Source organism: Sciurus carolinensis, chromosome 16, assembly GCF_902686445.1.
Source record: "Sciurus carolinensis chromosome 16, mSciCar1.2, whole genome shotgun sequence".
Classification (NCBI taxonomy): Eukaryota; Metazoa; Chordata; class Mammalia; order Rodentia; family Sciuridae; genus Sciurus; species Sciurus carolinensis.
The window spans coordinates 42945913-43084752 of record NC_062228.1 but is presented as its reverse complement, the minus strand read 5'-3'; the positions used below and the strand labels follow the sequence as shown (position 1 = coordinate 43084752).

The following is a 138840-nucleotide window of genomic DNA, read 5'->3' as shown; positions in this document are numbered from 1 at the left end:
ACTAATGTACAGTCCCACCAGCAGTGGAGAAGTGTTCCTTTTCCTGCATGTCCTCTCTAGCATTTATTATTTATGTCCTTGGTGCCTGTCATTCTGACTGGTTGAGATGAAATCTCAGTGTAATTTTGATTTGCATTTCCCTAATTGCTAGTGCTGTTCAACATTTTTTCATGCATTTCTTGGCCATCTGTATTTCTTCTTTTGAGATGTGTCTGTTTAATTCATTTGCCCATTTATTAATCGGATTATTTTATTTTATTGGTGTAAAGTTTTTTTTTTTTTTTTTTGGTGGTGTTGGGGATTTGAACCCAGGGCCTTGTGCTTGCAAGGCAAGCACTCTACCAACTGAGCTATATCCCCAGCCCCTGGTGTAAAGTTTTTTGAGTTCCTTATATCTTCAAGATATTAATCCTCTGTCAGAAGAGTAGCCAGCAAAGATTCTCTCCCATTCTGTGGGTTCTCTCTCCACATTCCTAATTGTCCCCTTGGCTTTGCAGAAGCTTTTCAATTTGATGCTGTCCCATTTATTAATGCAGCATGATCTCCTGCGCTCGAGGGGTTCTACTAAGAAAGTTGTCTCCTGCGCCCCACATGCTGGGGTGTTGACCCTGTCCAACAGCTTTCTTACTCCCGGCAGCCCAAACACCAGGCCAGAAGGGGCATGACCCGCGCTCCTCCAGCTCCGACTCCTCCTCACCTTGATTGGCATCTGTGGTGGGGCAGGTACTCCATCAACCCAGTCGATGTTAGAAGGAAGGAAAGGCAAAGAAGGATGCAGGCAGGGGTCCTGGAGAGGGGACTGTCCTTGTCTCCCGGCAGTGAGCCTTTTGGGAGACCTAGCGTAGTGGCTTAGAGCACAGGGAACTTTGAACTCAGCGCTGAGGCCCCTGCAGGACCCAGGCAGCCGTGCAGTGGCTGTTTCCCTCCAGGATCCTGCCATTATGTTTTTGGTGTTCCTCGCCCCACACCCAGCCGCTGTGGGACAGCGTCCTGACAGAAATGGAGGCTGGCGGATTCCTTGACCGCGGAACAGGCCTGGAGTGCTGCGGAATCCTAGGGGCAGCATGCGGCTGAGCAGAGCAGCTCAGCCCCACAGAACAAGCCATCCCTGCCCCTGCATCCTGGGCAGGAGGACACAGACCGCAGTCTCTGCAGGAGATGGCTGCTGCCCCACCGTCCTGAGGAGTGGCAGTGGCTGCCTCAGGAGGTCGAGGGTGGAGCAGGACAGGGCTGCGTTCCTCCTCGGAGGACACCGTGACCAAGAGACTGGCAGAAGGACCGAAGGCATAACAGGAGGTGGGTCCCCATGAAGATCTTCCATACCTTCTGATTTCAGCCTTCCCTCTATTCTCGGCTAAGCAGAAAGGAATTTTGTGGTTAAAGACTATCAGCCAGCCCATGGGACCCCCAGGACAGCCAGAGGAGCAGGACTGGGGTGACTCTCGGAGACACACTGCTGTGCACCCTACCAGCAAGGAGCCCGCGGCTCACACCTGGGCACTGCCCCTGCACACCCGCTACCTCTCCTCTGCCTCGCTGAGCCTGGCAGAGCCTCCCCGCCCCAAACAGCTTCTGGTTTCCCACCACAGCTCTGTAGCACGCCTCCACGCGGGCGTGCGACTCGATGGCACCTCCGTCCCAGCCTGTGTCCTAGATGGGAGGGGACTCTGGGAAAGCAAGTCATCATCTCCTGCTCCTCCCTGGGGGTTGGCACAGACTCATAGGCAGGTTGTCTACAGATGCTGGGTGGATAAATAGAAGGACGTAAGTTCCTGAAAGAAGAGATGGAGTCCACAGCCTTCCCAGAGCCCAGTGCACAGCCTCGACCTGGTCATTCCCATTTCATTTTCTGTTCCCTCAGTGCCCTTGTGGGTGCGTCCCCCAGGGGGGATGGCCTTTCCTCTACACTGCTGTCCCTGAGCCCCACATACTGGTTACTATCTTTTGAGAGGAAACTGGTAGAACAGAAGGTGCACTGGATCCAGATTCTGGTGCAGGGGTGACCACTGGCTGTACATATACAATATATGATATATGTAGAGATATATTTTTGGAGGGGGAATACTAGGAATTGATCTCAGGGGCACTCCACCACTGAGCCACATCCCTGCCCTATTTTGTATTTTATGTAGAGACGGGGTCTCACTGAGTTGCTTAGTGCCTCACTTTTGCTGGGGCTGGCTTTGAACTCTCAATCCTCCTGCCTCAGCCTCCGGAGCCGCTGGGATTACAGGCATGCACCCCTGCACCCGACTGGCTATATATTTTTGAGCAAGGCATTTGGCCTTGCTGGACTTGGTAGTCCTCACTAATTAGAAGGCATAGGAGACTTGGTGTGGTGGCACATGTCGGTGGTCCCTGTTACTGGGGAGGCTGAGGTAGGAGGATTACAGGTTTGAGGCCAGTCTCTGCAACTTAGGGAGACATGTTCTCAAAAGGAAAAAGAAAAAAGGACTGGGGATGTGACTCAGAAGTAGAGCATATCTGGGTTCAATCTCCGGTACCAGGAAAAAAAAAAAAAAAGGTTTAAGAAACAATCATAGGAAGGTTTATGCTTGTGTGACAGTATGTGCAGAAACACTTCAAACTGCAGAACACACTTCTAGAGAAGTTCTTCTTACCCAGGCATCTGACTTAGGAGAGCAGCGAGGGCAATCTGCATGCCCAGAGTTATGTGCCTCGCTTGGCGCAGGAGTTATGATTCTAATCCTTACATGTCAAAATGCAACAGAATCACTGACATTTTTATACAGATAGCCTTGAATCTGTTCTCATTTATTTTACAAATCAGAATAGATCTAATTCAAAGATATCTATTCTTATTTATTCTTTATTATTAGTGACAAGTTCTCTTAAAAAATATTTGTATGATTGATTCCAGGTGACAACAAACTTACTTAAGCCGAATAAGCAAAATCTGAGATTTATCGGCTGAGATTGAAGAATTCAGGAAAAACAGCTTCAGGAATGGCTGTATCCAGGTGCTCAAATGACACCATCAGTCTTCTGTCTTTGTGTCTCAGTGTTGCTTTCCTACGTTGGCTTTGTTTTCAGATAAGTCCTCTCCAAGTCATGCCCAAGATGACGTCTAGAAGCTCCAGGATTCCATACCTTCTATCTTTCTAACCAACCTGTGGAAAGAGAAGTTTTCTTTCCTGAATCATTCTAGTAAACGTATCCTCCATGAGTTCAAGGAAAGGGTTCCATGCCCTCCTCTGCAGGTAGGTTGGGGTCAACCTTCCCTCGGCCCCTGTTCCCCAGCACCCCATGCCACATGGACACAGAGAGAAGAAAGAGTATTGACTGAAGGAAAACTGGAAGGATGGGAAGTGGGTGCCGGCAGGCAAACCCCAGGTCCCCAGTGAAGACTGTCCTATCGTAGCTTATTGAATACCAGGGCATTTCTCTGCTCTGACCACGATGACCAACTCTGCTAGGTGCCTTCCCACTTCAACTGGGACAATCCCTCCACTGATCCGTCTCTTAGTCCCCATTCAGTGTTCATGAACTTTTACTCTTGTGGCTTCACCACTGGGAATGACGGCGAGGCCTGTCCCCAGCTGGGCAAAGCTGATCGCTCGGGCCTCCCTGCCGTGCCTTTTCTGCTCGGTATTTTAGGTAATTGGCTTCATCCTCTCCCAAGCAGACGGCGATCAGAGATGTGCATTCGAGGGACGTTTGTCAACTTGTGCGACAAGTTGCAGATTTAAGGGTCTCTCTGCCATCTCGGGGTCACCCAGCAGCCAAGATCTTTACACTTGACCTTGCTGTGTGTTGCAAGAGGAAGGTCAAGAGTTGAGCTCTTTCTCAGGCCTCTGAGCCCTCTGAGTTTCTCCCCGAAAGTCTGTTCCCACAAATCTAATTATTCTCTTCTAAGTCTCAAGCTCTTTCAGGCTTGTTCTGCTGTCATAATGCAGGCAGCCTGCTTCATGTCTCCTCTTGACCCATTATTGTAAAGGAGCCAACGGCCAGCTTCCTCCTGCAGCCCGACCCTGGCTGCTCTCCTTGTCTGCTCGCTGTTTCCTCTTGCGAAGCCGGCTGGACTCGCTTAGCGGAGCCCTACCCCGCAAGAACTCCCTGGAGCCCCCAGCCACGTGAGTGAGTGTCCAAGAAGAGGCTGGGGCTGCTTGCTACCACGTCCACAGGGGGCCCGGGGTCCTGGTCCCGCCCACTGCTCTCTGCAGGCGGGACTCAGGCCGGTCTCCCTGTCTGGCTGGTCCCTTGCCTCTGTTCTCTGTCTGCCTTCTTCTCGCCTGTTCTTTCCTGGAGCCGTAGAGATCTAGGGAAGCTCCTGTTCCTGGAGACCATCTGACATAGACGTGTGAGTACACAGACAGATGCTCTTTCATCCGCCCGGTGACAGTGTCTTGTCTTGGCCCACGTCACGTGACCCAGGGCCAACACCGGCTTCATTTTCATGCCCAGGAACCAGGCCACCCCAGATTCTCCCTTAGGATCCCGGCATCTTGATTTTCCCTTGACTCTGTCTTCCATCTCCACCATTCTTCAGGACCAACATTTTCTAGTGCCCACTCACCATTTCTCTGTGACACATGTGCCCTTTCTTTAGAAATGGTGGCACTGAGGAAGAAACCCCCTCTGATGGATTCGATTGTATCATGTCACCTTTACGCTTCTCCGTTTGTGACCATATGGACTTGGTCAAGAGAGGCATGGTCCGGGAGGTGACACACTTGCTTCTTTGGTCCTCTGCCCACTTCACCCCCACAGTTCATCCGTATGTGTGGCACAGGTACCAATCCACTGGGTGACTTCGGGGCTCCCAGGCCTTTCCTGACGCAGGCAGGGCAGGCCGGGCACTTTCCCTCGTCCTCATGACTACGTATGCCTGCAGGACCGGGGTTGGGAGGGGAGCCCCGGGGCCGTGGCAGCCCTGACGAGCCCTTTTCCATTTATGCCATCACTTTACGGAGCACCTTGAATCTTCTACTGAAACTGAAAACGCACCCTCCCTGCCACCCAGTAGAAGGGCCGTCCCACAGACATACAGAGGCCCTGGGGATGTTCATCGTTATGCTGTGCGATGGGAAATTATCTAAGTGTCTATCGATAGTAGAATGGAAAATAAACAATTTGGTATATTAATATGATGGACTGTTATAGCAGACAGAAGAAATGAATGAGATCTGTAGATATGGAAGACACAATTCGGGGTAGAAAATCGCTCATTATAGAATGACTTGTTCTGTGTGGTATTTGTGGACAAGATAATACCAAACAGTGTTTCCGGACTCAAGTGCAAAGTACATTCTTAAAACATGGGCAGGAAGGATGCACTTGCGTTCCACAGTAACGTCTCTGTCAAAGAAGGTGGAAATGCAGCAAGAAGCAGCGCAATGGGGGCATCCGCCTTGGAGATCTGAAGGACTATGGCTAAATGTCCCTCGGATTCATTTTGCGTGATGAACATGCTTGTTTGTTATGTTTTTATGCTTGCATCCTTACATCTTTTGGTTCTGGGGGAGTCTTTGGGAGGTAGAGTCTCACTGTGTTGCCTATGTTACTCAGGCTGGCCTTGGACTTGTGATCCTTCTGTCTGGGTTCCCTGAATAGGTGGGACTACAGGCACGTGCCATGGCACCCAGCTCAGATATAAATTCTTAATCTGGATTTTAAAAATAACAAGGAAAGTCTGGCTGCAACTGTCCTGGTTTGTGTAATAATTTCTCTTTTGGTTGGAAACAGCTGAAAAATCAAACTGCCTTAAGCTAAGGAGAGAGAATTTTTGGTGCCCAGATCTGAAAAGCCCCAGAGTAGACCTGCTTTAGGACATCAAATTCCTGGACATGTTTTCTCTCTGTTCCACTTGCCTTAGAATTGGCTTCAGGCATAAGCAGCCTCTTAGGCTCAAAGTAGCTCCCCCGGAAGAGATGGACCAACATTCAAGTTCAAGTTCAAGTTCAAGTTCAGAGGTTTTTTTTTTTTTCCCCCTCCTAATGGTAAGCACAAAGTGCTGAGCTTGACTTTCATTTTGACTTTCCATACCCACGTATGAACCATCATTATGGTTAGGGGCGACCCCTCTTAATGGTGCTGGTTCTGGGTCACATATCTACCCCTGGGGCATAAGGTGGGGTGCGAATTCAGCTCTACCAAACCACACCAGAGAAGGTGAGGGAGGGATGTTCATGCCAAAGAAAGTACGCTGCCAAGAAGGTCCAACAGCAAATGCCTGCCTCTCATGACTGGCTCAGTTTTGAAAAGGGATTACAGGGCGGGTTATGATAAACCTAATCTTCAGGCCCACCGCCCATACGCTCTTCCTTACCTCCTTCTTGTCACTCTGCCTTGTCCCCTGAGATGAGACTTCTCAGCATCGCAGGAGTGACATTGTAAACACAGGGAACCTTAGATCTTTGGAGATTTCCCATAAGTCATCTATTCTCCTCTCCCCTGGGGTGGGGTGAACTCATTAGGATCTCGAAAGGGCTTTGTGTGAGCAGGATAGAGTCTGAAAGTGCATGCTTAACATAATTTTGTATTTGCCAAATGATACTTGTTTAATGGAACACAGCCTATAGACTTATCAGAAGATGTGCATTTTAGGATTAATTCTGCCTATCCAAGAACATGGGAAGCTTTTCCATTGGTCTTCTAAGTCTAGGATCACATCATCTACGAGCAGAGATATTTTGACTTCTTTTCCTATTTGCATCCCTTTCATTTCCTTTTCTTACCTAATTGTTTCAGCTAGAATTTCAAGTGCTCCATTGAATAAGAGTGGCGAGAGTGGACATCCTTAAAAAATTATGAATAATCTCCAGTATCACACACACAAAAGAGTTGGGAAGTACTGATAGGGGTGAGCTCTTTGACCCCAGCTTTAAGAGAAATATTTCACTTCGTTTACACAAACCAAGTGACCTGACTTCACATCCAGGTTCCTATCCAGTGGAAGTTCATCCTCCCTGGCATTGACCTGAAAACCACCCAGGGTGGAGGGGAACCTTGCTGATGTTGCTGTCAACCGTTCCCCCTGCCCCATTAGCACAATGTTCCAGGAAACAGTTTACCAACCAGTGAAACGGAAGTGGTTGCATTAAGTTAGATCTTAGGAACATGTAGGGTTTTACAAATCCCTTTTCCAAAGTAAAGCACACTGTCTGTTCATGACTGTTTCCCTGACAAACTTTTAAAAAAACTTTGCTGATGAGGATCAAATGTACACTTCTATCATGATGCTATAGGACAGGTATAATTAATACAGAGCTTTCCTCCTCCTCCAGTTCCCAGAGCTTCCAAGATCAGAAATCCTACCCATATTTTGAGTCAATACAAAATTACCTAAATGTAGATGAAATATTTCTCCATGAAACAGGAAGAAAAATTCTAACTTAAAGAAGCTCTAGAAGCATACTACAGTGACATAAGCCACACCAATGTTTATAGCTGCTCAATTCACAATAGCTAGATTGTGGAACCAACCTAGATGCTCTTCAATTGATGAATAAATAAAGAAACTGTGATACACACACACACACACACACACACACACACACACACAAAGGAATATTACTCAACCATAAAAAAGAATAAATTTTTGGCATCTGCTGGTAAATGGATGGAGTTGGAGAATATCATGCTAAGTGAAATAAGCCAAACCCCAAAAACCAAAGGCCAAATGTCTTCTATGATAAGTGGATGATGATACAAAACAGGGCAGAGGAGTGGCAGTGGGGGTAAGAAAAGAATGGAAGAACTTTGGATTGTGTAGAGAGAAATGGGATAGGAGGAGTGGGGGAAGGAAAGATAGTGGACTGAGACAGACATCATTACCCTATGTACATGTATGATTACATGAATGGTGTGAATCTACATTGTGTTCAACCATAGAAATAAAAAGTTGTACCCCATTTGTGAATCAAAATACAGGCTGTAAAAATAAAAATAAATAAGTTATACAATCTAATATACCATTAGGATTGTAAAATACCTACTCAATTGCAAATTAACAATATGTAACACAAAAAATACATTTTATAATTTAGTAAAATTGAAAAAAAAAAAAAAAAAACGCTAGAACAAGATTCTTGACCAGCACACAGTGATTAACATATAGACCTATGCTGCACAATTGTATTATTTGCATCTGTGTTAATCAGGGTTCTCTAGAGGAACAGAATCAATGGGAAGTATGGTTACAAAAGGGGATTTATTAGTTTGGCTTACAGGACCAGAAGTTGGAGAGCTGGAAGAACGAGCAGCTGTGCAGTCTAAGAGGTGGAAGCCCCAGAACGAGAAAGACCAACACTGCTGTCCTAGTCTGAGACCAAGGCTTCTGGAAACTCCCTGGAGAATCACTGACAGAGTCCACTTTGGAAGAGTGAAGAAGCGAGAGTCCCATATCCTCAGTAACTTAAGATGTACACTTGTGTTAGTCCACTAGAATAAAAACTGGAAGCTACAAATGAAAGAAAGATTCTTCAGCAAATGTACCTGATAACTATCAAGAGAAACTGCCAGAGTCAGAAGTTTTTAGTCAGTTTAAGGCCTGCAGACCTTCCTAAGCTATACAGGTAGACTTGATCTATGTTTGCTTGTATGATTACCTAGCCCTAAGTAACAGAAGTATAGAGCTCTCTACTAAACACAGGTTATACCAATAAAGGGATATTTTACAAAATCAGATGACTTAAGTAGCTTAACTATATTTCCTGGGATATCTATGACATTAAGAGTTAAATGTTGTGTTTACATTCCTGATAACCTGGACAATGTTAAAGTTTCCAAATAAAGGCCTTGTCCTTTCCAGCCTTTGCTAGGTTTAGTTATGGGAACAATTTCTCAATTCTTCCACCCGCCTGGTGAGAGATTGACTTCTGTCATTTTCATGATACTCAGTGGCATGCTCCAGATGCTGCAACATTTACTTTGTACTAATTGCATTTCAGTACTCATGTCTTTTTGTTCTTCTGTCATAGAAGCACCCACCCCCAGATGACTTTACAACCTGCTCTTCCCCAACCAGACTTCTACCTTGGACCCCTCGATTGACCCGATTTTTTTAAAAGAAACTCCAAACTGCTTGCCCCTCACTGCCCCCTTTCAGCTTCGAAGCAGCCAGAACGACCGACGCCCCCTTTCCCTTAAAGCAGTTGGGAGTTCCTATAGCTAAAGGGGGGAATGAAGCCAGAATTAAGGACAGGTAGTTAGTGTAGAAATAGGAAATCGGGTCAATTCGAGGAATGGAGGCCATAAAGCCATCTGCCTTTGGGAGTTGGAGACTGCCCCTGGAAGAATGGAATGTCAAGGATCTCCGGAGCCCATTGATGACCAAATTTACCTGCCTTTATCAAGGACTGCAAGCAAGGAGATGCTAATTAATGCCCCCTGGGCCCTTACCTGCCTGAATCACCTTGGCCCTCCCCCTGCCCTTGGCTTCTCACTTATGCAAAACCGGGCCTAGTCACGAAGGCAGGAAGGAGACAGAGGTAAGGGGGGAGAGAACTGGAGAACAAAAGAGACTTTAACCTATAAAAGATGTAGGGTGCGCTCACTTTTTGGGACTTTTAGAACATCAGCATGACCGAGGCAGGATGGACAAATGGATATAAGATTCTATCCATGATAAAGAAAAAGGGGGGAAATGAAAGGCCCCAGCTCTTTGTCTTAAACCCATGACCTAGGACACTCTACCAAACCCCACCCCTGGGAAGGTTGCACGGCCTACCTGGAGGTCGTTAAACTGATAACTAGGTTAAGAAAGAATAGGGCGGTTGGGAAAGCATAGATCATCGGGTCCCAGGGAGTGCCTGAACAATCAGGAACTGATAAGCGGGAACCAGGAACCATAAAAATACCAAGAATACCAAGTAATAATTGTGGATTTTTTGGGATATAATAACCTTACCCTTCAAGTAACCTATGTGCTGTGTACGTGCTGGATTCAAAATAACCAATAGGAAACCTGTTGCTTACCGCACGCGCGAAACCTGCCCCTTTACCCTATAAAAAAACCTGTACCCCAAAGCCCGGTGTGCCAGTTCACCGAAGCTCCGGCTGAGGTTTTACTGAGCACCCGCAGGCGCCTGTGTAACCAATAAACTGCCTCTTGCTTTTGCAGCCAGTGATTACGTGAGTTCTTCCTTGGACAGGGGGGCTTAGGGTCTTTCAAGACAATGGAAGCAGTGATCAAGAACCTGTTCAAGAAGAGCCAAGCTGCATCTGCATCTGCTTCCTTGTTCTTCCAACTCTTATTCCGACCAAGCCACCATCCTACTGGGCAGTGCTGCCCACGCTTAGGGAGGGTCTCCACTTCAGTTCACTATCCCACAGTCCAGCCATTCCTAGACACGCCCACGTGGACACACCCAGAAGCCTCTTAATCATCGGCATCTCTTAATCCAATCAAGTTGACAATTCTACTTGACCATTACAGCATCTAAACTGGTTTATTTACTCTTTATCTCCTGATGGGATAATTTTGTTTTTTAAATCTCATATTTACACTGTGTATAAATATGCCTATAATCTCAACCACTGAGAGACTGAGACAGGGAGGGTCCCAAGTTCAAAGCCAGCTTCAGCGACTTAGAGATACCCTAAATAACTTAGTGAGATCCTATCTCAAAATAAAAATTTTAAAAAGACTGGGAATGTGGCTCTGTACTCAAGCACCCCAGGGTTCAATCCCCGCCCCCCCCAAAAAAAACCCTAAAAAATAAAAATAAAATCTCATATTTACTACATCGAAAAACTTTGAATTTGGTCAGGTAGACTTTAAAACTCACATCTCTGGAAGTTTAAATGGTATAGACCTCGTAAAATTTTGAATCCTTAGCTGCTTCAGCTGAATGAGTTTAGTCTAGAGTTATGGTTTGGATGGGAAGAGTCCCCCCCAAAATCTCATGTGTTAGTTAGGCAAGGAAGGCGCATTCCAGGGCGAAATGATTGGATAATGAGAGCTGTAACCTCTTCAGGGGACTCAGATGTTTGATGAACTAATAATCTGAGTGGACTATTGGGTGACAACTGTGGGCAGGTGCGGCATGGCTAGAGGAAGTAGGTAACAGGGGCGTGGTCTTGAACCGTACCCTATCCCGGTGCGCTCTCTCTCTCTCTCTCTCTCTCTCTCTCTCTCTCTGCTTTCCCGCTGCTAAGAACTGAGCAGCTGCCCTCCACCACTGGTCTTCAGTCATGATGTTCTGCCTCACCTCGGGCCCAGAGTGAGGGCTGGCTGACCCTGGACGGAGATCTCTGAAACCCCAGGCCCCAAATAAATAGACTCTTCCTTCCCTAAGGTGCTCTTAGTGACGGGCTGACAGAGCTGGCTCCATGAGAATGTTACAGGCCAGACTCAAGGGAAAGGACTAAACAGACTCCATTTTGCTCCGAGACTCCATGTCTTGTAGGAAATAAGCTTCTCCCATGGGAACACCCCACCTCTGTACCCATCATCAGTGACTTAGTGTGACATGTTTAACAATACATTTTGATAATTCCTATGTAAAGAAAAATTGCTCTCTTTTGATCCCTATTGCTCCTAAACAATGTACCATGTGAACGGTGATTGTGTGGCTGTTAGTAACCATTCTTTAGTTTGTACCTAGGTAAGGGTCATTTTGACCCACTTCCCCCTCTGTTGATGATCTCACGATGCTAGTTTGTAATTTCGAATCATAGCAATAGACACTTATGATTGATGTGAGTTTTGGTATAAGAACCCCTACAACCCTATGGTCGGGGCTGTTCTCCCAGTAGCCATTTTTGGGGCATTGTGTGGGACAGTCAGCCGGCCGACTTAATAAAGACTCTCAAATTTGGACTTCTCAGTGGCGATCGGTCTGCTCTTAAGTTGCACCCCATAACACTCTTGCCATGTATTTTAGTCACTGATAAAAAGCTGACTAACGCATCTAGAATCTCATTAGATCAGCAATTTCCAAACATCTGCAGGGATTTTTCCCCCAGCACTAGGGATGGAACCCAGGGTATGGCACATACTAGGCAGACACTCCACCACTGAGCGGCACCCAGCCCTCCAGGCCCTTTCGCACTTAAAAAAATTATTGAAGACCCCCCGACACCCCAAAGAGATTTTGTTTGCATAGGTTGTACCTATCAGTATCTGCCGTATTTTAAAAATTAAGAGAAAAAATTTAAAATATGCATGAATTTATTTAAAAATAATGATAATCATAAAACCAGTACACGTTAATACAAATAACACATTCTTACAAAAATCATGAAATTTTCGAAAGGTTATGGAGAACGGTGGTGTCAGCTTACAGTTTTGCAGATTCTCTCCAAGGACTGACTTACTAGAAGGCAGCTGTATTCTCATGCACTCTGCCTTCAGTCTGTCATGATGTCACGTGTCACACAGCCTCTGAAAATCTCCATCATACATCATTTGTCAAAGAATGAGAATGAAAAAAGAATCGTCACGCTACTATCATTATGTAAATAGTTTTGACCTCTCAGACCCCTGAAAGGGTCGCCAGACCACACTCAGACTTGATTTGCACAGTTCAAAACCATCTGGCATTGATTTTTCTTTAACGCATGATATTTAAAAGGAAGAAGGAAGGAAGGCAGCAAGGGAAGGACAGACTGAGAACGCCTGACATATTACAATGCCTATCACAGCAAATACTCTCCAAGTTAGTGGAGAACAAGAAATGAAACCAGAAAAGAGACAAAACAAAACAAAACAAAAACTTGGTCCGCTAAGAAGGTAAGAGGGAAGAAAAAGAAATATTAAAACTCAAGGAAAACAAAAAGCACAAGTTGGCAGATGTTTCAATTTGTTTCTTTACTTATTGTGTTCGCTTGGTGTAATTCATTTGACCTGTACGCTTATCATTTGGCCATATGTGATGCACACGTACATTTCATGATGCGCGTGTACTTCAATGAAAGTATTTAAAATAGGATGACAGAAATGATCCCAAATATATTAGAAATTATTATGACATAAATATAAATAAACAAAATGATATAGTTAAATGACAAACAGTGTCAAGTTGAAAGACTGGATTGCCAAAAAAATCCAACCACTCTACCATGTACGGTGTATAACAGACACATCTAAAACAAGAGTATAGAAGGCTGAAAGTAAGTGGACGGGTGAAGGTGTAACAGGCAAACAGTCAACCCTGACAAGTGGGTGTGGCTCTACTAATATCAGACAAAATCAGTGATAAGGCAAAAAAAAAGGCTGAAAGTTTCAAATCACCAGCAAGAAAGAATGACAAGGAGGAAAGAGACAAATCTACCATCATAGAAAAGCACTTCACACACGCTCCTTGTACCTGATAGATCAAATGGACAAAAAGTATATAAAGGTGGCCAGGTGTGGTGGCACACGCCTCAGCTCTGGAGGCTGAGGCAGGAGGATTGCAAGTTCAAAGCCAGCCTCAGCAATTTAGTGAGGCTCTAAGCAAGTCAGCGAGACCCTGTCTCTAAATAAAATATTTTTTAAAAGGGCTGGGGATGTGGCTTAGTGGTTAAGCGCCCCTGGATTCAATCCCTGGTACCAAAAAAAAAAAAAAAAGTATGCAAAGTTTATGAAACTATGAACATCGTAAATTAACAAGTTTGATCTGAGGTGTATAAAAGCCAGACAGAACCCATTGATTGTAGAATCTGTCTTCTTTTCACACCTGGAACGTTAGAAAATTGATTATTTTTCTGGGAGAAAAAAACAGTACTCAACGAATTTCCAAGAACTGATCCCATTTCAATAATATTCTGACTGCAGTGCAATGTAGTTAGAAACAAAGAACAAAGGCATGAAAGGGTAAAGATCCACATGCCTAAAAAACAAAGAAACACTCCTAAACTCAATAGCCAAGGGAAAACGTCATCTGGAAATGAGAACGTACACAGACCTCAAACTAATAAAAATTCGGCAAATCAAAACCTGTCCTAAGCTGTTCTAGGAGGGAAATCTGTGACCCCGAGTGCTTACACTATGATCTGTTATGAAGAAGGACTGAAGTCAACAAACACCCAACTTAAAAAAAAAAAAATGGAGCAACTAAAAAGATTTAAGAAAGTACAGGGAAGATAAATAAGAATAAAGATTAATGAGAGAGAAAGCAGAGAAAAATGCTGGAGAGGGTCTTGATTGTCTGAAAAAGACAAATGACAGATCTCTGGCAAGAAGGATCAAGGAAAAAAGAAGAAGAGTTCACAAGGACACCACTCTGTGAAGAACCCTCACCTGGGTTTCTTCACACCCACATGGACTTTCCCCACAGGACTCTTTTTCTTGCCCATTTTATGCTCTTGTGTCAGCAACTGCTGTGTCAGGTGCTGGTCCTCCAGGTTCCCACCTTGCTGTTCCAGAGTGGCCCATGCTAAGATGTCCACCCAGCCCACCGATTCCCACTTCTGAATCAGGGCCAAGGTCAGAGCTAAGAGCTCCACAGTAGGTGAGAAATGCCACCACCTTCTAGATACTGAGTGGGGAAGATAAGGAACTCAAGACTCTGATGTTCCAGGAGTAAAGGGCTTGTGGCTTACTGTGAGATAGTACCAGCCATTAATAAGGAAATGTCATCAACCCCAAGGAAGGAAATGAAAACATTCATTCAGTGGGTGAGCTGGGATTGAGATGCCTGTGACTCTTCTTTGGCTGTGTAGCTGGTCACAGGAGAACTCACCCCAGTTCTGATTCATGGTTCCCCTTTTGGAGGACCGTCCCCCAAGGTGACACCAAGCTGGGACATTTATTCTCCTGTGAAGCTGTCATTGGCCTTGCCTAAGCCTGCATTTCCTCTCTCTGTGGCTGCCTCTCTGGCTCTTCTCCACTCCCCTGAGAGTGAGGCCCCCCAGGTCTGCAGCCTCTGCAGTTCTCTATCGAAGGCTTTGCGTGCAGCCGACGAGGAGAAATAGAAAATCAAGGGGTCAATGCAGGCATTCAGCGCGCTGAACAGCACCGCGCATGCGCGCCAATTCTGGCTCTCCTTCTGGAAGAACCCCACCACGTGAGACACATTGTAGGGCCCAAAACAGACCAGGAAATTGAAGAGGGTCACAGCAGCCAGCCCCACGGCTCTCCAGCGCTTCTTGGTCCCCACCTGGGGTCTGGAGAGCATGATGTGCACGAAGCGCCAGTAGCAGAAGATGGTGACGGCCATGGGGATGAAGAAGAGGACCAGACACAGCTCCAGCCGCACGGGCAGCACCACGTCCAGCTGCTCTTTGGTGAAGTTCTCGTAGCAGACAGGGAGGCCCTCGGCGTCACTCGTGTTGTTGGTTGGCAGGTATTGGACAATGATCACAATGCTGCAGTGTCCGAAGGACAAGACCGCGGAGATGAGGGCAGCAATGACCCCGTACAGGGGCCGGCGGGAGAGCTTGTACTGCACCGGGAAGGCCACACCGCGGTAGCGCTCGATGCTGATGCCCGCCAGCAGCCACGTGCTGCAGTAGATGCCGCTGTAGAAGCCGAAGGCAGTGAGGGCACAGAGCGCATTCCCTAGGGGCCACAAGAAATCGTAGGCCGCCTCAATCATCTTGAAGGGCAGTAGCAGCAGCAGCAGGAGGTCCGCCATGGTCAGGCTCAGCAGGAGGATGTGCACCGGGGCGGGATGGGGCTGGCGGACCCGCCCCACGAAGGCGCGCAGGGCCAGGAGGTTGGCAGGGAGGCCAAAGAAAAAAGATATGATGTAAATGAAGAGAAGTCCCACGCTTCGGGGCTCTGGGGCCATCCTTCCTGCAAAGACAAACGATAGGATGGATCATGATTGGATCAGTTCCAAAGCAGGGCCCATCCTTACCAAGCGCCTTGCAGCATCGCAGCCCCGGATGCGCAGAGCTATTATCACTAACTCTTCCAATGACGTTCTGCTCTCCGTGGGTGGTGCAGAAAGGAGGCCAGGCTGCTTCCCCATCAAATTACTTCTTTAGTACCTTCCTCCTCTCCATCCCACACCCCCCACAACCAAAAGAGGGGTGGGGCAAGGGAAGGAAAACCTAGTTCCCTATGATGTTTCCCCCAGCACTGGAGATCAAACCAAAGGCCTTGCACACATGTGGCAAGCACTACCACTGATCTACACCCCCAGCCCTTTTTATTTTATTTTGAAACAGGGTGTCCCTGCAACTCGCCCTGAACTTGTGATCCTCCTGTCTCAGCCTCCTGAATTGCTGGGATTAGAGGCATGTGCTACTACCCCTAATGAAAAAAATAGTTCCCTAAGAATTTTTAGTGCCTCAGAAACCTTCTTAGGAGAAGTTCTGAGGTATCCAAGTCTCCATCAGAAAGGGCACTTCATGAGGGCATCCGTGTTACCTGTCTTGTTCACCACTGTGTCTCTAGTACCCAGAGCAGTGCCCAGTGCATAGTAGGTGCTCAACAACTACCTGGGGATAATGAATGGGTCTGTGAGGAGGGGGAGGAAGAGCTGCAGGCTGGACAAGCCTGTCTTGAGTTTTCAAATTCTACTCGTGTTACTCAGCCTGACTGTGGCTTTCTTCTTTCCTTATCTTTACCCCCTTTTTTTCTTTCCTTTCCCCAAGTCATTGTGTTGGAACTCAAGTTCCTCAGCGGCACCCCTGAAAGTGTCAATTTGGTGAAGGCTAAGGGAAAAACAGGTTAAGCCCCTGTGAGCCCCAGATGCCCGACTTCTCCTTTCTAAGCAGAGCCTTTCGAAGAAAACCCGTGGGTTTGGCTGGAAAAATGGAAGGGGCCCAATCAGGGCCAGGTCACCAGGATTTCTGTCCCAACCATGCCTCATGGAGCTCTGGAAAGTCACTCCACTCCTGCTCAGCATTGGCTTCACTCCCCGTGCTCCACACCTAGCCAATGACTCCCCAGAACTGCCACGATCCCCAGCACGCCCCCACAAACTCACCCTTTCTTGCCCGCTGAGGAAAGCATATGTACAAGTAAGTCAAGAGTGACCTTAAGGGTTGGGACTGTGGCTCAGTGGCAGAGCCCTTGCCTACCACATGTGAGGCCCTGGGTTTGAGTCTCAACACCCCACACAAATAAATAAAGGTTTGTCAACAACTAATAAAAATATTTTTAAAAAAAGAGTGATCTTAAATCTGCTCAATTTATCATTCAAGGTGACTTTTAAAATAAAACCTGAGAATCTGGACGTGGTGGCTCATGCCTCTAATCCCAGTGACTGGAGGCTGAGACAGGAGGATCGCATGTTTGAGGCTAACCTTAGCAACTTAGCAAGACCCTCAGCAACTTAGTGAGAATCTGTCTTAAAGTTAAAAAATAAAAAGACTTGGGGATGTAACTCAGTGGAAAAGCATTCCTCAGTTCAATCCCCAGTGCCTAAATAAATAAATAAATAAAATGTGAAGGGCTGGGAGTGTAACTCAGAGGTAGAGCATGTGTTTAGCATTTGTGAGTCCCTGGGTTCAGTCCCAGCATCAGCTACTAAAAATTTAATTTAAAAATACAATAAACCCTGAGATGTCCACCTGGTCCTTGTAAAATGCTCCTGCTGGCTCCTCTGCATATCTCATTTGGTGTTTGAGAATCTGGCAGGTAGACACAAGACAAATGGGAGAGTCCCCACCTCAGTGGGACTGAGTTCTCTTGTTTCTCCTCTGCTCTCACCTCCCCACAGATCCTTGCCTGCACCATCTCTCCCCCGGATCTGGCCTCTTTTCCACCCATACTCTGCCTCCTCTTCATGAGTTATCCACAGTCCTTCCTTCTGTCCCATCTCTTCCCAGGGGTGCATCTGATCCCACCAGCCCTTTCCCTGAGCACCAGCAAATGCTGGTCTCTTGCCTTTTCCTGGAGGTAGACAGATGATTTTTCAAATCTGCCGGGTCTCAGAAGCAGGTGGAACCTTGTCTAACTGAACCACATTTTCTTCTTCCTCACACAGGTGGTCTTTATATCCGGAAGAGTCATGCAGTCAAAAAGAGGAAGGTCAAAGGTGAGCTCTTCCCAAGGTAACTCAGTCCCCTTGAGTCTCCTGCTGGATTCTGTTCCCAATAAACATATTTCTCCCAGAAGTCAAATTGCAACTGTTCTTTCAGATGTCCCTTCTCTCTGGGTCCTGAAAGCTGCATCCTGCTTTCTTTTTCTGGGCGTTATCCCAAATGACTGTGCGCCCACAGCCACATCTTGCTCCTTTGGCTCTTGCTACACCTGAGCCTCCCCATCTTTTCTCTAGGGGCCCCTGATCTGGTCAATTTCCTGTTCCCTTTCCAGGAGGCTCCAGCTCAAACTGCTTAGCATTGTAAACTTTGCTGGACTTCCTCTGGCCCCTCCAGTCCCTTCTTACAAATCCTCTGACAGACTTGGATTATCCGAGTGCAAATGGCTGCAGGGGTGAGCCAGATTTGGGGTCTGTCTATCCATTCCCTCTCTGGTTGGCTGTGCCATGTCTGGGACTCCTTCTCCTCCCACTGTTGTTCCCTCACATTCAGTGTAGGATCCACATTGCTCACTGGTGGCACCTCAGGGTGAAGATATGGAACCTGCATGGATACTTTCTCTCTCCTTGGGGAATGTGCATGCCTTGCCACTGGTCACCTGTCCCTGCCAGCAGAGACTGTTCTCTTTTCCCTTACCCTGGAGGAGTGATGTGCAGCTGAGTTTGTCCCCCTAGTAATCATCCCTTGTCATTTAGCTCTTCAATCCCCCTGTCCCCACTCTCCCCATGTTCCTGCTTCCTGACCTACCCTAACCCACCCAGTGCCTCCCAAAATAGGGGTTCAGAAAATGGCTTTGAAAGCTTGTTACCCACAGCAAGAAAACAATGCCATTCTCCCTGAGTCTCTGCCAAGTTCATTTATGCCATTTTGTTGCATTTGATTTAATAACGGAAACTCACTGGAAAGGTGAAGGTTGCTGGACAGGGCTGCTCCTGGAATCTTAAAATGTTAGATGAGGGTTCTCTTTCCCCATCCTCATCCCCAGGCATGCAGAGCTGATTCCCAGGTCAGGAAGAGAGGCGTTGACACCAAGAGCCATTTCCAAGCCCGTGGGAATCTCTTCATGGGTCCGCTCCTGCCCTTGGTAAAGGACTGTGCCTCCAGGGGTGACCCTGTCTCCTCTGGAAGTGGCCATTTTTCAGTTTGTCCTCAGAGAAGAACCCTAGCACTGTCCCTTGCCTATAATAAGAGCTCAAATACTTGTGAAGCATAAGGATAAAAGTTGGGTGTGCCCATAAGAGCTTGCCATGTTGGAAGAACAGGAGGGAGGCTGGGGCTGAACACAAGAGGTGAAGTCGGGCTGCTCAGCCTTGAGGGCGGGAGGAAGAGTGCACAGGAGCAAGCTTGAAAGTGCTGGTTGCAGTGTGAGAGTGTCTGTCCCCAGATGAGGGTTGCCTCTTCCCTTGACCTTGACTTCCCCTCTTGGTCTTTGCAGTGTCTTGATAAGCTACAGCAGCCAGTCAGAATCTGACCACCTCTGCTGGCTCAGCCCACTCCTGATGTCTTGAAAATAGAAGCCCACACAGAGTCCCACTGTCCTCTACAGCATTCCACAATGAGAGATAGGGCAAAGGTCAGATATGGGGCATCAAAACAGAAAGATGGGCAGAGGCACACATCTGTAATCCCAGTGACTAAGGAGGTGGAGGCAGGAGGGTTGCAGGCTCAAGGCCAGCCTCAGTAACTTAGCAAGGCCCTGTCTCAAAATAAAAAATAAAGAGGGCTGGGGATGTGACTCAGTGATAAAGCACCCCTGACAATCCCTGGAGGAAAGAGAGGGAGAGGGAGGGAAAGAGAGAGGGAGAGAGAGGTGGGGGAGGAGAAGGGAGGGGAGAGGAGGGGAGAAGAGAAGAAAATAGAAGAGAAGAGAAGAGAAAAGAGAGAGAATGAATGACAGGGAACATCACAAGGTGACACAGAGGTCTCTGGTCATATGTTCACGTGTGTTAATAGAGGAAGCAAAGGGAGAGGACATGCTGGACCTAAAGAAGGAAATGGGTTGGTAACTGGTCCCACGGTCTTTAAGCTGGATCCTGCACACAGTTCAGCCACTGCAACTCAATGTATCCCCTTTGAAGTCACTCAAGGGTGCAACATCAGGAAACCCCATTTTCTGGGAATTGGGGGCTTACTGGTATCCACCCCTCCACTAGCCACTGCCCGTACAGACCTCACTTCCAGCATCTCAGGAGTGGGGCCCAGTGTTAGAAAGGTTGCCATCCCTATCCTTCCAGTTTGCTCAGGCCCAAATTCTAGGAATGAACAGCCATTACTAAAGCAGAAACAGAGAGAAATAACACAAAGGCTGTGGAGGAGACACCTATGAGGAGATCTCAATCTATATCACCCTAGGACACTTTTGCAAGTGAAAATTGTACCCTAAAATAGCTCACACATAAAACCTGAAGAGAGATCCCTTCCAATAGATGCATAAAACCCAACACATGAATATAAAAAATATGAAAAGGCAAGCTAACAAAACACCTCTGAAAGGTCAGTTCATCAGCAAATGATCCCCAAAATGTTGAAGTGAATGACATAAGGAATTCAAAAGAATCATTATAAAAATAATCAATGAATTCCAAGAGAACACAGAAGAACAATGGAATGAATTGAGAAAGTCAGCACAGAATATGAATGAGAAATTCAATAAATAGATAGAAATATTGAAAAAGAACCAAACAGATATCTTGGAAATAAAAGACACAATAAACCAAATAAAATTTTCAGTTGACTGTCTCTAATAGAGTACAGCATGCTAAAGACAGAATCCCAGAGCCAGAAGACAAAGTGACCATCCTTGAACATTCAGTCTTAAAGAAAAGAAGAAGTAACCATAATCAGAATATACAAGAACTCTGGGACACCATGAAGATACTGAATTTAAGAATCATTTGTATTGAGGAGGGCTGTGAGATGCAGGCTAATGGAATGGATAAACTCTTCAGGGAAATAATAACAGAAAATTTTCCAAATCTTCAGAATTAAACAGACATCCAGATACAGGTAGCATTTAGAACCCCAAATAGACAATATAAAAAAGAACCTCTATACAGCATATTATAATTAAAATGCCAAACATATAAAACAAGAATAGAATTTTAAAGGCCTCAAGAGAAAAATGTCAGGTCACATTTAGGGTAAATTAATCAGAATCACTTCTAATTTCTTAGCACAAATGCTACAAGCCAGGAGAGCTTGTATTCCAAGTCCTGAAAGAAAATAACTGTCAATCAAGACTGCAATATCCAGCAAAGCTATTATTCAAAACTGAAGATGAAATAAAAACTTCCAAGACAGGCAGAAACTAAAAGAATGCATGACTACTAAACTGGCATTATAAAACTGAAAGAAATATGGCACAAAGAAAAAATAAAATCAATCCTCAGAGCTCATAAAAGAACAAATCTCATTTGAAGAGTAACAAAGCAAATAAGAAATAGGACCATATTAAATATAATAAATAAATCAAATGACAAGAATTAATAACTGTCTCTCTACAATAACATTGGTTTGTAAATGGTCTGAACTCTCCAAAAGACATAGACTGTCAGAATGGATTAATAAACAAGACCCAACTATATGCTGTTTTCAAGAGATGCACCTTACAGACAAAGACAGCCACAGAATGAAAGTGAAAGAATGGATATTGGTATGCCATAGGAACAGAGCCCCAGAACATGCAGGAGTAGCTACTCTTACATCCAAAAAAGTAGATTTCAGGCTAAAATTAATCATAAGAAACAAAGAAGGTCACTTCGTATTGGTAAAGGATCAATCCAACAAGAAGATATAACAATAATAAATATTTATGCCCCAAACATGGTGCAACTAATTACATCAAAGAAACACTACTCAAATGGAAACCTCAGATAGATCCCAGTACAATATTACTGGGTGATACCAACATACATCTCTTACCATTAGATAGGTCATGCAGATATAAACTCAGTAAAGATTCTTTGGATTTAAAAATACTATAAATCAAATGGACCTAACAGATGTCTGTAGAATATTTCATCCTACAACAGCTGAATACACTTTCTCCTTAGTGGTTCATGAAACCTTCTTCGAAATATATCATATTTTAGGCCACAAAGCAACTCTTGGCAAATTTTAGAAATGACATAATTCCTTGCATCTTTTCAGATCATAACAGAATGAAATCAGAAATCCACCCAACAAAACCCTGAAGAAACTATATAAACACATGGAGATTGAACTCTTAAATGATGAATGGGGTGATAGACGAAATCAAGGGAGAAATTTTTAAAATTCTTAGACTCAAATGAGGATAGTGATATAACACAGAATAACTTCTAGGCACTATGAAGGCAGGAAAGAGGAAAGAGGAAGGTTTATAGCTATGATTGCTTACCTACATAAGAATATTAGAAAGATCCCAAATCAACACCCTAATGATGCATCTCAAGTCCTTTGAAAAAGAAGAACAAGCCAATTTCAAAACCAGTAGAAGGAAGTAAATAATTGAGATCAAAGCTGAAATCAATGAACTTGATAATAAAAAAATAATAATACAAAGGATCAATGAAACAAAGAGTTGGTTCTTTGAAAAAATAAATAAGATTGATAAACTCTTAGCCAAACTAACAAAGAGAAAAAAGCCCAAATTATTAAATGAGAGTTGAAAAAGAAGAAATCACCACAGAAATCTCAGAAATCCAGTAGATCATTAAGGACTATTTGAAAACTTATACTCCAATATATTGGAAAACCTAGAAGAAATAATATCTGTAAACAAATAAAATCTGCCAAAACTGAATCAAGAGGATGTAGAAAAATCTAACTTGTAATGAGATACAAACAATAATAAAAAGCCTCCCCAAAAAGAAAAGCCCAGGATCAGATGGATTCTCAGCTGAATTCTACCAAACCTTTAAAGAAGAACTAATGCCAATACTCCTCAAGTTATTTCATGAAATAGAAAGGAAAGCAACACTTTCAAATTAATTCTATGAAGCCAATATCACTCATATCAAAACCAGATAAGGACATATCAGGGAAAGAAAACTACAGACCAATATCCCAGATAAACTCAGATGCAAAAATACTTGTTAAATATTAGCAAATCATGTTCATCATTATATTAAGAAGATAGTAGACCACAACCAAGTTGGTTTTATTCCAGAGATGCAAATCAATAAATTCATCAAATAAACAGAATTAAAGACAAAAGTCACTTAGTAATCTCAATAAATAGAGAAGGCCTTCAATAAAATTTAGCACCCATTCATGATTTAAAAAATTGAAGAAACTAGTGATACAGGGAACCTACCTCAAACTCGTAAAAGCTATAGAAAACAAACAAAAAAACCAAAGCCAACCTCATAGTAAATGGGGAAAAACTGAAAGCATTTCCTTTAACATCTGCAACAAAGATGTCTACTCTTTCCACTCTTATTTAATATAGTGCTAGAAATTCTAGCCAAAGCAATTAGGCAAGAGAAGAAATTAAAAAGGATAAAAATAGGAAAAGAAGAAGTTAAATTATCACTGTTTGTAGATGATATGATCATATACCTAAAGATCAGAAAACTCCACCAAAATATTTCTAGAGCTAATAAACAAATTTGGCAAAGTAGCAGGTTACAAAATCAACATACAAAAATCAATAGCTTTCCTATATACCAATAATGAATCTGCTGAGAAAGAAAGTAGGAAAACAACTTTATTCACAATAGCCTAAAAAAAATAAGTATGAATAAAATCTAACCAAGGAGGTACAAGACCTCTATAATAAAAATTACAGAACATTGAGGAAAGAAATTTAAAAAGACCTCGGAAAATGAAAAAATCTCCTATGTTTGTGGGTAAGCAGAATTAATATTGTTAAAATGGTCATGCTATCAAAAGCAATATACAGATTCAATGCAATTCCCATCAAAATACCAATGACATTCTTCACAGAACTAGAAATAACAGTCCTAAACTTAATTTGGAAGAATTAAAGATCCAGAATAGCCAAAGCAATTTTAAGCCAAAAAAGCAATGCTGGAGGTAGCACAATACCTGACTTGAAATTATATTACAGAGCTATGGTAACAAAAACTGCATGGTACTGGCATAAAAACAGACACAGAAGAGAAGACACAGACAAACCCACACATCTACAATCATCTGATCCTTGACGAAGGTGACAAACATTTACATTGGGAGAAAGACAGCCTGCTTAACAAATGGTGCTGGGACAACTGGTTATCTTTATATGGAAGAATGAAACCGGACCCTAATCTTTCACCCTTAACAAAAAATCCAACTCAAAATGGATCAAAGACCTCAGAATTAGACCAGAAATTATGCAACTCCTACAAGGAAATGTAAGGTTAATACTCCGGCTTTAAGGAACAGGCAAAGATTTTCTCAATAGGACCCCTAAAGCTTAGGAAATCATGCCAAGAATTAATAAATGGGACAGCATCAAACTAAAAAGCTTCTGCACAGCCAAGGAAACAATTAGGAATGTGAATAGAGAACCCACAAAATGGGAGAGAATCTTTGATGGCTACTCTTCTGACAGAGGATTAATATCTAGAATATATAGAGTTCAAAAAACTTTATGCCCCACAATCAAATAACCCAATTAATAATTGGGCAAATGAATTAAACAAACACTTTTCAAAAGAAGAAATATAAATGACCAACAAATACATGAAAAAATGTTCAACATCATTAGCAATTAGGGAAAGGCAAGTCAAAACTACACTGAGATTTCAACTCCCACCAGTCAGAATGGCAGCCATCAAGAATACAAATAATGGCTGATTGGATTAAAAAGAAAGATCCAACAATATGTTGCCTGCAAGAGACTCACCTCATAGAAAGAGATACCCATAGACTAAAGGTGAAAGGATGGGGAAAAACATACCATGCACATGGACTCAGCAAAAAAGCTGGAGTATCCATCCTCATTTCAGATAATGTGGACTTCAAGCCAATGTTAGTCAGAAGGGATAAAGAAGGACATTTCATACTGCTTAAGGGAAGCATAAATCAGCAAGATATAACAATCATAAACATCTATGCCCCAAACAGTGGCTCATCCATGTATGTTAAACAAATCCTTCTCAATTTTAGAAACCAAATAGACCATAACACAATAATACTAGGTGATTTTAACACGCCTCTCTCACCACTGGACAAATCTTCCAAACAAAAATTGAACAAAGAAACTATAGATCTCAATAACACAATCAATAATTTAGACTTAACAGACATTTATAGAATATACCATCCAACCAAGAGCGAATACACTTTCTTCTCAGCAGCACATGGATCCTTCTCTAAAATAGATCATATATTATGCCACAAAGCTAATGTCAGCAAATACAAGAAGATAGAGACACTACCTTGTATTCTATCAGATCATAATGGATTGAAGTTAGAAATAAATGAAAGAGTAAAAAACAGAAACTACTCCAACACCTGGAGATTAAACAATATGCTATTATATGATGAATGGATAACAAAAGACATTAGGAAGGAAATTAAAAAATTCTTAGAGGTAAACGAGAACAAAGAAACATCATATCAAAATCTCTGGGACACTATGAAAGCAGTACTTAGAGGAAGATTTATTTCATGGAGCGCATTTAATAAAAGAAGTAAAACTCAAAAAATAAACGACCTGACACTACAGCTCAAAGCCCTAGAAAAAGAAGAATAGACCAACACCAAAAGTAGTAGAAGACAGGAAATAGTCAAACTCAGAGCTGAAATCAATGAAATTGAAACAAAAGAAACAATACAAAAAATTGACAAAATAAATGGTTGGTTCTTCGAAAAAATAAACAAAATTGATAAACCTTTAGCCACACTAACAAAGAGAAGACGAGAGAAAACCCAAATCACTAAAATTCGGAATGAACAAGGAAATATCACAACAGACACGACTGAAATACAAAACATAATTAGAAGCTATTTTGAAAATCTACACTCCAACAAAATAGAAAATTTCAAAGACATCAACAGGTTTCTAGAGACATATGAATTGCCTAAACTGAACGAGGAGGACATACACAATTTAAATAGACCAATTTCAAGTAATGAAATAGAAGAAGTCATCAAAAGCCTTCCAACAAAGAAAAGTCCAGGACCAGATGGGTTCTCAGCCGAGTTCTACAAAACTTTTAAAGAAGAACTCATTCCAATACTTCTCAAAGTATTCCAGAAAATAGAAGAGGAGGGAACCCTCCCAAACTCATTCTATGAAGCCAATATTACCCTGATACCTAAACCAGACAGAGACACATCGAGGAAAGAAAATTTCAGACCAATATCCTTAATGAACATCGACGCAAAAATTCTCAACAAAATTTTAGCAAATCGCATACAAAAACATATTAAAAAGATAGTGCACCATGATCAAGTGGGTTTCATCCCAGGGATGCAAGGTTGGTTCAACATCAGGAAATTAATAAATGTAATTCACCATATCAATAGACTTAAAGTCAAGAATCACATGATTATTTCGATAGATGCAGAAAAAGCATTTGATAAAATACAGCATCCCTTCATGCTCAAAACACTAGAAAAAATAGGGATAGTGGGAACATTCCTTAACATTGTAAAGGCCATCTACGCTAAGCCCATGGCTAATATTATTCTAAATGGTGAAAAACTGAAAGCATTCCCTCTAAAAACTGAAACAAGGCAGGGATGCCCTCTTTCACCACTTCTATTCAATATCGTCCTTGAAACTCTAGCCAGAGCAATTAGATAGACCAAAGAAATTAAAGGGATACGCATAGGAAAAGAAGAACTCAAACTATCCCTATTTGCTGATGATACGATTGTATACTTAGAGGAACCAGGAAATTCCACCAGAAAACTGTTAGATCTCATAAGTGAATTCAGTAAAGTAGCGGGATATAAGATCAATGCACATAAATCTAAGGCATTTCTATACATAAGCGATGAATCTTCAGAAAGAGAAATTAGGAAAACTACCCCATTCAAAATAGCTTCGAAAAAAATAAAATACTTGGGAATCAATCTCACAAAAGAGGTGAAAGACCTCTACAATGAGAACTACAGAACACTAAAGAAAGAAATTAAAGAAAACCTCAGAAGATGGAAAGATCTCCCATGTTCTTGGATAGGAAGAATTAATATTGTCAAAATGGCCATACTACCAAAAGTGCTATACAGATTCAATGCAATTCCAATTAAAATCCCAATGATGTACCTTACAGAAATAGAGCAAGAAATTATGAAATTCATCTGGAAGAATAAAAAAACCCAGAATAGCTAAAGCAATCCTTGGCAGAAAGAGTGAAGCAGGGGGTATCGCAATACCAGATCTTCAACTGTACTACAAAGCAATAGTAACAAAAACGGCACGGTATTGGTACCAAAATAGAAAGGTGGATCAATGGTACAGAATAGAGGACACGGATACAAACCCAAATAAATACAATTTTCTCATACTAGACAAAGGTGCCAAAAATATCCAATGGAGAAAAGATAGCCTCTTCAACAAATGGTGCTGGGAGAATTGGAAATCCATATGCAACAGAATGAAACTAAACCCATATCTCTCACCATGCATGAAACTAAACTCAAAATGGATTAAGGATCTTGGAATCAGACCAGAGACCTTGCATCTTATAGAAGAAAAAGTAGGTCCAGAGCTTCAACATGTCGGCTTAGGACCAGACTTCCTCAACAGGACTCCAATATCACAAGAAATAAAAGCAAGAATTAATAACTGGGATAGATTCAAACTAAAAAACTTTCTCTCAGCAAAGGAAACTATCAGCAATGCGAAGAAAGAGCCTACAGAGTGGGAGAAAATCTTTGCCAATCATACTTCAGATAGAGCACTAATCTCCAGAATCTATAAAGAACTCAAAAAAACTCTACACCAGAATGCAAATAATCCAATCGACAAATGGGCTAAGGAAATGAATAGACACTTCACAGAAGAAGATCTACAAGCAATCAACAAACATATGGAAAAATGTTCAACATCTCTAGTAATAAGAGAAATGCAAATCAAAACCACCCTAAGATTCCATCTCACCCCAATTAGAATGGCGATTATCAAGAATACAAGCAACAACAGGTGTTGGAGAGGATGTGGGGAGAAAGGTACACTCATACATTGCTGGTGGGGCTGCAAATTAGTGCAGCCACTCTGGAAAGCAGTATGGAGACTCCTTAGAAAACTTGGAATGGAACCACCATTTGACCCAGCTATCCCACTCCTTGGCCTATACCCAAAGGATTTAAAATCAGCATATTACAGAGATACAGCCACATCAATGTTCATAGCTGCTCAGTTCACAATAGCCAGATTGTGGAACCAACCTAGATGTCCTTCAATTGATGAATGGATAAAGAAACTGTGGTATATATATACAATGGAATATTACTCAGCCATAAGAATGATAAAATTATGGCATTTGCAGGCAAATGGATGAAACTGGAGAATATCATGCTAAGTGAGATAAGCCAATCTCAAAAAAACCAAAGGAAGAATGATATCGCTAATAAGTGGATGAGGACACATAATGGGTGGTGGGAAGAGTTAGTGTTAGGGTTAGAGTTAGGTTTAGGGAGGGGGGCAAGAATGGAGGAAGGAAGGACTGTATAGAGGGAAAAGAGGGGTGGGAGGGGTGGGGGGAAGGGAAAAAATAACAGAATGAATCAAACATTACCCTATGTAAATTTATGATTACACAAATGGTATGCCTTTACGCCGTGTACAAATAGAGAAACAACATGTATCCCATTTGTGTACAATAATAAAAAAAATAAAAAAATAAAAAAAAGAATACAAATAATAAATGCTGGAGAGGACGTGGAGGAAAAGGAACACTTTTACACTGTTGGTGGGACTGTAAATTAGCATACCCACTATGGAAATCAGTGTGAAGTCTCCTCAAAAGACTAGACAATATGACCCAGCTATACCACTCCTGGGTATTTACCCTGAAGAATTAAAGTCATCTTACTATTGATACATGCACATCCATGTTTATAGCAGCACCATTCACAATAGCCAAACTCTGGAACCAGCCTAGGTGTCCATCAATGGATGAGTGGATGAAGAAGATGTGCTATACATACACAATGGAGTTTTATTCAGCCATAAAGTGAAATGAAATTATGACATTTGCAGGAAAATGGGTGAAACTAGAGCCCATTATGTTATGGGAAATAAGTCAAACTCAGAAGTTAAGGGTCTTCTGTTTCCTCTCATATGTGGAAGCTAGAGAGGAAAAAGGAAAAGAAAGGATAGGGGCAGGGATCTTGTGAAAATCAAAGGGAGATCAGTAGAGGAAAGGGACCCGGCACTGGGAGGAGGCAGGCAGGGCGGGGGAAGCACTGGGGAGGGACGTTGGTCAAATTATATTTTTATATTGTGTGCATGTACAAATATGTAACACCCCCCCAAAATATGGACAACTATAATGCACCAATTAAAAAACGTGGGAAAAAACCGTAAGTAGGTCATTTTCCTCTTCTACTCAAAAACCCACAGTGTGTCTCCATCATCAAATCTGGAGCCTCACCACGTGCTGCTGCTGAGGCTCATACCACCTCCCACATAGTAGGGCATCATTTCCACAATGTCACCCTCCTGCCCCCCATCCTCTCTGACCTCTTCTCTCTCTTGGTTACTTGAGACACATCTCTGGCGATGCAATTGGATGATATCTTTCAAAATGAAAAAAAAAAAAAAAAAAAAGTCATACCATTTGACGCCACATGCTGACATCGACGGATTCCTTGTTAGTGCACTCTGCCATGTGTACATATTTTGTCACAGCGGTTTTGGTCTGTTATATCTTTGTTTTATGATAATAAAAGATTAGGAACAACCTACGTGCATCAGTAAAAGCTCTGGTTCAATAAAACCGTGGGGCATCCATGAAGTAGAACTATAGTACAGCTGCTGCAAAGACAGGGCAGTTCCACCTAGGGACGCCGGTGTGGCCCAGACTCCGAGCTCTGCTTAGTAGAGAAAGTGAGGACTATATAAGAATGGAAAGCTGTACTAGAGAAGGGGCCACCTTGCAGCATCCATGCGGCCGTGCCCCTGGGCAGCCTCCACGCCGGCTCTTGCCCACGCAGAAAGTTGGTGGTGGACGAGAGCCAGCTCCGTGTTACTCAGGTTCCACTGCAGCAGGACAGGACGCAGATGAGGCCTGGGGTCCGGCCTAGTAGGCGGGGAGGCTGAGACAGCAGAGGACGGGGAGGAGGGCCAGTGCAGCCCAAACAGGACTCCCGGAGGAGCTGGTGTTTAGGGAGGCACCCGCAAGCAGGCAGGGTGTGGGGTGGGAGCTGGCTGGGGACGTTCTAAACAGAGGGACAGCAAGCCCTGAGAGGAGCTACAGTGTGCCCGAGATGCCCAGGGAGGCCAGAGTGGCTCTGAGGGGACCCAGTAAGAGCAGAGCCCTGGGAATGAGCTCAGGGCGGTCGGCAGGACCCGGATTATCTGGGGCCTTGTGGCTGTGAAGTAGAGTGGCATGGGAGAATGGTGGGAAAATCCCGGAGGACAGAGGTGTGATGTTTCTGCTTCACATGACCAAAGGATCCCTCTGGATGCTGAGTGTGGAAGACTTGGGGAAGAGATACCCATAAAAGTGTGCTCAGTGGCTCTCCCTGGGAAGGGGCGCTGGGCATTGGGTGGATCCTCATATAGCCTTTATGAAAAAAATTCTGCATGCCTCTGTGTGTGTGTGTGTGTGTGTGTGTGTGTGTGTGTGTGTGATCTTACCCCAAAATGAAAGCAAACCCTCCAGTGTACACATCTGTAATCCTAGTGACTTGGGAGGCTGAGGTGGAGGATTACAAGTTTAAGGCCAGCCTCAACAACGTAGTGAGACCCTACCTCAGAATAAAAAAACAAAAGGCTGGGGATGTAGCTCAGTGTTAAAGCACCCTGGGTTCAATTCCCAGTACCAGTGAATGAACGAATAGAAAAATATCCACAGCTAACATGCACTGAGCATTAGTTACGTGCTCTGTGGCGCACCTCAGGGAGCTGTGATTAAAGAAAGTTTGTCTATGTAACTGAGAAGCAGTGCAGTGTCCACCGCCCAGACATGGCTTTTTCTTCTGTTCAGCAAGATCTTGAGTGTCTGGGATCAAAGTAGACATGCAAAAGAAAAAAGGCATAACCACCAATCTCACAGCAGCTGGATCTGTGAGCGGCATGCCCGCCCACACTTGGTGTCACACAGCTTGCTGGAGGTGGCCTATCAAATGGAGCTGGAGCAGTCTCTAAGTTGTTTTAATGCCATCTTGTTTTTCTGGTTATTAATGGGCTGCACATCTCTCAGCAGCGTGCAGGCTTTCTTAGCTCATAATCACTGTGCTAATCTGGTGTCTCCATAATGGCTCTAAATTGCAGCAACAGAGGCCAACTCTGGCTCATCTGGAATTTAATGATAAGATATTGGGTAGCTTGGAGATTTGCCAGGAAAGCTGGAGAACTAGGCTTTGAGAATAAAGGAGGCTGTGCGGCCAGGACCATATTAAAGGTCATGCCACCCATCCAGTCCAGTGAGACCATAGGACTCCCCAACATACATGCATAAACATTGAACTCTAAACTGTTTATTTACTTCCACCACTACCAGAAACAATTCTCTTCTCTCCATTCTTCTCTGTACTGTAAGCCTCAGAATCAGGCCTTGGGACACATGTCTCTGATGGGTTAAATGTAGGTGTCAGGGATGCTTGGAAACAGTTGCCAACATTATTGGCTTCTTGGTGGGAGAGTCATGCCGACAGTTCCCTAAACACAAAAAGAGTTCAGAAGAGTAGGAATATGGCCAATGGTCCCCAACATGGTCTTTCAGTGGTCAGGAAAGGCTACACCACTTCCATTTTTTGAGGTTATCTATGAAAAAAAAATGATGAAATGCCAAAATAAGATTACCCAAGCCACCCTCCCTTCAACATGCTGATATAGTTGAACAGCATTCTTAACACAAAGTAAGAAATGAATTGTATTGCTTAAAAAAAAAATAGTTTCAGGACTTTGGTTTTTGAAAGTGTAGGGTCAGAAAATGGGCCATAGGTTTAAGCTGGGTTCTGTCAAGATATGTCTGTGACTGTAGTTACCTCGCTCTGTGATCATGCCAGAGGAGGACTCATGAGACCAGGGCCAGAAGCCCTCCAGGCTGCTCTGGGGCTGGACAGATGGACGGGTTCTGGGATGGACAGATGGTCCAGAGCTGCGATCTGCTAGGGCAGCAGCCCCTCCTTCCCCAAGCTGTCTGGTCCTTCCAGCTGGCCAAGATGTTGGGCAATGCTGAATGCCAAAGAGACAAGGTACTGCAGGTGGCGCTTGTCTTAGCGCAAACACTCCTGCTTTCAACGCCTGAGATATGGGGGCTCAGTGCACCTCCCTCCAACAGTGAGCATGGCAGGCTGAGCACACAAAATGACTTACCTGCTTATCCCAGCTGACCTCCTGCGAATCCCCAGGCCCCAGCACCTGCTCCCGTTTGGCCAGAGTCAAGATCACAAATGCTCTTTCCTTATCATTCCTTTAAAAATGGCCTAACAATGCCTGCATATAACGTTATTAGAAAAAGATCCCACAATATAGAAGTAAAATATGAAATGCCATTTCACTTCTCCAAGACACTTCTCACTTCCTAGAAGGAACTGCAATTTTGTTTGTATCCATATATGTACATATACAAACATATAGTTTAAAATGTGCAAATAAAATCATACTCTAAGTGTGTGTGGATGGGGCGTATGCATGTGTGTTTCTGGTGATCATTTCTTATCAGATTTACAGATCTACCACAATCTTCAGTGACTATATATCTATTTATCATCTGTCAATTCCCCTAAAAAAGGGGAATTTTCATCAGATGGATTTTTGGATATATAATTGATGTCATTGCCAGGGCAAAGAGGTGACTTTAAAACTTTCAATTTTTTGTTAGATATTTTCATATTACCTTCCTGAAAATGTTCAGTAATTCACATTTCCACCTATTGTATATGAGAGTATCCACTTCTATGCATCTTTTCCAACATGGCTATTTGAATCTTTTATATTTTTGCTGATCAGGATGGGTAAAAATGATCGGTTTTTGTTTGTTTGCTTTAGATTACATTTGGAAGATTTTTCCTACTGAAGTAGTGTAAGTTCATTTCAAATCAGTGTGGGAAAAAAATGTATTATTTAGCAAATAAGGTTGGGATAGTTGACTACTCATTTGGAAGAATGACAACTAAACAACAAAAGTCAAAACCAGGTGAATTAAAGATTAAATATATTTTTAAAAACTATAAGAGCTATATAGGTATGATGTAAATTTTTATGCTTATAAATGAGAAGGATTTTTTTCTAGAATGACATAAACGTAGAAGTCATCAAACAAATGACAAATTTGAGCACATAAAAGCATAAAACTTATGCAAAAAAATGATAATTAACAAAGTAAAAGGCCACTCTCTTTCCATATTGCAAGTCAAATAAGAAAAAGGCAAGTATAGAAGAAATACAAATAACTGTACACAGTATGCAAATATCTTCAACCCATCTTTCATCAGGGAGAGTAGAGTTAAAATGTTACTGAGTGTGATGGTTAATTTATGTGTCAGTGTGGCTGGGCCACAAGGCACAGCCCTTTGGTCATTTAAGTGGGTGGAGTTGGAGTAAAGCTTGTGTTCAGGTTAGTGCCTAAAAATAGGTCTAGCACTGAGTATTTGATGAATGAATCACAAAAATCATCTGTTTTTCTACTATTATAAATAAAACTACAAGGAACATCCTTTTACATAAGGACTGGGGAACTTGGTCCTTATGTACTTATGTAATTTAATTCAGTACTGCTGAATTAAATGTTATATCCATTGAAGTTTTGTTAAATAGTGGTAACTTCAATGGAATCAACCCCAACTCTGTTAACATTGTGTGAGAGACCCATAACCCTTCCAACACAAGAAAACATTGTATTTTTCATTTATGAAAAGTTGATATCTAATGTTTAGGAACTCAGTGTATTAGAGTTCTCAGGAGAACCAGAATCAATACCTGAACACAGGCAATCTCTGTATCTGTGAGTTCTACATCTGTCGATTTAACCAGTTACAAATCTATTGATATAATCATTTACAGATCAAAAAAATTTATTTTCTTAAATGCATCTGTTGCCAAATAGTTTTTTTTTCTTGTCATTATTTCCTAAACAATACAGGATAACAACTATTTACATAAAATTTGCACTTTATTAAGTATTATAAGTAATCTAGAGTTGATGGGAAGCCTTCGGGAGGATGTGCATAGGTATATATGCAAATACTGATCATCTTATATAAGGGACCTGCATATTTGCAGATTGGGTGTACAGGGAGTGTCCTGAAACCAGTCCCCTTTGGGTACTCAGGAAAGACTCAACTAAGAAATAAAAGAGACATGGTGACTGCCGTCATGGGCTTCCTAGGATAGTAGGAGGAGTCACATTAAATAACTGAACACAGAAATACATAAATCAATCTGCCATGTGCCTAGAAGATAATATCAAAGGGGCGGAGCACTTGAGACTGGGCGATCAGGGACAGTCCCTCCATGGCAGAGAACACTAGAGAGAAAACCTTAAGGAAGTAGGCGGCCAGTCAGGTAAAGTGTGGAGGAAATGGGGTGTGCAGCTGTCAAGAGCTCAGCTTGAGGGTCAGAGAGGAGGCCAGACCGGCTGTGAGGGTGGGGGCTCCAGGGGAGAGGAGAGAGGGCGGAGGGACCAAGTGGAGCAGAGCCTCAGGGGCCAGGCAGCGGGGATCAGGATGGGAAGCATGGAAAGGTTTTATTCAGGGCAGGGACATGATCCAATGTATGCTTCTCAAAGTCCCCGCCTCGAAGGAACTCATGGGAATGTAGATAGGAAGAAAGACCACGTTGGACGCTTCTGGAGTAGTCCAGGTGGGAGAGGATGGTTGTCATGGAGTGAGAGAGAAGCAGATTTCTATAAGGTATGTTCCAGAAAGAGAAGCAATAAGACCTGATGGTGAACGGGATATGGGAATATCAGAATGGCCAGAATAAAAATGCTGACAATACCAAGTGCTGGGTCTCCCGTAGCCTGCTGGAGGGAATGCAAAGTGGTGCAGTCACTCTGGCAAACAGTGAGAAGAGATCTTAAAAAATTAAATATACACCGGTGCTGGTGGTGCACTCCTGTAATCCCAGCAGCTTAGGAGGCTGAGGCAGGAGGGTCTCGAGGCAACAGCCAGCCTCAGCAACTTAGCGAGGCCCTAAGCAGTTTTATCAAGAACCTGTCTCAAAATAAAATATAAAAAGGGCTGGGGATGTGGCTCAGTGGTAAAGCACCACTGTGTTCAGTCACTAGTACCAAAAAAAAGGTTAAATACACTTTTATATCCTTACTATAGGACTCAGCCATCCCTCTTCTGAGTCATGCACAGTCCTAGAGACATGAAAACTCTGTCCACACAAAAGCAGGAACAGAAGCGCATAGAGCAACTCTATTCAAGATCACCCTAACCTGGAAACATTCCTGCAATGGGGAAGTGGACAGACAAGGTGCTATCTAGACACACAGAGGACTACCTCCAGGAATAAAAGCAAATGAGCTGTTACTACCCACCATAATTTGGATGAATCTCAGAGACACTATGCCCAGTGAAAGAAGCAGGCTCAAGTAACAAACTGCAAGATTCCATGTATGTGACTTTCTTTTTTTTTTTTTTTTTTTTTTTTTTTTTGTACCCAGGATTGAACTCAGGGGCACTTGACCACTGAGCAACATCCCCAGCCTATTTGTATTTTATTTAGAGACAGGGTCTCACTGAGTTGCTTAGTGCCTCGCTTTTGCTGAGGCTGGCTTTGAACTCACAGTCCTGCCTCAGCCTCCCCAGCCGCTGGGATTACGGGCGTGCGGTGCTACTGCACTCGGCTCTGTGACATTCTTGAACAGGGTTTTTATTTTCTCTTAATCTTTAGAGATAGAGGGAGACCATTGGTTATCACTGGTGCAGGGTGAGAGATGACGTGACACTAATTCCTTTTATCTTGATTGTGGTAATGCTTACAGGAATCTCTAGGTGTCTCAGAATTCACAGAACCTCACACTCCTTCCTGGGAAAGTGAGTTTTATTATACAAAAACTCACTTTAAACTCATTAAACAATTTTAAAAAGGAATTAATTTTTTTTTCTTTTTTTAAAGAATGACTCCAGGCAGGCGTGGTGGCAAATGCCTGTAATCCCAGTGGCTCAGGAGGCTGAGTGTGATGAGACAAGGAAATAACAGGAATTGCTATAGTTGTGTGTTATGTAGTAATAATAAGCTGTATTTGGTATTTGCCTGGACTTGTAAAACTAAAATCATAAAAGGCACCTGGTGACCAACTTGCTGTGTGGCAGGACGACACTCCTGAACAATGCCAATATGAACCTTGATCTATGATTTGAGTGGGGCTCCTAGTCTAGTCGTGTTCTGGTCTTTATCAATGAAGACCTGAGCATGACTGGGCTGAAAATCACTACTTAAACCCTGGACTCTTGGAGCAAACTGTCAGCATCACCGTGACCAGAGGACTCCACATCACTCTGTCTCTTGACTGCCCCAGCTGCTGCCCACTCTATTGCTGATCAACAGTTGTCACCGAGGCCAGACGACCGACCACCTCTTCCGTGGTGATGACTGCCATCCACCCTCTGGCTTATCCGACACCCGAGGACATCCAAGACATCTGAGGAGCTGACAGAGGCTCCGGCTGAGAAGAATCCCCTCAGTCTTGCTGACCGGCTTCTTGGCTAAGAGACGTTGCACTGAGTAAGTCCATGGGGACTGGACTCTAGGTGAATGAGGGAGTGAATCTTCAATGTGTTTGTGACTTGCTATTATTAGGAATGTTAAGTTGAGTGTGCATTGCATGAATCCACTTGTTGGAACCACACTTGATTCCTCTCTTACTCGCTGCTCACAACACTGAGGCAGGAGGATGGAAAGTTCAAAGCCAACCTCAGCAACAGCAAGGCACTAAGCAACCCTGTCTCTAAATAAAATACAAAATAGGGCTGCGGGTGTGGCTCAGTGGTCGAGTGCTCCTCAGTTCAATCCCTGGTACCCACCTCTGAAAAAAAAAAATGACTCCAGGATTTCTGGCCAGGCAGATAGGGAGATGGAGTTGTCATTTATAGAGGTGACATAGTCTGAGTGGTGGGGCCAGATCTGGGGGATGAAACGGAGAGGTGGAGAGCTCAGTTTGGACTTGGGGAGTTGGGATGTCCCCACACACAGCTGGAGATGGGTGATCTGGGGCTGGAGAGAGAGACGTAGGTAGGTCATCCATGTTGAAAGCCAGGGTCATTGATTGGGATGCTTGGGAGAGGGTGGAGAGCAAGAGAAAAGCAGAACCAGGACTGAACCTGAGGAGGAGCCACGCCTGAGAGGAGGGATCCGAGATCTGGAGTCCAGGTGCTCCCTTCCCAACCTGGCCTGTGTCCTCAGATACCTCCTGGTGGGTGAGAGAGACGGTCCTCAGAGAAGGGCTGTAGAGGCGGGCAGGGAGCGCAAAATGAGAATGAGGGACTGGTAGGAACGTTTTTTAGGAAGTCAGAAGGTCCCAGCAACTCCTACAGCTGTAATCCGCCTACTGATGGGGACACAGTCTGAGAAAAGCAGTGAGTTGATTCCTCGCGGCGCCAACATAATAGGGAGAACTTACACAAACTGCAGTGGTCTAGGCCAGCTGCTCCACGTGACCTCTCGATGTCCTCAAGGGACGCAGCAAACACGAGATGGAAGAGGCTGCCGTGGATGTGACAGGGCAGGCTGTTCTGCAGTAGACTTTTTAAAAATAAGTAGGTGTGCATAAAAAGTGTGGCGTAATAAATTAACCAGTGGCAGAGTCATCCGTTGTCATTCTTGAGCACTACGGACTGCACGGAACTGTGTGTGCTCTGCTTTTGTAGGACTGGCAGGGCAGCAGGCTTGTGGACACCAGCATCAGCCCGAGCGTGAGTGGCACATTGCACTCTTCGTCACTACTGCCAGGTCACTAGCTGATAGGAATCCACCATAACCTTATGGGATCTCCATCATCGTGTGGTCCCGCCTTGACCGAAATGTTCCCGTGTGGCGCATGACTACATGTGTCTTCACGTCTTAGCTGAGCTTACGGCAAAAATCCTGCCTCCTGGTGTACCTTCCCTACCCACACCCAGCATCTGGGCCCTCCCTGGCCTCCACTGCCACCAAGGACACCACCTGGGAGTCTGGAAGCTCATCAATGACCTTCAGGCCTGTTTCACTTTGGCTACATCCAATACTTGGACATTTTGAATTTGCTTTTAGCTTAAAAGAATGGAAGATTCGAAGACAGTAATAACTGGAGTTTCAGCTGGAAAAATGGGCAGATGCAGTCATCCTGTGGCCCACAGTTCCCTTGGTGGCAAGACAGAGTTGAGTTTCCCTCCTGTTGGCCATAGTCCCCAACTCCCTTGGGATCTCCAGCACCAGGATAAGCACTGGTCACCGTCTACCACCTCTCTGCACCACAGTTTCTGCCCTTCAGTGTAACCTGCATGATCCCTGAGCAGTCACACCTCTGCAGAGTGGCTCAGACAAAGCAGAACCCTGCTTGTCTTGAGGGAACTTAGCGAGACTGACCTTGTTAGGTACACGTCTATTCTGCACGTGGAGGTGAGATGACACAATTTTTTAAAAAATCAGCCCCAATGAGCCTTGCTCTTCATAAAATAAAGTGCATTCATTCTAAGCTCACTGTGCAATACATTTTGACTCACCATGTGATCCCCACCGTAATCAAGTTATAGAACATTTCCACCACCCTAAGATGTCCCTTGGGTATCTTCACCCTCCATCGCCTCCCCCTCACCATTCCCCAGCCCCTGGCAACCACGGGTCTGCTTTCTGTCAGAAGCTACACTGTGAATCAAAAAGTCAGCTGGAAAACAAGTAAGCCAAGAGTTCACCGCAGAGCTAGTGGGTGGACAGAGCTAAAAGAAGCACGGTCTCGCGAGAGCGCGTGGTGGGGGGTGGGGGGGCCGGGGGCAGTGCTCCTGCAAATCATTTGATTAGTTTTCAAAGGATTAGCACACCAGGGAGTTCTTTTAATGAAGGCTTTAAAGGAGAGTTTCAGGGTGTCAGAAAGATGAGAGCAGTATTATAAGTACAGAGAAGCTCTAGAAAACAATTCTTTGGGGAGGGAGCCAGCAAGCAGCCAGCCCCTAATTGTGTGCATTCATTGTGGGTAATAAGTTGGGCACGCAGGAAAACAAACCCTATCTTCAGATGAGCATCATGTGTGTTATGGTCACTCTGTGGGCAAGAAGACAGGGAAGGGTGACTCTCCTGCTGCTAAACTGCCCTCTTGCAGAACATAACTCGTGATCCCCAGTCCTCTGTTTGGCCCTCTCTTGGTGATGTGGCATCCGAGATCCCATAATAAGCATGGGAAGCTTTACCAATAAAAGTGCAAGTTGCAGTCAAGTCTGCAGGTCACATGATGTTTGACCCTAGAAAGGGTCCCATCCAGCTTGATGTTTTTGTTTTTCTTGGAGTACTGTGTCCACGCTGTTCCAGTCAGCCATCAAATGTCCCCTTCTGAATGAGGGGAGTCCGACATCTTGGTCCCAGAGCTGGTGACTGGAAGCATAAGAAGCTCCCCTGAGTCCAGTCACAACAGGTAGGGCAGACATTAATATCACACAGCCAGGCATTGGTGGCCCGTGCCTGTGACCCCAGGCTGATGCAGGAGGTGTGCAAGTTCAAGGACAGCCTCAGTCTCTTAGCAAGACGCTAAGCCACTCAGCAAGCCCGTCTCAAAATAAAACATAAAAGAGGACTGGGGATGTGACCCACTGGTAAAAGTGCCCCTGGGTTCAATTCCCCCACAGATCCTACAAAACAAGTAGGCAGAGTTTAGACACGAGTAAGTTCTGATAGGATACAGACTTATCAACTGATTTATTAAAGTTAGGATGCATTTGCCTGCAAGTTAGAGAATATCTGGCAATAGGGAGTCAACCATAGGATCATTTATTGATGATGAGTTTGAAGGTAGGTCGTCCCAGCTCAATAAGTTCACGGGTCCAGGCCCTCTCCGTTTTTCTCCTCTGCCACCCTTAGTTAGTTTGCTTCCCCAAGTCTGTAGCCTTCTGGCCCCAATGTGGCTGCTGCAACTCCCAGTATCACATCCTTCCACAAAAGCTTCCAAACCAGGAAGGGAGAAAGCATCTCCTTTCACACCTATCTGTTTGATGAGATGGAGAAAAGTTTTCCCCAGCGACTACCACCCGCCCCAGCAGACTCCTTAACATTTTGTGACCCAGAATTGGGTCACAAGTGCATCCTGAGACCGGTCACCAGTAAAGAGGATCAAGATTGTCATGGTAAATGCCCCTCATGACTTGATCCTTGAGGCTGGGGGATCTGCTGCAGGAGATGTTTCATTTGGTTATCTCTCTCCACCCTTTAGGCAGGAATATCCATCTCTTCCCACTTCTTCTGCAACCTTTCCTCTCCCTCCACCCTCCCTTCCGCGGGCAGTGAACTTGACGTCTCCCCACTTCCCCCAGCGTTGAGCAGCTTCCGCTCTGCGGGTCCCATTCTTTCTCCAGAATGCCCCCGGGCATTCCCTTCCCCAAACTCAGGCCACCTTCTTTAATGATTTTTTGCCCCCATAGGGAGATGACCTTTCAGAACTGTCTTCAGAGGGAAGTCACCCGGCTTCTCACAGATTTTAAGAAGTTTTAGAGACCACAACTACCTGTATTTCTTGGGTTTTTTTTTTTTTTTTTTTTTTTTTAATATCTTTTTTAACCCAGAGGAGTCTGTTGCAAGAGAGGTCAAAGGTTGAGCACGTCCTGACTCTTTCTTTCTCTTCTCTTCCTACCCAGACTCTTATCTCCCCACTTCTCCTTCTCCTCTCCCAGAACCTAGGGACTGACTTTCGAGCACCTTCCTACTTTGGCTGATGCTCTTTCCTCTCTGGGATGACGGGTGTAACAGCTGGAGCAGACTCCTGGTCCCGCCTCTTCTTCCCCTCTCTTCCACTCTGCTGGCCCTGACCTTGTCTTTTCCTCGCCTCCCTCCTGGGATCCAGTGGAAACAGAGTCCCCTCTTCTGTTCTGCATCGCTTCTTCCTCCACCCCGCCTGGCGCTTGCGCAGACTGCGAGGCCCAGGCTCAGGTCATGGTGGCACGTTCAACTGGAGGCAAGGTGGCAATTCACCCCTCTCCCCGGCTCACTCCTGCTCTGCCCTCTTCCGATGCAGGAAAGTGGGACAGTCAGAGCTTGTTGGACAGGTAAACTGTGGGGTCTCGCCGTTCACGGTCTCCAGTCAGGATGGGTTGCGGCATCTTTGCTGGTTTCTTAATGACTTTGTGGGTGGCCTTCCTGGGTTTCTGGTCATCCTTGATGATTTCAAATTCCCCATCTCCTCCCCATTGCTCTGAAAGCTGGACAGCCTTCATAATAGCCTCAAAGAAAATAAAATACTTGGGAATCGATATATCAAAAGAGGTGAAAGACCTCTACCATTGAAAACAACAGAACACTACAGACAGACATTGAAGAAGACGTTAGAAGATGGAGAGATGTCTCCCATGTTCTTGGATAGGAAGAATTAGTATTGTTCAAATGGACATACTACCAAAAGTGTTGTACATATTTCATGCAATTCCTATTAAAATTCCAATGACATTCTTCATAAAAATAGAAAAAGCAGTCATGAAATTCATTTGGAAAAGTAAAGAGGGCCAGAATAGCCAAAGAATCCTTAGCGAGAAAAGTGAAGTAGGAGGCACCACAATACCAGACATTAAATTATTCTACAGAGCTACAGTAACAAACACAGCATGGTATTGGCACCAAAACAGGCAGGTGGACCAATGGTACTGAATAGAAGACACAGAGACAAACCCACATTAATACAGTTATCTTATACTAGACAAAGGTGCCAAAATCATACATTGGCGAAAAGATAGCCTCTTCAAGAAATGGTGCTGGGAAAACTGGAAATCCATGTGCAGCAAAATAAAACCAAACCCCTATCTCTCACCCTGCACAAAACTCAACTCAAAGTAGATCAAGGACCTCAGCATTAGACCAGAGACCCTGCACCTACTAAAAAAGTTGGTCCAAATCTACATCATATCAGCTCAGGAACCAACCTTCCTCAACAAGACTCCTAAAGCGCAAGAAGGAAAATAGAGACTCAATTAATGGGATGGTATCAAACAAAAAAGCTTCTTCACAGCAAAGGAAACATCACATAAAACAAGAGCCTACAGAGTGGGAGAAAATCTTTACCACCTGCACCTTGGATAGAGCACTAAGCTCCAGGACATAAAAACAACTCAAAAGACTTACCACCAAAAAAACAAATAACCCAATCAATAAATGGGCAAAGGAACTGAACAGACACTTCACAAAAGAAATACAATCAGTGAACCATATATGAAAAAATGTTCAACATGGCTAGTAATTAAAGAAATACAAATTAAAATTACACTGAGATTCCATCTCACTCCCATCAGGATCGCAATTATCAAGAATACAAGTAACAATAAATGTTGATGAGGATGTGGGGAAAAGGTACACTCATACATTTTTGGTGGAACTGCAAATTGGTGCAACCACTCTGGAAAGCAGTATGGCAATTCCTCAGAAAACTTAGAGTGGAACAACCATTTGACCCAGTTATCCCACTCAGTACACACCCAAAGGACTTCAAATCAGCATATCACAGTGATGCAGCCACATCAATGTTTATAGAAGCTCAATTCACAATAGCTAAGCTATGGAACCAACCTAGGTGCCCTTCAATAGATGAATGGATAAAGAAAATGTGGTGTATATATACACAATGGAATAATACTCAGCCATAAAGAAGAATGGAATTATGACATTTTCAGGTAAATGGATGGAACTAGAGAATATTGTGCTAAGTGAAATAAGCCAGCCTCAAAAAACCAAAGTCTGAATGTTCTCTCTGATGTGTGGTGCTAACTCAATAAATTGGGGAAGGGAGGACATACAAGTTCACTGGATTAGACAAAGTGGAATGAAGGGAAGGGAGGTGAGATAGAAACAGGAAAGATAGTAGAATGAATTGGACCTGACTGTCCGATGTTCTTATGTGAATACACGACCAGTGAAGCTCCACATCATATACAACCACGGAAGTGGGCAGTTATACTCCATGTATGTATGATATGTCAAAATACATTTTAATGTTATGTATAACTACAAAGAACAAATGAATAATTAAAGAAAATAAATAAATAAAAGCTGGGATGGTCAGGCATGGTGGGGCATACCTGTAACCCCAGTAGCTCCAGAGGCTGAGGCAGGAGGATCGTAAGTTCAAGGTCAGCCTTAGCAACTCAGGGAGGTTGTAAGGAAATTAGTGAGACCCTGTCTCAAAATAAAGACCTTTTTTTAAAGAGGGAGGGGGTTTGGGATGTGGTTCAAAGGCAAGGCACAGGGGCTGGGGGTATAGCTCAGTTGGTAGAGTACTTGCCTCACATGCACAAGGCCCTGGGTTCAATCCCCAGCACCAAAAAAAAAAAAAAAAAAAAAAAAAAGGTAAGTCACCTCTGGATTCAATCCCTGGTACCAAAGGGGGAAAAAAAAGCTTTCCATAGGAAGAGGATGCAGCAGCGTGGTAGAGTACATGCTTAGCATGGATGGCATGCAAGAGGCCTTGGGTTCAATCCCTACCACTGCCAAACAAACAAAACAAAACAAAAAGGTTCCAGGTTGGTAAGAAACCTGCTGTCGCTCCTAAGTCATCCTACTGAAACCCATGCATCCATACTCTCAGAAACAGCTGGGATGGAGATGGGTCATGTCCTTCCTTCCTTCCTTCTGTCCTCTGAATGGCCCTGCCCTAGGTTTTGGCAAAGGAGGAAACTTCGTTCTGGGACCTTTAAAGACGTGCATAGTTAATTAACAAAACTATTTTGCTGAGAAACCTCTTCGTTTAGAATCACAGTCAGCAACTTGGCTGTTGGACTCATATCAGGAAAGCAGAACCTCCCGTCCTGCTTGGAGGACCCTCTGATTCGGAGGAGCAGCCTGACTTTCAACCCACTGGAGCTTGAGATACAGAGTTTTCATATACCTGATTCTATCTTCATCCTTATTTCGTATTTTGTAAAGAAACGTGGGGCAGAGTCCGCCTCTCGGCCTGGCCCCAGGTCGACCTCTTCACCCACTCCGGGCTTTGCTTTCAGCTAAGCAAACACTGCTCCGTTCCATATCCTTCACCCTTACCTCCAGTTCTGCAGTCACCTGGCCCTCCTTTTGCGAGGTGCCCACTACTCCCAGGGTGTGATCCCCAGCAGTCCCAGGTAAGTGTCCCTGGGCTGTTGGTGAGGGGGGCTTCCTCAGCATATTGCACGAGGCTGTTTCTCTGGCCCGTGCCTTCTCAGCAGAGCAATATCACCCCCGCAAAGGAGGACTTGGGTTCTTAGGAGGAGGAAGAAGTCTGAGAATGGTCTGTGTCCTTCCAAGGGGCCACAACGCAAACTGATACAGTGTGTTTGCTGCAAAGCCCAAGTGGGAAAAAGAAAGGACCAAACCAGCTTCCTCTGGGACAATGATGCCAATGGCTGAAACCCCGCTTATGCTAATAGGAAGTATGAGTCAGGTGCCCAGCGCTTGGTTCTCTTTCGCAGCTAGAAGGTGGGTCCTCTGTGTCTGGGAGATCCCCTCTGGATTGCCTCCTAGTGAGGGAGATGTAGAAGGGCTTAGGCAGCCAGGGCAAGATGGTGGGTGGGGAAGTTGGGGTCAGGGCCAGAACGAAGGAGCATGGAGAGGGTCTTCTGATGAGGTCACCTTCCTGGCTGACCAAAGTGCATGTGGACACAAGTCGGGGACCCAATCAGACAGACGCTTCTGTACTCATGCTTTTAACCAGGGTGGGGGGGGGGGGCGTCCAGTAGAAATACTAACACAGATGCAAGGACAGAGGGGACACTAATCAATAATATGAGGAGCGGGTGGACGGGAGGAGATAAGGAAAGGAGGAAATTGCAGAGACCACAGAAAGAACGAGCCAAAACTCCCCCACCGGACTCCCAGCTCCAGGGCCCCTTCTCTTTGGAGAAGCCTGTTACTGTTGCTTCTGCAACAAACCTGCTACTTGCCTGCTATCTCTGTGCCCTGGGCTTCAGTTCTTTGCTGAGCAGAGACAATGAACCCAGCGCCCCTAGACCGGAACGTTAACATCCCCAGAACGTTTTGTGTTCCCCTCACCCAAGGGTGATTCGCTGCTTGCCCAACAACTAGGAAAGTCTTTACTGCTCTGTCACCCACAGACGGACAGATGGACGGATGCTCCACTGCCATCTCTCTGCACTCTCTCTGCTGCTCACGTGGCACAGGCAGCAGTCCCAGAATCCACCCTCCATCCCCAGAGGCCCCCTTTCCCTTGGCTTCTGGAGAGTCATGGAAAACCCTCCAACACCCCCTCACATCACGCAGACAATAGCCTCAAACTCTGACGGCCGCACCTCCCGCCCCCGGGGTCCTCCGGTGGTACAGATGCAGTTGTACCACCTGGCGCTGCCAGGTGATGGTGGAGGGCAGGTGAAGCCAGCTACGCCGCCTCTGATCCTTGTCTTAAGTGGGTGGAGTGGGGAGGAGTCACGCCCCTGCCCTTGGTGGCTTTCTTGACAATGCAAGGTTTTCAACTCGTTCCCAGTTTTGGGTCGGCACGATCCATCCTAGTCACAGGACTCACGGCAGCTCGATTCCTTTCAGGACCACGAAGACCTTCTCGGCAGTCACTGTGGCAAAACGCCTTGGGACAGACAGATGAGCCATGGGCCAGAGAGAGACAGCACTTGCCTTCCTCTCTCCACTGAGATGTTTCTCTCCTTCCACCCAAACCCAGCCCCCTCCCACAGCCCGTCCTCATTCTTCCAGGAAGAAAGCAAACATTTATAACCTTGGTATGGAAATCCCTGAAGTCCTGAGCTCAACCATCTACACATAGTAGGTGATCAATAAATGCTTTGGCGATAAGACTGAGTACCAATGGGTGCCAACATTTCTCTGGTTGTCCCACTGGGAAGAGAGGCCCAGCCAGCCGTTTCCCATGTGTCACCACCCATCAGTGCAAAGTGAAAACTTACTCAATGACCACATTTTGGCAAAAATAGTTTTTAAGAAGGTCCACCTATCTTAGTCACAATCTGAGGTCAACTGAGTGAAGGACCTTAATTTTTTTCGCAAGTGTTTTCTTGCCTGGGAAGAGCATGTACCTACACAGAGTCGATCTGCTTCGCCTCTGGTTCTGTCTCCTGCTGGCCTATTTACTTTTGTCCTGTTTATCCTGCGTCCCTGGGCTCCAGAAGCTTCCCTGAGCCAGGTCACCAAAGATCGATCTACAGCTGAAGGAAGGACAGCAGAGCGGGTTGGGGCTTAGGTTTTGGAATCACAAAATCCAATTTCCAGCCCTCCTTCAGTCATGCACTCGCTCTGAGATCTCCGGGGAAGACTTCGCCTCCCTGGGCCCACTCCCCAGCCTGTAAAATGGTGACAATGACGTACCTACCACCTGGCTATTGAGAGGATGGGAGGAGGTAATGGATCAGGTCAACTCCTAAAGCAGGGTCACTATTATTTTTCTTTCCCTAACCCGGAGCCTCTGCCAGAGACACCCTGTTGCTTAGTTCTTTTCCTGCAGTCTGGGTGTCGATGCTTCCATTCACCACAGACACCGTGTGGGAAAAAGGAGAGAAAAGGAAAGACCATTCTCTTTTGCTTGCTACCAAATTTATTTGGGTAATTTTTCTCTGTCATTGTTCATAAATGTCCCTGAAGATCTGCATTCACTGAGCACTGGGAACTTTCTAGTACTGCCCAAGTGAGGGCTGGCCGCTCCCCTCCCTGGGGCCCAGGCTCCTCCATTTGCGACCTGACAGGCAGGAGCAACTCTGAGGAGTGAAGTCCCCCCTCTCCCACCTCCTGTCACTGAGCTACCCTCTCTGACCCTGGGTACTGCTCCTGACTCCTCCTTTTCCCTCAGAAAAACACAGGAATTGGCCTGTTGCTGTCAGGGCCGGAAGTCGGGGGAGGTCATTTTCTTCCAGAGACGTCTCTGCTCCTGACAACTTCCCAGAGTCAAATCCAGAGCGTGTGGGAGAACAGGAAGAGGCAAACTCCAGAGTCGCTCCCTGAGCACCTCCCTAAGTGGGGGCTGGCCTCCAAGCCCATCGGGCCTCAGCCGGTCACTGCATGGCCCTGCCCGGGGGACATGGATCTGCTACCCCTCCCTGTCCCACACCATCAGCCCAGACCTCCGGGCTGCCTGCTCTCTAGGTGGGACAGTCCCCGGCCTGCCCGTCTCCTCCATCCTTTACCTTCGGTTCCACACTGACCTCCACCCTCCAGGGGCTCCAGCCCCCGGTCAGCCTCCCCAGCAGCTCCTGGAAATCTGCTTGGAACCTAGATGATGAGAAGTAGCAGACCAGGGGGTCCACGCAGGAGTTCAGGGTGCTGAGCAGCAGCACACAGCTCCTCCATCTCGGGCTCTGACCCTGGACGTAGCCCACCACGTGGGACACGTTGTAGGGCCCGAAGCAGACCAGGAAGTTGAGCAGCGTGGCCACCACAAGCCCCACTACTCTCCTGCGCCTGCGCCGGCTGGCTCCCCTGCTGAGGATCCACACGAGGCGGCTGTAGCAGTAACTGGTGATGAGCAGGGGCACCCCAAAGAGGACCACGGCCATCTCCAGCCGGACGGGCAGGACGATGGCTAGCTGGTCCTCCCGGAATTCCAGGTAGCAGGTCCCGTTGGAACCCTGGCTGTGGGAGACGTTTCCAGAGAATTCAGTCACGTAGACCACACTGCAGTGAGCAGCTGCCAGGAGCCAGCAGGTGCCGCTGACCAGCCCGGCCTGGCCCAGCCGCGGCCGGGTCTTGTACCACATTGGGTAGGCCACACTCAGGAAGCGCTCAGCGCTCACGGCTGCCAGGAAGAGGGACGTGAGATAGACGGTGGTGAAGAAGAGGAACCCGGACACAGGGCAGAGGACGGAGGGCAGGGGCCAGTGCATGCCACTGGCCGCCTCCGCCATGCGGAACGGCAGGAAGAGCAGCAGGAGCAGGTCCGAGAGGGTCACGTTGAGCAGGAGAACGTCCACAGCCACCGGGCGGCGCCGCAGCTTGCCCACGAAGATGACCAGGGCCACCAGGTTGAGCGGGAGCCCCACCAGGAAGGCCAAGAGGTACACAGAGAAGTACAGCCAGTGATTTCCAGGGAAGAAAAACTGGTCTGAGCTGGTCCCCATGGTCACAGCCACTAGGGAGAGAGGGAGAGATGAACGTAGTAGTCTGGGTGGGGGTCTCTCTGTCCCCTGCCAGGAGCACCACCCATCAACCAGCCCAGCCCCACCCCAGCAGTCCCCACAGCCTTTCCCGAGCCAGCCGCCTGCCTTCGTGGACCTGCCCTGCCTCCGTCCGTCCCCCAGCACAGAGAGCACCCGGTGTTCCTGCGCTCACCTGCTTCCTCCAAGATGCGAGCGTCTGCTGCCCGCCACCTAGCTCTCCTCTCCAGGACAAGAGCGCTGAGCTCTTTATCTGGCAGAAATGATAAAGACCTGGCAGTGCCCGTGACGTCACTCACTGGGGAACAGAAGCACAAAAGAATCCTTGAGCCCTGTTCCCAGGGCCGTGTCAGTATGCAAAAACGAAGAGCAAATTCCAGGGCGGGATGTCCCAGCCCGGCCCAGGCCGACTCTGCCTTCCTCTCTCCGCTTCTCCACTTGAATTTGGTCTGCTTTCTCTGAGAATGGCACTTATCCAGCTTGCCTTCTAAGGGCAGGAAGAGTGATGTGGAGGGCTGGACTCTGGAGCTGGCTCTGTGGCTTGCCAACTTGGTGATTTGGGGCAAGTGTCCCCTTCCTGTGTCCCCTTTTCTCATCTATGAAACAGTGTTACAGATGAAAACATTAATACAGGTCAGGTACCTGGAATGGAGCCTGGTGCTGTCCCTGCCGTCGTCCCTGTCATGGCTCAGGCTTGTCTCTGGTAGGTGGTGATGATGATGATGATGACGATGGTGATGGCGGCGGCGGCGGCAGAGGCTGTCATGATGCTAATGGCTTCATCCTAGCGGGCACGAGATCCATTGCAGGCACTCTGTTCCTTAGGGTATCACTGTTTTATTTCACTGTGTGAAATCCTTTCTGCTCCAGGCCATAGACCTCATTAAGTATGACCACCAGAGAACCCGAGTTCTCTCTGACTTCAGAGATAATGTGTTTATTCACTCAGATATGGACCGGTCACCACGTGATGTCACTTCACACCCCTTAGACTGACCGTCGGCCAACAGTCAGACGATTCCCAGCTTTGAGGAGGACAGAGGAGAAACCGAGGCTCTCATTCATCGCTGGTGCAGTTCCTTTGGAAAGCAATTTGGCAGTTTCTTAAAAAGTCACCCTGAAGCCCAAGAATTCCCACCGTAGATATTTACTTAAGAGAAATGGAGACGTGTGTGCACAAAGACTTGCTCCTGACTGTTTCTACAGCTCTGGGGACAAAGAACGGACACGTCACCTGGCTGCCCATCAACCCACGAATGAATACACAAACGGGACACATCTGCACCATAGTTGTTCTCTGTGGCAACGATGAGGAATAAACTAACTGAACAAGGGTGAACCCCAAAACCATCATGGCCGGTGCATCGGCCGGCCTGAGAGACCACACCACGTGTGATTCCATTGATAGGAAACGTCTGGAAGAGGCAATTTTTTAGAGACAGAAAGTAGATGAGCAGTTGCCAGAGGGCTGAGGGAGGAAAGGATTAATTGTAAATGAGCACGAGGGAACTTACCGGGGTGGGGGAAATCTAAAACTAGAGCAGAGCACTTGGAACTCAATTTACTGAAGATCATTGCCTTGGAGACTTAGCATGGGTGCCTTGTATGTGCAAAGGACATCTCAGGTTGTTAAAGGTACAGCAGTGAAGGAAGCAAAGGCTTTTCCCTGGTTGTGCTTACATCTGGTGGGGAGGACAGGAGAGGGGGACGTTGAATGAAAACATCAATACGGAAGAGGTAAAGACGGGGCTGGGGAGAGGGAAGGGGAAGGAGAGGTACTGGGATCTGAACGAGTTACATTCCATGCTTGTATAATCATGTCAAATGGATTCTACTGCTGTGGCTAACTAAAAAGCACCAATTAAAAAAAAAAATTAAAAGATGCAGAGAGACTCAGAGAACATGGCTGGTATACAACTCAACCTCCTGGGAAAACTGGTACAAAGTTTAGGGCTCAAGGTGGGCAGAGGAGACTGGGGCGAATCACGTAGGGCCCCACAGGACCAGGGAGGACCCGCACCTCCCCCACGTGGGAAGCACAAGCTGCTGTGCCGTGGCCCAGCCACTAGCAGGCGCTCCCGAGCAGCGAGGCTGGAGGCAGTCTTGGCACCGTGCGGTGGGCAGCGGGTACTCAAATTCTTCGGTGTCCCCACTGCTCAGGGAACAAGCTTATTTCTATCTTCTGCAGAAAGTTTTTTAAACCTCTCCAGTCTGTTTCCATATTTATATTCTAGAGTTTTCTTTGGAAAGCTCTTAGGAGCATTCATTCATTCATTCATTTAGCAGATGTCTGTGGAGTGCCTGCAACGTGTCTGTCCCTCTTCTAGACACCTGCAGACATTTAAGTGTGCCAAGATCATTTGTGTAGTCCAGTGTGTACATGCCCGTCCCGTAGCCCCACCTGGCTCCCTGGTACATCGGTGGCATCATTGTCATTAGAGGAACCAGTTTGATTCCCACACCTCCCCTCATGAGAGCAGATGCCAGGTCTCCTCCATGGCTACTTTTCTCTGTCCTCTCCCTGGTGGACTGGGATGCCCCTTCACCTTCCCAAATGGATCACCAATACAGGTGTTACCCTGACACCCCAGGTTCTCCCCCTGACCTTGCGGGGAGCCTGCTTGGGAAGATGGCATCCGACTCACCCCTCTTCCTTACTGTAGAGCCTTGGGCAAGTTTCTTAACCCCAGTGAAGATGTGCTACACCTGGCCCCAGGACTGTGGCTAACTCACTGGAGTCTTTTGAGCAAATGAGGACAAGGTACCTTTTTACCAAGGGGTGCTGCTGGAGGAGTGGGTGACGTCTTTGTTCAAGTTAAAATGAGGCACTTCTTCCCTTGATTGGAAGCAAGGCAGGCACATGGCTTAGTGAGCCCTGTCCCCTCTGCCTGACACCCCTGTGCAGTGAACAACCTGTCCATCTGTGCTGCAGCCGCCTGGCTAAATCCAAGTGTTGTGTGGTCTGGTGGGGTGGCATATACCTTAGTCCCAGCTTCTTAGGAGGCTGAGACTGGAGGATTGGTTGAGCACCAGAGTTCAAGGATGGAGTTCAAGTCCAGCCTGGGCAACAGAGCAAGACCGTGCCTCTTAAAAAATAAAGAGAGGGTTGTTTGAGGACAGAACGAGACCACACTCATTATGAAGCGCTCGGCGTGGTGCCTGACATGTTTTGCAAGTGGCCCGCCTCATGCCAGCGTCGTTCTGGGCCAGCTTCCCATTCGCAGCTCAAATGCTGCCCCCTGGTGAGTTTGAAATGGTATGGCAGCCTCATTATCTTGGTTCCTGCCTCCAAAAGGTTCTTTCCTCATAAATGACGTCAGGGTAGCATCCCACGATGGCGTTCCTCCAGATTAGAAGCCAGAGTTCATCCTCCTAGTAGGCAGGAAGGACGTGAGGGCTGAGACAGAGGCAGAAGGCGAGCTGACCTGTGTTGCCCCAGCCCCCGGCCTCCACGCCTCTCTCTGGACAAGGGTGAGGTCCTCTCCAGGCTGAGGTCTTCCCACCGGCGGCTTTGGGGAATGACTCTGGGCCAGGCCGCCCTGCAGTTCTGATGGAGCAGCCCCTGCATGGGGCCTGGAGAAGCAACCGGACCCTCCTGCCTCCTGCCCCTTGCTCCCAGCAGTGGCTGCTACTTCTGGAATGTTCCTCCTTGCGTTCTCGCCACACATACTGTTCCCCGGCCGGGACCTGCTCCCAAGTAGCCAGTCACCAGCGGGTTGAGCACCACACTCCAGGCCCCCGTGATGAGCCCCAGCTTCCGCCACTGGCCTCCCATGTTGGGGTGCAGGAAGCCAGCCACGTTGGAGGCGTTGTAGGGTCCCAGGCAGAGCAGCAGCGTGAGCAGGGCCCCACCGGCCACCCAGGCTGCCCTTACCTTCCGTCTGTGGCTCAGGCCTGAGTGGGCCAGTGCCCGGAGGCAGCCCACGTAGGAGAAAGCCGTGATGATCAGGGGCACGAAGAAGAGAAGGAGAGAGAGGCTGAGGCGGGCAGGGCCGGCAGACGCTGGGTCCCAGGCCTCCAGGCAGACCGGGGAGCCATTGACCACTGTGTTGATGCCCAGGGAACTGGTGGTATTGTCCAGCCAGCCTCCCGGAGCCTCCAACCCAAAGACCAGCCCCAGATGACAGAGGACGAGGGCCCATATCAGCACGCATACACCCCAGGAGTAGCGTGGCCTCCGGATGGCTTGATAGCCCAGGGGGAAGGCTGCTCCTAGGTAACGGCCAGCGCTCAGAGCAGCCAGGAAGCCCCCGCCTGCATAGAGAGGAGCGAAGTGGACCAGGGCAAAGGCAGGGCAGAGCTGGACCGGCAGAGGCCAAGCCCCCGAGGCCAGGGCCTCCACCGCCTTCAGGGGCAGAGAGATGGCCAGCAGAAGGTCAGAGCAGCCCAGGTGGAGGGCATAGACCAGGCTGGGAGTGAGGCGGCGGCGTGCATGGGAAGCCGCACTTCGGATGGCCAGGACATTGAGCGGGAAGCCCAGGGCGAAGGCAGCCACGTAGAGGGCGAAGGAGAGCTGCGGAGGCAGGTTCATGGGGCCGGGCGCTGGCCTCTGCCACTCCTGCTCTCCACTGGGTCCCTGTCTTCAGATCGTGACCAGAGAGGAGGCGCTTGCGGGAGAAGAAGCGTTTGGCAAATACTGAGGAGAAGCCCACGCTGGCTTCAGCGCTGCCCGCAGGTGAGACGGAGAGGAAACCAAGGCCTGTTGAAGAAGGTGGCGGCCAGGTAGCTGTGCAGCCAGGATCAACAGCAAGGACCCCAGCCCTCCGTCTTCAGCTGTCTTTGCACCATGTCACCCTTTACAGTGAAGAGGGCAATCGTGGGGTGATGGGAAAACAGGCAGGCGGGCAGTCACCAAGGATGGGCGGTCTCAGCTCCCTGGGACTCTGGGGAGAGAAGGGGTTCGGAGAGTTCAGAGTGGCCTCCTTGGGAGTGGGTTAGACTCCTGAGCCCACTGCCTGCCCCCATCCCCTGGCCAGAGGAGCGGCTCCCTGCCAGTAGGAAGCCCACAGGGCCAGTGTGGAAGTGGGGGAGGACCCTGGGTCCAGAGGAGAAGTCAGGGTTTGGATAAGAGCTACAGGGAGCAGAGGGGCAGGCAACGGAGGTCCCCAGCGGGAGCCAGATCCCATCCATGTCATGGGGGATGAACTGAGCAGACCTCAGGAGGCAACCCGGGCAGGGGACCTGGGGGGTCATTGCTAAGAAGAGGAGCCACAGAAAGAGGGACTCACCTCTTGGTGCTGCCAGATGTCTCTGAGGCTCAGGAGTCCCCTCACTGGGCTGCCGGAGGATGCCCAGGATGGGCAGTGAGCTGGAAGAGAGAAGGGCGGGGTGGCAGGGCCATTAGCCTGAGGCACTAGCAGGCTGGGTGAGCAGCTAATGGGGCATCCCGGGCTGGAACTAGGTTGGACTGCCAGAGGTGAGGAGATAAGAAGGGAGTGAGGACGGGAATGGGTTTTTTTCTGAGTAAGACCTGTGTAGCCAGGATCTTGAAGAGATCGTGCGGGACCGGCGGAGCACAGCTTTGTACCTTTCACCTACCCACCGACCTCTCGACTGGGAGGACATTCGGGCAGGCCCATGCCCTATTGGCTCATTCTGAGATCACAAGAAGTGCCCCAGTGACTTTAGCCACAAACCCATAGTGTGCATCCAGTCATGTGTGGAATGTCAAAAGAATCATTCCAGCCAGGCAAGACAGCTCGGGAGGCTGAGGCAGGAGGATCGCGAGTTCAAAGCCAGTCTTGGCAAAAGCGAGGCGCTAAGCAACTCAGTGAGACCCTGTCTCTAAATAAATACAAAATAGGGCTGGTGATGTGGCTCAGTGACTTAGCACCTCTGAGTTCAATCCCCAGTACCCACCCCCAAAAAGAGTCATTCCAAGGGAGAGATTACACTGGCTGTGGGTTGCTCTTTCCAAGAGAGAGCTCTTCTCTCCTCCTCTCCTTTACTCCCTAGCTCCATGACAGCAGTTTCTGACCTTCTCAGTGTTGGAAAAGAGAGAGGAGACAAGCTGAGTCTCGTGTGGTTGGCATTGCAGTAACTGGGCTGTGGTCACTGCTCAGCCTCTCTGGACCACAAAGATGTCCAGGCCCATCCCTCCCTGGCGTGCTTGGTTAGGGACCTTGAGCAGTGCTCACTGGGGACAGGAGGTGCCTCCAGCAGGAGTTGCTTAGCTTGCTTCTCTCAAGCCTGGGAAAACGTCTGGCCATTTACCTCCCCATAGAGGTCATCTTGCCCTTCTAGAAAGATCTCCTAAGCAAGACTTAAAATGGCTCCAGTCTGGCTCTCTCTCAAATGTGGTCCGCATCTGGTCAGTGAAAAAGAAAGCTCTCAGTCTCTCCGAGTCTCTCGCCATGCCTACACCTGTCCGTCTGTCCCTGTCTGCTGCCTCAACCTCTCAGCTTCAGTTTTCTTAGGGTGTGTGTGAGCCACCAGGCCACCTTCATTATTCTGAGGGACCCACAGTGAGCTCCTCTCACCAGGCTGCAGGAGGGGGCGGCGTGGATTCTCAGCACATCAACTACTCCCTCCAAAGAAATCACCCAACTTCCTTTTCAGACTTGGGTTCTTGCTCGTCCGTGGTTAGGTGCCTCACTCTGGCTGGAGAGGAACTTGCCACCGATGGTTTAGTGTCTTGTATTTGGCAAATACTGAGAAATTGGCAGAACCGAGAAAAGAATCAGTGCCGTTTTGACTCCGGGGACAACTCTTTAGGAGAAGAGCAGAGCTCTAGGGTAGGCGGGTCTTCCAGATCCCTGCTTAACCCCCCCTCCCCCCGGCGGCTGGGCCTCTGCCTTCCTTGACCCACCATCCAAACCCCCCCACCCCTCCTCTGCATCCATCAGTCGTGGTGTAAATTCTGAGCATCCGTGACTCTGTGACACCATGTGTGCTGGCTCCTCTGCTAGAAGGCTGGCCTCATGGAGGCAAAGGTTCTGGCCTGCTTTGTGCACCGCGTGGCACACCACAGGGGCTCTGGGCACTGGGAGGACGGCGGTCCGGGGCTGGCGGGGAGGGCTGCGTGTGTCTGGAGTCGCCGGCCGCCTGCTCTTCACGCCTCAACAATACCTGTTGACAGTCCCATCTCGTGGTCAATGGGTCATGAAGTAGGTTTATGTCAGCAGCTGGGCTCGGGGACAGGAAGGGAAGGCTCCTGATGGTTGCCAGGGAGCCTGAGCCAGGGTTCATCAGGCCCAGGGCTGCCTTCAACTCCTTCCAGGTGACTCTGCCCTGAAAAACTTTGGGAACCCTAGACGAGACTGAAAAGCCCCAAGACTGGGAGTAAATCGCTTCTGCACCCCAAAAACCATCTCTATGCTGGTGCTCAGTGAATGTCTGCTGTGTGCATGAATGAATGACCAAATGATGCTGGACCTAATTTGGGGGCACAGAAACCCCTAAACCCTCCTTCTTTCATTTAAACAGTTTTCAAAGTCCCACTTTCCTCCAAAGAAGTTAATGATGCTCACAAGAATTCAAACTGGGGACAAAGTGGGCTTATGGTGGGGTGTGGGGATCAACACCTTGCTCTGCCTTAGCCTAAGAATTCCCATTCCAGCCCTGAGTGGAGAAGGGAAGGGGGACGGGAAAGGAGGGTGGGACCTACTATGTGCCAGGAACTCTATGTCCATCACCTCGGTGAGTGGTTCGCCACCTGTTCCCGCCTTCTGAGCGGAATGGAACTTAGTCCTTTGGCTGAGCAGGTAAACAGGTGAGGAGATCTCAGCCTGAGAAGTGTCAAGGGGCCTTGGGACACCTGACTGGGAAGCACTGACTCTGTGAACGTAATGGGGAACTGGTGGGGTGACAGTGAAGGACAGGAGAAAAAGTGAGGTTACTCCTGGCAGCTGGCCTCTGAGAGTTCAGCAGCTGTGGGTTGTGAAAGAACTTGGTAGATCCCCTTCTTAGAATAGCTGTGATTAACGAATTGGCTTCCCCCACTTTTTCTCCTTTTTAATATTCTTCTAGAAATACAAACAAAAACGAGGTGCCGTGATGCATGCCTGTGCCTCCGGAAGCTGAGGCAGGAGGTTGGCGGGTTCAAAACCAGCCTCAGCAACAGCGAGACACTAAGCAACTCAGTGAGACCCTGTCTTTAAATACATTACCAAAAGGGGTTGGGGGTGTGGCTCAGTGGTAAAGCGTACCCGGGCTCAATCACCAGTATGAAAGAAAGAAAGAAAGAAAGAAAGAAAGAAAGAAAGAAAGAAAGAAAGAAAGAAAGAAAGAAAGAAAGAAAGAAAGGAGGGAGGGAGGGAGGGAGGGAGGGAGGGAGGGAGGGAGGGAGGGAGGGAGGAAGGAAAGAAAGAAAGAAAGAAAGAAAGAGAAAGAAAGAAAGAAAGAAAGAAAAGAAAGAAAGAAAGAAAGAAAGAAAGAAAGAAGAAAGAAAGAAAGAAAAATAAAAGATGGGATTTGGTTTATGAAGGACTTCTGGCCTCTCTGCTTGGCCTCCTATAATGTGACTCCAGCATACTTGAGGTTAGACTTCACTTCCTGTCAGGAGCCAGCTGCATGGTACAGTGGCATCCCCATTTCACAGATGCAGAAACTGAGCTGCAGGCAGGCTGGTGAACTCTGCCCAAGATCACTCAGCTGGTGAAGCAGGAGAATTAAGAGTCAAACTCAAACTTGCCCAGCCATGAAGCCGGTGGATCTGCTGATGGTGAGATGACTGTGACTCTTCCTTCCCCCACACCCGCGATGCCATCCCCAGGTCCCATCCCCACTCTGACAACATGGAAGGGCAAGAGCTCACTGGTTCCTGGAAGTGGCCTCTGCCATTTTTATTGCGCAGCTCTTTGTACATTGTCTTTGTTCACATCAGTGCATCTGCGAAGTCCAAAGACCCCCAGGGCAGGGGCTGCTGCTACCTGATCCTCCATGGAAGCCTTGGCTGACTTGTAGACGGGTTTCTGGAGGAGAAGGCAGCTGGGGACAGTGCCTCTGTCTACCTCATTTCTGTCTTTCCCGGGATTTCCCCAGGAGCAGAAATCGGGCATACGATTAATGGGTGGTGGCAGGGGTGGGGAGGTCAAAGGGTCGGGGAAGGGAAGAAGACAAAAGAGTGTCAAATCAACCCCAGTAGACATAGGGGCAATAGGGGAGGGCCCAGGAGGGGGTGGATGGTGGCAGTGTCTGGGTTGGGGGCAGAGGGTGTGCAATGCTGGATGGGTGTGTAGGTGAATTTCTGGTTGGGGAGGAGAATAGAAAAAGATCAGGAGGGTCAGGGTTACCAGTGCTGAGAAGGAAAATGACTCTGAACCAGACAGACACAAGGTTCTCCTCAGTGACGTGTGTGTGTGTGTGTGTGTGTGTGTGTGTGTGTGTGTGTGTGCAGGGAGAAGGCCCTGTGATTTAGCAGCTGAACAGCAGCAGCTGGGGACACCTTGAGGTTTCCTTGGCCCCTTTGACTCTGGGCACATCCAACGCAGCGGGCCCTGCCGTCAGTGCTTGAGAGTTACGTATTCCACGTCTTCCTGTGCTCGAGGCCGCTCCCCAGCCCCAAACTGAACCAGCTCCGAGTAATGGATCCCCTCGTCTTCTGAAAAGTCTGGAGTCACGTTCTCGTAGTCACCCTAAGAAAGCCACATGGTGGTCAGCCTGGTCTTCCAATGAGGGCCACCGTCCCACAGTTGGCTTTCCCTGCCTTCTTTCCCTGTTCCACTGTGGAGCCGGGGTGTCCAACAGCCCATGCCAGAGTCCTCTTGTCCAGAAACCGGCTGTGGTGGTCTTTTGGACACAGAAGTACCTACCCTGGCTCTGACCTCAGCTCTGCCTAAGCAGCTGCTATGGTTTAAATGTGTCCCTCAGATTCCAATGTGTTGGAATTAGAATCCCCAGATTCATAAGCTAATGGTGTTTGGAAGTGTGACATTTGAGAGGTGATTGGAATAATAGATTAATGGGTGATGGAGGGAGTATTCGAGTTCTCTCTAGCATCCCACCCTGTTAGGCACCCCCTGCTGAGCAAGGCCTGGTGTCACCTCAGGACTCTGCAGAGAATCCCCATTAGCAAGAAGGCGCTCATCAGGTGCAGCCCCTTGACCTTGGATCTCCAGAACCATGAACCAAAATAAATCCTTTTCCTTTATAAATTACCCAGGGTCTGGTGTTTAGTGATAGCAACGGGAAACAGACTAAGGCAGCAAACCTCCCCCAACCAACCTCTAGCTTTAATCACCACTGACATCTACCCAAGTTCTTCCCATATGGAGTCCCAGCTGAGACCAGGACCCGGGTCCCCCAACCTTCCTTAGCCCTGACCTCTTACCACACGCTTCTGTACCACTGAGTAAGTGACCACGTCTTCATTATTTGGGAGAGGACCTTGTGTTTCTGAAGTCCCTGCATCTCTGAGAGGGAGAACAGATGGATGGCCACCAGTGAAGTACTTTCTATGAACTTCCCTCCTTCTGACTCCCTTAGGCCCCCGGCAGCACCCCAACCTCAGCCCCTTTTGGAAAAAACAACTCACAGCCTTTCTTGAGCCCAATGCTCACAGTAGAGGTTAATAAAAATAAATAAATAAAAAACAAAAGTGTGCCGAATGAATGAGTGTGCATGTGTATGAGTCACAGCGTCTTAGCCTCCGTGACAAAGGTTGGCTCTGGGCACACATGCTCTTGGCTCGAAGAAACAGGTCCCATTCTGGGGCCTGTTACTTAACGGAAGGTTGTTATAGAACAGGAATGAGGTCAGAGGTAGGTGGCGTCAGGTGGTGCCTGACACAGGACTGGGACTCTTTTTACCCCCTACGTCCCTCCCAGGATGCAGGGCCCAGTGTCCCTGAAGCCTCAGTACCCAGCTCTTGGTGTGTCCGTCTCAGGAAAGCGCAAAGCAGCATAACTAATGCCATCTTCTACCATCGGATTGTAGCATCCCAGGGAGTGGGGCCCTTCAGAGAGGGGGGTCCTCCTGACCTGAGTGAGAGACAGGGCTGCAGCTCCGACTCTCCCCCACCCTCGTTCCCTTCCCCCAGAGGCCTGGTTCAACTCTTCTTCAACTCCTCATCCCAGCTCCTCACTCGACATCAAGGGCTGACCCGCATTTGATCCTCCTCCCACCCTACCTTTTTATTCCTCACAAAGAAGCTCTGACCACTGGAATTCTCCTGAAGCCCCTGCTGGCTCCGAGTCCTCTTCCAGCTAAGGAGCAAAGACAGGCTTTGTGGGGCTCCGGGAATGAGAACAGGACCCTGTGGATTCAGGAGGCTGGAGGCTTCGAGCCAGGGAGGGGGAGGAGGGAGCAGCAGGAAGAGCTCACTTTTGCTGAAGCTTCACCCCCCAGATGGCCAGGATGAGGATGGCCAGGCAGAGGCCAATTCCCAAGGTCGTTCGCCTGCCGATGGTCTCGGGGCTGTCTGGTGGGGAAGGAGACAGGGGTTCACTCTCTGCTTCAGAGTCCTCTGCTTATCTGTGCACCCAGCCCTCGTCCTTCTTGTCAGCACATCTGCACGCGTGGAAGAGTGACGTGGAGGAAGATGAGGAAGCGGCCCCTACCCTCGGGATCTCTGGTTAGGAGGAAAGGACTGTCTTTCTCCCAAGCAGATTTTCTGCAGGTGTAGCCCTCACAGAGGGGATCAGCCTCACCCTTAGAAACAAGTACAACTCTCCAGGCAGTTGGGACAGACTGTCAGACCTTAAAATGCACCGGTTCTTCGACTCAGCAATTCCACATGGGCATTTAAGTCCTGTATCTGTCCTTGCAGACGTGCCCAAAGCAAGGGTCTGCCCGCTCAGCCTTGAAAGGGGGATTGGGGAAACTAGACGGGCAGCATCCACTCAGGGGACACAGCACAACCCTTAGAAAAAAGGCAAGTCTCAAGGTGTCTAAAAAGTGGAGACCCAGGGCATGGCGTTTTGATGCAATGCGCCAGTTACATTTCCTGAGAGAGGGACCCAGCAGGAGCTCCGGAAGTCTGGAAGGTAGGCGTGGTCTGAGGGAATCGAGACCGAGGCAGGAGACACTGAAGGGGAGGTAGATGGAGAGACTCTGGTGAAGCAGGACAAGGCAGTTGCTCCAGCAGTGGCAGCAGGGAGCTATGGAGCAGGGGGCGTGGCAGGGCTGGGCTGGTCAGGAACTGGGAGGGAGGAAGCGGACTGTAAGGACTGCGATCTAGCAGGCACAGACTCGAGGGAGTGGGTGGGGCTGCAGGAGCAGTCAGCGCTGGGAAGGGGCCTTACAGTAGACGGTGAGGGTGCTGGGGGGCGACTTGCCCTCGCCCAGTCGGTTGACCCCCTTGCACCAGTAGGAGCCTGAGTGCTCGACCTTCACAGGTTCCAATCTCAGCGTCTGGCCCGTGTACTGGAGGTCTTGGTTATTCCAGTCAAACCAGGTGTACTGTGAGACAGGCGGGTTGGCATCACTCTCACACGTCAGGGCCGCCTTTCTCCCTTCCATCACTCTGTCTCCCGGGGTAATGGACACCCACAGCCTCCGAGGTGCATCTGAAAGGGGAAACCAAGTCAGGGTCCAGGCAGCTGGTCTCCTGGCCTCCGCTGGTCTCCACTCTCAGCCTCCAGCTCCAGCTACTCACACAGCACTTGCAGCCTCCAGGCCTTAGATGCTGACTGTCCTATGGAGTTGTTGACCAAGCACTTGTAATTTCCAGCATCTTCTGGGGAGATGGAGTCAAAGTTCAATTCTCTTCCTTTTTCTTCCAGAAGACTTCCATTTTTCTTCCAGGAGAAGTGGACTTCTTTGGGGTGGCTCTTTGAGAAGTTGCACTGGAGTTGGACCCGGTTCCCAGCATGAATCTCCAACCTGGGACTGATCTGCAGGACCTTCACATCCCTGGGGGCATCTGCAGGGCCAGAGCTCAGGCTGACCTCTCGGCTATCTTCTCCCTCTGCTGTCTCAAAGCCTGTCTCCCACCCTTCAAGTCTCTGTTGAAGACTGATCTAGGCTTCCCCCTCCTCACCCTCCCATGCCAGATCCCACCGGGGCCACCTCCCAGGTCCCCCATCCTGTCACTCACACTGGACATCCAGGTTGACAGGAGGAGCTGACGAACACCACTGGTTACAGGCAGCACAGGAGATGGGTGGGGTGTCCCAGGCAACCTTCCGAATCCTCAGCACCCCGTGCGATGGCTCATTCCACAAACTTTGGGGGCTCCACTCATACCGGGTAACTGTTGGGTTACTGGAGTTGTACCTACAGGACAGGGTCACGCTGTCTCCTTCTCGAATCGGTGTGGAGCTTTGAATCACTGTGGTCACCCCCTTGGGGGGATCTGGGAGTAGACCGGAAAGGTGAGTAAAGTGAGGTCAGGCCATAATGCCTTTTCCTTTCTGCATCCCTGCCCCCACCTGCCCCCGCATTCAGAGTCTGCTCCAGGGGAGGAAGGCCCTGCTTCCCTCTTGCACCTGTGGTTATTTGGCCTGGCTGTGCCTTGAGGAAAGACACTACAGTGGTTAAGAGCGCAGCTGCAGAGTCAGATGCCAGACTCTGCCGCTAAGAATTGTGGGACTATGGGCTGCAGCTTACTCCTCCTGTCAGAGGGGATCCTGAGAAGACGGACCCTGGTGGAATTCTCCCAAGGATGAACTAAGAGGATGCCCTTAGCAATGCATCCATGCCAGGGCTACCGCTGCTAATGGATGTCCGGCCTGCCTAGAGTTTGGGAATCCCCATTCGTCATGTGACATTTCAGGGTCCGCAGGTCTCATTGTTCTGGACTCAACTCAGTGACTCAACTTCTTTTCACTAAGTTAAAGAAGATGCCCCAGTTCTCCCTGAAACTTTCAGGACTTTTTCTGGGACCGAGTCACTGCCTGACGCCAGGTCTCTATATTCCTAGTGGAGCCCAGCATCGATATTCATTCATTCAACAAACATCTCCTGAGCACCTGCCAAGAGTCAGGCCTTGGGCTAGGTAGGGGCTGGGAATGCAATTGTGAACAACGAAGCCCCGAGAAGCTTGTGTCAGGAGATCCTGGCTTCTGCCTGTTCTCCATTCTAGGACCTGGGGACCCCTTATGCCCCGTCTGACTTCCTCCTCTTTCCCCTACTCCCCTCTTCTTTCCCAAGAACCAGAGACTCCATGACAGCTCACATTGGACATCCAACTCAGCTTCCTGGCCAATCTGTCCAGAACCAAGCCTGTTTTCTGCCAAGCACGAGTAATGCCCGGCATGCCTCAGAATGACCTTGGCGATCCAGTATTTCTCTTCTGTCACTCCCAGTATTTCCTTCCTATTGTGATACCAGGTATAATTTGTTGGAGGAGGATTGGCCGGTGATATGCAAACCAGTTCTACTGACTGTCCCTCCTTAGCAGGTGTGTGGTGGATGTGAACCTCGGAAGGAGTCGGGGCATCTGGAAGAAGGGGCAGAGGTGAGGGGAGAGGTGAGGGAAGCCCTCTGACATGAGCAAGCAGCCACTGTCACCTCCACCCTCAGTGCCGAGGAGGCTCACACATCACTTTGAGGGCCACTTCTTCCGACATTCCTGAGCCTATATCATTGGAGGCCTGACAGCGGTACTTCCCACCACCGTCCTTGGTCACTGAGGGCAGAGTTAGTGTGAGCGCCGTCTTCTCCCTCATGGGGATCCCGTCCTTGAGCCAGGACACAGTCTTGTACTCTGGGTTGCTGCTGGTGACCTCACATGTCATGGTCACAGACTCCCCTTCTATTACAGTGGCTTCACTGGGAATGACCTTGATCTTCAACTTCGGAGCGTCTGGAGGAACAGAGGGGCGATTGGGGAGGGGACTGGGAATTCTCGGAGGGTAGGAGGTGGCAAGGGCTTGCACATATGTAGTTCTCTTGTGGCCCCAGGTGATGGTCACAGCCTCCTCACTCTGTTCTCCTTCCCCCTTCTCCACATGTCCCCTACCCTATGATCTCCACCAGCATCCAGCAGGATTCCTAATACAGTCAATCGGAACTTGTCAGTCCTTGCTTGACGCTATCCAGTGGATTCCACACTTAGAATAAAATCCAGACCATGACCCACAGCCCAGGAGACCTAGTGTCCTGCCCCGGCTACTTCTTCTCCTACCACTTGGCCTCCAATGCAGTGCACTTCGACAACCCCGGCCCTGGGGCTCCTCATACACACCCTGGGATCTCACCTGAAGGCTTTGGTCCCTGTTCCTTCCTCTTCCCAGAATCCTTTTTACCTGCCCCAGTCCCTCTCTCCATTCAAGGTCAGTCTACAAGTTGACCTTCTTCAGTGAAGTCCCCATCCATCATCCCCCAATCCTAACCCTGATTTATTTCACTCTTAAGACACACGTCACTCCCCACGATGAGGTTCTGCGTTTCTCTGTCAATCTCTTGCCCGTTTGTCTGTCCCACTGCAAGGCTTGCTCCATGTGGGCAAGAACAGGTCTCCCTGCCCTATCCACCCCTCCAGCTGCAGCCACCTGGCATCTGGGAGATGTGCATAAGTATTTATTGAATGAATGAATGAGGCACAATAGTGAGGTGAGAAGAATTCCCTCAAGGGGCAAGAGAAACCTAACCAGGTGATCCCGGAAGCAGGCCATGGCTGGAGGATAGATCGTTTGCTTTCTGACAGGCCAAAGCAGAAGCTAAAATGAATCTGTGTCCTGACCCTCCAGGACCGAGAGGGCGGGTGCGGGGAGAGCCTGGGCAATGCCCAGCTGCAGGTGACTGACAGCAGATGGGTTGTGCATCCTTCTGTAAGGTATGGTTCCTCTTACCCTGCAGGGGGCTCGAGGGGGCCTTAGGGAGAAGGCAACAAGGACAGCGTCATTCCCATAGGAGCAGAGGGGAGACTCACGCTTCACATCCAGCTGCACCGTCCCCTCAGAGAGCACTTTGGCAGAATGCCAGACCTGGCAGGTCAGGTTCTTCCTGTGGTGAGACCACTCCGGTTCAAAGGCGAGCTGGCTCTGGGTCAAGACAGTCTCCATGGTAGGGGAGGAGGAGACGACGGTGGGAGCAGGGAGGAAGGGGGCCCCCTCCAGGGACCACTGCAGTTCAATGTCATATCCAAAGCAGGTGAAGTTCAGCAGGCAGGTTGCAGTGACTTTCTGGGACTCCTGAAGTTCTGAAGGGAGCTGGATTTGAGGTGGAAAAGGAGATTCTGCAAAAGAGTAGGGACAGTGCTGGAGGCCTGGGGACCCAGGTTCCATCCCAGTCTTTTACACCTGTTTTTAGATGTTCTGTTCCAAATAACCTGGGCAGGAATCCTTTGCCAGGTCATCTACCTCTTTGCTCAGTTGAAATACTCTCTGACAGACCCTGGGGACACTAAGCCTCCCTGGGGATGTATTTCACACTTCTTTCTTTCTTCCTGATGTTTGCTTTCTAAATGGCTTCATTACACTCTCCACCCCTAGGTGAATTTTACCAGTTGAGTTCAACATGTATTTCTGAGCTTGGGTGACACATTTATATTGTGTAATGGCCTCAATATGGGAGGCACTCAGGCGCAGCATCCTTTTAGTAGGTGGGGCTGCGTGCAGCAAGCCCCTCCCTGGTGGGACCACCCTTCAGAGAGCAGTGTCTGAGTGACAGCTCTAAATATAGGGCTGCCTAGAACCCACATTGCATGAAGTGACCGACCACTCTGTCCAGGGCAGAAACCCTTTGATGGGTCACATCCTCACCCTGCACACACGCCATCTAGCCTTAAAGGGCTAATGAGAATTGGTCCCCGACATTAACACATTTGACAATTCAGCTCTCCATCTTCTCTTGAAAGATGAGAAGATCTGGCTGTCTGGACCCCAGATTGCTGGAATGGGCAGGAGCCGAGGGGCAGGGGCAACACCTGAAGTGGGAACAGGGCTCACGCTGCGGGTGGCCCCGTCGTATGCTGCCCACGTCACTGGCTGGCATCCCCTTGCCTGACCTCTGCGGGGAGCTCAGTTTGTGGTTCCTGTCCCAGCAAGTTGATTATGTCTAGCTCCCTCCCCACCCTGAGGGAAGAGGACGCCCTCCCCCAGGCCTTACTAGAGATACTGAGGTTTACGGCCTCCATCCACCTGTCGCCCTTTGTCATCATCCTCAGCCCCAGCTGGCCGCTGTCTCCAACCAGCAACGAGTGGATGCTCAGCGTGCAGTTGTTTTGTAGGTCTCCCAGGAATCGTACCCTTCCCTGCTGCGAGGGGGACTCCCAGGTCTTTGTGATTTTATAGAGGATCGTCCCGTTGAAGTCGTTGATGTTTTTGTTGTACTCGTAATTGTGGTACACGGTGAGGTTGTCCAGGTCCGCCTTCTCCCTTGGGATTCGGTAGCGGCAGGGAATCCAGACGCAGGCCCCTTCCCAGGCATAGAAGGTGCTGGGGTGTTCGACCTTCCACTTATTTGAATCAGAGAAAGCCAAATACTCTGAAACCCATGACAGTGATCAGAAAGCATTATTTAGGACTGTGGAGAGCTTTCAAAGGAGTAGCGTTCTCTCTGAAGCTAGAGATGGGAGACCCAGAGGAGCAAGACTCAAGAGAGGGGCACTTCTCTCTCTGTATGCATTCTGCCTGCACCCCCCACCCCACATTTCCTCTTCTCTGTCCCAGATCTGTCCTCTTTCTCCAGTGCCCACTGACATTCCAGAACCCAAGTACCTGCCATAGCCCTTACCCAGGAGCAGGAGAAGCCAGGGACCAAGGAGATGCATGATGTTGTGTCTGGGCTGGAGCCTGAGTTGGGAAGAGTTTGTCTTTGAGTCATCTGGTCACCCACTCCCTGCTCCTACACACCAAGCTCTGACCCCTTGCTCCTGATCCTGGGGACCCTGTCTGGTTGCATTGTGGGGATGTGGGACTTGGACGCTCACAGAGCTTTTCTGGGTCTGCCCTCCTTGTCGTTCAGTCCGAGAGTTTCCTTCCCTTCTTCCTTCTCTATCCCTCCCTCTCTTCCTTTCATCCATTTATGATTTTCTACACTTCCTGCCCAGTTTTCAGGCTCAGAATGCCACCAGACCATTAAGCACCTTGAATGCCAGGCTCCCAGGGTAAGGGGGAGCTCTCCTGGGGGTGCTGGTATAGGATTTTACACAGGAGAGAGATATCATTTGATTTGAAAGACCAGGAAAAAAAATCATTCCAAAACAAATAATGACGACATTCAAAGCCAAGGGAACATTTAGAGAGAGCTGGAAGGTCTTAGGAGCAGAATGTGGTCTGAGGGGACCACATTATGTGTCCCAGTAGGAAACATCAGTCAATGAGTGGGGACAGGTCATGCCTTGTCTAAAGATGGTGGCTGTCTCAATTCCAGCCAATTGCTGTCAAGTGGGAACCAGGGGCTGAGTACTGCCTGACCTTCCACTGTTTCAGGAGAGAAGATGTTGAATTTGCACATGAACTGTCCTGCTTTAAAAACAACACACATTGCTGGTTGAACAGAACTTCTCTGTGGGCTAGAGGCATCCCAAGGCCACTGGTTACCCACTAATACACCCGCGCTCGCTCTGCAATAAGCTTATCCTCCACCATCCTACAATTTTACAGAGTTATATTTACCTAGAGTTAAATCGAATTCCCTATTTATATGGTTATGAACGCTGTTCTGGTCCCCAGGGAGCCGGCAGGATGTGCCAACAGAGTGTGTCTCCGGTGTCACCACAGACCCTGGCCCCTTCCACCTGCCCCGCCAACATTTCCCACACAAGATGTCTCATCAGGGTCCCGCTATCTGGTTGTTTATCTCCCCAGGTTAAAGGGTACAGGCTGTGGATCATTGGGCGTCTGGTGCCAGGGGAAAGCTCAGCTGCCGGCTGAAGGCAGCGGGGGCTCTGTCCCCCGGTGTCAGGGTCGGCCTGGCCTAGGCATGGATTAGGGGCGAGGGGACTGAAACCAGGTCAGATCCTCCCAGGCAAAGCTGACCTCAGTTCTGCAGGTGCTGACAATGTTTTGCACAAAAAAAGTCTTCAGTCAGCCACTTGGGAAAAGCTGGTTTAAAAAGTTCAGTAAGATTCTTTACTGTAGGACATTTCAAATCTTTTAACAAACTCCACATGCATCGGAAATCTCCAAAAATGGGGGCTAGAGTATATTGTCTATACTTCTTTGGTCGTGGGATCCTTTTAACCTTTTCCACCAAAAGTTTTACAGTGACAGGGCCGGTTTTCTGAGATCCCTTAGGATTGCCACAAGGGCTGTGACAAAGACTAGCCTCCAGAGGCTGGGTCACTGTACCCCTCTGGCAGCACCCACCAGCCACATCCTCACCAGGTCCTGGCTGAGTGGGAAAGGGGCTCAATGTGTGCTTACCTAAGGATCTCCCAATAGTCTCTGAAGCATGAGAAAGGGGGACCCGGGCCGGGTAGCTCACATCTGTAATCCCAGCAGCTGGGGAGGCTGAGGTAGGAGGATTGCAAATTCAAAGCCAGGCTCAGCAATTTAGTGAAGCCCTGAGCAACTTAGCAAGACCCTGTCTCAAAACAAAGAACGGCTGGGGGTGGGGGTGTGGCTCAGTGGTTAAGTGCCCCTGGGTTCAATTCCTGGGTTCAAAAAAAAAAAAAAAAGGAAGGAAGGAAGAGGAACCTGGGCCTGGGAATTGTAATGCTGAAGAGGCAGGATGGGATGTGGAGACATGTCATGAGGCACAAAAGACTCAGGACAAGGACACGCTGTCCAGACCTATGGCCTGCTCAATAAAACCTGTTTAGGGCTTTGTGGTTCCTCTGAGTCAGCATTCCCGTCTCTTCATTCCCTCCTGAGCATCCAACCACCCTTTCCAATCCCAGAAGACTTACCAGGCCTGGCCAGGGGATGCTCAGACACAGGATCTGTCTACAACCTGTTGTAATGCAAGCAAGGAAGAGAAAAGGAGGTCCCCACTGCATTCCCAGCTCTAGGAATTATGCCCACCACATAGTGGCCACTCCATAATTGCTTGAATGCAAAAAAAAAAAAAAAAAAAAAAAAAAAAAATTGTGGCTTTTTACCTGCCTCCTCGTGTCTTCCCTCTTCAGAGACTCTGGCAACATCTGAAGGTGAAGCAGGAAGTACAGTGAAGTCTCCAGTGACTGACTTCCACTCTCCTTGGCCACGCCTGCTGCTGCTCACGCCTCTGAGGGTGCCCAAGAGGCATCGTGATGTGGAGAGTAGGAGAAAGAAGCTGTGGAAGGAATGTGGGCTTGGGCTCAGACCGTCCATAGTTAGGTCTCGGTTTTGGTGGATGGATTTTCTCCATCACCTCCATTTCTGAGCTGGCTTCTCTACCGCTCTTCCTCTAGTCAGGCATTAGTATGGTGCCTGAAGTGTTTGCAGTCTGGGGACACCATCCACTTCACCATCATTCCCAAGACTTTCTGTTCTGGGTAGGAATGGCGGGAAATCACCCACTGATGCTGATGCCCCAGTAACCCCCAGGGTGGAGGGAGGCGCACGGAGATATCAGGAAGGGAGGAACCATCTTGCATGAAGTGTTACCGAGTGGGAAAGTCTCAAAACTGAGACTGCACCACTTTTATCAAGTTTCTTGTCAGTGAGTGTCTCAAGAGCAGAGCAAGCCAGCAGCCAGAGCCATGCAAATCGTACAGATGATGAGAGAAGCTTCTGAGATGTCTTCGCTTTGACACCCCTGTGCTTATGGGTCACTGGCCAGAGGGATGGAAACTGAAAGGGTAAAGAACAACTTCTTCAAAAAGTAGTACTATTCTTGGAAGATGGAGTCGGGGGATAGTTGTCCCTTGGTATCTGAGGGGGACTGGCTCCAGGACCCCTCAGATACCCAAATCCATACCTGCTCAGTTCCTTTATATAAAATGGCATAGTATTTGCTTATCATGTATATACATCCTCCTGTATACTCTCTAGATCACTTATAATGCCTGATATAATGCAAAAGCTGCAGCGATAGTTGTTATACTATATTGTTTAGGGAATAACAAGAAAAAAGTTCATACATTTTTATTTCAGATGCAATCATCATGGTCCTAACAACATTTTTGACCCATGATTGGTTGAATCTGTGAATCCCAAACCTGTGGACACAATGGGTGAATGGCTCTTTTCCCTGTTTCTTCTACTAAGTGCAATTAAAACACCTGATATTATAACACAAGCATATGAAGACTGAGAGGTGGACGGAAGTCAGACTGATTAGGAGTCTTGGGACACCTAGAATAATGTGGTATGAATTCCCTGGGTTTTTTTTTTTTTTCTTCACTTTGTATATCCCAGATGCTGAAGAAGACAACACTGGGGGAAGAAAAGTTCCAGCAAAACTCTATTTTAGCCAAAGAAATAATAAATGGACATCTTAGAAGACAAAACTCTTTCTGTCAGTAAGTGCTGTACTCCAACCAAATAACACACACGCACACCAGCAGCCTCACCTCCACCCCTGCTGACCAAGGCCAGGTGGGGCTAGACCTGCACCCTAGCCAGGCTGTAACCAAGGACCCTAGACCCCTCCCCGTGCTCAGCAGGAGTGGTGCCAGAGAAGGTTGAGAGCGCAGCGGGAACCTTCATGCCCCCAGGATCGCCTTCCCCACAGTGTCAGGGCAGAGCCCACGTAGAGGCTGCACATCCACCACCACCCGATGCCCTAACGAGGCATTCCTCCTTCCGGCCACTGGAGGGGTGGCAGAGGAGGCCTGGTGGAGAGTCAGCACTTGTGTGGACAAGTTCCTCTCCCCAAGGATCCATGGAAGCCACGTCTGAGCAGCGATGAGCTTCCGCTCTCCCTCCCAGCCAGGGTGATATGGTGAGGATACCTGGTGGGGAGCTGAGCTCCTGCCCCTGCTCAGCAATACCAACAAGCCCTCCCACCCCTGTGTCAAGGGAGGCTGATCAGAGAACCTGGACTTATAACCCCATCCGAAAGTAATAAGCAGCGCCATTGTTTCATTTGGAGCAGTGTCAGGGGATGCCCGCTCAAGTACCAGATTTAAATTAGATCCAGATTCTAAGGACACCAAAGATGTCCAGGTTTCTATTAAAAAATCATTCATTGCACTGAGAACGAGGAAGCCTCAAACTGAATGAGAAAAGATAACCAACAGACACAAACGTGAAGATGACGTAGATGCCAGAATTATCTAACGGGGATTTTAAAGCAGCCATCATAAAAATGTTTTAATGAATCATTATAAACATGCTTGAAATAAGTGGGGGAATAAAAGTCCCAACAAAGAAATAGAAAATATAAAGAATCTAGAAATAAAGATATAATAATGAAAACAAAAATGTTCATTGATGTGCTCAACAGCAAAATGAAGAGCGTAGAACAAAAGAAATGATCTATTCTGAACAAGGGAGAAAAAACAGACTGAAAAGAAGTGACCAGAACCTCAGGGGCAGATGTGACAACAATTTTTAAAAAATCTAAATATATGTAACTGGATTATAGGAAGAGAGAGATAGAGGGTGGATTGAAAAAAATTTGAAGAAATAATGACTTCAAATTTCCTTAATTTGACAACACACACACCACACATCCCATACATCTATAAATTCAAGAAGCTGGGTGAAACCAAAAAAGATAAGCCTAAAGAGAAATACTTGTCAAAATTCTAAAAACTAAAGACAAAGAAAAAAACCTTGAAATTAAACATAAAAGTGAAACAAGGATTGAAAAACCACTCAAATGATAATGTATTTCTTATTTAAAAACAAAATATGGGGACCATTGAACAGTAACACATTATTCATTTGCTAAAAGAAAAGAACTTTCAACTGGAATCCTACATCTAGTTGGAATCCTTAAATCTTCAGGAATAAAGGGAAATTAAGACATTCTCAGATAAAAGAAAACTAAGAGAATTTTTGCCCAGAAGTGTCTTAACCTAAAAGAATTGTTGAACAGAATTCTCTAAGTAGAAAGGAAAAAAATTTTAAAGAAAAGGAAACTTTGATCATGGGAAGGAAGGAAGAACATAGAAAGAACAAACCTAAGTGTAAATACAATAAACTTTTTATCCTTCTTGAATTTTCTAAATTATGTTTGATAGTCAAAACAGAAACTATAACACTCATTTGGTTCTCAAGGTATGTAGAAAAATATTTAACACAAGTATATTTTAAGCAGAAGAAGATAAAGGGACATAAAGGGAGGTAATGTTTCTTCAATTCAACTGAATTGGTAAAATGTTGAAATCCTAGACTCCTATAAGGTACATATAATTTAATACCTAGAGCAACCAGTAAAAAACTATACAAAGTGATACACTTGAAAATACTATCCATAAATCAAAATTGAATTCTGAAAACAATGTTCAAGAAACCCATAGGAAAATAGGAAAAAAGAAGTCAGAAACTAAAAACAGAACAAAGAGAAAATGAAACATAAAATAGAAGACTTAAGCATCAGTGTATATGTAACTACATTAAATGTAAATGGTCTAAATACACAAATTAAGAGGGATATGGACAGAATGGATTAAAAATATGACTCAGCTATAGACTGCCTATAAGAAAAGAACTTCAAATATACAAATGTAGATAAGTAGAAAGTAAAATAATGGAAGAGGATATGCCATGCAAACACCAGTTAACAGAAAGTATAAATTGCTATACAAATAACAGATAAAATAGAAAAGAGCAAAGAAAGAAAAGTACTAAGGTCAGAGAGGTACATCATATAAAGTGAAAAAATCAATCTACTAAGACATAATAACCCTAAATATGTGTGCATCAAACAACAGAACCACAAAATATGTGAAGAACAAAACAACAGAAATGAAAGGAGAAATAGACAGATTCACAATTATAATTAGAAACTTCAACACCTCTCTCTCAACAACTGATAGAACAACAAAGTGGAAAATCAGTACGATATGTAAGAACTCAATAATACCTCCAACCAACAGGATCTATCAACATTCACAGAACCATCCACTCAATGACAGCATACAACACCTTTCAAGTGCCTATAGAACATAGACCAAAGTAAATGATATCTAGGGTTAAAAAACAAGTCTCAAATTTTTGAAATAAATAAAATCATGCAGAATATGTTTGTTAATCACAATGGAATCAAATCACATATCAATAAAAAAAGGTAACAGGAAAATCTCCCAAAACTTGGAAACTAAACAAAATACTTCTAAATAAGTCATCGGTCAGAGAGGAAATTTCAAGGGAAATGTAAAAAAATACATTGAACTGAATTAAAATGAAGATCTACTGAATTTGGGAGAATCCAGATAAAACACAAGAAAGAAATTTAAGAACTAAATACTTACATTAGAAAAGAGGAAAAGACAAAGTATACATGACTTCAAAATATACTACTACAAAGTTATAATAATAAAAATTAGTGATGTTGAGCGTTTTTTCATTAAAAAATGTAATGCATGGTATTCACATAAAAACAGACCAATAAACAAAATTGAGCACCCAGGAATAACCTCATGAGTTTACATCTGACGGGTTTTCAGTGAAGGTAATAAGAACACTCATTGGAGAAATGAGTTCTGTTCAATAGTAGTGCTGGGAAAATGGGATATCCACTTGCAAAAGAATGAAACTAGACTCCTATTTCTCATCAGTTTTCAAAATCAGCACAAAATGGATTAAAGACTTAAATGCAATGCCTGAAACAATGAAACTACTAGAAGAAGATATAGGCAAAATGTCTTATAAATTGGAATGGGCAAGGATTTTTTGGACAAGACTCCAAAAGCACAGAAAACAAAACCAAAAATAGACAAATGGATTTCACCAAAAAGCTTCTGTATAGCAAAGGAAACAATCATCAAGGTGAAGAGACAACCTACAGGATGGGAGGGAATATTTGCAAATTATACATTTGACCAGGGGTTAATATCCAGAATCTATAAGGAATTTAAACTCAATAGAAAAACCTTAAATAGCCTGATTTTAAAATGAGTAATCAAGCTTAATAGATGTTTCTTAAAAGAAGACATACAAATGGCAAACGGGTATATGAAAAATATCCTCAACATCACTAATCATTAGGAAAATGCAAACTGAAACCACAATGAGATATCATCTACTCCAGGATAAAATTAAAGCCCTTCAAGCCTAGGAAAAAAAAATTTTGCCAGGTGAGATGGTGCACACCTGTAATCCCAGCAGCTCAGGAGGTTGAGGCAGGAGGATCACAAGTTCAAAGCCAGCCTCAGCAAAAGTGAGGCACTAAGCAACTCAGTGAGACCCTGTCTCTAAATAAAACACAAAATAGGACTGGGGATGCGGCTCAGTGGCTGAGTGCCCCTGGGTTCAATCCTGGTACACCCCCCAAACTTGGAAACTAGGAATGGGGGCCCTTCTGTGCTATGGAGACCCACAGGTGGGGCCTGGCCCACACCTGGTTATTGACAAAGTTTCTGGCCAGAGGCCCCTTCCTAGTTTGTGCTTCCTTCCACCTTCTTTTCCGTACTGTGAAGAAATAACTCTCCAGTTCCAGCTCCTACCCTGCCCTGGCCCTGGTGGGGGAATGAAGTTTCCCACTATCCCCAAGAAACCAGCCGTTGGGCTGTTGGAGTGGGACCAGTGTGTGCCCTGTGGGGGTCTGTGTCAGTGGGACCACTGGCTCCAGCCCTCCCCTAACCTGAGACCGGGTCCAGGCTGAAGGGTTTCCTGTCCCACTTTGCTGGGTGCCTCTCCAGTGCCTGGCACCAGTGCCCACCACCTCCTGCAGAGGCTGTGCAGGTGGACTCCTGCAGGTGGGGCCCAGTTAAGGCCCCTCTGGGGCCTGACAATGCCCACTACTGGGAAGCACGTGGAAGGTGAGGCTGGCCCCAGTCTCCCCCTCCCCACCTGCAGTCATGCTGCAGTCCTCACCCTCCCTCAGCACCCCCTTCCCCATCCCCCCAGTTAAATGGATCACCAAAAACCTTTCTTATACCAGAAGCAAAAACAAAAACAAACAAAAAACTAAGAATGGAGGGTAAATTCCTCAACTTTTTTTTTTAACCTATAACTTACAAAAATAAACTTAACACTGAAAGCCTGAGACTTTCTCCCTTCACATCATGAACAAGGCAAGAATATTCACTCTCACCACTCCAATCCAACATGGTACTGGAAGTTCCAGATAGTGCAATAGATCAAAAGAAAGGCAATAAAAAGGACATACATGAAAGAAAGAAAAAGAATTGGCCATGTTTGTAAGTGACAAGATGGTATATATAGAAAATTCCTATGAACTTTAGAAAAACAACCTTCTAAAACTAGTAAGTAACAGCAAGTTGAAGAAACCAAGAGCAACATAAAAATCAGTTGCATTTCTTTATGCTAAAATGAACTTGTGTAACCTGAAATTTAAAACACAACTCCACTTAAAATGGTTAAAAATTACTTAGATATAAATCTAACAAAACATATATAGGACTTTTACTCTAAAAACTAAAAATACTGCTAAAAATATCAAAGATCTAAGTAAATCGAGAGATATACCATGTTCATGAATCAGAAGACTAAGCATAGTAATGATGTCATTTCTTCCCAAACTGAGAAACAGATTTAATAAAATTACTATTAAAATCCCAGGAAGACTTTTTATAGATGTATGCAAGATTATTCTAAAATTCATATAGAAAGAAAAAAGAACAAGATTAGAAAAAAAAATCTTGGAAAAAAAAATAAAGGGGAATCATCCTACTTGATTTCAAGGCTTTTTATAAAGTTAATATACAGTAATAAAAGTTGTGTGTTATTGGTGGAGATATAGACACAGATCAATAGTACAGACTAGAAAACAAAAAATAGCCCCATGCAAGTGTAGCCCGCTGATTTTTGACAAAAGAGCAAAAGCAATTCAATGGTAGAGAGTCTTTTCAACAAATGGTGATAGAACAATTGGCTGTTCAAAGGCAAAAATATGAACTTCAACCTAAACCTCATGCTTTGTACAAAACTTTAAATGGACCATAAATTTACATGTAAAACATGAGACTATAAAACTTTGGAAGGTAATACAGGAGAAACTCTTTGGGACCTAGGATTTGATGAAGTGTTCTTAGACATGACATCAAAAGCATGGTCCCTAAAAATTAATAAATTAGACTTCATCAAAATTAAAAATTGTAGTTCTGTAAAGGACACCATTGAGAAAAGGAAGGGATGAATTACAGTCTGGCAGAAAATGTTTGCAAATCACATATCTGACAAAGGACTAATGTTAATGATTATATAACAAATTTTTAAAATTCAACATTAAAATGACATTTTAAAAAACTCATCCAATCAGATGAGTAAAACAAAGAGACATTTCACCAAAGAGACTATAAAGACAGAAAATAATCATGTAAAAAGATATTCAGAACATTGGTCTTCGGGGAAAAGTAAATTAAGAACTTGATGGGAAATCACCATGAGACACCTATTTAAACAACTAAAATTAAAAATAGTAGCATTATCAAATGTGGGATAGTGTGTGCATGAACTGAATCTTTTCTACATTGCTAGTGTGAATATAAAATCATGCAGCCACTTTGGGAAAAAGAAAGCCTCAGAACAGTTCCTCAAAAGTTAAGCATTGAATTAATACAGAACCCTACACTTGCTATACCCTTAGGTATACTAATACCTGAGATAGAAACAGGTGCACTCAGAAACTAGGACACAAATGGTCATAGCAGCATTATCCATGAAAGGCCAAAAGAGGAAACAACGCAGACGTTCATCAAGTGACGAATGAACAAATGAAGTGTGGCACGTACACACAACGAAGTGTTATTTGGCAATTAAAAGTAGTGACACTCTGATAAATAGATGCTATAATATGATGAACCTTGAAAACATTAAATGAAAAATAAGCCATTAAAATGTCACATATTTATGATTCCATTTATATGAAATGTTCAAAAAAGAAAAATCTATAGAAGCAGAAAGTAGACTGAGTGGTTGCCTAGGGCAGAGAGTGGGTGGTATTGGCTGTTTGTGAGAATGGGATTGTTTGGGGCAACAAAATGTTCTAAAATCAGTTGTGGTGATTTCCATAACTCAGTTAATATACTTAATACCATCAAATTGGACATTTTAAATGGGTGTGTTGTATGTGAATTATATAAATATATATATATAAATTTTATATATAAAATCAGTAAAACTGTTACAGATATAATGAAAACTAATCCCATTAAAAAAATGAGCAGGGTGGGACTGCAAATTGGTGCAGTCACTCTGGAAAGCAGTATGGAGATTCCTCAGAAAACTTGAATGGAACCACCATTTGATCCAGTTATCTCACTCCTCTGTATATACCCAAAGGACTTAAAATCAGTATACTGTAGTGACATAGTCACATCAGTGTTTATAGTGGCTGAATTCATAGTAGCTAAGCTATGGAACCAACCCAGGTGCCCTTCAACAGAATAATGGATAAAGAAAATGTGGTATACGTATACACCATGGAGTATTACTCAGTCACAAAGAAGAATTAAAATCTTGGCATTTGCTGGTAACTGGATGGAACTGGAGACTATCATGCTAAGTGAAATAAACTAATCCCCAAAAAACCAACAGCAGAATGTTCATTCTGATAGGTGGATGCTTGACACACAATGGCGGGGGAGAAGCTCATTGGATAAGGCAAAGGGGAATGAAGGGAGGGGAGAGGAGATGGGAATAGGAAAGAGAGTAGAATGAATTGGACATAACTCTCATATATGAATATGAATATATGAATACACCACCAGTGAAACTCCACATCATGTACAACCACAAGAATGGGATCCTAGTAGAATAAGTTATACTCCATGCATATATAATATGTCAAAAATACTCTACTGTCATGTGTATCTAAAAGGAACAAATAAAAAAAATTAGCAAGGGCAGAGACATTTCACTGAAGAGGATTTACAGAAAGATGCTCCACATCACTGGCCATTAGTGAAATGCAAATTGAGACCATAACAAGCAATCAGTGCACACTTATTAGAATAGCTAAAATAAAAATAGTGACAATACCCAAGGCTGGTAAGGATGCAGTGAACCTGGGTCCTTCACACCTTGCAGGCGGGAATGCAAAATGGGACAGCTGCTCTCCAACAGTTTGTCAGTTTCTTTAAAAACAGAACGAAGAACCCATCAGATGATGAAGCTGTTACGCTCCTGGGCATGCTGTCACCAAGAACCAGAACTTACATCCATACAAAAACCTGCTCAGATCATCCATCTCAGCTTCACTCATAGCAAAAAAATTGGAAGCAAACAACTTGTCCTGCAAGAGGCGAGTCGTTAAGAGATTTGTGAAACATCCAAACCAGGGAATACAGTTGTCTGTCAGCATTTGTGGGTGATTGGGTCCAGGATCCGCAACGGATACCAAAACCTGCTGAATACTCAAGTCCCTTATACAAAATGTGATAGTTATTTGCATTCAACATATGCATATTTTCCCATTAGTGTTTTTATTTTATTTTATTTTATTTTATTTTATTTTTTTTGGTGTGGGGTGGTACCAGGGTTTGAACTCAGGGGCACTCAGCCACTGAGCCACATCCCCAGGCCTGTTTTGTATTTTATTTAGACACAGAGTCTCACTGAGTTGCTTAGTGCCTCACTTTTGCTGAGGATGGCTTTGAACTCATGATCCTCCTACCTCAGCCTCCATAGCTACTGAGATTATAGGTGTGGACCAACATGCCCTGCTATATTATATTATATTATATTATATTATATTATATTATATTATATTATATTATATTATTTTATATTTTATTTTATTCTATTTTCTTCTATTGCTTTGCGGGGATCAAACCCAGAGTCTTGCCCATGCTAGACAAGTGCTCTACCACTGAGCTATGTCCTCAGCCCCTCACCTACTTTAAAATCATGTCTAGATTACTTGGAATACCTAAACCAGTGGAAGCACTATGTAGATAGTTGCTATAATGTCTTGTTTAGGAAAAATGACAAGAAGTGACATTTTCATTACAGATACGATTTTTTCCACAGTTGGTTGAATCGAATGTGGAACTTGCAGATACGGAGGGCTGCCGGCACGCTGCAGCTGCAAAATGGAAAGCAGCATCAGTAGGCACCCAGGCAGATGATTCTGATGGTCATTTTCCTGAGTGAAAAACGCCAGTCTCAAATGGTCAGACCCTGTAACACTCTTTAGAGGGCAAAAGAACAAAGATGGAGAAGAGATTTCAGGCTGCCAGGGGTTAGGGATGGTGGGGAACGAGGAGGGGGCCTGATTTTAAAGGGGCAGCACAAGGGAGTTCTTTGGGGAATGGACAAATTCTGTACCTTGATGGCAGTGGTGTTGTGCACATGCAGACGTGATAAAAACGATATGGAATTATACACACGCATTATGCCCCGGTCCTGGTTTCGATATTGTACTGTAATTATGTAAGAAGCGACTACACAGGGGAACGGAGTGACGGACACCCCAGATCTCTCTGTTCTATCTTTGCAACTTCCTGTGAGTCTATAATTATTTCAAAATAGAAGATTAAAAAACATTTAAAAAAAAAAAAAAAAAAAAAAACCAGTGATCTGGGCGTGGGACTGAGATCACCCAGCACTCAAAAGTCTCAGGCAGGGGACTCACTGGATCCTGCTCATCACCTGGGAGGAGTGTCTGAGGATTCTGCTGGCCACTGTGCCAGGAGGAAATTGAATGACAGAATGTGCCTTCTTTTCTGGAGGCCTCGTGGAGAAGGCAGAGATTGGGGTGCAAGATTCCCAAGGAAGGTACTTTTGAGGGCCTTGCTAATCCTTCCATCTTTTATTTCACTGACTGCTTGAGGAGATCTGACTGTCACCTCCCACCAGGAAAGCCATGGAACCAGGCAACGAGGCTGTGTGCTTCCTGATCCCCTGCCCAGAACTGTGGGAGGGAAGGATGTTAGCGCCTTCCTCAAGGACCCGCAGGCTCACGTGCCTGCTGCACCTGTCGCGCTCTGCAGCACGCTCTGCCTGGGAAGAGCACGTGGTAACCAGACCTGGGTTCGAATCCCAGTTCTTCATTCGTCAGCCGTGTCATCCCCTCAGTTTCTGCTCTAAGGATGACGATGACATTGACCTTACCAAGGTCACGTGTGTGTTGTGAGATCACCCTTCATCATGGTCACAAGCGGGTAGCACTGTGTGCTAGCTGTCACAGACAGGGCACTCTGTGAAAGGAGCTATCGTTACTACAGACACCATCACTTGCTCAAGTGGTCAAGACTCTGTGGTGACATTGCTTCCCACAACTCTGGGTATTCGACCCTAACTGAGTTTGACCAAGAGGGCTTTCGAGACCAAATTTATTCTGCTCCTAGTCCCCCAGGAAGAATATTCTAAGCCAAGTGAGCCTATGGGAGGGGCGGGGTCTTCTACTTGGCTGCTGTCCTGCTGTGAGATGAGGTTGTCACCTGCTGTCTGGGGAGCAGGTGGAGTCGAGAGTGAAAAAGACGGAGAGAGCAGGAAGTCCGGCTTCTCCTGCACTGTGAGCTTCTGCCTGGGCCCATCACCAGAGCCCAGTCCTCCACCAACCAGGGGCCACGCCAGGACGAGGCTTGGGAGGAGGTAGGAGCGGCCTGGAGCCCTTCCATCAAGGAGGATAATGGAGATGCCCGCCCCAGGCACCGTCCTGGTAGTGGGGTGAGCGAGGGATGGGTCCTCTTAGCCAGGAGTGACTCAGGAGTTGGTGGGAGGGGAGTTGTCCCTGGTGCCCGGGTGACCACCCTCCTGTGTGTGACAGCCCATCCCTCCCTGTATCTGAGACCATGAGACCTGCTCGGTTCTAGTCCACTCTGTCTCTGTGATTTGGTGACTGTGAGTCACTGTGTCACGGGTTCTGTTTCTTCCTCGCTTGGAGTGGCTCCAGGGCAGGAGACCATCAGCCTTTCCTGTCCCCGGGGGCCCCTCTCCAGGCCTGAATGCAGGCAGGACCGTCCACTCTTGTGTTCCCCACTGAACCTGTTCCCTTCACTCTCTCTGGCACCTAAGGAGGCAGAGGAGCCACCTTTGACTCCTCTTTCCCTTTTCTTGGGAATTCTCTTATCCCATCTGTTCCTCCTCCAGGCCTCCTGACCTGGTCCCTCTCTCCATTTCCACTTCCTGTGTCTTGGACAAGAGTCAGGACCCCTGAGGTCCTTTCCCTGCTTCCTTGGGTCACCCTATCTACACAGCTGCCAGTGGGTCTGCTAACCCTCCCGCCTATCCCGGACACTGCTGTGAGTATCATTCCCACTTCACTCAGAGTAAAAACCCACACCCTGTCCCTCGCCTACAAGCCCTCTGATCCAGGGCTCGGCAACCTGGGCGACCACTTGGGCTCCCTCAGACTCACTAGTATCCCTCTTGTTCCATGAACATGACAAGCACCTTCCTACCGGGGCCTTTGCCATTGACTTTGGCTTGCCTGGGACCTACATTCTCAGAAGGCCACAGAGCTCCCTCTCTCCCTTCCTTCTGGGCTCCATTCACGACGACCCCTCTTCCTAACACTGCGGGCTCGCCCCGCCCAACCCTCTCACCTCCCAACTGGCTCAGGCGCCATATTGGCATGGTGACTATCTGAAGTACAACCAGGTGTCACTTGCTCCTCTCATCGCTGTCTGTCTCTTTCTCACAGTGTCAGCTCCAGGAGGCAGCGACTGTTTCTTCTGGGGTCCACTCACAGGCCTGGCGAAGCACATACTGAGTTCTGGTAGCTCCAGGAGCCGGGTGTCTGAGAGCATGAGTCTGAGTTGGGGGTCCCACTGGATATCATCTGGGAGTGTCAGTCTCCCCTAAGGGATGGCCTTTACCATCAGAGTACTTCATGGTTTCCCAAGCTTTAGAGATTTCCCCACAATCTTCAGAACTTTGGTTCAGTCTGCAAACCTCCAGAAATATTTTCTTTTAATACATTTCTTTAGATCAACTCACTTGATTTTTTTTTTCAGCTTAGTCTCCTCCTATGCTTTTATTTAATCATTTTTTTAAAAAAACTGCTAGTTGGGCATGTTGGTTTCCTGTTGTTCGGACACATACTAAGTGAAGCCACAAATAGTAAGGTGAAAGTCACGCCGGCCCCTCCGGGATCATCGCGAGTGCCACCATCATGCACGGGTTGCACTTTGGGCAGCCAGATGTTATTCCCTGATCCTGGTTATTGACACTGCTCTGTTCCTCAGGGCGAAGTCCTCAGAGCACATTCCTACCAGGTCAGACCTGCTGGAGCCAGGGTCTGTTGTCAGGGGACAGGTGTGCCAGGGTGGGGCCCGGGAGCTCGTGTGCAGGAAACTGGAAGAAACTTCCATCCTGCTCATCAAGAGACCCCTACTTGCTCTCTGCCTCATTTCACACATCTCCTGTCTTGCTGCAGCTCCTGGAATTTTGCCAAACACATTCCTCCCCGGGACCTCCACAGAGGCGTGGCTTTTCCTCCACAGGGAGCCTCTCCTGACTGCTGAGACCCTAAGTCTCACTTCCAATCTATGCTCTGGAAGTCCCTTGCTTTCCCTAGGAGCAGGCGGTATTATGTGTAAGAGAGACTCTTCGTTTCCTGTCCTTCCTCCTGCCAGACTGCAAGCTCCGTGAGCATAGCTCCAGCACCTGAGCTCGGTCCCGGTCCCGTATCCTCTGTCATCTTCAAACACCAGGCATAACTGCTGTCTTGGTCCCCTAATTCCTGATGCCCTTCCTGAATTACCTGCAGCACCACAGCTTCATCCCTGATGCTCCCTCAATGCCCCAGGGCCTTGCAAATTGCTGTTGGTTCTCACCGAAAGTACAGGACCATACACTGATAAGAGGGCGGCCTCTGAGTCAGGATAGGTGCTCAAGTCTGGACTCACTAGCTGGGGGCCCTCGAGGAAGTGACTTGATCTCTCTGTGCACTAGCAACTCCAGGTTCTGAAACATCAGTGGGCATCGCTTCCCCCAGAAGACTAAACACACACACACACACATTGCTGGCCCCTCCCAGTGTCTGATCCCTGCAGTCTGGGGCAGGGCCTGCAAATCTGCCTTTCTAATAAGTTTCCCAGAGGATGCTTATGTTGCTGGCTCATGACTTGCATTTTGGGAACCATTGTCCTAGTCATTAGGAAAAGGAAGTGGTAATTAATTAATGTAAATTCTGTAGAATCCTGTGGCCCATAGTAAGCACTCAACAAATGTTGTCATTAATACCATTTATACCAGAGAATCTGGCCCTTTAATTCCTGACAGGTGCGATAGAATAAAAGCACATTTTAAACTAGAACTGAGTCCAAAGTTTGACCGTACCATTCTCTAGCTCTAGGACCCTGGAAAAATCACTCACCTTTTCTAATCCCAACAAACTCATCTTCAAAGATTTATTATTGGAGTCCTTTCTCAGGACAGCCTAGGTTTCCTGAAGGGACTCAGTATACAACTGGTGCCTATAATATGTGTTGGGAAGCTGCAGGGTGCAGCATGAACGTGAAGGGTGGCAGGCAAACCAACACAGGCTCATGAGCTGCCTGGCTCTGTGGTTCCCACAACCTGCAGGGACCAGAAGTTAGTCAAAGAGTGAAGCCAGCCGGATGTAGACAACAGGGAGCGGTGGGGACTGTGGCAAATGGGATCCTGTGCCCTTCAGGCAGCCTCCCTTCCTTTCAGTGAGTCTCATGCAAATGTGAGCCCAGTGCTGTCAGTTGTCCTGACTGCAGCCAAAGTCAGAATGAGGTTTGTCACATGAAATCACCCGGAAGCCAGAACAGACCATTCCCACAGCCACCAGGGAGGGAGAACAGCAGTTGACACGGCTCAGGGCTAGAATCCCTGGGCTCTAGCCCATACACAGGCCCAGCAGAGGGTGAGGAGAAACTCTGGGATCATTCCAGAAACCGCAGGACGGCAGACTCCCCAAGGGCAAGTCGGAAATCATCATGATCTAGACTGACATTTGGTGTCGGGGCATTTATTTCATGTCCCTTTTGTACAGGTCCTGGGGCCAGGTGTGGGGGCAGGAGACCAGGCAGGGGGAGGCAGCAATAAATAACATGGACAGACAGAGCTCCCCTCCAGACAGCTGAGGTTAAAGGAGGATGGAGGGGAGCTGTAATGTGGGGGTGGGGTGCTGGCAGGGAGGGGACAGCTGGGAAGGAGAGGGAGGCCAGGCCCCAGGACCTCACTGGCACCTGCCCCACCCCTTCCTGACCCAGCCCCCACAGCTTTCAAGAGGAAGGGAGCCCACAGCCAGTGGGGGCCAGTGAGGGTCCTGAGGGTGAGTGGCCACCCGGGCTGCCCCAGCTTCCTCACTTGACGCGGATTTCAGCATACTCGGCCAGCTCCTCCGTCAGGGTGTAGCTGTCCTTGGTGGGTCGTTTTCCCCGGGTCCGAGTGGGAATAACTCAGGTCCAGCTCTGGGGGCTCCCCGCGGAGGCCCAGCAGCCTCCTCTCAGATCCTAGGCGTCTCTCGCTCTGTGGAGGTAACAACCCCTCAGCAGCGTCCTCTCCCGCTTTTTCCTTTGCATCCATAAATGATGCACAAGTGATGGAGTATCTGTATCTCCATGGTCCCCAAGTTCAGCCCCACAGCCCTGAATAAACCTCCTCTCTCGAGGACCACCAGCCCCACAGCCAACTCGTGCCCCTCCTGGGGCCTTTGCTAGTGCACATGCCCCTGGCACCACAACCTTCTCTTTGCTAAGTTTGAAATGGGTCTATAAATTCCGCTCCTCCAGCAAACCCTCTTCAACAGGGACTTCGGGGCCACACAGTGCCACCGAGAACACCTCTCCAGATGAAATCTACTAGGTCAGATCCCACCTTTCCAGAAGTCTGCCAATGCCTGGGTCGGTAAGTCCTCCCCCGTTTGGATTGGGCGTGGTCTCCCTCCTCCATCTGGGAGGCCCTGTGGGTGTGACTTCACCTTCCCACAATGCTCTGCCCCTGCTCCCCCACCCCACAGGCATCTGGACACACGGGGGACAGCAGCCACAGACAGAAGGGAGCAGCGATGGCACAGGATAGACAAGGCTGCTTGGCAGGGCCAGACTTAACCAGCGACCAACTTGGACACCTGACGAGGACCACACACAGGCAAGCTGACCACGAGGCCCGTGGAGGGCCCAGAGGGAGGCACACTGAGGCCCCGGAACCTACCTTCGGGGGCTCTCAGGGACATTCCAGGGTAGAGACCTCTCTGGACTATTGGAGAAGGAAAGGCAGTCATAGACCCAGGCAGGGAGGGCGAGGGCTGCCCTGGGCCCGTCCCTCGTGGTCCCCCCTCAGCCTCAGCCTGGCACCTCCTTCCCCACCTCCCAGCCAACCCAGCCCTCCAGACTGCTTCCTCTCCCCCTCTGCCCCTTGGCCTCGCAGGCCCTGCTCAGGCCCTCAGTGTCCCTGACGTCCAGGTCCCCTGGCTAGCCTAGAGCCACGGGGCTCTGGCCCTCACCTCGTACTTCTCCGGTGCCCCAGAAATGCGGAAGTCGCTGCTGTACAAGACGGGAGGGTTGTCTCCCGCCGAGAAGCTGGGGCTCTCTGTCACGTTCTTTCTGCAGGGCAGGACACGTCAGCCCTAGTGGCACTCCCAGATCTCCCTCTCCCTGAGCTCTCTGCACCCACATCTACCTTAGGACTTTGGCTCAAGGGACCCCAGAGGGGCTGCCACCCCTCTCTCTCTGTTAACAGAGCAAATATCCTCCTGGGAATGGCTGGTGACATTGTATTCACCGCTGTCCACCTTTCCCGGCCTTGGGGCTCCTTCCCTGGCTGAGGATGCTGGGGAAAGTTCCCCTAGGCAGCAGGCTGAAGCATGCAGCTGGGCGGACAGGTCATGTACAATCCACGTCAAGTGCTCAGCCAGGTACTGGCCCCACCAACGGTGGCAGGAACCTACGCGCTCTCTCCAGAGCAGAATCTGCCCTCCCCACACATGCAGGGCTGCCCTCCCTTGCCCACCCCTGGCTTCCCACTGCACCTCTCCCTGGAGCCTCCCTCCCCAACCCCCCCCAGCCTCCCTACCTCCCCTGGAGCCTCTCCATCCCCCCCCCCCGGAACCTTCCCTCCCAGCCTCCCCATCATCCCCTGGAGCCTCCCCACTCCCCCAGTCTCCCCATCCCCCCTGGAGCCTCCCCATCCCCCCATGGAGCCTCCCCATCCCCCCTGGAGCCTCCACATCCCGCATAGCCGGGCACTCACTTCCTGCGTGTCTGGGTAATGTAGCAGACGATAGCAATTAGAATGGCAAAGGCCACCACAGCTCCCACGGGCCCAATCTTGGCCCACATCAGTCGGTCTGAGGACAGAGAAGACCCAGGTGCCCTCAGGGTTGCTGGTGGTAATGAGGACACTTGGGGTCTCCAACGACAGGCTGGGATAGTCCACATGTTCACAGACGGCACATCCTTGCACTGACCGGCCCACGTGGAGGCTCCCTTTAGAAACTGCTGGAGGGTGCAGGAACGGGCTCGTGAAGAGCAGGCACACTCGGGGCAGCTGCCCCTCAGTAGCTGTAAAAGGGGATCTTGTGCTACTTTATCAGTCTGCACGGCTGACCACGTCCAAGCGGCCTTGGTGGGGGGGACCTGGGTCCAAGTGGGGACCCTCTCCTTCCTGAGGCTCCCACCCCCAGGCCGCACCACTCACGGGCTCCCTGGAAGGGCAGCTCCAGGCTCTTGGTGCCGTAGAGGTTCCTGGCTGTGCAGATGACCCGGGGCGGGGCCTGGGCCTGTCCCCGCAGTGTGAGGATGCTGGTGAGCAGGAGGCCACTGCGCTCTGAGTACACAAATTCCCGCTCAGTCTCGTTCACGGTCACGTTGCGTGATGGCAGCTCAAAGGCCACAGACGGCTCAGGATTGGATTTGACCACGCACAGGCACTGCACTGTGTCACGGGCTGCAGCACAGTGTGACTCCAGGAGAATCATGGGGGCAACTGCAGGGTCAAGACCAAGACAGAGTGGGCTGGGGCCCACCCAGGGCTGGCCTCTGGGGACTCCATGGCAGAGGGCAAGGCCACGGTGCCAAGGGTGGGGGTGGTAGCTGTGTGTGGGATCCCCAGCTCCCCCTACTTCTTTTCTCTCTTGACCAGGAAACACAGAGCATCTTGACCACTCTGTGACCCAGCCAGCTGCAGGTTTTCCCTGCAGAGCTGAACCTAAGCCAGGGCCTTGAACATTCCCAGGCACTGATAAAGAGGTTTAGGTTGTTCCCCAAAACACTGAAAAACAATTCAGCCCGGCCCTGAGCCGAATTCTTTCCACCCATTAACACCACATTCCGACACCCTCATGACAGACATCCCTAGGAAGAATGTCCCCTTCTCTAGCTGTCCGTGTCAAGGACACGGCAACCCCCATCTGTGTGAGAGTTTCCCCAATAAATGCTTCAGAACTTCTTTCTTTAGAATCCCAACTGGCCCCACCTGGAGGGTTCAAGATGTTCTCCTGCCTCTACTTTTGGGGCAACTCCAGCCTCAAAATGAGCCAGATCAGAACACTATGTCACAGGGATGAACGGCACTGCCCCCGCTTGGACCATCTCTAACTTCATTCACCTCCTGAAACGTAAATCAGAGCACTCCCTGCTCAAAACCCTCCTCTGGCTGCTCCCTGGATCGCGTAAAATAAAACCTCAATTCCAGTCAGGCGCACACCTTGTAATCCCAGTGGTTCGGGAGGCTGAGGCAGGAGGATCACAAATTAAAAGCCAGCCTCAGCAACTCAGTAAGACCCTGTCTCTAAATCAAATGCAAAATAGGGCTGGGGATGTGGCTCAGTGGCCGAGTGCCCCTGAGTTCAATCCCCAGTACCAAAAAAAAAAAAAAAAAAATAGTCCTCAATTCTTTGGTCTACAAAACTCCAGGGACCTGGCCACTCTCCCTCTCCTCTAGCCCTGGCTCCTTCCTTTCACCTTGGTCCCTTCCCTTGCAGTCACAGTGGCCCGCTTGCAGTTTCTCAGACCCATGGAGCTCCTTCCCCACCCCCAGGTCTGTGTGTTCCTCCTTCCACGGGAACACTCCCCTCGGATATCTCCCTAGGAAGGAGGCAGTTCCTAATCTGACCCCCCATGGAAACGGCACCTCTTGGGCTCCACTCATTGCTCACGCTCTGCCTTTCTCGGGTGCTCTCCCAGGCCATTATCCCCACCTGGGTTATATACTGATCGTGGTTGGCCTCTCATTTCCAAGACTGGATCTTGATGCATCTCCCCAGACACTTAGAAGGGAAGAGCGATTGGATTCTCCCAGCCCCAGCATCCTGCCAACAGATCCAGTCTGATGCCTTCTTCCTAGCCTCCAGCCTCTGTCTCCCCTTTCAGTCCACCCCACAGATGCTCCCTACCTGCTTCCTCCCCCAGAATCCCCTTGAGTCCTGGCTTCTCCCCCTCATTGGCCACTAGCACCAAACACCAAATCCATCCAAGGTCATTTTGTTGAGCTTTTCTTTGCTACCATTTGATTACAAATATTGTACTAGAATTTTTTCTTTCACTTTTCAAAATATGAAATTATAATGGAACACTAAATGCTGCTTTTTAAACCATGTTATTTATCTCTCTTGGAGAATTGGTAAACCCTCCTCTGACTACTCTGGACTGAACGCTGGTCCTGTTACTTTTGACCCCAATCCACTTATATGCAGGCAAAGACCCTTGGTCCACTGACCCCACCAATTTTCAATTTCCAGCAAAAAAAAAAAAAGAACGAGCCAGTAACAGTGGTGGGCCAGGAAGTCACACAGCAGATATCTCACACCAGGAACAATTCCAATAGGAATCTCAATGCAGTCATCTCTAAGTCTACAAATGAAATACGAAAGGCTCCAAATGCTGTTTAGACAAACATGCATTTATGCTTGTTGTGCTACTGACCAAAACAGCTTAGAGAGAATTAATAACAACAAATCTAAAATGACAGAGGTCAAACCCTTCCAAAACCCTCCACTCAATCCAGCACAGCTGGCACTCCTGTGGTGAAGCGTCCACCCTGGACTGTGGGGGACACTGGCCAACACCTTAGTTCAGGGCATGTGCTCAGTAACTCAACAGCTTTGCAGGTAACCTGGCGGACCTCGGAAACCCTGACGTGATGGGCGATAAACCTGAAAGGGTACATGAAACCTGAAAGGGTTGGCATGACTTTGCTTGAGTCTCAGCTCTGCCATCTACTGGCTAAGTGATGCCACCTCTGGGCCTCCCGGAGGGAGTTCTCTGTACACACAGGGGTTGTGGTCCTTAACCTGCAAGGGACTCTGGGACTCCGCAGACAGGTGCATGAGTGCATTGTAAATACTTAGAGTCCTACCCAAATACTTTGGTTAGGTAGATGGCAGCGTCCTAGCAGAGACAGCACATGAGCACTGTCTCCACTGCAGGAATCCGTGACAAATATCCAAGCTGGTGGCCCAAGAAAAGGTGGTTGAGCAAACAGATTGATCACCAACATAGAGAGTGCACGGGATGCTCAACACGATTCCCATAGTCCTCTAAGCCTTGTTTGTGGTGAGGGGCTGTGGATCACGCCTTTTTCACAGAGGATGAGAGACTCAGCAAAGCTGAGGCCACTTGCCCAGGATCATGCAACAAAAAAGGGAGGAGGGGCTGGGATTCGGCCCCAGGTCTGCTCAACTTTGTCAGGTACTGGACTCCAGTAAAACTTCAGTTTCCTTCTCTCCATGCACGTGGTTGTGATAACAAAGTAAATCCACAGGGCACCGTGCTCAGACTAGTCCCCTGCATGTTGCAAGCACTCAGTAAGGGTGACTGCCTCCTGCATGCCCTATGGGGACACTGACTGCATGGATAGAGGGGACCTGGGGCAAGCAGTTGACAGAGGCCTTGGTGAAGAAGACAGATGGGGCCACTGCAGCCCTGCCCCCTGCCTCCAGTAGGTTGATGGTCTCGTGTTCCAGATTTGATCATCTGCTTTCAAAACAAGACTCAGTGAGTCCTCCTGTATCAAGGGCTGTGGGGGAGGAGAAGCAGCCAAAGATCTAAGAACAGAGGCCAGTGGACAGGACTCTACGAGAATCCAGGCAATGACACAGATCTGCTTTGCCCACTGACTGCAAGGACCCAGCAAGATAGTACCTGCCAAGAACTGGATGTCTGACCCAGGGTAGGCCCTTAAGGAGTGTGTCCTGCCCTGCTCTTATGATCCAGGAGGGGCGTGTCTGTTCTGGGACTTCCATCAGATTCTAGAGGGTTCTCTGACTCTTAAACCTAAGAGCTACTAATTTGAAGTAGCATGGGGGGAAAGGTGTTGCGGAAGAAGGGACACTGGGTTCAGGATGGCACAGGTGGAGAAAGCAGAGCACCATACAGCCACCTGCCATGATCCCGAGGAAGTTAGAGGGGCAGATTGGGAGGGATAGTGCCCAGGATTATAGTCAGGGGAGGAGCTGCTGGCTAAGTCCTAACCACACACGGTGGCTTTCCAGGATTGATCCTATCCACTATGTCCTGATTGTGGCCACAAACAGAATCCTGAGCACAGACTGTGTAGCAGACACCACTGAATGTTTTACAGGTTGAACTCACTGGCCAACTCATGTGGAGGGGGCCGTTAGCGATGGAGTCACTGAAGCCCAAAATGAAGCGTGGAGACTGTGCCAGAGGCCAAGCAAAGCTGAGGAGGAAGCAGGGAAACGGAAACACAGAAGTGGCATTCCAGAGGAAAGGGAGCAGAAACTGGCTTGGGTGCTGCAACCTGCGGTGATGGGGGGGGGGTGCGCAGAGCGAAGAGAAGGTCAGGAGAGACCCTCATTTGCAGTGGAATGATGCATTCCATTTCCAAGACAGTAGCTTTTTGTGAGCATCCAACTCATCTCTCAGCTGTACTGTATCTGTTAATAAGCTTGGTGTCTTCTTAATCCTGCCCCCACCTCCCACAGAGCTGTTCAGCCCTTAGCACACGACAACTTCTCCATCAATGGATTCTGATGTAAGAAACAGCGTGAGGTGCACTCTGAACGGTACAGAAGAGTAGAACCAGATCACCTGGGTTTGAATCTCAAATCCTGCCATTTGCTGGCTGAGTGACCTTGGGCAAGTGGCATAACATCTCCAGGCCTCAGTTTCCTTCTCTGTAAACTCAGGACAGTAATAGAACTTCCCTCATGAGATGAAATGAGTGGTCCTGGTGCAGCATTTACGGCAGAACCTAGTGCATAGCAATGATCCACAGAGTTGCTGTTCAGTTAAGGTAGGGGGCAGTGGCCCAGGACCCTGCAATCTCCTTGGTCGTAATTCCACCTGGCTTGTGGTGAGATTTAAAAAATGTTTTGTATGGATTCAGCTGCCCTGACATCCCCCTCCTCGTCTGCTGGAGTGGACAGGCAAAGCTTCCCCTGGCTGGAACGTGTGTGCCCCTCTCAGTCACCCAGGTGTGCCCCACTGAACCAGCAGTCACTAGTGTAGGGAGTGGGAGTGGAAGTGTGTTGGGGAGGTACTCACATTCCACAGACAGGTTGAAGGCTGTGGCTCGCTGGCCATACTGGTTCTCAGCCACACACCAGTACTCCCCGTCATCCTCGGGTGTGACGGCCGGCAGCTCCAGCTGCAGCTGGCTCTCATAGATGACCGTGGCCAGGATCTGCTTCTCCTTGAAGATGGTGAGAATAGGGTCCGGGTTGCTCTGTGTGGAGCACAGGATGGACACTGTCTCCCCCTCCACAGCCACCACTGTCCCATTCACGGTTGGCTTCCAGGGTGCATCTGGGGGACAGGACAGGGGACTGATGGTCAAAAGCCAGGCCGTGCTGCTGCCCCTACCAGCCATTGTGCACCCATGGCACCGTAAAGCTATCACAAGCATTCGGGATGGCACCCCAGTCCTGGCTGTCTTGTTTATAGAAACAGCTATAACCAGGGTGCTTATCTTTAGATCCTGGTGCTACCTACCCCTTCCCACCTCTGCGTGTTCCCAGTACTTGCTTTTTTTCATCTGAAAAATGGGCTTAATAATAAATCCAACTTCATAGGGGTGAGCATCCCGCAGTCACTGAGAGTCTGCTGAGTAGCAGGCACTGCACTAGCTTTAATAAAGTCCATGTCAGGAGACGCTATATAAGTAAACTATATTTGCAAAATGGGGGAAGTGTGGGGAAAAACAAAGGGTAGGGAGGGGAAATTAGGGTAGTCATGGTTTAAAATAGGATGGCTAGAGAAGGCTTGGGGAGACTAGGAGGAGGTGGGCAGGGGATCGGGGGGAGAGCATGCGGGTAAAACTCAGGAAGTGCTGAGTAAACATTGGCTGTGGTTGTCATTATTATCCCCAGCCCTGGGCACTTTGCCTCAATAAATATTTGTGAATGAATGAATGAATGAATGGCCTCTGCCTGGTTCCCTGCTAAGAATCCCGTTCTGACGGCTCCCCCAACCTGGTCCCATAGTACACAGGTGTGGCCAATGGAGCTGGGTTCCCATTAGAACTACAACCCGGTTCATTTTAAAACACAGATTCCTGGGCTGGGGTGTCCATCAGTGGCAGAGTGAATGCTTTCCATCCCCAGCAACACACACACATACAGAGGCCCAGATCTGCTCTCGTCAGCCAGGGGCTGCCCCTAGGAAACCATTTAAAAGGGCTTTCCTAGGTGACAGGGACAGAATAGGTGTCTGACCTTGTCCTTGGGATAAAAATGGTGCAGAACAGAACAGGAACACGCCAGATCCTCCCCTCCATGTTCATGGCAGGTCCCGGGCATCTTGAGGAACCCTTTCCCCCTTATCTGACCCTGCTGAGGTGCGTGGGTGCGCGGGGTGCACAGGGCCAGGACTCACACATGACACTGAGCTCCACGGTGCGGTTGTCCTGGCCATAGGCGTTCTCTGCCAGGCAGGCATAGACGCCATCCTCCCCCGGGGTCACCTCCTCCAGCTCCAGGTACAAGCTCTCAGCTACCGCCTCCCGGAGCACCGTTCCGTCACGCATCCAGGTCAACAGCGGCAGGGGGTTGCTGTCAGCCCCACAGACCAGGCTGACATGGGAGCCCTCGATGGCCTCCACCGATGAGTTCATCTCCACAATCACCGGGGGGTCTGAAACAGCACTGCAGGTCAGCGGGCAGGCCGTGCCGCAGCTCCGCCCCGCCGTGACCCCGCCCCCCGCCCGCACCCAGGCTCACACTTGACATCCAGGCTGGCATAGCCCTCGAACTGCAGGGTGGTGTTGGGGAAGGCGGCCTGGCAGCCCAGCCTGTGGCCGTTGGCCTCCCTGGTGGGCACGAAGTGTAGCAGCGACACCAGTACCCAGGTGCCCTCGTCCTCTCGCAGACGACCCAGCACGGTCGGCTCCCCCAGTCCCTCGTGGCCCAGCCAGCTTATTTCGGGGCGCAGCTCAGGGCAGTTGTCCGGCACCATGCAGCTGACCTCCACTTCCTTGCCTGCCACCACTTCTGGGGGGACCACGATGTTGGGGGTGTCTAGGTGAAGCGAAAAGAAGGAGGGTCCAAGAGACAGCGTTGGGCTACAGGGCACCCCCACCTTGTCCAACTGCATTCCTGGTGCCTTGACCCCCTGGATATCAAAATCTCCACGACCTTCCCTCCTCCTGGTCACCCCAAAGCCCTCCACAGATCCAATCAGGGTGCAATAATAATGAAGCAACAACAAAATGATCTGAATACTTGCCGTGGGTGCTTCACTCGCCCTGTCCCTCCAGTCACGCGGAAAAACTGATGCTACTATTTCGCTTATTTTGCAAAGGAGGAAACTGAGGTCGGAGCTAGTACAGGGTAAAACTGGGCTTCAAACCCTGCCACCCAGCTTTCAGCATCAGGGCTGTTGACACCACAAAATATTCTCTAAGAAACCTTGCTCCTCCCCCATGCTTGCTTTACTTTACCTGCCCACCTGTGTAGGTGAGCTGTGTGTGTGTGGGGGGGGTGGTTTGTGTGTGCGGCACGTGTGTCTGTGGGATGTGCACTGTGTGGTGTGTGTGTGTGTGTGTGTGTTTGCAGTCTCTTTCTACGCCAGGGCTATAATTCCCATATAGACCTCGTGCTACTGGGGAATCTGATCTTAGATCCCTAAGCAGTAAGGCCGCCTGTAATTCAGGTAGTGGTACTACCTGCAATTAGGCAGCGGGCCCATTCTGATTGCCACTTCTGGAGTTCACTGCATTTTATTTGGCCTACAGGATTTTTTTTTTTTTTTTAATTTCATGGTGCTGGAGATGGAACCCAGGGCCTCATACAAGCTAGGCAATAACTCTACCACTGAGCTACACCCCCAGTCCAGGATTTTTTAAAAAATGTATCTAACTCAGCAGCCAATATTTAAGAATTAGGAGATTACACTGAAAAATACACAATTTGGTTTCTCTTGAAAATTCACAATGCCTGACAGCAATGCCCTGCCTTCCGTTAGCCAGAGCTGGGTGCCAGGTGCCAGGCACCGCTGGGGGCACTTGACCACTGTTCACTCATTGGCTGCAAGTGCTGTTCTTATCTCCATTTTACAGAAGTGGAACCCAATCCCAGGGAAGTTACATGATGTGCCCAAGGCCATCCAGCTAAAGCAGGGATCCAGAGAGACTTTGCTCCTGACCCCTGGGCCTCACTTCCAGATGTTTCTGGAAGAGTAAGAGCATCCATTTCCTCTGAGGGCAGTCAGTCTGTGTAGGGTCCTGCTGTGATCATTTCGGTCATGTGTGGTTTGCACACCTGGCCAAATGGATTTCTCCTTCAGCTGCCTTCAGACTTCCTGGGAGGATGCTGGGGAGGACTGACCGCCACACCCTCGCCCACCCCAGCACTGTCTCCAACCCCCTGGTGCCTGTGCGACCTCGGGGAGACTCACTGATGATGTCCAGGACGCTGTGCTCTGAGAAGGTGTACTGGTTGTAGCCCCCCAGGTCCCCGCGGAAGTAGTACTTGCCACCCAGCTCGGGGCTGAGGGTGCTGAGGAGGAGGGTGCAGTTGCGCAAGCCCAGGTCTCCCAGGAGGCGACTGCGGCCCTGGAAGCTCTCATGGACGACTTGGGTGCGGGACTTGAAGACCACTGGCGGGTAGTTCTTGGGGTAGGGGCTGTTGAAGTACCAGACGCCGTGCACGACGGCCGGCCGAAGCTCATCCGGGAAGTCGAAGCGGCAGGGGATGGAGACGCAGGTGCCCTCGAAGGCGGAGATGGACGAGGGCATCCAGGCACTCCAGTGACCCCCTCGAGAGGCTGCGGGCAAGCAGGACAGCTGAGGCTGAGGGAGACTTCCTACCCGATGACCCCCGCCAGCTCCCGTCAGCTGCCATTGGCCGGGGGGTCCTGACACCAGGGTGCAGGGTCCCCGGCATCCTCTCCCCCCAGCCATTACCTGAAATCATAATCCAAAACAGGGGCAGTGCCGTGAGGAATATCATTTTGTGCAGCAAGTGAGCGAGCCAGAGCTGGAGAGGGAGAGGAGCAGGTTAGAGGCCAGGGGAGTGAAAGGCGGAGCTTCTTGAACGGCCTCAGGAAGGAGCCTGTGCTGCTGCTGATGTTATTTATAATTACAAATACTTATATAACGCTGGTCATGTTCCAGGCCTGTGCCTTGCTCTGCTGTATTAACGCCTCTGATCTCTTTGAAGTAAGTAAAATTATTATCCTCATTTTATAGCTGAGATCCAGAGAGGTTAAGTAACTTGCCTAAGGCCACTCAGCAGATCCGTGGTCTTAGCCACCAAGTCTCCTGTCTCTGTGTGGTAGCGATAGGCTGATAATGATCTTCAGTACCCTTACATGCCTGGGGATCTCCAAGGACAGTGCTGAGGCTGGACTGGCAATGGAGAAGTGGGAAGTGAGAGGAACCAGGAGGAAGGGGAAGTGGGTACCCACCCCTTACCTCGGTCTCCCTGAGTTGGGAATATCTTCTGGTTCCACTGGAAGCTGCCAGTCACCAACCTGGAACAGAGTCACACAGGTGCCAGGGGGTGGGGGCCCACGCTCCCACTGTCCCCTTCTGTCAGTACCTCCTGCGGGTTGGGCCCGTCCTGTGTCTGCCACGTGGCCCCTTCTGCCCATGGACGCTCGGGACTCACCCACACTCAGTCGCCAAGCCACACCTCCCCCCAAACTGAGGACGTGGGAGAACTCTAGGGAGGGAACGGGAGCGGCGGTATCAGGCTGGGGGACAGGAGGACGTGGTGAGTGGGGTGAAGGAGCAGATGTCCCACCGCCGAGGCCTGGGGGTGGCAGGCAGGGACCCAGCCCATCAATGACCGGGTTTCACAACATCAGCATTCCCAACATGCCGCGTGAATTCCTGCCGCCCTCTCCCACTCCGCGGCCGGCCCTGTCCCCACCCTCAACAGAGGCCAGTGCCCAGTACAAAAGAGCCCTGTTCCCTCGGGGTGCGGGCTCCTCATCCTGGGGGTTCCTGGGGTAGGTGGGGAGTGAGAGAGGAGTCACTCTCCTGACTGGGCTCTGAGTGGGGCCGGGAAGGTCCAGGGGTCAGCGAGGCCCTGGCACACGGCTGCTCTGTGGGTCGCCTCAGGGTTGGAGCCAGGACTTCCAAGTGGCTGCTTTCCCAGCCTTTGCTGCCCTCTTCCCACGGACACAGACTCATGCACGGACACAGGCAAGTGCTGGTAAGAAATGTGACGGCCAGCAGGAGCAGGCTCACACAGTAGACTCCTGAGGACACGGGCACCATGACCCCCGTGTCCACAGTGATGTGCCGCAGTCACGCCACGCCACCTCAGAGGCTCCCCACGCTGCCCTCCCTCCTGTGCCCCACACACCTGGACAGGCCTGGGCATGGAATCCAGGCACGCGCACGTGGCCTGCTCACAAGACACAAGGCACAAGGACCTGCCCACGCACACTTCAGGTGTAACTATGGGTGGGCCCGCCCAGACTCACGCCCATGGCAGATTCGGTCCTTGCACCTGTGACTGGAAGGTGCAGGAGATGAACTCGGGTGAGAACCAGCCACGTCCTGGGCAGACAGGTGGGACAAACATGAAGACCATAGTCTCAAGGGACACAAACACAGGTCTTAGGTGGGGAACCAAACCATCTTAGCTGTGACAGTGGCTTATGGATCTTTAAAGGCCCACGATACGCTAACATGTAGATAGCATATCTGTAGTGTTGAATTTTCAAAGGTGGGATAGATAGGAAAAAAGTCATGCAAAAAATATTTTTAGTGGGATATAATAAAAAAAAAAGGCAGAGAAACACTGCTGTAGACGGGTACCCCATACACACACACACACACACACACACACACACGCACCTGCTGTGCAGCCAGATGCTAGAATTTGCTCTTTCACAGCCTACTCCCCCTGAACCCCAGCTTACAGCGTGCAGGTATCTGATCACTCGGGCATCCCTCTGTCCTTTGCCATCCCCAGACCACTGCCACCTCATTTGTCCCAAACTTGAGAGCCCCAGGGGAACTGCTGCTGCAGAACTTCCAGCTATGGGGGGTGCTGAGGAGGGTCCCTTGCACTTTCTTCCTGTGGTCTCAGCTCAAAGCCCCACCGCTGTCCCCACTAGGGACCCAGCACATTCCCAGAGCAGTCTCAAGCAACCACCTGCCCCTGCCTATGTTAGTGGGCGTCCGCGGTGACCCTCCGTCACCCGGAGTACCTCACCTTGCACATGCTCTGGTGCGCTCGTCCTCGCCACCTCCCCAGGGGTGCGCTGGCCCGCCCCGTGCCCTGGCCCTCGCCGCGGTACTCACTTGGAAGCTCTGCTTCTGCGCCCTCTGCTCCGCTGGCCCGGCTCACAGTCCCCTGGCTTCCCAGGGTCTAGGCCCCCACTTGCCAGCCTCTCCCCTCCCCCCTGGGTGCCAGGGGCCGCCTGCCTCCAGGGCCCAGCTCCTCCCTGCCCCCGGGGGAGGGGGGCACAAAGGGGCCCTTGTCACTATGAGCCGGGACTGGGCGGCCTGACGCCTGGGTTCTACTAGCTCCTTCCTGAAGGGGGTGGGGGGCTGCCTCACTCCTTCCCCCCTCCTTCATCACTCTTCACCCCAATTCTGAGTCCCTGGTGGGGGGCTGTCTAATCTCTCTGGAAGTCCCAAGCTGTGGGACAGAAGGCATTCCTCAGGGAACTGGAGGCTACCTTAGGTGTGACCCTGGTACTGTGAGGCCAGCAGAAGCCATTGTGGGCAAGAGGAGGAGGAGACAGGTCCTTCCCACCCTCAGCTTCAGTGTCACCTCTGCCTTGTCCTCGAGTCACTTCCCCTCAGTCCTCCTGCTCTATTTTCTTCTTGGCTTTTCTTGCTGGGCAAAATGACCTTAGGTGTCCCCTGCCTCCTCTGTGAGGACACGCCCTCTTTACATTATTCTGAGTCTGTCCCTTCTCGTCAATAAACGTGCAGTGGGTGACTGGACACGTTCCTCAAATATCCTGTGACTCCTTGGGACTCCAGGCCTTGGCGCTTGTTGCTCCTCCTTCCTGGAAAGCTGTTGCCATCTCGCCCCACGCCCCACTCCGCCCCTGGCCACAGCCTGCTCATCCTCAGCACTCGGTGCTGGGCGTGGACACCACTTCCTCCGGGGCCTTCCTTACCTGACCCTCCGTTTAAACGCAGTCCTCTCCTTCCACAGGACTCGGTGCACTTGGGACTTGCACTCTGAGCGTGCGGCCCGGTCCTCTGCTTCCCAGCCCAGCCTGGAGTTCCGAGCACAGGATGTCAGTGGCGATTAGTCTGTCTTTTGCACCCTCGTGTCTTTAGAACAGTGCGTGGCACAAGGAGGATTGTGTATGAAGACCCTCTGGTGCAAGTTCCACAGCGCGGCCACCTCGACCCCTCCACTGTGTGCCTGGGTGGTGACCTTTACGAGGTGGGCGGGCGTGCAGGAAGGAGGTGGTATGAGTAAGAGCAGCGGTGGTTTGATACACGCAGGTCAGCTGCACTGTGGTGGCCAGAGCTGTGGGGAGGTAGGGGGAGGGTCCTCTCTCCCAAGGGAGAACCGGGGATGGGCGAGAGGGGTGGGGAAATCCCTCAGACCCGGAGCAGAGCAGAGCGGGGACTCAGGGAAGCTGGAGGGGGAGGGGACTCCCACCCCCACCTCAGGCTTCATGATGTCAGACTCTGCCCGTGCCTTTCCCAGTCTGGGACAATGGCCCATTGAAAGTGGGGTGGGGCTTGAACGCCTGGGTCCTGGAGAAGAGACGGCCCCGTGCCGGGCTTTGGGGGAAGACGCAGAAATACTGGGGTACTCGTATGTCACAGCCATCCATCAACACCAGCCCCTCTGGGGTTGTGTACCTGTGCAGTTGGGGACCATGTGTTCTCTCTGGGCAGGAAATGAAGGCTGCTTCTGGGGGAAGGACACACAGGCCCAGGTATCACACAAAGATCCTGCTACCTATTGTCAAGATCTGCCATTGCCCTCAGCAACGCAGGAGTGAAGCAGGTGGCATGAGAGTGAGAGACAGGCTGGGCGGGGGGCCGTGGAACCAGAGAGTTGGTGGCCTGTCCAAAGAGGACAGTTGCCAGGCAGATCCAACTGCTAGATCAGCTGATGTTTTGAGAGAAAGTAGGTGTATTCGTTTTCTAAGGCTGCTGTAACAAAATACCACAAACTGGTTAAAAAAGATTTTAAAAAGAGTCTATTGTCTCACAGTTTTGGAAACTTGAATTCCCAAATCAAGATGTTGGCCTGGATGGTTCCTTTCGAGGGTTACAAGGGCAAGGTCTGTTCCAGACCCTCTCTCCTTGGTTTGTGATGGCTGTCTTCAGGTTCACATGGCGTTCAACCCATATCTGTCCAAATTTTCCCTTTTTACCAGGACACTGGTCCAGTCTCATTAGATCAGGATCCGCCGTAATGATCTCATTCTAACTTGATCACTTCAGTCAAGACTACCTTCCACTGGGGTCACAGTCTAAGGTGTCAAGGGTTTAAGATTTCAACATATGGATTTGGGGGACTCAGTCCAACCAAATTAAAAAAAAATTATAAGGGTATAATTGTTTTAAATGCTCTAATTTGTGGTTATTTGCCCTATTTTATCTCAAATGGCATACGCAGATTCAGGAAAACTCATCCCCAGGTAGAGGGTACCTCTTAGTCACTGCCTTCCCTCAGTGCTCTCTGGAGTGGAGACTGGGGCTTGGTCCAACCCCGGGCTGGCAGCTTCCCATCAAAGGTCCTCAGGTTGTGTGCCCAGCATTCACCTGTTGAATGAGGAACTCCAGGGAAATCTGCATTTTATCAGGCCCTGGAGACTCCCGCTGACGCACACTGAAGTTGGGATGCTTCTGCTTCGCATCTTCTCGCATCTGTAGGACCACCAGGAGAACCACAAGGGAAAATGAGAGAAGAGCAGGGAGCTCTATGGCAGGCCGGTCTGGGTATGAGGGGGCGGTGTTATGTAGTGTAATTTGCAAAATCAGGTTTTCTCCCTCCCAGGTGTTTATCAAGGAGGTAGGAGAGACCTCCACTCTCCCCTGTCAACACTGATGCTTTACATTTAGGAGGCCTGAGACTTGATCAGGCTCAGTAAGCTCAACCATTAGGTAAGCCAGAGTTGCAGAGGGGTGAAGATGCTGGCAGCAGGCTCGGAGGAGACGGAGTTCACCGCAGGCTCCTCCCCCTGCCCCTCAGGCTCCTCCCCCTGCCCTTTAGGCTCCATTCAGGAAGCCTCTGGGTATTTGGGTCCTTGTCTTTGACATAAGACAAGAGACACTCCCTGACAGGGGTTCTGAAGTCAAACAGGATTTTTTTTATTGAGTTGAGCAAATCAGGAAACTGGGCAATATGGCGATCGGAAGGGCCCAAGTTCCCCAAGGACAAGTTGTTGGAGGATATGGGATCTTGGACTATCCAGGACAGGGGGTTGTAATTTGCCATTTCCACTCTCCTAGGGTATAGCCTGGACATTAGTGGGAGGGGAGGGATGAGGGGAGGCCATGGGGAGGAACTTATTGGATGCTCCCATTTTCTGAGGGGAGATTTTAGCATTATAATGAGGGTGGGTAGGACCCCTGATATCTTTGTTCAGGAAGGGTGCTGCTTTCCACTGTGTACTGCACTGCCTGTGCTCTTTATTCTGGTTTCAACGCGATCAGGGGTTGTGGTTTTAGTGTCTTGTTGGGCCTGTGTCTGTTGGGTTAAACTAACCTGAAAAGTGAGTGAAGCAGAAAAGACGAGAAACAGATGTGAGGACCTATGGGGTCCTCCATCCCTTCATCTTCTCCCAGTCCAGCTACTCATGGCTTCTAAGGCAGAAGTCAAAAAAGTTGGTGGTATACAGGGCTGCTCTAGCTCCCAGTTGGGTTCAGTTTGGCTTACGGAGTGCTGGGGTTTTTGTTTTGTTTTGTTTTCATTTTTTTTTTTAACCACTCTTTTCATCAGTTAATCAGTTGTCAATATTTTAAAAATCAGGACATATGTAAAAAAATAAGAATTTCATCTTCTCTGGATTAAATCTGCGCTCACTGTTTGGCCTGCCTTTGGGCATGGTTGCCATCTGTTGAAGGTTCCTTGAAGTTGGCCCCAAGCCTCCTTCCTTCCCATCCATACCCTTCCTTCCTATCAAATGGCCAATGCACTTTATCATCCTGCAAGAGCTGTTGTGATCTTATGAGCTAGGAAGATGAGGAAATGCGTCCTGAATCTCTTTTGACCAAAATTAGGCCAATAAGAAGGAAACTGATACAGGGAACTTAGTTACTGTGAAGGTGAACAGCCGTCCTGTGAGCTTCATGTGAAAAGCGGGTCATATTGAGAGCCTACAAGCTCAGATGCTCGCGTGAAGCGAATCCAACATTCCTCACTCACTCACGGTACCTCTGATCTCTGAGAGTCAGTGATTCTCAAATGTTTTGGTATTAGGATCCTTTTACTCTCCTAAAAAGTTTTAAGAATCTCAAAGAGATTTTGTGTATGTTTGTGTATGTGGAAGTTGTAGTTGCTTAATGTAATAGAAATTGTAGCTGAGAAATTTTGGAGCACGAGGTAAACAAGCACATGAACGATGAGCTATATCAGCAACGACCCAGCGTGTCACGGAGCCTGGCGAAAACGCCACTGTACACTTTTGAGAGTGAAAATGGCAACATCTTAGTAGTTTCCAGTTTGCGGAGTCCTGAAAGGAGTCCCTGGACCTTACTGGGAGAAGTCTTATTAGGCATTAGAGCTTATCACCCTGTTTTAGGAAGACTCCAAAGAGTTGGGCACCGTGGTACACACCAATAACCCCAGCTGCTCAGGAGGCTGAGGCAGGAGGTTCCCAAATTCAAAGATAGCCTGGCAACTTAGAGGAACCCTGTCTCAAAATAAAAATAGAACAATAAAATAAAAATCAAAAGGGCTGGGGATGTAGTTTAGTGGTAGAGCGCTCCTGAGTTCAATTCCCAGTATTTCAAACAGCCGGTGCACCCCAAGATTCTGAGGAGAGGCAACTTCATTTAACTTTCCATTCCTTGCTGTTTCAACATGAATTCCAGGTCTTTTGAAGTGGGGAAAGAAGAGAGAGAACAGAAAACAAATGTGCTTCACCAAGCTTTCGGGCAAGTTCCAGTAACACACCAATCTAACACCGGCCCTTGCACGAGCTGGGACAAGCCTTTGACCTAAGTCTTTGGTGGGGAGAAAGGACAACAGACACTCTGGTTTGAAAAACAAAAGAACCAGACATTTTATTCCAAGACCATGATTAGAGGGCAACAGGAATAAATAAGGGAGGGAGTGGGGCCTGGGGGTTCAGGGCAGGAAGACTCTACGTCTTGCAGCAGATTCCACACTGGGAATTTTTACAGCATTTGCAGCAGAAAACACAGATGGGGAAGTGGGTGTCTCGCCTCCTCAGCCTTTGGCTCCCGGGCTGTGGGAAGGAAGGGATAGTGAGTGGGCATGTCTTGGGCCTGGGCTGCGTGAGGGGACCCGGGAGGGAGTCTCCGTCGCTCTTACCGTCCAGTCGGCTTTGGCCACAGCTGTGTACTGGGGTTGGCGCTCGGCAAGCTGTCCTGCCTGTGAAAGAGAAGGGGTCTTGAGGATGCAGAGGTCCAACAGCAATCTTGGACTTGCTCCCACCTACCTGTTCCTCCCCAGGTGCTTGGTGACCTCATCACTCAGCTGGACTCCTAGGAGGGATCTTCCCTTTCTCTGCCTCCTGGGCAGTCTGCCTTCCTAAAACATCCCAGGTATGTCACCTTCTCTCTCTGCAGTCACTCCTCTTTTTGGGGCATCACCCTCCCTTGACCGGATGCCAGCACTGGCCAGGTCTCGCTGCATCGTGCCCCTTACGGTCCAGTGACTTTCCGTCAGACTCTTTGCCAGTCAGGCTGTGGTTTTCCTCATTTAAGAAGCCTACAGCCCTTTCCAGGCACTCAGACGATGAATCAACGCTTGTGGTCGCCCAGGAGGCTGGGCACAACCTGTGTCCTGCCCGTCCGACCTTCCCTCCCAGCACCGTCTTCTGGTACAATTCCCTGATCTTCAGGTGTTCCACGCTGGCCTCAGCGTTTGCTCCTGCCTCACCTGTCACCCTCCAAGGCACAGGCCAACTAGAATCTTCCCACAGAACACTCTTGCTTGACTACGGAAGCCTGGCCTCCTCCTCTAGTTCCCCTGCCCCATGGTCACACTCCCACTAGCTTCTATATCATTCATGAATTGTATTTATTAAACACAATTATTTATTTGTTTTAATTGTTCATTAACTAATGCTCTGATTAGGGCATCGTCTCTCCGCCTTACTCATTGCTCTGTCCCACTGTATATCATAAGACTCGACAGAGTAGGCCCTCGATGACACTTGTCATTAGGTCCTGTCCCCAGTCCTTGTCACTCAGGACTCCATCCCAGTCCTTTCAGCAACTGCCAGTCCCCCTGAGTTGTCCCGAGCTTTGCTTAGTGCTAGGGGGTCTCCAGGGGCCTTCCCAGCCCCCTCCCAGGGGTTGACCCTCCAATCCCAGTCACACCGCTAGGCCCCAGGCCTCAGGGGCTCTTACCTGTTGCTGGAGGCTGGAGGCTGTGGTCAGGCTGGTGAGGAAGAGGAGCAGGAGGCAGGCAGCCCGGATCTGAGTGCTCAGTGCCATTGTGCCGTCTGCGTGACCTGCTGTTGTGTCTAGGACTTGCTGTGGTGACTGGGGCTCCTTTACAGTGGCTTTTATGGGGCCTGCTGGAGGCGGTGGTCTGAGCCCCCACCCCTTTGCCCTAACTCATTTCCAAGAAGGTGGTGGCGCCGAAAAGGCGGGAGAGATAAGCGGGAACAGAGTGACAGGGAACAGGGTTGTGTCACCCTCAGCCAGCAGAGGTGTGTCCAGGGGGTGGGGCAGACGGGGACACAGACACATGCCTCTAGCCAGCCACCCGGAGTACCTTTTTCCCCAATATGATGTCACCCTGTTGATCTCAGGGAAAAAAAAAAAATTCCCCTTTTTGCCCCAAGAATCGATCAGGTTTGTGAATAGAACCCACGACTTTATCTCCCAGGACCATCTTCTGGTGTCAAACTCCCAGGTGATCCTCCAGTGTCCCCCTTGGTCCCGGGTTTGTGAATGGAAGCAGAGTGCCCCCAGCTCCTGGTCCTCGCCCCTCCCTGGCATCCCCACTCACGTGTGGCTATGGTACCCTGTGCCCCTCAGAAGGGCCCAGCATGGTTTGCGGGGAGAGCACCCCACTCCCAGGGTTCTCTTCACACATGCGGGCTCTGGGAGGGACACTGGTCAGCCAGAGCCCCCAACACGCCCTGTGCTGCTTCCCAAGGGTCAGCACCTTCAGAAGCAGGCCTCGGCACTGAAAAATGTCCGAGTGAACTTTTGAGCATCAAAGATGGCGGTAACGATAACAGCTGGCATCCGCCGGCTGCATCTTCTGTGCCAGCGTTTGTGTCAATTCCCTTGTGTCAGCCAGCGCCACCTGTCCTCGTAGCCCCAGACTTCCCCCACCTGGGCTCTGCTCAGTGCTTAGGGGTTTTGGTTGCCTTCTCAGCCACTGACCCCAAGGACCTGGCATCCATGACTCCAGGCCCCAAACCCAGCAGGGCACAGCAGCGCACTGGACCTGGCTCAGCAGGCCCGCACCCTCCTCACCCCAGCTCTGCACTTTAGGGTCTCACGTCAGCACACCGCAATCAGCAAGGTTTTATTTTGTATTGCTTTTGAGCTTGTTCCCCAGGATGTTTCTGGGTGGGGATGAACCAGGGCCGTGTGGTGCCTTCGTTCCCATCCACTACCTGGGCCGCCTCGCAGTGCGTGTGGCTCAGGAGACCCTCCCACCTCAATTCTGGAGAAGGCAGTTGGCCACTGTGACTTGAAACCACAGAAGTGGACGGATGCCGGGGAGTGAGGGCTGCTCCCTGCCACAGCCCCTCACTCTGCTAGGTGGCTCCTCTGGCCACACTCAGAGATGGCTTCACAAGGGGATGACCAGGAAAAGGGGATGGGCTGTCAGGGGACAGACAGTTGGGAGGCCCTTGGAGCTCAGTGTGGGGATGCGGCAGGCCTGATCTTGGGAGCGCATGAGCATCAGGTGCTGCAGGAGGGCCGAGGACAGTGGCATGTGCACCCCGAGACAACAGCATCCCCCGCCCTACCAGCATCGCTGTCTCAGCTCAGGCCAGGTTTCATCACCACCCAGGGGCAGGGGTCACGGCACAGGCGCCAGAGCCACAGTGCGAGGCGACAGGCTGACGGGCCAAGCCTGGCTTCCTGGCCACCTGCCCTCCCTGGGGGTGGGGGGCTCAAGGCCAGGCCCCATCATTGGCTGGTGCAGAGGGGAGGCCTTCAGCCCAGAAGGGCAGGGCCAGGAACAGGGCCTGTTTTCAGGAATCGCTGACACAAGGGACCCCAGCCTCTCCTCCAGCATGGAGCATGTCCTTGACCCCAGCCCCCCAACCCCACATCCATGCCTGAGTCTCCAACCCACAGACTGGGTGCCAACTGGTGTGGGATGGCAAGGACTGGCACACGGCCACGACCCCAGCAGCTGAAGCCCTGCCCTCAAGGAGCTCCGTACGGATGCCAGGCCTCCCACACCTGAAATGCAGACACAGACAGACAAGGCGGGGGCCACAGGGGCCAGTTTATTGCAGTTAAATACCTCTCTCTCTCTATTTTTTTTGTCCATTTTTCCATAAAGAAAATTAACACACACACACACACACACACACACACACACACACACAAACACACGCACGCACGCACACGCGCACACACATACACACACCCCAGAGGGAGCAGGGATCCAGAAACAAGAGGTGAGGTGGGACATGGCCTCCCTGCTTAGGTCCAGGCCCCAGGGACGGCCCCCCCAAGGCTCCCTCCTTCCCATAAGCACCCTGTCTCAGCACCTCTAGAGACCAAGGAAGCAGCGGGAAGCAGCAGGGCCTCTGTCTTCCCTCTCGCCCCCAGGTGAGACCACTAGAAGCGCCGGGGCCTGGTGAGGGCCAGAGGAGGGGAGACCAACAGACAGGGTCCCAAGTTGAGGAGGGCGGTGGGCAATGTATCCACAGAAATGCATTATTTCTCCCCGTTTTTGTTAAAAATCTACTATAAAAAACGCAGCTGGGGGAGGGGCGTCTGTCCCTCTCTGTGCTAAGGGCTGGGGGAGGGGGCAGCAGAGGCCGGCGGCGGCTGCACGGTGGGAGCGGGCGTCACTGCCGGGTGCTCTCGCCCACCATCTCCAGGTTGTGCTGCTGCAGCTGGGCTCGAAGCAGGGCATTCTCATTCTTCAGCTCCTCGATCTGCAGAAGCCACAGGGGCGAGTGAGCGAGCCAGGCGCCGGCTCCCGAGGCCCCAGCCTGGCTCCAGCCCCGGCTCTCACCTGTTGCCGGAGGAGCTCGTTGTCCATCTGCAGCCGCTCGGCCTCCTTGAAGGTCTCCTGCATGCGCTGGTTGGTCTGGCGTAGCTCCCGGATGTAATCGCAGGCCTTCGACAGGATGCCCCCTTTACTCTGGGGCAGCAGGTGGGCAAGAGCATCAGCGGGAGCACTGCCCACCATCCCACCCCACCACCCCGGGACAATCTGTGCCCACTGTCAGCCAGACTTCCTGGAAGGCGCCTGGGAAACTGGACCACTGAGGCCATGAAAGGCCAAGTAGCCGCCTGGCCAGAGGGGGCAGCGGACACTCACCGCTCCTGTCTTGCTGTTGTCTGCATTACAATCTGGAATGATTTTTGAAAGTTGGACGATCCAGTTGTTGATCTTGTCCCTCCGCCTCCGCTCCACTGCAGGAAAAACAGCAATAATCCTGGCCACCAGGACAGCACGCCAGGTGTGCAGCACAGACTGTCAGGCCTGAGCACACCGAGGCATGGCCGGGGCCCTGCCTAGGACTACGGCCCCGAGGTGCCAAGACGTGAACCTAGACAGGCCTTCCCCAAGCCAGCTCCGCTGCTTCACACGGAGGAACGATCAAGTCCTGACCCCCGAGTGCCACGCACCTTCTGGGCAGAAATCAGAAGCCAGGGATGGGTGTCCATTTTGTTGGCCTGCCCAGCACACTGATAAACATCTGAGTCAACGTTTAAAAATTAGGATAATTCTCATCCTGATGGGCATCTCTGGCTTCCTTTGAAAAATAGACAATGGGCATAGTGGGCTCATCTTCTTGGGAGGCAAGACTTACACAGGTCCCAGTAACAAACACTTCAGTGCCCACAACCCCTACATCTCCTCAGAAACTCTGGGTCTCATGCTCTTGTTTTCTCACTCTTTCTAAAAATTTTTTTGGTAAAAGAGATTGAACCCAGGGGCACTTCCTAAACACTAAGCCATATCCCCAGCCCTGCTTTATATTTTATTTAGAGACAGGATCTCGCTGAGTTGCTTAGGGTCTCCAAGCTGCTGAGGCTGGCCTTGAGAACTCACAATCCTCCTACCTTAGCCTCCCGAGCCATTGGGATTGATGGCGTGAGCCACCGTGCCTGGCTTTCTCTCTCATCTTTAAAATCAAAGTCTAATCTTGTCTTGCCCCTATTTAAAATCCTTTTCCAGGATTTAACTTCAGCTCCCCAGACTGGCACCCATAGCTCTCAAAGGCTCCCCAAGGTCATCCATCTGCTCTTGGGGAGCATGATGGAACATGAACATGAACCCTACCTACACCTTGAAGGCCAAAGATAGTGGACTAATAGAGAACTGCACTTGAAAAGTCCAGGTGTGTGATTTTATTTGTAAACTCCACAATCTCACGCACAGTCAGCTGAGCTGGGTGGCAGCCACCCCCTGCAGATAGGGCACGTGCTCTTCCTTTGGCCCATGCTCTGTCCTAGGATGCTCCCCAGGAGCCACGTGCACTGGGGCCTGAGTTCCTCTCAGGTCTACTGAGGCGAGACTGCCCCAGGCCTGCATTACCTGCCACGTTCAGGACCACACACTATGGGGACACAGAAGACCAAGGTACTCCCAGCTACCCTCACCCTAGCCCCACGCTCTGCCAGGAGGGTTCAAGTCTACAGAGTTTGTGGGCTGGGGAACAGAGCCTGTGCTTGGGTTGAATTTGGAAAAGAGGACAAGGGAGCAAGATCTAAGGGTTGGACGGTGACGATGGGAAACCGGAAGAGAGAGAAAGGAGGGCGAGCGAGTGCAGCACCTCCCCTGGCCCTGCTCCTCCGAGCCGGCTGCTCATGGCCTGTGAGTGCAGAGCCACGGTCTTCCCTGGGTTTGTCCATTCCTGCTGATCAGCTTTCCCTGCCTCCAAAGGCCTCCCATGCTGGCCTGGGTGACATCACCCTCCAAGGACACTCATCTCCCCTCGGCCTCCCTTCCCCGGGCCCTGCTTCTCCTGGCTGTCCTTTCTTCTTTTAGAAACCTGCCAGCACCACGCTCAGAAGGCCAGGGCTGCGCTCGCTGCTGGGGCTGAGCTGACTCTGCTCTGGGCTCTGGTGCAGCTTCACATCCCATCTCTGTGGTGGTGAATAGCATCTGCCATGTAGGGTGGTGGCACCTTATGGGGACTCCATGGCCACAAGCAGCCGCAAAGCTGAGGGTCCTGGTGGGGTCTGGCAGCTCCACCCGCCACGTCCCTCGCAGTGTCTGTCCCAGTGCTCTCTGCAACAGCTACCTCTCAACTTCCTCTCCCTTCCACACCCAGGCCTCCTGAGCCAGCGCCCAGCTGCAGACACATCTCTCAGCACTCCTCATTCCAGGCCATCAGGGGCAGGGGGACATTTACCTCTAAAAGCCTTACTGCTGCATGGTAGCATGTGGGACCCTCCATGAGACTGGGATCCAGGATGGAATCAGCCCCTGACTCTGTGACCCCAGAGTGAATGTCTTACAGTGAAGACTAAAAAGTGCCTGGGAAGGCCAGGTGGGGCAGAATTTTCTGCATGGGACAGAGGCTAGGTGAATCTTCAGAGGAGACTTAAGAACATCTGGCTCCCGTGACGAGGGGCATCAGGCGATAGGTGGCAAGAGCCCAGAAATGGTGACATGAAAACACTGTGGGAGGTAGGGTGGCAGGAAGAGGTGCCAACAGGTGGTCAGTCTTGCATGCTCTGCTGGCGGGGCTGGACCTCAGTGCTTCCTCCAGAGCTGTAGCCCCACAGGCCCGGGGCTTGTCACCAAGCAGTGGTGAGTGGGTCAAGCCTGTGGCTTGGGAAGACATCATCGCACTTTTGAATGGAGAAAGGCTAAGGTCACGTCCACTCCATGGGAGAACTTCTGTTACACCCACACAACACTTCAAACAAATTAGAGCAAAACCTACCAGGACTGAAGAGAGGAATGGACAAATTCACAATCTAGTTTGAGAAGTCAACATTCCTCTCTCAACAACTACAAGAAAAAGTCGACAGAACAAACAAAAAACGCCAGGAGAGAAAATTCCAACACTCTCGGCCAAACTGGCCTCCTTGTCACGGAGAGAACCTTTGCCCACTGCAACAGACACGCAGCCAGTCAAGTGCACACAGCACTTTCACCCGGCTGGACCACAGTGAGGCCTAAGGTCTCAGTAAGTTCAAAGAATTTGAAACCACATAGAGTATGGTCTCTGACCACAAGAGAACTAAATTAAACATCAATTAACAAAACGATATCCAGAAAACCCACAAATATTTGGAAATTAAAGCAACACACTTCTATATGACCCAAGGGTCAAAGAAATCAGAAGGAAAATTAGAAAATATTTTGCACTGAAGGACAATGAAGACAAAATCCATCTAAAGCAGTGTTAGAGGGAAATTTACAACTATAAATGCTTGCATTAGGAAAAAAAAGAAAGTTTTAAAATCATATTAAAAAGTGAGGGAGTCAGAAAAACACACACACACACAAACACATAAAGAAAAACAGCAAATTTAAGTTGAAAGTAAGTAAAAGGAAGAAATTAGGAATATTAAAAGCAATTCAATCTGGCATTTAAGTCAGATTTCATGTAACAATTTGGATTGCTGGCCACAGGCTGACCCATGCACCCCAGTTCACTGGGGCCCCCTAGTCCCCTCTGTGACACATCGAACATATTGCATTCCCTCAGGCCCCTGCAGGTGTCCTCTCGGGAGAGGCTCCTGCAAAGTCACCAGGTGGGTAAGAGGAGGAGAAGCCGATGTGAGATCCACTTTACACAGTCCTGAAGACCATGGACGCGGGGCACGAGAGTGCAGAACGGCAAGCTGCTCTGGCCTAGGGTTTCTGGTTTGGGTGGCTGTGACAGGGCTGCCTTTTGCTGCTCTGGAAAGGGAAGTGTTGCACCGGAAGCTCTGGGGAGGGGAAACAGTTCTCTTTTGGACAAAGTTGATTTTGAGGTGTCTCAGACAGGGGTGATGGAGATTTTGAGTGGCACTTCTGAACAGGGGTCTAGAGTCCAAGAGAGGAGAATGGAGTCAACACAGCTTTGCACAGCACCAGGATCCAGGTGGCGGGCAAAACCCTGGGAGGGCACAGCTTGCGTTGCCACAGACTCTCTTGGAGAAAAGAGAATGATGGGTACCTACAACTGGGGCCAGAGTGTCAGGGACACTGACCAACCAGACCTTCTGAGGGGCCATCCCTGGACCTCATGAATCATACTTCTGAGGTGGATGGAAGAGACCTTAAGAAGCACCAGTTGCCAAAGCCATTCCCCAAACTTGCCTGGTGTGAAGTACCTGGAACGTGCACTAGAAACAGATTCCCTCTGACTAGTCATTTGGAACCTGCAGGCAGAGTCCTGAGACCCTGATTGTTAATGAACCTCCCAGGAAAAGTTGGGGGACTTTGCTCTGAGGAACAGGTGGAGAAGGAGAAGCAAAGACTGTAGGAGAATCCAAGAGGGTAGAAGAGAAAGGAACATTCCTGAAGGCAGGCACAGTCAGATGCTCAGAGCTCAGACAGGAAAGAAAGTCAGTGGATTTGGCAATGAGGTCATCGTGGATGACCTTCAATGGAGCCAATCTGTGGGGCCAGAATGCCAAGGGAACAAGGAGGATGGGCAATGGTGAGTCAAGGGTTGTGCAGTTTAGTGGGAGGGCAGGATGTAGCTGGAGGGTGAGGGCAAGGTTATGAAGAAAACTGCTTTTTGGAGGATGAGAACTACTGGAAGGTGCTGGGAGGCTGAACTGGGAGGGAGACAGAGTTGGGTGGGATGGTGGCTGGAGGGCACTCAGGCTGTGTACTTCCCTCTTGCCACACCACAGCCGTGGGGCCTCCCGTGCCTCAGATCGCTAATCCCCTCGGGGAGCCCCAGGGTGGGAGTGTTAGTGCCATCTTCCAGAGGACAACACAGGCAGAGCATTAAACACCAGCCTGAGGCCATGAGGCAGGAACCGGGCTGCTCTGGTGGCCCATGGCAGGGCCCACAAACTCCCAGCCCCTCACATCAACCCAAACCAACCTCCAACTCACACTTTCCCTTGAAAGCAACCTGCTCTCAGTCAAGGGCCTGCCTCCTCAGCTGTGGACCCTTCTCTCCACACGGTCCTCTTTCACTCCTGGGGGTCTCAGGTGGATACCTGCAGTCAGCTCCTACTTTCATAACTTCTGGTTTCCCGCCACTTTTACCATCAGTCTCCACACAGGAACTTTCCACTGGCTTCTGTCACAGTAGAACCCAACTCCAGGGGCAGGGACAACCACCTGGGAAGGTCTCTCAGCAGGCCCCAAAGAATCTGGTCCTGGCAACGCTCCCTTCAGCCTTTCTTTCCTGAGTTCTGCTCTTGCCCTGTGCATGGCAGCTCGGGGCCCAGGCCGTTTCCCATACTCCCTGCTGTCTGGGACTCTTCCCAGATCCCCAAGAGTCTCCTTTCCTAAGATCCATTCATGCCTCTGCCCAAATGTCACCTCTCAAGAGGCTATCATTCCTCTCTACCTCCTCACCCAGCCAAGTGCCCTACCATGCCACCAGAAGCCATGTTGCAGCTTCGTGTGGCTTGCTTCTGCCACCACAGTGCACGCTGTGAGAGCCAAGACCTCAACTGCTCTATTACCCACTGCACGGGGGCTGCCAGGGAATGTAAGCATTGACCAAAAGCCTGAACCAGCCAGCGGCTGAAAACAGAAATGCTTGGGGAGAAACTCCACCCCACATCAAATGCTGCAGGACTCAGGACCTTGCCCCTAGCACCCAAGGCTGTCCTCAACCCTCCAGGCCCGGCTCCCAAGGCCACCACATGGAACCTCTACTACAAATGAACCAGCACTCCTAAAGCAACCTAACCCCCACAGTCTGTGCTCCCAAAGTCCTCCCGGGGAGCCTCCCATCACTGCACCTCCAACATCCCCTCAGCCACAGGTCCTCCCTCTTCTGAGCCTCCATGCTCCAGGCCAGGCTCCAGGCCAGGGATGTAGGGTCAGTAAATATTTATCCGGTGTTGGCTGTTTGGGTGTCGGTGCACCCTTGGCGCCTACAGGCTGCTACATCTGCAGCGGCAATGATCGAGATGGGAAGACCAGAGAATAGCACCAACGGAAAAGAGTTCAGGATGGGATGTGCTGTTTCTAGCAAGAGTAAGATGGTCTGGCCTCAGTAGCCAGAGGCAGTTTCCTATGGCTCCCTCCTCAAGTGTGTGCTCCAGAGGACCAGAGCTACGGCTAGAGGCAGATCGGCACGGAACTGTTGTGCAAGGGCACAACAGCTGCCAACTTGGTCCAGGGCAGTCAGATCAACACAGTTTCTCAAGAGGAGCAAGACATCTCTATGTGAATGTAAATTCTGCCATTTTAGATGCTAATCACCAAGGTAAAACCATAAGCCCAGTACTACAAAAACACTTGGCCAATTCCAACTGCCTATCTGTTCTTGACCCCACGCTCTCCTCTCTTGTTCCTCCATTGGATTGTTCCAGCATTCAACAAGCACCTGCCAAACATTTGGGACATGTCTGGTAATGGGCTTCAGCTGCCTCCCTGTCTGAAATGCCAAACCCAGGATTGGTTGTGCCTAGGAGGCTGCAGCCTGGGTTGGCCCAGGAGCCCCATCTGTCCTTACCTTCATTGTGCTGAGCTCTCCTTCTCTCATCCCGTGGTGTTCTGGTTCCGTCGATTTTTCTAGAAAAGAAAAAAAAAAATGGGCACCTATTATCTCAGGCTCCTTTACCTAAGCATTTATTTGAAAAGTCAGACTCCATAATTATCTTTGCCTGGCAAATTCGTGCGCAGAAAACAAGAGCATGGTAAGTTTCTCTACTTGTACTTCAGAAGATGAAACAGACTAAAAAATGCACCTGGTGCCTGCTGTGTGCTGACCTGCCCAGCTCAGAGGCCAGAAAACCCTCCCTTCCTCTGGCCTCAATACCAGACCTCCCAGCATCCCTGGGACTGAGACTCCTGCACCTACGGGGAATAGGGGTGTGTCCGGGGTGCGATCGTCCTCTGTGTTCCTGTCTGCAGCACATCCTGGGGTGTCATCATGACATAGAACTGGCCTGCAGGGGAAGCAGGGGTTAGCACCAAGATGGGGCAGAGTTGGAACTGGTTGGGGACTTCCCTCCCTGATAGGCCTGTTGCTTCCCCTGCCTTCCACCCTTGCCACTTCCTCTCCTTACCTCCAGCCTGCAAGCTCTGGTCGGTGGTTTGCACGGACACAGCAGTGGTATCTCCCACACTGGATGCGGGGAAATAGGCAAACCGGGCCTCTCCACTGACAGCCTCCGCTGCTGGGCTGCCACCATTGCTGAAGGGATTTTGGATTACAGCCTGGGGAGTAGGAGGACACAGAGGCCACCCTTAGCTATCTCTGTCCCTCTTGTTGCTGGGCTTGATGTTTGGTGCATTCTGTAGGGAGGAGGTAGCCCTCTGAGTGCACTATTCTGTCTGGTGTCTGTGACAGCCACGCAGTTTGACAGATACTCAGCCCTCGCTTGCTGAGCCTCTCCATTTTTTACTCTAAGAGGATTTCCTCTTAGAGACCTCATGTCCATTTTACAGGAAGGACAGACAAACTCCAAGAGATCTAAGGATTCACTCTGCTCAACAGGCACCTGACCCCACACCATCTGACAAACTAAAGGCGGCATCTGTGTGCCACCTGTCCCACCCCCTGGGGCTTCCAAGGGTAGAATTAGCGTCCCCTCTCCTTACCCCCAGAAGTTGGTGGGCACCTACCAGCGGGAAGGGTGCTGCGGGACCTGGGGGCACAGAGGCAGCGGCGGGGCCAGGGCGCTGGGCTGCCCCGTCCACGCCCACCTGGGTCACAGCCTGCTGCCCCCCCGCAAAGGCAGCCGTGGACACGACGCTGACGGCGCCAGCTGTGTCGCCCTGGCCGTCCAGCTGACCATCAGTCACCTGGACTACGCGGTATGTCACCTGCAGGGGGCGGCAGAGCGACGAGACCGGCGCTGGGGCCCGGGCTGGGGCCAGGTCGGAGCCTCTCAGCCCGCCCGCGCGCCCGCCCCGGCTCAGCCCGCCACTGGCCCGCCGGGCTCCCGGCCCGCTGCCTCACCTGTCCTCCATTATTCTCTGTGCGGAACTGGTACTGGATGTTGTGGTCACCGAACGCCGCCTGCTGGACGCTGGCGATGGCCACCGCCGTCTGCTCCTCCGCCCCAGGGCCGTCCCCGCCTGAGGTCGGAGTGCAGGGGGCAATGATCAGCGGTCGCGCGGGGTCACAGCGCCCCCAGCCCCTCTCCGGGCGTGGGCCGCAGCCCCAGTGGACCCGCAAGCACTCACCTTCTTGCAGCTCGACGCCCTCCTCGGCCTCGGGTCCCTTGTCGTGGCTGCGGCAGGGACAGGAGGAAGAGGGGTCAGGGTCAGGGCTGCCCACGCCCCTTCGCCCAGGGGCAGGGCCCCACGCCGCCCGCCGGGTCTGGGGCCCGACACCGCCCGGGTGGCGGGCCGGGGGCGCTAGGCACCGGGCGCCCCCTCCCTCGCGGCCTCCATTTTGAGCCGGGCCCGGCGGTCGCTCGGGATCATGGCGGCCCGGCCGGCAGGCCGAAGGGCCGGGACCCGGGCGCGCGGGGGCACCGGCCCGCCGGGCGCTCTTACCTGGCGGCGGCAGCAGCGGTGGCCGAGGCAGCGGGATCCAGACCCGGGTCCAGCATGTCCATGGGGGGGGTGGGGGCGGGGGGGGCGCGGGGCCCGGGGGGGGAGGGGAGGGGGGAGGGAGGGAGGGGAGGGGGCGGGCGGCCGGGGGGGCCCCGAGCCCGGCGCTCACGCCGCGCGGCAGGAGGGGACGGAGGAGACACGGGAGCCGCTCGCGCTGATCACGGGGACAAACAGTGGGGTCATGTGAGGAGGAGATGCCGCCGCCGCCGCCGCCGTCGCTCCTGCAGCCGCCGCCTCCTCCTGCCGCCGCCGCCTCCGCCCGCCCGCCGACTCCGGGCTGCCGGAGGCTCCGGGACTCAGCGCGGCCGCCCCCCGCCCGCTGCACGCGGCCCTCGGGCCTCCTTCCCTGAGCAGCCGCCGCCGCCGCCGCGACTTATTTTAACAAGGCCCGCTCTGGATGGCCGCCGCCTCTCCCCTAGATCGCCGGTTCGCGCGCCCGCCTCCCGGCCTGGACCCGTTCGGCGGCGGATCGCTGCTGCAGCCGCCGCCGCTTTCTATTTTTTCCCCCTTTTTTTTCCTCCTTTACTTGAGCTGCGCGCGCGCGGCGGCGGCGGCGGCGGCGGCGGCGGCGCGAGCCCGGGACTGACGCGCGCGGGGGGAGGGCAGCCCCCGGGGAGCGCGCGCGCTGTCTGTCTCCGATGGCGGCGGGCACGCGCGGGCCTGGGTCTCGGCGGGGCGTGAGGTCGCCGCCACCGCCTCCCGCGGCCTCCCGCCGCCCGCCGCTGGATGGAACGTGGGCCCGGATGGAACACCGGGGGACCCGGAGGTGGGGCTCTGGTCGCCTGGGGGCCAGGCAGGCTGCCGGGGTTTGAAGACAGCAAAGTAGGTCGTGGGGGGGCGGTGAACAGGGTGGAAGGGTAAAGGGGCGCGCGCGCGCGCGCTCCCGGCTACTGGGCGAGAAGGCGGAGGCGCGAGGCGCATGCGCACGCCTGGGCGGGGCCGCGGCGCGCACGCAGGGACCGGGCGGAGGCGGCGTGGGGCACGTACTCCTGGCCGGGGCAGGGGCAGGGGTAGAGGCAGAGGCAGGGGCAGAAGGCAGAAGGCAGGCGGCAGGCTGGGTCCCTTCCTCCTGACTCAGGACTCCAGCTCCAGGAGAAACGGGACGTGGCATTTCCAGACACACAGCAGCTGCCCAGGTGGTCCCCCACCTCGCGCAGCAAAACAAATACTTGTCTGGAGACATTGCTTTGTGATTATCAATTTTATTAGAATTACAAGAGGAAGATCTTCATCATAATTTCCCTCAAATTAAAAAAAAAAAAAAGTACAAAAGCTACATACAAAACGTGAGGTCAGACGACTAAACTTTCCCGACTCAGGGCCAAGTTCTGCAAAGGAGAAAGAAGAGTGTAAACTGGGCGGGCCTGCGAAGAGGGCAGGGTCTAACCTCAGGGAGGACAATCTGCTCACCTTCTTAAGCCTCCGCTCCCGGGAGGCCTGGGAATCCGTCTCAGAGTACGGGGGAGGTGGCGGAGGGTAGTAGGCCTCCTCTTCTTCCTCTTCATCCCTGTAATGTTTCCTCTTCTCCCCTGGCCCCTTTTTCCTTAAGGCCTCTTCTACTAGACGCCCATCATATTGCGGGTCCCCAGACCTGGAGCCTTCATCCCGAGACTCCCGGAGTCGGTAGTGGCGGGATCTGGGGTCCACCTGAGGGCGGTCCCTAGACCTGAAGTCATCATAGTGAGGATCTCGTGAATGTGGAAAGTCCCTGGAGTCATCTGGGTCGTAGAGGTCATCACGGCTACGGCTTCGTGGGGGTGCGTAGGCCCGTCCTCTCCTCCCACTACTTGGGGGAGACCTCCTTCCAGATTCAGCAGAACCCGGGCGGGTAAGATCATCCAGAGCATCCACAGAGTGGGCCCGGGGTCGCCTGGCTCCCCAGCCACTCCCTGGCCGCTCTGTTGGGGGCTCCTGCTCCCATCTCCTGGGACTCCGGGGGGACTGTCGACCCCACTCCTCATCCCTGATTGGAGTGAGGGCAGGACCCCGTGAAGGCCGGGATCGCCAGTCATCTTCATGGAGGGAGGTGACTTCACTCATAGCTGTAGGGAAGGGGGATGTCACTGACGCTGGCATGGACCAGGGCTAGCAGCTGTCACCCCTTGGCTCAAACACTCCTTAGGTGCAGTGGTAGGGAAGGAAGGACTATGTTCAAGGTTTTTAACAAGCCTCCTTGGGGCAGGTAGAAAGGAGCCATGCTTCCCCCTCCCCTCAGGGAGCCCTTGGACTCCAGGTCTCCTCACCACGTTCCACACGGCCATTGGCAGGGCCAGGTCTGGAGGGGTCAAAGTTGGCTAGTTCTTTCTCCATGTAGTACAGGACTCTCATGGAGTCATCCTGCTGGCTGGCCTGGATCCTGTAGCCACTTCGGACTTCTAGGGACAGGATGAAGGTGATCAGTTTCAGAAGGTGGACACGAACCCACCCCTTACTTCTACAGGCATGTCCAACCTGAGAATGACAAGTTCTCACCAGAGGTCACACTGTTGTCTGTATCCCGAAGCAGGGGCACCTGGGAGCTGTGGCCAACTGGGGGAGATTGGCTGTCAGTGGCTGCCCACCCAGAGCGAGCCTTGCATTCCCAGCACCTCCCACCCACTCTTCCTCCCAGCCCCAGCCCCCTGTGTGTCCAGTGCCCAGTCCAGCTCCACTCCAGCCTCACCTGAGCTCCTGTCGAAATCTCCAGGGTACCCTCCGGGGTATCCATTGTAGACAGGGCCCATGGGAATCATGGCTGGCGGTGGGGGTGGGGTCTTGGCCGGGGAGAGGTGGGCGTAGGTGCTTGGGGCGTAGATACTTGGGACGCCTGATGTGGCTGCTTTGCCAGCTGCATACACTGGGAGGGCACAGTGGGCATGAGAAGGTGGCCAAGAGCAGTGCTGCCCTAGTGTGATGGGGTTCTGAAGAGCTGTGGGCTTGCCTCCCCCACCCCATTACTGCAGTGCCCCTGAGGCAGGGAACCTCAGCTAAAGTTCTCACCTGTGTGACTCTCATGGAGCTTTCAGAATTGGGGGGGGGGGGGGGGGGTGGCTGCACACTGGCAGTCCACAGCCCCCAGTCTGGCAGGCCAATATATTTGGTTTGACCTTATGTTGGTTTGCCAACAGTCAAAAGGATCTACGTGAAATCCCAACTCTCCACTACCTCATATAAAGTCATGGCTGGGCTGGGCTGTGCTTAGACGACAGTGAGCAAAGCCACCTCTTTAGATAAAGCCCACGTATGGGGCCTGCCACTATCCCACAGGCTGAGACCAAGTTTGAGACTGAGTTTCCCCTTGGGTGGCAGAGCCTCTGGGGGATCCCATGTCCACTTTGCTGTCATGCCTGCTGGATCATCTTCCATACCCAGACACAAGGAAAGGAAGTTGATCTGACACAGGCACACAGGGGCTCAGGAGTTAACTTGTCTGCCTCAGAGGAGCAGCAAAATAGCTCTTCTAGGCTTTCCAACTCCCAGCCCCGCCCACTCCCACCCTGCCAGCCAGCCTGGCTCTAGGCTTGACAGCTCAAGGGCAAATCCTTGCTTCCTTCCTCTCCACAGCAGGAGGCTGGGTCTCAGGGCTGCTCTGTGGCCTAGTCACTGGGCCCTGGGCAAGTCACTTCCTCCTTGGTATTCCACGGGCTCAGGGAGACGCCCTACACTTCTGATTTGGTTTGGTTCAGAAACGGAAGAGTAAGTGCTCAGCCCCACCTAGGAGAGACCCTTCCATCAGCCCAGGTGACTGATTTGCTGTGTTGTAATTAGCAGTCGGAGCTGCTTGCTGATGGATCTGCAGGGGGCTGTGGCTGGGGCTAGAGCAGTAACATGGGGAGGGTCTGCGACAGTCCTGGGGTAGGCGGAGGAGGTGCCGCACCGTTGACCACCGCATGGGTCTCAGTGGGTTAACTGAAAACTTGGTGGCAGTCCTTTAAATTTCTCTTCTGAATCTATAAAATGGATTAACACTCGCCAGCTGAGCCAAAGCTCCCAACTAAAAGTGGTGAGAGTGATACTTTGAGGAGCCAGGTTGCCCACCATAGTACTAGCTGGCATGGACGGAGCTGCAGCATCCTGGGCACTCTCCCAGTCTTCCCTTCAAGCTCACAGAGGAGGGAATGCTGCTGGCCAGAGGTCACAGTGTCTGGCAAGGCCCCGAGCTACATACACCCTGGCCTGAAGGCATTGCTAGTAGAGGCTAAACCAGTGTCCTACAGCTAGCAGGGAACAGCACCCAGGCCCAGCCCCACAGGCCATGCACCTGAGTTCGCCAAATCCCAGACTCACCCAGCCTAGTGAGCTCTGCCATGAGCCCCATTTTACAGAGAAGACGGAGACTAGGGCCAGGTCTCGCCAGGCTTCTCAGCCCATCAGGTGTCTAGCCAGCCTCAAACTCCACCTACCCAAGGCCTGTTTTCCTGCCAGTGCCTTTGCATTGTGTGCAGTACTGGCCTAGCTGTTCGCCCTCCTGAAGGACTAAGCAACTGGTGACAGCTTTGTCCCTGAGGAGGGGAGTGAGGCAGTGGTGGGAGGGAGACTAGCTTTCTTCTCCTCTCTCTTTGCTTTGTGTCCTTTGTCCCCTTCATCTCCCATCCTACTTCTGTTTCCGACCTTCCACAGGTACCCCCTCGGACACACTAGATGCGCCCTTAAACACAGGCTCCACGTCACATACCCAGTGTGCATGTCGACGTGTGCTTTTCAAAAGTTGCTGGAATTACACAGGGCTGTAGATCTTGTTTTCTTAACTTTTACATTTGAGATTTTTGTTTTTAAAGGGATCCTCACTTCCCTGTGAATAATATCTTATATTGTTAGACTTTATTTTTAAACCACGTTCGTAAGTCACACTAAAAAAACAAAAACCCTCAATAAACAAAAATTAAAAGTTGAAGTAAGTAAATGATCATCTAAGACAGCAGCTCCTCCCTGAATGACCGTCTCCCTACTGCTAACCGTCCAGCCTGCAGCTGGGGTGCCGTCCCAGGGTGGGCAGGTGCACCTGCCCAGCAGGGAGGCTGCGTGAGGGCGGCGAGAGGAGCACTTACGGGCCTCCGGGCAGCAGCACTTCTCCGGGCAGCAGGGGCACCTGACGTAACAGCAGCAGGTATGTGGGCAGCACTGACACCAGCAAATGCCCAGGAGGAGAAAGACAAGGAAGACAGCCAGGCACACCACGACCACAAAGAGCCAGTCTGCAGAGAGACCAGAACAGGCCCTGAGCCGGGAGGCCAGAAAACAGCAGACAGGAACAGAAGGGCTCTGCAGGGACAGCGCAGAGCCAAACATGGGCGGGAGACCTGCAGCCCTCCTTAGTCTCTGCCAGAGTGTGGGGCACAGTAGCAGAGGGATACCTGACCCTCTACAATTGGGTCCAGTCCCCAAATTAGGGATCCCCCTGGCTTCAAGTGGAGAAGGCAGAAAACAAGAGGTAACGTGGCCTAAGGAAGATGGAGAGCGAGCCACGGCCCAGACCCAAACCCCTGAAGAACACAGCTGGCGCCAGTCACAGGAGCCCCTGCCTACACCCCAGGTCCCTCCTCAGCCAGCCCAGCCCACCTCCAAGCCCAGAGCTAGGCCACTAGATGCCACAAGGTGAGATGGAGTTAGTGGGGTTCACAGCGAACAGTGATTAAGGGTTGCGGAGAATGCCAGAGAGAAGCCCCACTGAGGACTCCACCCCCATACCTTCCATGGGCCCCGCCTGAAAATCAGGTAAGAGTTCAGTCACCCCAGAGGTCCTGCCTGGAGGGACAAAAGAGAACAGGAGATTATGCCAGCCAGAGCCAGCCCAGGCAGCCCTGTCCCTAAAAATGCCCAGCTCCAGGCTGCTAGTAGGTGTGCCCTGCAGCAGAGCAGGCAGGGGAGAGGCTGGTGGCCTAGCAGGGACCTGGCATGTGGTGCCTGCCCCCACCCCTGCTTACAGGTGGGTGCTGGTGGGTGTGAAGGCTGCCATCACATACCCACCTGCTCTCAGCCCCAGCGGGTTCCAACACACACCCCATGGGGGCTGGAAGGGTTGACCTCAGCCCAGTCACTCTCCCGCCTCCATGGGTCCTACCAGCAACAATCTGTTGAATCAAGCAGAGTATGCCCAGCACACTAGGACCCAGCAAAATTTTTAATTTTTTTTTAAATCTGAAGAAAAAAACTAGTAATACTAAGTATATAAAAATGGAGTCTTCTTTTTTTTTTTTTTTTTTAATGGAGGAAGGGGCCTTCAAAGGCAAAAATACCTATGGCCCATGAAAGTCATATTGATCCTGATTGTGACCCACCAGGGTTCCATCCTCCGTCTATGCATTCTGTCACATGTGCATGTGTCCTAACCCAGTCTGTACCTTCCCTCAGGTGCCCCGGGAGCTCTGTGCCCTACGAGCAGTGCATCATGGGAGCCTATGCATGTGCACAGCAGCTCTCACAGAGAGCACGCTGGGCACCTGGGCTCTGACGAGGGGGCAGAGCATGTAAGTTGGTTCTCGAAGTGTGGTCCTGTTGATGGGGCTCAGACCCTTCTCATGGCACCAAAGCATTATTTGCTCTTTTTGCACGCCTCCTCACGTGGGGCTTTCCAGAGCCTCTGTGACACGATGACATCATTGCCTTGATAGCTAATGGTTTGTGCGCTTGTGTATCTTGTGCTTTAAAAAGTAGCCCGTTTCAGTTTCTAACACCAAGCAACTACAGACATAACCCACAAAAACTCTGAACAAGTCCTCTGAGACCCTCACAGTGTTTAAAGGGTGAACGGGATCTGGGATTAAACTGAGAAATGCTGGTGCCAAGGGTGTGCTTTTCCAGAGCTTCCTGGAATGAGCACCGTGGCCTGCGTTCCCCTGGCCTGCCCGCTTGGTCACACACATGAAAGGATGGTGCTCTACGGCTCATGACATCAATCACACCAGCACACACCACACACTGCGCATTATGGAGCACCTGGCCCACGGCAGCATCCCCTCTGCAGGGTGTGGAGGCCTCCCAGCCACGTGGGGCTGCTTTTAGACACCCCATCCTGCCCCTGGCATCTGGTGCCACCCTCATTTTAGATACAAACTTGCACACTTCCTAGCAGGTCAAAAGACAAAGACCCTGTCTGTTCTGTCAAGGGGCTCCAAAGTGCAATGCGGCCCTGACAGGGAGGACTGAGAATATGTAAAAAGAAGAAAAAGTATCCTTACTGAACAAGTACAGAACTCTCCCCCCCTTGCTTAAGTAATACAGTGTAACAACTGCTTACATAGCATTTACATTATATCAAGTATTAAAAGTAAGAAAGATGATTTGAAGTATACAGGAGAATGAGAAGTAGGTTCTGTGTAAACACTATGCCCTTTCACCCAAGGGGGTGGAGCATCCTGGGACTGTGGTTCTGGAGAGGGGTCCTGAACACCACCCGCAACACACGCAATACACACGATCCTCTTCACTCACTGCCCATTACAGCTAAGCATGTCTGTTTTTCAGAAAGACTGGGAACAGGAGTAGAATCCCTGATTCTCTCCATTCTTAGTTTGGCTCTGGCTGACCTGGAACACGGCAGCGGGAGGGTCCCTTCCTGGGGTGCAGGACACAGAGAAGCTCAAGTGACTGGCGGTGCCACGAGGGGAGAGCAAAGCAGGAGAAAGAGCCCAGGGAGTGGGCTGGAGGGCAGAGGGAGGACACAGAAGGCACCAAAGGGACAGAAGGGCTCACTCCCCTTCTCCTTCCCCAGACCACAAAGACCAGCCCCACTCACCAAGGACAATGAGCTCTGCATAGGCCTCGTTGTTCCCCTGGAGATCCTGGGCCGACACCACGGAGCAATAGTACACACCACTGTCCCCCCAAGCCGTCTGCTCGAATGTCAGGTCAGCATCTGGGGTGGGAAGAGATGGCGTGAGGGTACCTCATGGGACGGGGCGTCTAACCCCAACGGGGCCTGAGCCCCCCAGCATGGGCACAGTGAGCAGGGAACAAGGGGGCGGGGCTGCAAGTGAATCCAGTGGGAATGTGTCCTCACCAAGGGCTGCTACGCCCCATGCCTTGTTCTGAACACTGAACGTGGGCTGTTTCAGAAGTCGGGGCCCAACTGAGAGGTGACCCAATCCACCTGAAGCGACACCGCTCGTTGCCGGCAGAGCCGCGTCGGGTTGACTGTGGGGCCAGTGCTTGCAACTCAGAACCATCCTCCCCACCTCTCCAGCACAAGGTGTGATCTCCTGACACCAGTGCAGACCTGGGGGAGGGGTCCAGAGGGAGGAGGCAGACTAACTAGGCCAGATTCCAGATAGAGCTGCCCAGGCAGAGGAAGAGTGGGTGTGATGTGTGGGAGAGACCGACTCTCCCAGTTCCCTGTCCACCCCCACACCCTCCCCTTCTGTCCCCACATTCCAGGCCAGGTCCAAGGCTTGGGGAAGCCCAGTCTGAAGCAGCCTCAGGCCAGGAGCCTATTAATTATGCCACTAATGAAAGTCTTGCAGCACACCCTCTCTACTCCTCAGGCTCTCATTAGTTAAATCCCTTCAGCCACTCACCAATGTGGGCCAGGGCGGCACCAGCTTGGCGACTCTGCCTCGGGCCCATGGGGGACAGGAGCAGGCTAGACATAGGCATTGCAGCCAGGAAAGCCCCACGGTTCATGGCCACCTTCTTTCCAACCTCTCTGGTTCCTGTTGCCTTGCCTGACCTGGCCCGTGGACCCAATGCCCTTCTCCATGACATCTCTGACAGCAGTAACTGTGAGTGTCCTCACCCACAGCATCCAGCACACAGGGGCACAATACTCTCCAGTGCTGAAGGAATAAAAGAACTGGAGCCCCTTCCTCAAAGGTAGGCCTCACATCCTCAGAAAGACCCCTTTCAACAGTGCCTGTCCACATCCTTCCCAAACCTCCCTGGACCCAGGTGGCCCTGGGCTACCATGCCAGCCTCATCCCTGCCATCTCCTTTGCTCAGTGGGCTCTGCACAGGCTGGCCTCCATGTTGTCCCCCAACACGTTGGGCTCGGCCCTCCCTCAGCTTACCTTCCTACTGGTTCACCTCCCACCCCTGTCCCTGCAGACTCAGGGCTGGTTCCTTCCCGTTAATCAAGCCTCAGCATGGAGGAGTGCTCCCTGGCCATCCCACCCCCTGTGGCTCTCCTGCCCAACGGGCGAAGTTCATCACCCAGGTGCCCACTGCCCACCTCTGCCCCTGTGAGAACTTGCCCTGCATGCAGAAACAAGTCTGTCTTGGTTGCTGCTGGCCAGACACAGGGACTGGCCAAGGAGCAGAAAAGTACCCCTCCTCTCCTCATGCTGACCTTCCTTAGCTTCTGTTGTCTGTTCCAGTATTCTGGGCACATGGCTACACTCAAATAGACACTTGATTCGTTCATTCAACATTTAACAAATAACCGCTGGATACAGCTTATATTCCAGGCTCTTTTGAGGCACCTGGCATACTACAAAACAGTGGTTCTCAAAATGATCTGTGTACTGTGATTCCTGGTTCCTCAAGACCCTTTCTGGGGATCCTTGAAGTTAAAGTTATTTTCATAATTACTTGCCTTTTCCCCTTTATCTCTTATAAGTGGGCATTTTCAGAGGGCAGGTGACATTTGAGCAATATCACAATAGACTGACACAGTGTTGAGGACCCAGCTTCTTCTATCCAGTAAGACTTTCAAGAGACTTTGCAAACAGAAAACAATGCCACTCTTCTCATTAAAAAATATTTTGTTTTGGAAAATGTAGTTACTTTTTCATAAAGATATGTTATTTTAATAATGAGTTCATTGTTGTACTTTGAAATGTTTTTAAAGTTCCTCTTAGTTTGTTTGCTATTAAAAAAAAAAAAAAAAAAAAAATTTGAAGTCTTTAAAGGTATAAAAAGAGACCTGAAGACCAAGATGTTTGAGAACCACTACTATGGAGAACTTGCCTTTATGGAGCTCAGATTCTAACTGACTGAGGGAGAGAGACAATGAAAAAACAAACAACAACAACAAAAACTTCACCATATTGCACATCATGCAGTGATAAACAGTTTGGAGCAAGTGAAGCAGGGAAGGCAGAGAGAAAGTACCAGGCATGCAGGTGGGGGTTATGCAATGTTGAATAAGGAAACCAGGGAAGGACAGAGGTGACCTTCAGAGCAGATGGCCACTCTTTATTGAGCTTTTACTATGTGCTGACCCATTCTTTACTATGTATAGACCCATTCTTTCATTGAATCCTCAGAAACTCTGACCTCCTAAATCCTCCAGACTTTCCCTGCAATGTCCTCTTGGCCCACCGTTTTCCACCTATATCTTTGAGATACATCAGTAGGTGGCTGTGCATGGGGACACCCACAGTTATTGCTCTCAAAGTGCCACCACGAAGGAGGGCACTGGGTCAGGCCAAGGGGAGCTGCTGGGCTGGGAAGACTGTGGCTGCTATAGAGCTCTCCTGGCTGGGTCGCCTCTAGCCTGTTCCTGTCCCCCATGAGTTGCTCAGGAGCTCCTACCCATGTCTCTCCAACACCAGAGCTCAAGAGCTGGGCCAAGCCCAAAGCCAAAGAGGTGGACAGGAACCCCCCACCGTGGCAAACAATTATATAGGCCAGAAGTTGAAACCTGGGGTCTCCAGGACCGGATCTGTGGACCTCGGTATGTTTTGTTTGGCCTGCATGTTTCAAAACTCAAGCAAAATAGGACTTTCCGGCCTCTTTTGGTTAATCCTAAGGCCTGGGCCCACTTCCTTCCTGCAGGCGCACCCTGTCCTTGGTCAAGGGCTGGCCCTAAGATCACAGGGGCTAGGCACTGTCTTAATCATTTTCAGTGAAAAGAAAAGATGCTGGTCTCCAGTGGGGACAGAAGCTGGACCTCCTCCATGATTCTGGCCTCAGGTTTCTTAACTACACAAGCAGAGGTGGCCCTCACGATTTCAGAGGTCCAAGGAGTCTCTGCTCCAGTGCTGCGGACAGGACTTGCATGGCCTCAAGCAGCTTGAGATAGAAACAGGACCTCCAATGCTAGCACTCCACCTTGCCCAGGGCAGGGAAGAACAGAAGAGAGGCAGATCCACTCCAAGAGGAGGGACACCTCTGGTTTGCCCAGGACTGCTTCTACGTTTAAACCCAGAAAGGTTGGTGACCCAAGGAACACCACAGAGGTCCATTTCTCCTTGTCCTCGAAGCTGATATGGAGGAAGGTCTCACAGCTACTGGGTTTCCTGAAGGACAGACACAATGGACGTTTACCTATCATGGCCCTTAGCAAACACTGGCTCAGGTCAAGGGCGTCTGAAAGACACAGGCCCTTGAGGTCTCTGGAGCCTAAAGCACCCCCCCGCCCCCCTTCCCCTGATAGAGTTGCGGTCATTCTGGAGTTCTGTGCACAGCAAAGGAGACCTGATTCTAGGTGGCCCTCAAGGGCAGGCTCTGTATTTGGATTGTCCTGCAGGGGCTGGGCATGCATGTCTGATCCATGCTGGACAGGCCCCTGGGTTGGAAGAGAGGGCGTCCATATAGGGTGAACCCCCAAGAAGTCCTCCAACCTCAAAAATGGCAGGATGCTTAGGGCTGACCTGCCATGGAAATTCAGGGCAAGTCTGGTCCCTCCCCTGAAACAGGACTGATGGGTTCAGTCCCTGGAACCCTGCCTTCCTTTCTTTCCATCTGTGGTCTGACACAGTGGTAGGAGAGTGCTCCACAGCTTGGTCACTCTGGGTCTGCAAAGGGATCCACCCTTCTCTTGTTCCCACCTCTGCCCGGACGCCCAAGATTCAAACTCGAATCTTTCTTCCAGGTAGCTGAGAGGGCACACGGTTATGTGAGCAAGTCTTCATCCCTGGCTCACGGCTGCTCAGCCCCTTCCTCTCGGCCTTCTAAATTCTTTAGGGCCAGCTCCCAGCACCACTTCAGATCTCACTGGAACAGGCTGTAAGGCAGGCTCGGCTTCCTCCACTGCTATTTTCTCTGTTGCACTGAGCACGATCTGAAATTCCTTTCTTTCTTAATCTGCTTATTTTTTACCACTCTCACCCTGCTAGAATGTTCTCTCCAGCGGGGAAGGGACCTTGCCCATTCTGAACCCCAGTACCTAACAGCACCTGGTATGGAGGAGATGCTTGATAAATATTGAATGAATGAATGAATGAATGAATGAAATGACTTTCCCCATACTGAATCCCAAGGGCACTTGCTATCAAGAGGCAGCATTATGGCTAAGAACAAGGGCCCTCGGGCTGCCTGATTGGAATCCCAGTGCCAGCTCCTTACTACCTGGACAGGTTACTTAACACATCTGCACTTCAGTCATGAGTGTGAAATGTGCTAGAGACCGCTCAATGGGAGAACGCATGCACTGTGCCTGGGAAGGCATGGGCTTTCTCCGCTAGTGTCGCCTGCCCATGCAGTTTACTCATGTCATGAGGCCCTCTGCTGATTCCCTGCCCAGAGCTGAGGAGCTTAGAGACTCAGCCCAAAGACGCTGAGTTGGAACCAGCTGAGTAATCAGCTGTGAAAGTTACTTTATCTTTCTGGGTCTCTGTAAAATGACAATAATACAATCAATTCATTCAATGGCCGTGTGGTCTAAATGAGTTAATCCATGTAAATAAAACTGGATTAGAACCTGGCACATAGCAGGCCCTTTATTAATGTCACTTCTTTAAATTTTATTTCTCATTGCTGGTATTATTCATATTATTATAGAACAAACCCCTGCCCCTCTCTTCATTACCCAGTTTTCTTTATCTGCAAGCATTTGACAGTATATGTTGTGCTTTTTTTCCCTCAGTGCAATGTAAGCCAACGAGGGAAGTGACTGCATGGTTTTGCTTACTGCTGTGCTCCCAGAGTCTAGAACTGCACCTGCTATACAGCAGGTACTCAGTAAATCTGTGTTGTGGGGATAAAGGAATAGACGGATGGAAGGAGTCCTCCCTCTGTGGGTTCTTTCAGGTACAGGTGCTCAAGAGCTTTTAGGTGAGGACTCCAGGCTGGGCACCAGGAAGCCTGCCCCACCACCAACCCAAGCCAACCTCCCCAGTCACCAGGTTCCACGTACTTCCTGTGATGGTGATCCTCCGGCCCTGGTAGTAGTCTCCCAGGGTCACGGCGTTGCCCTGCTTGGTGGCCACAACCCTGACTGTGCGCACACTGTCCTGGCACTCCACGTAGGGGTTGTAGCCGGGATTGCCTGCTGCCAGCTGGGCATTGATCTGGTTGTCTACGCTGGCTGGAGAGAAGGCGTCAGCAATGCGGTCCCTGCAGAAGGACTTGTACTTCCAGATTACGATAGGCGCCGTGAGGGTCGTGGTCATCTGGTAGGAGCAGGGCAGGGTCACAGGCTGGAACAGTATCACTACATGGTAGGGGTCAGACACTGTCACCTGGATGCCACTGGCAGGGGCTGAGAGCAAGAGGAGAGTCAGCAAGGATCACTGCAAGCTCAGGAAAAAACTTCAACAAGAAGGAGCCACATCACTCATCACCAGCTTGACACAAGTGTGTGGCTGTCCAGAGCACCTGGCACACATTGTCCTCTAATTCCCAGGCCTGGTGAGGTAGCTCACAGTCATGCCCATTTTATAGACCCTTGGGTTTGAAAAGTAGCAGATATGAGGTCAATGGCCATTTTACTGGAATGTGCTGTCCATCCTCCTTTCCACATTATGGCCTCTGAATCACCCCAGTCTACCCTCTCTACCCTTCCCCATTCCCTCTGTGGCCTGTAGGGGCAAGCCCAAATAGCCACGGCAGAGCCCGCCAGGGCTCAAGATCTCAGCTCAAAAAGAACTTGCCCAGGGTTCCAAGTTACCCGAGTTTGTGAATTTTGGATAAATTTGCCTGTGTTTTCCTGGAATGGCTGAAGCCCCCACAACATTTCCATCAACTTCCCACCTCACCCTACCGAAAGTCATCTCAACCACACCCCTAAATACACGTGCTGCAAGACAAAGCCCCCTCTCCCCGACCAGGGCGAACAGCCAATCCAGGCTACAGCTGCCCTGCAGAAGATGGTTTCGGGTCCATAAGTCCATCATACTAGTCTCTTACGCAGAGATACCACGGAACCCGCGAGAGGTGGGTGGGGCTGAGGTGGTGGGAAGTCCCCAATCCCACACCCACTCGAGGCCTGGGCACTATTTCTTGATCTCTTCCTTTAGGAAACGTCTGATCCACCTCTCCAATCTAACCCTTTCCCCGTTACCCCAACACTCAGAAATCGCCGGCTAAGCCCAAGATCCCACTTCAGCCTTTCCCGTGGTCGGGCAGTCCTCCATCCCTAACCTACAAAGGGTCCCCGTCTCCCTGCTGCTCCAGGGCTTATGATCCGGGGAGTTTCACTTACTGCTGTCTTGCGACTAGGGCGCGGGGAGCGCTCGGTGAGAGGATGGGAATTCCCCTCACTCGGGCACAGAAAGGATCTCCCCAAACCCGGCGAATCTGGACGTCCTGAGCCTTTGCGCCTTCGCACCAGCCAACCCCCACCCTTGTTCTTCCGCCGCCTGGGCCGCACAGAACTGAATCCATCCCCCCGTGTAGTGCCCTCCCCCGGTTCCACGGCACCCGAGGCCCCACATCCCTTACCTGTGCACCAGGTGCTGAGAAAGAGCCACAGGAGGACGGCCGCGGCCGGGTGGGCGCCGGACGCCAAGGGACTAACACTGGCTACCCGCGCCATCGAGGCCGTCTGGGCGCGTCGGCCCCGCGCGTCCCCTCCCGATCCCGGGAGGGTAGGGGGCGCGGTGAGCGCCAAGGCCGGGAGGGGTGCACGCTCCTCCCTTTTCCACTTCCGCTCCTTGTCCCTATTCCAAGTCTATCCTGCCGAGTTCTAGGAGTTTGACCAACAGAAACAACGTGGACGAAGCGCAGGCTTTCAGCTTTCGGGGAGAAACTTGCCTGACCCGCGGCGGTTCTCCGAGCCACCCCACCCCCTGCGCGTCCTGGGAATGGATCGGCCCAGGTACACAAGGGTGGGAGCCCAGGGCCGGGCTAGGAGTGGGCAGTGGGGAGGGGCTCCTCAGCTTCCCTCCCCGGAAGTGGGCTGACCCAGGTGTGCTCCTGCCCCCAGGGCCGAAACCAAGTGACCGACCGGCCAGGAGGGCGCCCGCAGACTGCGGGTCTCCCCCGGCCCCGTCCCGCCCCAGCCGGGCAGAGCGGACCGAGATCCCGAGGACAGGGACTGGCTTGGGGAGAGTCACCTGTTAGGAGGGGGCGGGTCCTGCCGCGCACCTGCTCTCTTCCTGCTCACACCCCTCTCCCGGGCCGGCGATGGACCCGCCTAGGTGCGCCCTGCGGGGAGGGGCGAGCCTGAGCCGGCCGGCTGGGGAAACGCGCCTGCGGCGCCTGCTCTCCAGCCCGCGGGCTTGAGCCGCGGTGCGCGAGGCTCCGCGGGCTCCGCACACGTCCTAGTTAAGTGACCTAAAGAGTCAAGCGAAGTCCCCCGAAGGGAAGCTCCGACCCTCTCGGAACGCCCCGTGGGACTCAAGCCTTGAAAAAGTTAGAATTCTACTTCGGAAGCTTTTCCCGCCTCCCCCTGCCCTCAACTGGTGGTTGGGCTCCCGGGCATCCCTGGCCCTAGGTCAGGCCTCCGGAAACTCACACTCTTAAAGGGGCCGGGCGGAGGCGCGAGGCGGGAGACCCGTTTCCGCCCAGGAATTCCCGGGGACTGGCCACCTGCGCCCGGGGCAGGGTGCTGCCTCTGCAAGCCACCCGGGCGGCGCTAGGCGCGACTCTGCTGCCTCCCGGTGGCGTCAAATGGGGAGCGCACCCTCAGGTCGGACGGCTGGAGGTTGCAGACTGGCCCCCTGGCTGCTGGGTTCGGTACTCAAGCAAGTTCTCAACTGAATCCTTCCACTCAGAGAACTTAGGGTGGCCTGATTTTTTTTTAACGATAAAAATTAATGATTACTTTATACATTTTCTTGTATATCATGTAAGCAATAAAAACTGAAATTGCAAACCAAAATTGCAATAAGATTAGTTTTTGTAATCGCTCATGTATTTATCTTTCCCAGAGATCTTTAATTCTTCATATGACTTCAAGTCACTGTTTATTGTCCTTTTATTTCAAACTGAAGGACTCCTGTTAGCATTTCTTAGAGGACAGGTCTAGTCGTAATAGAGTCCTTCAGCTTTTGTTTATGTGATGATGTCTTAATTTCTCCCTGGTTGTTAGAGGATAGTTTTTCTGAGTATAGGTTTTTTTGTTTGTTTTTTTTTAACTAGGGATTGAACCCAGGAGTGTTTAACCACTGAGTAACATCCCCATCCCTTTTTTTGTTTGTTTGTTTTTTATTTTGAGAGGAGGTCTTGTTAAGTTGCTCAGGGCCTTGCTGAGTAGCTGAGGTTGGCCTGTGATCCTCCTGCCTCAGCCTCCCCAGAAATTTGTCAATAATCTTATTGAGGATTCCTTAAATGTGACAAATTACTTCTCTTGTTGCTTTCAAGATTGTCTCTTTATCTTTGACTTTTGACAGTGATTATATCTCAGGATCTCTTTGGGTTTTACCTACTTGAGTTCATTGAGTTTTGTAGATTTGTGAAATTTGGAAAGCTTTCAGCTACTGTTTTTCCAAATATAATTCTTTCTCCCCCCTTTGTGTCTCTTTTCCTTCTGGGACTCCCACGTTGGTTTCCTGGATGGTGTCCCACAGATACCTTAGGCTTCGTTCAGTTTACCACCGACTTTTCTCCTGTCCCTTAAACTTAGTCATTTCAATCGCCCCATCATCAAGTTTGCTGTTGCTTTGTTTTGACTGATCAAATGTGTTTTTGAACCCCTCTAGTGAATTTTTCATATCAGTTACTATATTTTTCAATTCCAGAACTTTCTTTTTTTGTTTCTTCTCATATTTTCTCTTTATTGATATTCACATTTTGTTCATGTGTCATTTTCCTGTCATTGTCATGTCTCCTTTAGCTTGCGGGCCATTTTGAAGACAGCCATCGAAGTCTGTTTAGTAATTCTACCCCCTTGGGCTTCCTCAGGGATGGCTTATTTTTTTCCTTTGATTGAGTCATGCTTTCTTTGTATGTATTATGATTTCAGTTGTTGTTGTTTTTGTCAAGAATGGATGTTTGACCAAAAAAACAAACAACCCAATCAATAAATGGGCAAAGGAACTGAACAGACTCTTCACAGAAGAAGAAATACAGATGGTCAACAAATATATGAGGAATGTTCAACATCTCTAGCAATTACGGGAATCCAAATCAAAACTATACTGAGATTTCATCTCACTCTAGTCAGAAAGGCAATTATCAAGAATGCAAGTAACAATAGATGTTGGCAAGGACGTGGGGAAAAGGTACACTCACACATTGCTGGTGGGACTGCAAATTGGTGCAACCACTGGAAAGCAGTGTGGAGATTCCTCAGAAAACTTGGAATAGAACCTCCATTTGACCCAGTTATCCCACTCCTTGGTTTATACCCAAAGGACTTAAAACCAGCATATTACAGTGACACAGCCACATCAATGTTTATAGCAGCTCAAGTCACAATAACTAAGCTATGGAACCAACCTAGATACCCTTCACCAGATGGCTAAAGAAAACGTGGTACATATATACAATGGAGTATTAGCCATAAAAAAGAATGACTTTATGACATTTGCTGGTAAATGAATGGATCTGGAGTAATTAAGTGAAATAAGCCAAACCCCCCCTCAAACCAAAGGTGGAATGTTCTCTTCGATATGCAGATGCTAATACTCAAGGGGGGTGGAAATAGAAATTCAGTAGATTAAAGGGGAATGAAGGGAAGGGAGGGAGGATGGGAATAGGAAAGACAGTAGGATGAATCGGACATCACTTTCCTATGTTCACATATGAACACACTACCAGCATCACTCCACATTATGTACAACCACAAGAATGGGAAGTTACACTCCATGTATGTCTGACATGTCAAAATACATCCTATGTCATGCACAACTACAAAGAACAAAAAAATTTTTTTAAAGAATGACATTTGAAAAAAAAAAAAAAAGAATGACATTTGAATCTGATAGTGTGGTATCTCTGGAAATCACATTTCCTCCATTCCCCAGCGTTTGCTAGGCTTTTGATTGATTGCTGTATGGTGTCTCTGCATGGGCGTCATCTTAGGGGAAAGCTTAAGTCACGTTAGTTCTTCTGTGAGCTTGCACCTTTTCCTGAGCTTGTGCAGTGGCTTTCTAAATTCCCATCTGCTTACTTGGTTGCTGTTGAATGTTCCAATCCCTATGGGTTCAGCTCCCAAGGTGGAGAAGGGGAGAAACTCAAGACCTATCCCTTTATGTCCTCTGGAAGTCCCACAGGGGGTTTTAAGACGAGGGTAGCCGACCTCTGTGCCTGCACCTCTGTGATCAGAAGCAGCAATCCACAATCAGGATAGCTAACCCTGACATTTGGTGGACAACATCCTTATCTCCCACTTCCCAGTAATCATACTGGCTGAGTACTTTCTAGATGGTGTCTCGTCAAATCCTCACAAGAGCCCTGTATCAATGCCATTAAAATCCTTTGAAAAAGAGGAAGCTGAGGTTTGCCAAGAGAAAGCCATTAAACCAGACATCCATGTTCAGAAGAGGTTTTGTTGCACATTCCTCAAATATCTGAGAAAAAGAAGGCAGCCCCTGATAGCTGGGGGCTGCCCTGATACTAGCAGCTGGGTCTTGGCGTTGCTGGAAGCTGGCCTACGACTCCCTGCTAGGTCATGGGATTCTGCTGTAGGACAGCAACAATTTTCTCATATTAGACAAGCCCTCCCTGTGACTATGATGCATCAATACAAAACAGTTTTTAAGCCACTATTTGTAAGACACAGCTCACACTGACAGTCTCTGTCACGGCTGAACACCAAGCAGAAACATTATCCAAGTCACAATATATCAAATATCCCCCAACCCAGATGTTGAGTGACGACTGCTTCTTTACCCATTATAAATTAAACTGTGCTCCATTTTTCTTATCTTCTAAATAAGATAGAATTAGTCACACTTCCTGGCAGCTGCCCATCAAAGCAACTCCCCACATCTTCAAACTTTTCCCCAAATCACCTAACGAAGTTCAGATTCCACAGATCTTTTCTGGCACATCTTGCTGAGACACCCTATCACTCCCCAAAGTACCTTCCTCCACTGCAGTGAGTCAAATAAACCCCACTTTGTTCATAGGTGTGTTTCTGCTAGTCTTAGGATATTGACACAGGTCAAACTGTTCCCACCTGAAGGACTTTGCATATGCTGTGTGCTTAATCCAGACATCACTCTTCCACTGGGATCTTCGTGGCTCATCTTATAGAGAATTGCTCAAATGTCACTTCTTTAGAGAGACCTCTCTCTACCCCCTTTAAAATAGTCTAGATAGATTGTGAGGGATGCATAATAAACTCCATAGACCCCGATGACTTAAACAACTGACATTTATTTCTTCACATGCTGAAAGCTAAAAGTTCAAGATCAAGATGTTTGCAGCCTCCATCTTGTTCTGAGGACTCTCTCTGGCTTACAGGTGGCTGCCTTTTCCCTCTATCTTCATATCATCTCCCTCTTCTGTGTTGTCTCTATTTTTTTCTGCTTATAAGGATGTCAATCACATTGGATTAGAGGTCACCCTAGTAATCTCATTTTAATTAGATTGCATTTTTAAATTCCCCATTTCCAAATATAGTCACATTCTGTGATACTGTGAGTTAGGGCCTCAAACTACGCATTTGGGGTGGGGGGTGCCTACATATCTTAACAGTCTCTCTTTCTCTAATTTCTCTGCCCCCCCTTTTTTTCCTTCAAAGCATTTACTATGATCTGATGCTTTATTAGTCATTTGTTGTCTTTGTCATCTGTCATCTCTCAATGTAAAGACAGTATTGCTCCACCAATATTCTTTGTGCATCCCTACGTATCTCAGCCCCTCTGTAGTCAGGTGAGGCTATGTGATTAGGTCTAGTTAGTGGCTTGTAGGCAAAAGTAAGGCAGACACCTCCCAGGCCAAAGCAATCAATTGCCAGCATGTGACTCAGTTTTCTCCCTTCTTCTGCCATAGCAAACTAGTGATGTGGCCAATGGTGTCTTTAGGGACCATGGTAGGGTGATCCATTAACCAACACTAGGCGTGTAGCATGAGAAAAGAATTGTGTCAAGTCACTAAGATTCCAGAATTCTTTTGTTACATAGGACGCTCTAACCTATCCTGATGACTCCATCCCCACTACACTGTAAGCTCCAAGGGCTCAGCGACTTTACCGGGATCCTTAGTGCCTGGTGCAAGGTGGGTAAATCAGTCATTATTTGTGTAGTAAGTACATGGCCTAGAGAGGTGAAGCTTGGGACTGGATCTGTGGTCCACAGTGGACATGGAACATAACTAAGAAGCCAACCTTTGCTATATTAAAGTTGCTGAGATTTGGGGGAAGTTTCTTATAGTGGCATATAGCTTATCTTGATTGATACCAAAGTTAGTACCAGGAATAGGGCGCTACTGTACTCAAAACTAAAAATAGACAGCATTGACTTAGCTATATTGGGAACGAGGAGACTTATTAGGACTCAGAGGATGGAGACTGTTACTTTGTAAGGCAGATAATGTATTTAATGAACTTGCAGTTTTAGGGGAAGCAGTTGGAATACAGGATATTAGGAGATGATATTGGCCAAAGTTGGCTGAAAATTGAGAAATCCAAAGCCCAATTAAAACTCAGCTTTTGGCAAGAATAAAACCGAGAGTATGGTTGAGTCATCATCAACCACTGTTAAAATTGGGGAATAAATTAAGACACTATCAGGAAATCCTCCCAGGTGGACAAATGTCTCAGCGAAAAAGATGAAGTTTAGTAAGTGTGGCCTATAGGCAAAAGTAAGGGGACTCTCCGATGAAGACATTTTAAGGTACCTAGAAATGAGAGACAGAGAGAGAAAGGGAGAGGGAGAAGAAGGAAGCGAGGGAAAGAGAGAGGCGAGATGCTTGGAAGTTTGTAAGAATCCGAAGGTGTCAAACTTTGGGGGACAGAAAGTAGACTGAGGAAAGGGATGCTTGTCTCAAGAAGGCATATCTTCCAGCGCTACTTCAGACATAGCCAAGGAACAGGATGGGAAAGGAAATCTGTCCCTGGAGAAGAGAGATGTGCACCACGGAGAACATGGTTCAGAAGCCCCTGCCCCCATCAAGGAGCTGGCTTGATGCTCATTAAGAAATCCTCCCCATCTAAGATACCGGCGGCCCTTACAATGTCTTCCGCTGGGTTTTAGGATTGGTACAGGCCAGTGATTTCTGTATGTCTCCCCTTCTCCTTTCTGCTGGACGTGAGGTCATTTTGTTCCATTTCATCATTGGATAGTGAATAATTTGCCTTTTTTATAATAGTTCGCTTCTTTCTGACGTAAATCCACTTATTTCATTTCCTCTGCAGCTCCTGGGGACGTCTGAGTGTTTGAGGCTACATCCTACGATTAGCCACGCGATGACGTGAGGGGAAGGGTACTCCTGGAGCATGTCGAGCCAAGGTTCTTTCATTCCACGGGGCAGGCTCATGCCCGAGTTCTGTGAGTGATCTCACAATGGCCAGTGTGGCGCCCAGACTCCTCCTGTGGTCTCGGTCCGCCATGTTGGCCGCCCTGTGTCTGGTTAGTTTCTCCTTCCCCATGCTGTGGGCCCAGACATTCATCAGCTGTTCCTACAAGAGTCAGTGCCAGCAGGCCCTGCTCTCGGGCAATGACATTGTCCTGCGTTGTGACCATAAGAAGGCACTCTGGTATTTTTCTTCCATTATTGGGGAGAATATGGTCCTGCTTAACTCACGGCCTAATATAAAGAAACTGCCAGGGGGCAGCCTGCAGCTGAGCGACCCTCAGCCCTCGCAGGCAGGCCTCTTTCGCTGTGAGGACGATGCAAATGGCCTCCTAGTGGAGTATGAGATTGACTTCCAGGATGCCACCACCCTGCATATTACACACAAAGACCTGGGCCAAGAGCCCCTGCAGAATGAGACTCTGAAACTGGGTGGCGAGGTACTTGTTTTTACCCACTGGAAGCCCTGGCAGGACTGTAACCGCTGTGGGGAGCCAGGCGAACGCAAACGCCTGGGGTACTGCTATGTTGAGGAACCCCTGGAAACACCCATGCCCTGCCGGCTCTATCTGAGAGACGAGAAGGTACAGTACAGCCGCCTGCGGCCCGAGATGCAGGTGGAAGGCTGCTTTGTGCCCTGCGACCCCGACAAGGAAATCCAACAGCCATTCTTCATCTTTGACATTTACCAGCTGGGCAAGTTGACCAACCCCATGTGGCTTACCTGCCCTTTGGCTTCCATCTACAGGTGACAGGACCAGGGCAGCAGCCCTACCCTTGGCCCTCACCCAAGCTTTGTTTCCTATGCCCACTGGGTTTGCCCTCCGATAGAAAATCAGGCTCTTTCTTCCAGCCATAAGCTTCATGGTCCGTCTGTGCAGGAAGCGGTCTGTTCACTGCGTGGCTCAGATGTTCACTCAGCAAGAATTCCCAGAGGCTGCCTCTGAACTGGGCCCTGGGCCAGTGACGGTGGTACAGGGTGACAGCTTAAAAAAAGGCCGAGTCTTCGCCCACTTAGGCACCTGCCATTCAAATGTAAAACCCAGAGACCAACACACGTAGGCCCCTGCTCTTGCCCACAGAGACACAGGGTAGTTTCTGTCTCCCAATTCGACCCTTGTGAATACGATTGCTCTGTCCATCTTTGTACCAATGCCAAAGTATTTTAATTACTGTACTTTTTCAGTAAGTCATGATCTCTGGCAGTGAATATTTTCCAATACTGTTCCGACAGATCGTCTCAGTTATTCTTAGCCCTTTGTGTAAAAATTTTGGAATCAGTTTGTAGTTTTCAAACCCCATTTTCTATTCTTTTGAAAAATTTGGAACTTCATTAAACCTAAAGATAAATTTGGGGGAAAATCATTGTTTTACAATATTGTCTTCCCATCCTCAAATATGGTAGATAATCCATTATGTAGTCTTTCTTTAATATCTCTCAAAAATCTGCAATTGTTAATGCCTTATATACATTTTATGGTTTATTCCTAGATATTCAATTTTTCATACTATCAAATTGTATTCTTAAATTTTCATCGTCTAATTCTTTATTATTTGTATTTCCATTATAGTGCTATTTGTATATGACCTGTATATAAATTATTTTATTAAATTCACTTACTTTTAGTGAAATATCACATGGAGAAGTTGATGGCAGATGCACTTATTCTCAATATTCTTGTATGAAATACAATTTTCTCTGGGTTTTTCATAGAAACAGTTTATTAAAATAAGGAAATTCACCTCTATTCCTATTTTGCTAAGAGTTTTGAGCCATAATTGGGTGTTGAATCTTATCAAATGCATTTTCTGTATCTACCTGAAATAATAATAATGTTTTTCTTTATTATGTCGGTGTGGTGAATTACACTGATTGCTGTTCAAAGAATTGCTGTTTGAATGTCAACTCAAACTTTCCTTACAGAGACAAGCCCAGTTTGGTCGTGATGTTTGCCCTTTTATTTCTTTCTTTCTTTTGTTTGTTTGCTTGTTTTTGTTTTTTGGGTTTTTTTTTTTGTTTTGTTTTGTCATTGGAATCAATTTGCTAATGTTTTCTTGAGGATATTGTGACTGTGTTCATAAAAGAGACTTTCCTAAGGATTTCTTTTGCTGTAATGTCCTTTGGTTTTGGTGTCAAGGTGAGGTGGGTCTCATAGAAGTTCTAAGGGTTCCATATTTTTCTATTTTTGGCAATGTTTTATAAGATTAATGTCATTTTTTTCTCTGGCACTAGGAATTGAACCCAAGGGTGCTTTGCCACTTGGGGTACAATCCCACCCTTTTTAGTTTTTATTTCAAAACAGGATCTCACTAAATTGTAGAGGCTGACGACCTCAAACTTGCAATCTTCCTGCCTTAGCTTCTTGAGAAACTGGGAATTCAGGTGTGTACCACCATGCCCAGGGGATACCATCTCTTAATATCTCAGTGGTATTCAGGAGCACTCACTGGTAAGGATTTCTGGACTTAAAGGGGGTTTTGTGCACAGGTTTAAATTGCAGGTTGAGTTTCTTTAATGGTAAACATAAATCTATTCAGTTTTTTTTTTTTCTTATGCCAGGATTGTTGATTTTTTCCCATGAGTTTACCCATTTTGTCTTAATTTTCATAAATTTTGTCTTACAGTGATAATATTTTGTCATTTTTATGTCCATAGGGTCTGTAGTAATGTCTCTATTTTCATCACTGATATAGGCCATTTTCTTTTTTTCTTGATCAGTCTTGCTCTAGGGCTTTATCAGTCTCATTCATCTCTTCAAAGAACCAATTTTTGATTTGTTTGGTTTTTTTTGCGGTGGTGGGGGGATTACCAGGGATTGAACTCAGGGGCACTCAACCACTGAGCCACATACCTGCCCTATTTTGTAATTTATTTAGAGACAGGGTCTCACTGAGTTGCTTAGCACCTCGCTTTTGCTGAGGCTGGCTTTGAACTCGAGATCCTCTGCCTCAGCCTACCAAGCCATTGGGATTACGGTGCTTGTTTTTTCTATGGTACTTTTATTTTCTGTTTATTTGGTTTCTGGTTTTTATTATTTCCTTTTCTGTGTTTGTTGGCTTAAGGGT

The 138840-nt window shown here is 49.5% G+C and overlaps 9 protein-coding genes and 1 long non-coding RNA gene across 21 annotated transcripts; 2 read left to right on the top strand and 8 right to left on the bottom strand.

Annotated features, from left to right (window-relative positions):
• Positions 1–14696: 14696 nt before the first annotated feature.
• LOC124966391 (free fatty acid receptor 2-like) lies at positions 14697–15680 on the bottom strand. Its single transcript, XM_047527615.1, has one exon. The coding sequence runs from the start codon at positions 15678–15680 to the stop codon at positions 14697–14699; it is 984 nt and encodes a 327-aa protein (XP_047383571.1).
• Positions 15681–46780: 31100 nt separating this feature from the next.
• Positions 46781–48498, bottom strand: LOC124966392 (free fatty acid receptor 3-like). Its single transcript, XM_047527616.1, has 2 exons — positions 48383–48498; positions 46781–48182 (listed from the first exon to the last, which is right to left on the bottom strand). Exon 2 carries the CDS (start codon positions 48169–48171, stop codon positions 47197–47199), a length of 975 nt encoding a protein of 324 aa, XP_047383572.1. The 5' UTR covers positions 48172–48182; positions 48383–48498; the 3' UTR covers positions 46781–47196.
• Positions 48499–51835: 3337 nt separating this feature from the next.
• Positions 51836–52738, bottom strand: Ffar1 (free fatty acid receptor 1). Its single transcript, XM_047527628.1, has one exon. It carries the CDS (start codon positions 52736–52738, stop codon positions 51836–51838), a length of 903 nt encoding a protein of 300 aa, XP_047383584.1.
• Positions 52739–57143: 4405 nt separating this feature from the next.
• On the bottom strand, positions 57144–65757 carry Cd22 (CD22 molecule). The gene is made up of 13 exons (XM_047527168.1): positions 65751–65757; positions 65140–65517; positions 63962–64267; positions 62627–62893; positions 62264–62527; positions 61184–61441; positions 60743–61009; positions 60390–60653; positions 59470–59566; positions 59276–59351; positions 59008–59126; positions 58478–58559; positions 57144–57782 (listed from the first exon to the last, which is right to left on the bottom strand). The coding sequence occupies exons 1-13, from the start codon at positions 65755–65757 to the stop codon at positions 57651–57653; spliced, it is 2517 nt and encodes an 838-aa protein (XP_047383124.1). The 3' UTR covers positions 57144–57650.
• A 16608-nt stretch (positions 65758–82365) lies between these two features.
• Mag (myelin associated glycoprotein) lies at positions 82366–96704 on the bottom strand. 3 transcript variants are annotated; one of them, XM_047527494.1, is made up of 12 exons: positions 96612–96704; positions 94767–94825; positions 94257–94329; positions 93749–94117; positions 92074–92370; positions 91730–91987; positions 90401–90661; positions 85593–85880; positions 85146–85242; positions 84400–84499; positions 84108–84152; positions 83286–83423 (listed from the first exon to the last, which is right to left on the bottom strand). In XM_047527494.1, exons 3-11 carry the CDS (start codon positions 94300–94302, stop codon positions 84120–84122), a joined length of 1749 nt encoding a protein of 582 aa, XP_047383450.1. In that variant the 5' UTR covers positions 94303–94329; positions 94767–94825; positions 96612–96704; the 3' UTR covers positions 83286–83423; positions 84108–84119. The 3 variants fall into 3 exon arrangements, with proteins under 3 accessions (XP_047383449.1, XP_047383451.1, XP_047383450.1); XM_047527493.1 differs by lacking the exon at positions 84108–84152 and having other exon boundaries at positions 82366–83423; positions 96612–96703; XM_047527495.1 differs by lacking the exons at positions 84108–84152; positions 84400–84499 and having other exon boundaries at positions 83271–83423.
• Positions 96705–101496: 4792 nt separating this feature from the next.
• Positions 101497–102993, bottom strand: Hamp (hepcidin antimicrobial peptide). Its single transcript, XM_047527690.1, has 3 exons — positions 102837–102993; positions 101794–101853; positions 101497–101707 (listed from the first exon to the last, which is right to left on the bottom strand). Exons 1-3 carry the CDS (start codon positions 102921–102923, stop codon positions 101603–101605), a joined length of 252 nt encoding a protein of 83 aa, XP_047383646.1. The 5' UTR covers positions 102924–102993; the 3' UTR covers positions 101497–101602.
• A 1891-nt stretch (positions 102994–104884) lies between these two features.
• Positions 104885–115068, bottom strand: Usf2 (upstream transcription factor 2, c-fos interacting). Of its 4 annotated transcripts, none has more exons than XM_047527606.1 (10): positions 114235–115068; positions 113920–113966; positions 113693–113811; positions 113356–113556; positions 112797–112947; positions 112589–112676; positions 112241–112299; positions 105961–106078; positions 105652–105780; positions 104885–105571 (listed from the first exon to the last, which is right to left on the bottom strand). In XM_047527606.1, exons 1-10 carry the CDS (start codon positions 114294–114296, stop codon positions 105559–105561), a joined length of 987 nt encoding a protein of 328 aa, XP_047383562.1. In that variant the 5' UTR covers positions 114297–115068; the 3' UTR covers positions 104885–105558. The 4 variants fall into 4 exon arrangements, with proteins under 4 accessions (XP_047383562.1, XP_047383561.1, XP_047383563.1 ...); XM_047527605.1 differs by having other exon boundaries at positions 105961–106055; positions 114235–115054; XM_047527607.1 differs by lacking the exon at positions 112589–112676 and having other exon boundaries at positions 105961–106055.
• On the top strand, positions 114241–124099 carry LOC124966442 (uncharacterized). 2 transcript variants are annotated; one of them, XR_007105345.1, is made up of 6 exons: positions 114241–115116; positions 115844–120740; positions 121985–122120; positions 122328–122461; positions 122986–123081; positions 123313–124099. It is a non-coding gene; the product is annotated as an uncharacterized LOC124966442 (long non-coding RNA). The 2 variants fall into 2 exon arrangements; XR_007105344.1 differs by having other exon boundaries at positions 122983–123081.
• Positions 115487–129084, bottom strand: Lsr (lipolysis stimulated lipoprotein receptor). Of its 6 annotated transcripts, none has more exons than XM_047527512.1 (10): positions 128812–129084; positions 127286–127630; positions 122009–122128; positions 119962–120018; positions 119322–119468; positions 116957–117130; positions 116767–116823; positions 116538–116666; positions 115705–116336; positions 115487–115622 (listed from the first exon to the last, which is right to left on the bottom strand). In XM_047527512.1, exons 1-10 carry the CDS (start codon positions 128903–128905, stop codon positions 115587–115589), a joined length of 1791 nt encoding a protein of 596 aa, XP_047383468.1. In that variant the 5' UTR covers positions 128906–129084; the 3' UTR covers positions 115487–115586. The 6 variants fall into 6 exon arrangements, with proteins under 6 accessions (XP_047383468.1, XP_047383467.1, XP_047383471.1 ...); XM_047527511.1 differs by having other exon boundaries at positions 116538–116669; positions 128812–129083; XM_047527515.1 differs by lacking the exon at positions 119962–120018 and having other exon boundaries at positions 128812–129083.
• A 6725-nt stretch (positions 129085–135809) lies between these two features.
• On the top strand, positions 135810–136803 carry LOC124966406 (protein FAM187B-like). The gene has a single exon (XM_047527653.1). The coding sequence runs from the start codon at positions 135810–135812 to the stop codon at positions 136524–136526; it is 717 nt and encodes a 238-aa protein (XP_047383609.1). The 3' UTR covers positions 136527–136803.
• Positions 136804–138840: the final 2037 nt, after the last annotated feature.

What these genes read in the sequence shown, in the direction of transcription:
- LOC124966391 (XM_047527615.1), bottom strand. Translation starts at nt 15,680, where the DNA reads ATGGCCCCAGAGCCCCGAAGCGTGGGACTTCTCTTCATTTACATCATA.
- LOC124966392 (XM_047527616.1), bottom strand. Translation starts at nt 48,171, where the DNA reads ATGGGGACCAGCTCAGACCAGTTTTTCTTCCCTGGAAATCACTGGCTG.
- Ffar1 (XM_047527628.1), bottom strand. Translation starts at nt 52,738, where the DNA reads ATGAACCTGCCTCCGCAGCTCTCCTTCGCCCTCTACGTGGCTGCCTTC.
- Cd22 (XM_047527168.1), bottom strand. An exon ending in GGTGCAGCTGGATGTGAAGC is followed by an intron (nt 62,894 to 63,961) that starts GTGAGTCTCCCC and finishes CTGTTCCTCCAG; the next exon opens with ACGCTCCGAAGTTGAAGATC. An exon ending in GGGGTGAAGCTTCAGCAAAA is followed by an intron (nt 59,352 to 59,469) that starts GTGAGCTCTTCC and finishes TTTGCTCCTTAG; the next exon opens with CTGGAAGAGGACTCGGAGCC.
- Mag (XM_047527493.1), bottom strand. Translation starts at nt 94,302, where the DNA reads ATGATATTCCTCACGGCACTGCCCCTGTTTTGGATTATGATTTCAG. An exon ending in GCTGCCCTTCCAGGGAGCCC is followed by an intron (nt 85,243 to 85,592) that starts GTGAGTGGTGCG and finishes CTCTGTCCTCAG; the next exon opens with ACCGACTGATGTGGGCCAAG. An exon ending in ATTACCCAGACACGCAGGAA is followed by an intron (nt 84,500 to 85,145) that starts GTGAGTGCCCGG and finishes CCTGCCCTGCAG; the next exon opens with AAAGAACGTGACAGAGAGCC.
- Hamp (XM_047527690.1), bottom strand. Translation starts at nt 102,923, where the DNA reads ATGGCACTGAGCACTCAGATCCGGGCTGCCTGCCTCCTGCTCCTCTTC. An exon ending in CCTCCAGCCTCCAGCAACAG is followed by an intron (nt 101,854 to 102,836) that starts GTAAGAGCCCCT and finishes TCTCTTTCACAG; the next exon opens with GCAGGACAGCTTGCCGAGCG. An exon ending in TGGCCAAAGCCGACTGGACG is followed by an intron (nt 101,708 to 101,793) that starts GTAAGAGCGACG and finishes TCCTTCCCACAG; the next exon opens with CCCGGGAGCCAAAGGCTGAG.
- Usf2 (XM_047527605.1), bottom strand. Translation starts at nt 114,296, where the DNA reads ATGGACATGCTGGACCCGGGTCTGGATCCCGCTGCCTCGGCCACCGCT. An exon ending in CCGCAGCACCCTTCCCGCTG is followed by an intron (nt 112,948 to 113,355) that starts GTAGGTGCCCAC and finishes CCTACTCCCCAG; the next exon opens with GCTGTAATCCAAAATCCCTT. An exon ending in ACGAGCTCCTCCGGCAACAG is followed by an intron (nt 105,572 to 105,651) that starts GTGAGAGCCGGG and finishes TGGCTTCTGCAG; the next exon opens with ATCGAGGAGCTGAAGAATGA.
- Lsr (XM_047527511.1), bottom strand. Translation starts at nt 128,905, where the DNA reads ATGGCGCGGGTAGCCAGTGTTAGTCCCTTGGCGTCCGGCGCCCACCCG. An exon ending in TGCAGAGCTCATTGTCCTTG is followed by an intron (nt 120,019 to 122,008) that starts GTGAGTGGGGCT and finishes TTGTCCCTCCAG; the next exon opens with GCAGGACCTCTGGGGTGACT. An exon ending in AGACAACAGTGTGACCTCTG is followed by an intron (nt 116,670 to 116,766) that starts GTGAGAACTTGT and finishes TCCTGTCCCTAG; the next exon opens with AAGTCCGAAGTGGCTACAGG.
- LOC124966406 (XM_047527653.1), top strand. Translation starts at nt 135,810, where the DNA reads ATGTTGGCCGCCCTGTGTCTGGTTAGTTTCTCCTTCCCCATGCTGTGG.